This window comes from Rhodamnia argentea, chromosome 7 (genome assembly GCF_020921035.1).
Source record: "Rhodamnia argentea isolate NSW1041297 chromosome 7, ASM2092103v1, whole genome shotgun sequence".
In the NCBI taxonomy this organism is placed as follows: Eukaryota; Viridiplantae; Streptophyta; class Magnoliopsida; order Myrtales; family Myrtaceae; genus Rhodamnia; species Rhodamnia argentea.
Window position 1 is genome coordinate 8,017,997 of NC_063156.1, and position 115,674 is coordinate 8,133,670.

At 39.7% G+C, this 115,674-nt stretch overlaps 15 protein-coding genes and 1 long non-coding RNA gene across 34 annotated transcripts in view; 9 read left to right on the forward strand and 7 right to left on the reverse strand.

Annotated features, from left to right (window-relative positions):
* The window catches only part of LOC115752526 (DEAD-box ATP-dependent RNA helicase 53, mitochondrial-like), a 6,119-nt gene extending 4,299 nt beyond the window's left edge, over positions 1 to 1,820 (forward strand). The window contains exons 7-8 of one of the 2 annotated variants that reach the window (XM_030690749.2): positions 179 to 673; positions 1,500 to 1,820. In XM_030690749.2, the coding sequence (XP_030546609.1) occupies positions 179 to 634 (456 nt within the window). In that variant the 3' untranslated portion in view covers positions 635 to 673; positions 1,500 to 1,820. The remainder of the gene's footprint in view (positions 1 to 178; positions 674 to 1,499) is intronic. The other variant, XM_030690750.2, reaches the window with a different exon arrangement.
* Positions 1,821 to 2,754: 934 nt separating this feature from the next.
* On the forward strand, positions 2,755 to 10,227 carry LOC115752527. Of its 2 annotated transcripts, XM_030690752.2 has the most exons (9): positions 2,755 to 3,042; positions 3,115 to 3,288; positions 3,613 to 4,077; positions 4,163 to 4,334; positions 4,422 to 4,719; positions 6,174 to 6,246; positions 6,836 to 6,926; positions 9,561 to 9,640; positions 9,746 to 10,227. In XM_030690752.2, exons 2-9 carry the CDS (start codon positions 3,223 to 3,225, stop codon positions 10,100 to 10,102), a joined length of 1,602 nt encoding a protein of 533 aa, XP_030546612.2. In that variant the 5' UTR covers positions 2,755 to 3,042; positions 3,115 to 3,222; the 3' UTR covers positions 10,103 to 10,227. The 2 variants fall into 2 exon arrangements, with proteins under 2 accessions (XP_030546612.2, XP_030546611.2); XM_030690751.2 differs by lacking the exon at positions 3,115 to 3,288 and having other exon boundaries at positions 2,756 to 3,042.
* Positions 10,228 to 12,741: 2,514 nt separating this feature from the next.
* On the reverse strand, positions 12,742 to 22,516 carry LOC115752530 (endoplasmic reticulum-Golgi intermediate compartment protein 3). Of its 3 annotated transcripts, none has more exons than XM_030690761.2 (12): positions 22,389 to 22,516; positions 22,129 to 22,271; positions 21,102 to 21,184; positions 20,147 to 20,222; positions 19,995 to 20,062; positions 19,167 to 19,251; positions 17,637 to 17,758; positions 17,409 to 17,492; positions 14,491 to 14,637; positions 13,768 to 13,876; positions 13,491 to 13,610; positions 12,742 to 13,069 (listed from the first exon to the last, which is right to left on the reverse strand). In XM_030690761.2, exons 2-12 carry the CDS (start codon positions 22,214 to 22,216, stop codon positions 12,996 to 12,998), a joined length of 1,056 nt encoding a protein of 351 aa, XP_030546621.2. In that variant the 5' UTR covers positions 22,217 to 22,271; positions 22,389 to 22,516; the 3' UTR covers positions 12,742 to 12,995. The 3 variants fall into 3 exon arrangements, with proteins under 3 accessions (XP_030546621.2, XP_030546622.2, XP_048139123.1); XM_030690762.2 differs by having other exon boundaries at positions 22,369 to 22,512; XM_048283166.1 differs by lacking the exon at positions 22,389 to 22,516 and adding an exon at positions 22,366 to 22,383.
* Positions 16,084 to 17,372, reverse strand: LOC125316088. Its single transcript, XR_007199407.1, has 2 exons — positions 16,894 to 17,372; positions 16,084 to 16,798 (listed from the first exon to the last, which is right to left on the reverse strand). It is a non-coding gene; the product is annotated as an uncharacterized LOC125316088 (long non-coding RNA).
* Positions 22,517 to 23,416: 900 nt separating the features above from the next.
* Positions 23,417 to 28,115, forward strand: LOC115752532 (membrane-associated progesterone-binding protein 4). 2 transcript variants are annotated; one of them, XM_030690763.2, is made up of 8 exons: positions 23,417 to 23,670; positions 23,934 to 24,010; positions 24,712 to 24,783; positions 25,557 to 25,594; positions 26,067 to 26,110; positions 26,701 to 26,747; positions 27,357 to 27,531; positions 27,760 to 28,115. In XM_030690763.2, the coding sequence occupies exons 1-8, from the start codon at positions 23,566 to 23,568 to the stop codon at positions 27,925 to 27,927; spliced, it is 726 nt and encodes a 241-aa protein (XP_030546623.2). In that variant the 5' UTR covers positions 23,417 to 23,565; the 3' UTR covers positions 27,928 to 28,115. The 2 variants fall into 2 exon arrangements, with proteins under 2 accessions (XP_030546623.2, XP_030546624.2); XM_030690764.2 differs by having other exon boundaries at positions 23,476 to 23,670; positions 24,717 to 24,783.
* Positions 28,116 to 28,696: 581 nt separating this feature from the next.
* On the reverse strand, positions 28,697 to 32,333 carry LOC115752528. 2 transcript variants are annotated; one of them, XM_048283146.1, is made up of 4 exons: positions 31,793 to 32,333; positions 30,575 to 30,775; positions 29,014 to 29,807; positions 28,697 to 28,971 (listed from the first exon to the last, which is right to left on the reverse strand). In XM_048283146.1, the coding sequence occupies exons 1-3, from the start codon at positions 32,291 to 32,293 to the stop codon at positions 29,034 to 29,036; spliced, it is 1,476 nt and encodes a 491-aa protein (XP_048139103.1). In that variant the 5' UTR covers positions 32,294 to 32,333; the 3' UTR covers positions 28,697 to 28,971; positions 29,014 to 29,033. The 2 variants fall into 2 exon arrangements, with proteins under 2 accessions (XP_048139103.1, XP_048139102.1); XM_048283145.1 differs by having other exon boundaries at positions 28,697 to 28,952; positions 28,996 to 29,807; positions 31,793 to 32,332.
* A 5,058-nt stretch (positions 32,334 to 37,391) lies between these two features.
* On the forward strand, positions 37,392 to 40,155 carry LOC115752529 (monooxygenase 1-like). Of its 2 annotated transcripts, none has more exons than XM_048283162.1 (7): positions 37,392 to 37,539; positions 37,691 to 37,837; positions 38,115 to 38,165; positions 38,477 to 38,645; positions 38,777 to 39,005; positions 39,207 to 39,778; positions 40,083 to 40,155. In XM_048283162.1, exons 1-6 carry the CDS (start codon positions 37,454 to 37,456, stop codon positions 39,722 to 39,724), a joined length of 1,200 nt encoding a protein of 399 aa, XP_048139119.1. In that variant the 5' UTR covers positions 37,392 to 37,453; the 3' UTR covers positions 39,725 to 39,778; positions 40,083 to 40,155. The 2 variants fall into 2 exon arrangements, with proteins under 2 accessions (XP_048139119.1, XP_030546620.2); XM_030690760.2 differs by having other exon boundaries at positions 39,207 to 39,775; positions 40,080 to 40,141.
* Positions 40,156 to 48,942: 8,787 nt separating this feature from the next.
* On the forward strand, positions 48,943 to 50,154 carry LOC115752484 (protein TIFY 5A). Its single transcript, XM_030690688.2, has 3 exons — positions 48,943 to 49,204; positions 49,405 to 49,489; positions 49,853 to 50,154. The coding sequence occupies exons 1-3, from the start codon at positions 49,110 to 49,112 to the stop codon at positions 50,030 to 50,032; spliced, it is 360 nt and encodes a 119-aa protein (XP_030546548.1). The 5' UTR covers positions 48,943 to 49,109; the 3' UTR covers positions 50,033 to 50,154.
* A 1,225-nt stretch (positions 50,155 to 51,379) lies between these two features.
* Positions 51,380 to 62,303, forward strand: LOC115752496 (carnosine N-methyltransferase-like). Of its 3 annotated transcripts, none has more exons than XM_048283148.1 (18): positions 51,381 to 51,556; positions 53,363 to 53,435; positions 54,085 to 54,128; positions 55,335 to 55,377; positions 56,367 to 56,585; positions 56,692 to 56,811; positions 57,031 to 57,102; positions 58,330 to 58,374; positions 58,466 to 58,545; positions 58,698 to 58,762; positions 58,842 to 58,908; positions 59,018 to 59,131; positions 60,720 to 60,793; positions 60,967 to 61,064; positions 61,176 to 61,232; positions 61,370 to 61,438; positions 61,520 to 61,573; positions 61,993 to 62,303. In XM_048283148.1, the coding sequence occupies exons 1-18, from the start codon at positions 51,456 to 51,458 to the stop codon at positions 62,059 to 62,061; spliced, it is 1,464 nt and encodes a 487-aa protein (XP_048139105.1). In that variant the 5' UTR covers positions 51,381 to 51,455; the 3' UTR covers positions 62,062 to 62,303. The 3 variants fall into 3 exon arrangements, with proteins under 3 accessions (XP_048139106.1, XP_048139105.1, XP_030546565.1); XM_030690705.2 differs by having other exon boundaries at positions 56,695 to 56,811; XM_048283149.1 differs by lacking the exon at positions 58,842 to 58,908 and having other exon boundaries at positions 51,380 to 51,556; positions 60,725 to 60,793.
* A 559-nt stretch (positions 62,304 to 62,862) lies between these two features.
* Positions 62,863 to 71,203, reverse strand: LOC115752499 (protein PAT1 homolog 1-like). 2 transcript variants are annotated; one of them, XM_030690710.2, is made up of 5 exons: positions 70,853 to 71,203; positions 69,783 to 69,928; positions 69,598 to 69,654; positions 68,405 to 68,480; positions 62,863 to 65,494 (listed from the first exon to the last, which is right to left on the reverse strand). In XM_030690710.2, exons 1-5 carry the CDS (start codon positions 70,902 to 70,904, stop codon positions 63,402 to 63,404), a joined length of 2,424 nt encoding a protein of 807 aa, XP_030546570.1. In that variant the 5' UTR covers positions 70,905 to 71,203; the 3' UTR covers positions 62,863 to 63,401. The 2 variants fall into 2 exon arrangements, with proteins under 2 accessions (XP_030546570.1, XP_030546569.1); XM_030690709.2 differs by having other exon boundaries at positions 69,783 to 69,923; positions 70,848 to 71,202.
* Positions 71,204 to 75,875: 4,672 nt separating this feature from the next.
* On the forward strand, positions 75,876 to 80,405 carry LOC115752502 (probable UDP-arabinose 4-epimerase 1). Of its 3 annotated transcripts, none has more exons than XM_048283158.1 (11): positions 75,876 to 76,196; positions 77,106 to 77,227; positions 77,573 to 77,635; positions 77,752 to 77,859; positions 77,955 to 78,062; positions 78,189 to 78,280; positions 78,755 to 78,896; positions 79,097 to 79,191; positions 79,388 to 79,517; positions 79,610 to 79,754; positions 79,966 to 80,405. In XM_048283158.1, exons 2-11 carry the CDS (start codon positions 77,108 to 77,110, stop codon positions 80,202 to 80,204), a joined length of 1,242 nt encoding a protein of 413 aa, XP_048139115.1. In that variant the 5' UTR covers positions 75,876 to 76,196; positions 77,106 to 77,107; the 3' UTR covers positions 80,205 to 80,405. The 3 variants fall into 3 exon arrangements, with proteins under 3 accessions (XP_048139115.1, XP_048139116.1, XP_048139117.1); XM_048283159.1 differs by having other exon boundaries at positions 75,877 to 76,196; positions 77,755 to 77,859; XM_048283160.1 differs by lacking the exons at positions 75,876 to 76,196; positions 77,106 to 77,227; positions 77,573 to 77,635; positions 77,752 to 77,859 and having other exon boundaries at positions 77,954 to 78,076.
* Positions 80,406 to 81,446: 1,041 nt separating this feature from the next.
* LOC115752501 (probable folate-biopterin transporter 7) lies at positions 81,447 to 84,419 on the reverse strand. 3 transcript variants are annotated; one of them, XM_030690714.2, is made up of 3 exons: positions 84,248 to 84,419; positions 83,362 to 83,653; positions 81,447 to 82,733 (listed from the first exon to the last, which is right to left on the reverse strand). In XM_030690714.2, exons 2-3 carry the CDS (start codon positions 83,633 to 83,635, stop codon positions 81,679 to 81,681), a joined length of 1,329 nt encoding a protein of 442 aa, XP_030546574.2. In that variant the 5' UTR covers positions 83,636 to 83,653; positions 84,248 to 84,419; the 3' UTR covers positions 81,447 to 81,678. The 3 variants fall into 3 exon arrangements, with proteins under 3 accessions (XP_030546574.2, XP_030546573.2, XP_048139110.1); XM_030690713.2 differs by lacking the exon at positions 84,248 to 84,419 and adding an exon at positions 83,733 to 84,203 and having other exon boundaries at positions 83,362 to 83,686; XM_048283153.1 differs by lacking the exon at positions 84,248 to 84,419 and adding an exon at positions 83,727 to 84,203 and having other exon boundaries at positions 83,362 to 83,680.
* LOC115752505 lies at positions 84,412 to 93,342 on the forward strand. 2 transcript variants are annotated; one of them, XM_048283185.1, is made up of 3 exons: positions 84,412 to 84,425; positions 92,805 to 92,910; positions 93,040 to 93,342. In XM_048283185.1, exons 2-3 carry the CDS (start codon positions 92,815 to 92,817, stop codon positions 93,151 to 93,153), a joined length of 210 nt encoding a protein of 69 aa, XP_048139142.1. In that variant the 5' UTR covers positions 84,412 to 84,425; positions 92,805 to 92,814; the 3' UTR covers positions 93,154 to 93,342. The 2 variants fall into 2 exon arrangements, with proteins under 2 accessions (XP_048139142.1, XP_030546580.2); XM_030690720.2 differs by lacking the exon at positions 84,412 to 84,425 and having other exon boundaries at positions 92,702 to 92,910.
* LOC115752503 (OVARIAN TUMOR DOMAIN-containing deubiquitinating enzyme 11) lies at positions 86,207 to 91,817 on the reverse strand. Of its 3 annotated transcripts, none has more exons than XM_030690719.2 (10): positions 91,512 to 91,817; positions 90,806 to 90,977; positions 89,975 to 90,048; positions 89,467 to 89,521; positions 89,315 to 89,389; positions 89,039 to 89,112; positions 88,889 to 88,937; positions 87,900 to 87,984; positions 86,701 to 86,757; positions 86,207 to 86,586 (listed from the first exon to the last, which is right to left on the reverse strand). In XM_030690719.2, the coding sequence occupies exons 1-10, from the start codon at positions 91,757 to 91,759 to the stop codon at positions 86,543 to 86,545; spliced, it is 933 nt and encodes a 310-aa protein (XP_030546579.2). In that variant the 5' UTR covers positions 91,760 to 91,817; the 3' UTR covers positions 86,207 to 86,542. The 3 variants fall into 3 exon arrangements, with proteins under 3 accessions (XP_030546579.2, XP_048139128.1, XP_030546578.1); XM_048283171.1 differs by having other exon boundaries at positions 91,452 to 91,600; XM_030690718.2 differs by lacking the exon at positions 91,512 to 91,817 and adding an exon at positions 91,192 to 91,431.
* A 370-nt stretch (positions 93,343 to 93,712) lies between the features above and the next one.
* Positions 93,713 to 100,535, reverse strand: LOC115752500 (gamma aminobutyrate transaminase 1, mitochondrial). 2 transcript variants are annotated; one of them, XM_030690711.2, is made up of 19 exons: positions 100,423 to 100,535; positions 98,888 to 99,024; positions 98,610 to 98,694; positions 98,364 to 98,436; positions 97,913 to 98,010; positions 97,582 to 97,674; positions 96,995 to 97,068; positions 96,876 to 96,914; positions 96,701 to 96,789; positions 96,547 to 96,623; positions 96,156 to 96,230; positions 96,004 to 96,051; positions 95,830 to 95,913; positions 95,266 to 95,353; positions 95,107 to 95,185; positions 94,775 to 94,865; positions 94,615 to 94,693; positions 94,158 to 94,273; positions 93,713 to 93,947 (listed from the first exon to the last, which is right to left on the reverse strand). In XM_030690711.2, exons 1-19 carry the CDS (start codon positions 100,462 to 100,464, stop codon positions 93,873 to 93,875), a joined length of 1,542 nt encoding a protein of 513 aa, XP_030546571.1. In that variant the 5' UTR covers positions 100,465 to 100,535; the 3' UTR covers positions 93,713 to 93,872. The 2 variants fall into 2 exon arrangements, with proteins under 2 accessions (XP_030546571.1, XP_048139099.1); XM_048283142.1 differs by lacking the exon at positions 100,423 to 100,535 and adding an exon at positions 100,271 to 100,365.
* Positions 100,536 to 106,708: 6,173 nt separating this feature from the next.
* On the forward strand, positions 106,709 to 108,053 carry LOC115752533 (VQ motif-containing protein 22). The gene has a single exon (XM_030690765.2). It carries the CDS (start codon positions 106,940 to 106,942, stop codon positions 107,693 to 107,695), a length of 756 nt encoding a protein of 251 aa, XP_030546625.1. The 5' UTR covers positions 106,709 to 106,939; the 3' UTR covers positions 107,696 to 108,053.
* The last annotated feature ends 7,621 nt before the right edge of the window (positions 108,054 to 115,674 follow it).

Sequence of the window (115,674 nt, forward strand, 5' to 3'; positions counted from 1 at the left end):
AGAGCAGAATTGTGTAAAATGTATGGAGAATTTGTGGGGTTCTTGCTTGGGGGAAAAGTTTATGAGAAGTTTTAAATCTTGATGGTGTAGTGATTAGGATATATTGGGAAGTGTCAAATAGTCCCTTTTTTCATGCCAAAGTTTGCTAGGCTAATTAGTCCTTGATCATATTCATCAGCTTCCCAGTATAGCTGTTGAGGGAGGAAGTGCAGATATGTTCAATGACTTTGGTGGTGGCGGTCGATTTGGCTCATCTGGTGGTGGAAGAGAACGTCGTTTCGGTGATTCGGGATCTGGACGTGGTCAAAGAGGTTCAGACTTCGGTCGATATGGAAGTTCTAGCAACTCTAGTCGTTTTGGTTCCTTCGGTGGTCCTAGTACAGGTCTGTCTGGCGGAGGCTTTGGTAACTCAAACCGATCCGGGAATTTTGGTGGTTCTGGTTTTGGTCGCCCTTCAGGATTTGGCAATCGCTCCAACAGCTTTGGAGACTCTGGCTCGGGTCGCACTGGTGGATTTGGCAACAAAAGTTCCACCAGGAGTGGTGGTTTTGGAGACAATAATTCTAGCCGAAGTGGGGGTTTTGGCGACTCTTATTCCAGCCGTTTTGGCGGCTTTGGTGATAATAAAAGTTGATGATCTGTAAACTGGAAGATCATCCAATACAGTTGAAGGGTGAGCATCCCCTCTCCTCAAATATTCCATTTTTTCTGTCTTCTTTTTGTTTTCATCATTTAAGCTCACAAGACGATCTCTGTTTTTTTGGTTGCATTTCCTAAATTGACTATTTTCTTGCCTATGTTCTCTTAGATGTACTCACAGAATACTTCTATTGTCGGGTATCGGAAGATGTGCTGATAATAATCCTTATAGATAGTGATTCTGCGTTTTCATTTTGTTGCTTCTATATGGGTGGGGATGCCTTTCCTGCCTGTCTTTGTTGGCTCTTCCTTTCTACAATTGGGGTGTTGGCTTAATTAAGAAAAATACGTTGCGTTTGGGTGTTGGTTTATACCATGGTCAATCCTATATTTTGTAAAAGTGTCTTTTATTTATTTTTATTTTTTTAAAAGTAAGTGATAAACTAAGAACAAGGCTTAGAGAATCAGTGATACAAGGTGACAGGGTTTGAGGGACACACACTAAGCCAAAACATTGCTTCGGTATGCACAAGTGATGTCTCATTTATGCCTGGTTTCACGGAAGGTGAGGCCTCTAGACCCCTCGCCTTTTTACCTGTTTTCTTTGCTCTGGCTGTTAGACCTAGCTTCTGCTCATGTCACCTTTGCCACCTGGACTATAAAAATGCCGCACTGGAATTTCTTTAGCAGAGTTATCTGTACGATCTGCTGTAGTGCAGCTCTCCCGACCTTACTACACGAGATTATCATGGGTTGTCACTCCCTAGTATAATGCAGGCGATTATACTTTTCCATATTGTCAGTAATAAGGATCATTGTTTGGTGTTTTTAAAATCTCCGATGTCTGCCTTTCTTCCCAGTCGCAGGTGCCTAGAAGAGATATAAAGTTTTTACTGAGGTAATTTAATGCCATTGACATCAAAGCTTTCTGCACACATTCTGTTTTGCTGGGAGGACACGGTCTCCGCAGGGACTTTTACTGAACCGAAGAGGAGATTGGTGAAGTGGCGAAGTTAGTGTGAACTGCATAGCGCTCTTTGTTGTCGATATCTATTATATGTTATCATTTTTATGGGGAATAAACTGTAGTTGAGATCCAACATGAGAAAAAAGAGGTTTTCGTATCTTTGTAACTTTTTTTTTTGTCTTTTTCGCATCAGTATTTAAACGTAATTTCACTTATTTGCCCCTTCCTTTGAGACAGGAAGTGCTGACTAAGTTGCTAGTGTTTTCCCTTTTAACGCTGTAAAGTAAGTAGTTGGAGCTGATAACTAGTTATGATCCCATGTTTGATGCGACCATAATTTTATGGAAAATACGGGGCGTTGGACGCCAGCAAGACAGCACTCATGCCATGCGGACGAAAAGGGGGGGAGGATGTGGATTTAGCTTTTGCTGTCTTTGTCAAAAGTACAAGAAGACATTAACGTCTGACAGCGTTTTGTGTGTTTTTATTAGACGGGAAAGTGAATAAGAAGCGCATAGCATTCATAGATGCACGCACGGAACAAATTGCCGGTGGCTGATTTAAATCTTTTCGTGTTCGACTGCGGGGCCTCGTTACTCGTTGTAATCTTCTTTACAGTAGATTTTCCTAACGTTTGTTTTAAATCCTTCCCCCCGCGCCGCCCCCCCTTTTTTAAGCCTTGTGAAAGCACTTATGAAGCCTGTAGAATTTCTCGCATCAAGACGAAAGGGAGGATAGAAAAATAGGTTATATAATCTCCTGACACCCGAACGAACACAGCATTGACGAGATCGATTCATGTTGCTAGTGAGCGGACATCTGTGGGGGGCTCGTTTGTTGCTGCGTTGTCTAATTGCGGCATAATTTATGTCCCAAAAAACTTTGCTGGAGTTGGGGCGACGGGGCTTGATCAAAGGTGGCGTGGAACAATCATAACATTTCCGTGATGAATAGGAGGCCTTTGGAATAACACCAAAAAAATAAAGAGAATCGCTAATGCCGATCACCACTTTTTAATTTTTGGGGAACATTAAAAAAAAAAAAGGAGAGAGAAGGATGTTTTTTTTTTTGGGTCAGAAGAGAAGGATGTATTCGAATTATGAAGAAGTGAGGCATAAGCGATCCTCTTATGATACCTCCCAAGTGGAGTTACGTTGTCTCCATCGTCATTTGCCACCATTAGAAATTTTGAACTTGCACTCTTCTCTCCCATCCCCGATGGCGTAAAACCTACCTCTCTCTCTCTCTCGTCTTCTTCACCCCATCAGAATCATCTCTCGAACCACAGTGTTTCGCCGCCTCAACTTCGTCTTCTCTCTCTTTCACTCTCCTTCTTTCCCTGCTCTGGTCGATCGGTTCGAGCTCAGATGGAGAGCTCAGCTGGTGAGCACCCGCGCGCGGGGGAATCCGCCTCGGAATCTCCCGATGATCCCCAGGTACTCTTGCCGGTAGCTAACGCCTGGGTGGTGGGGGTCCCTTGTCTGAAGCTGTGATGATTCTCGTTCCAGGTTGAGAATGCAGTACGAGCTGTGGAGGCGAGCGATGCTCGATCCCATCTCGCTTTGCTCTGTCTTTGAGCAGTTTTAGTCGCTGTTGCGGAAAAAAAAGGGTCGAGCATGAGGAGGAATATTGGATGGTTCTCTCGGCATGCGTCGGTCGCGCGTGATTTGTCCGCTGAGAATTTGGCGTTGATTCTTCTCGCCTAGGGCAAGGTCCAAGGATAGTTATAAAGCTGATCGTGTTCCTGCCGGGATGCAGTGGTTCTGTTTGCGAGATGTTTCATTAGGCTGCTCGACTGTCCCTAAAATTGTTGCTCATAGGCGTAATTAAGCTACCTCTGTCAATGGTTCTTTCAGATATTTCATTGAGTGTTCCGTTTCTTTGGATTTGTTTGTACTCACTTGCATCTTCAGTTAGCTCTTAGCTGCAACATGGCTTAATTGGCGTTGAAGTTTGATACTTTTTCTTGTTTTTCGTGTAATTGAGTAACTTGTTTATCTTTCTAGGTGTGCCATGAGATCGAAACAGATGAACAGATCGATTCAGTTCAACAGTCCCGGCGGCCGAATCTGTCGTCCCTGCAAATACCTGAGAGGTCTCTGGAAAGCACCATCTCCACTTTTGTGGGAATCGATATCCCTTCGACATCAAGTCCTAGTTCTAGCAGAGTCGGGCTGCCCCCAAGACCCAATTCCGCCAGGTTCAAAACATCTGTAAGGAATGTGCTTCCTCAGAGGAGTCTCCGGGCAAAAGAAATCTCCCAGGATGTTGAGAAGGCGGTTCTCCTTGTCCTGGACGCTCCACTGTCTGATGGTCGTCCTAATAGGCCTAATGCTCCGAGATCATTTTCCCTCAAAGAAGTCTTTTCTCCTTCCCCAGGGAAATCCGCACATTCTGTACCAGCTACCCCACTAATCAAAATGGGTCCTGAAAGTGCAAAAGAAAGGCCAGTTGATGGTCCTCATCAATCTGTAAGTGGTCCTTATTTGTTGCCTCTGATCGCAACTTAAAAGTAGTAATTAGTACTAGTTACGTGAATTTTATTCCTCATTACAGAAACCAGAAGTTCATCACCAAATGACACGATCCTTCTCAGTTCCAGTTAATGTCAACACTAGAAGTCTGAAAAGGATAAACTCGGGGGGCCTCATCCGTGTAATTCCGGCCACACCTCGCCCTGAAGTGGTAGATCCTGCCTCACCAAATGATGCTTCTTCAGAATATATTGGTAAGATTAACGATACTGGAAAACTTGAACTTCGTTTATCTTGTACATATTGAAAAATATTGCTTTCCTGCACATTGTCTGCTTCAGCTAATGAAGATACTGGTGAAGATATTCCAGAAGAGGAAGCAGTTTGCAGGATTTGCTTGGTCGAGCTTAGTGAAGGAGGAGATACTCTAAAAATGGAGTGCAGCTGCAAAGGGGAGCTCGCACTTGCTCATCAAGAGTGTGCAGTGAAGTGGTTCAGCATAAAAGGGAACAAGACTTGTGATGTTTGCAAGCAAGATGTTCGGAACTTACCAGTTACATTATTGAAGATACATAATCCTCAGGGTGTAATCAGACGGCCACCGAATGTACAGCCACCAAGGGTGGTAACTCGTTACAGGCAAGACCCACGAATTTTAAAAATCTTCGTTGCACTTTTTGTGGGTGAGGATTGTCATGTCCATGAGTAAACTATGTGATTATTTTTTGGTAAAATACATGTTCTTCAGAAAGGGAGAAAGAATCTGGACAGGCTCCTACTAGTTATCTATTGGGAGAAGTGCTGTTAAAGCCTCGTGATGCGTTTGATTCTTGAGAAGTCTTCTTGTTGCCATTTACACTAAAACTTCTTCACGAACTATTTTTGCTTTTCCTCTGTCCTGTAATATGTTTGGATGCATTTTTTTCTTGCTAAGTAAGACAGCTGCCTACTTGCATCTTCCCACTCCACCATGAGGTTCAAGGTTTGAACCTTGACTCCCCATTTCCATCCTTTTGAAAGGAGATAAATGCCACTGAATGGGTACATTATCTCTTCCCTTTTTTTCTTAACTTTTCCCTTAGTTTGCTAGAGATATGGTCCAGTAAATCAAATGCTAAAAAATTCTTCCTTAGAGTTTCAGTCTTCTTCTTGTTCCATTCAGAAAACATGGTATAGAACTTGTTTATTGTCATCCGGTTTTGTTTCAGCTCTCAGAAGATGAAAATATGAGGGAGGGTGCCAAACACGTCTTCTAAGTTATAATCAAATTCTGTTTTCCTCAAGAACAACAGCATCACGATGCTTTGTAATATAATGCAACCTCATGTGTGGTCCTTGATGATGTGAAAGTTTTGACCAATTTAGGAAATTCTTGTGGATCTTTCTTCATATAACGTAAGCTTGTTCCTTTTTCGACCCCACCCTCCCCCCCCAAAAAAAACAAAAAAGAAAAAAAATCTTTTTCCTTTCATTTACACAATTACTCGTCTTAACTAGAGCAGTGATGAAACACATGGAGTCTCGGATTTGTTTGAAACATCATGTCAATTTAGCGACACTTGAATAGGTCCTGCTACCATATTGTACGTTGCCATGGTGGTATCCATAGTGGATTGGTCACTACCAACTTCTGCTCAAACTGTTAACTGTCCGTATCTTCTCCGGATTGATGTATTGCATGCTTCATCAAACTACCGCAATGTTACCAATACGAGGTATCTGTGGTAGTGTGACAAAAAAAAAAGTTATCTGTGGTAGGGATAAAGATTATTTGCTGATGCACGATTGTTACTTGAATTGGGCCTCTCATGCAACAATATTGAAGGCTCTACAGGAGTCAAATAATTTCATAGCATTTCTTAGAATGACTAAGACTTCTTCTTGTAATGCTTTCTCAATCCATGTTTATTTTGTAGAGGAATTTAGCCCTTTATTGAGTTGTTTGCTCTAGTATTTGATGGCGAAAAGCAGTATAAAATGGATTGATGATTCGACGTATCTCCCTCCAAGTAAACTGTATCAATTCTGCTGCATAATTTTGGTAGCCCGATTGAGTCTCTAATATTTTCTCTTGGCTGTTTGATGGTTTACAGGGTCTGGCAGGATGTACCAGTCCTAGTCATGGTCAGCATGCTCGCATACTTTTGCTTTTTGGAGCAACTTCTGGTACATACAGTTTTTTGAACAGTCGTTTGTTCCTGAGATCAGATATCTTGTGCAGATCACATTATGGTGCTGTATGACTTAGCAACTATTCAATTGATGGTTAATCTCTCTTTAGAGTACGATCTTCAGTTGCTGTGTCTACAAGTTCATATTATCATCTTTTTTTTTTTAATATGTAAGGGTCCAATGTTCATATTATCATCCCTTTGAAACTAGTGTAAAAACTTCTTTAGGTTGAGAGCAACCCTTTTTGAAGAAACTTAAAGTTGCAAACTTCAAAATATTGAGAACAACTCTTTTTTGTGAAGAATCTTAAAGATGTACATGAAAATAAAGTTCCACTCATCTTAGCCATTCATAGACTTATACTACCAGGGCAAAAGCTGCAAGTTGTTAATGGATATTTAATCTACTCTTAGATGCACAAATATTTTGTTTAGTCTATATGTCTGCCTTTCTTGTAAATAACCATGTATGTTCAGTTCTTTTTTTTTACTTCTCAATCCCATTGGTGATTATAGTTTGAGCAATGCCCCTAAAAGAACTTTTATTTCTTATTGACTCCAATGACATTATATGTTTCACCCAGGTAGCAGATATGGGACCTAGAGCTCTAGCCATATCGCTGCCCTTCTCGTGTGTTCTAGGCCTTCTTTCATCTATGATTGCTTCCACCATGGGTAAGTCAAAATGCCTTAAATTATCCACCATTTATTTTGATAAAGGAAATCTGACATCTTCTCCACTTTTACCTACCACTACAATAGAATGATATCCCCTTCAATGTGGGTGAATACATGGATCATCCTATGCTATTGCTATCAATCAAAGATTGAACGACTGAATAAAGTCCACATATTGTGGGTCTTTGACACTTTAGTTTGGTTTTCTTTAACTTCTCTGTCTCCTATCTTCATGAGTGCTTTGCCTATGTTCACGTTTCCTACTAGTATTTCTTGAGGTTGTCTTCACCTTTTTTCAGTGTTTCCCTGGCTTTGTCAAAATGCACTTTTACCTACCACTACAATATAATGATGTCCCCTTCAATGTGGGTGAATACATGGATCATCCTATGCTATTGCTATCAATCAAAGATTGAACGACTGAATAAAGTCCACATATTGTGGGTCTTTGACACTTTAGTTTGGTTTTCTTTAACTTCTCTGTCTCCTGTCTTCATGAGTGCTTTGCCTATGTTCACGTTTCCTACTAGTATTTCTTGAGGTTGTCTTCACCTTTTTTCAGTGTTTCCCTGGCTTTGTCAAAATGCACTTTTACCTACCACTACAATATAATGATGTCCCCTTCAATGTGGGTGAATACATGGATCATCCTATGCTATTGCTATCAATCGAAGATTGAATGACTGAATAAAGTCCACATATTGTGGGTCTTTGACACTTTAGTTTGGTTTTCTTTAACTTCTCTGTCTCCTGTCTTCATGAGTGCTTTGCCTATGTTCACGTTTCTTACTAGTATTTCTTGAGGTTGTCTTCACCTTTTTCAGTGTTTCCCTGGCTTTGTCAAAATGCATTCTGGGTGCAATTGTTTCTCATCTAGTCAGAGATACCACTATCAGCTGCAAATGTCTCATGAGAATGCCAAACAACTTAACATTCTTCTATAGTACTCTCTTATTGCCATTTCCTTGATCTTCTTTGAGTTTAAGTTGCGTTTTTTTGTCACTAGGCCAGACAGCTTATCCTTTCCGATGGGGTGTTGCCAGCATTTAGTATTTACTCCTGCTTAATTTGCAACTGGATTTGTGTCAGTCCCACCTGTTCACTTCTATTCAGTTTTTGTTATAATGAATTTCATGGCATTTTATATATATAAAGCGGTTGGGGTGGCAATTGTAAAATGATGTTTGGCTCTTTGAGAGATTTTTTCAATGGTTTCTTTTTGTTTTTGTTTTTCATGCATCGTTGCTTTTCACAATTTTGCTATTCTAAGTAAAAACGAAATGTGTATATATTTTCAACAAAGTAGAAACTAGAATGGGGTACTAAAGAATATGAGGACCCTTGAAGATTTTTGTATGCTTTTAAAATTTATTTTTTGATCTCACTGTTTGCTCAAATGTATTTGTTTTCTTTACTTTACGTAATCTTGTAATATTCCAATTTCGTTGTATATGGCATCATTGTACCTATATATAATAACAAAATGAGAGTATGGAACTCCTAGGGTGATGTGGTCTTCTTAGAAATTGTGAATTTATTTTCCAATTTGAAGAGTTGGAAAGTATAATGTTAGTTTTTCTTGGGAAAAGGGTGTGTAATTTACTCGATGTATCCCTAAGTTGAGTTCTTTAATTGTTTTCTAATAGTTAACTAAAACAATTAGCTTTGATAATAAATACATCTTTCTCCTTTTTAAATATGGATATTACGCTCTTCACATTATGTGTGTTAAGGTCAATTATATTTATCTTAGTTTGGTATTTTGCCTAACCTAAATTCAATCGCTTGTGATGGCTGATGATGAACTTTACGGTAGATGTGGTCGTTTTCTCTGATCATCTAGGGTATATAATGCTGATGTTACTCCATTAACATTTGTAATTTAACCTTGTATATTTTAGATAAAATGTGATAAGACAATAATCACGAATTTTTTTGCCCCCTAGTACTATCTATATGAAGTGTTTCGTGGACGATTGTTTAAATGCAATTTAAACAATAAAAAATAATTAGAAGTACAAATTTTGTCTTGTTGACTTGTGTACACTCTTTGGATAAGATAAAATTTAGTTAAGAGACATTTATGGATCTGCCACTCTATAAACAAATTATTTGATTTTTTAAGGCCGAGAAGATCTTTGTGACTTTCTTAAGCTAAACCCATTTGGATTTCTGGTAATATTTCCATAAACAGTTTGAAAGCAGAATATGGGAGGTGAATGACAACCCAGTTTTGTTGGTCTATTCAGCATAATATTACTGAGTTCTTACCCTTCGAACTTTTATTCTACCTCTCTCTATTTTTATTTACTAGTTACAGCTCTAACTTGATATCTGTGTATTTATTTGCTGCAATCTTTAGCTCTCACATATCCAGTAAGTTGCACGTCCTCCTGCAGTATTATATATCCTTGGCTCTAAACTAAATTTTGAGTTCATGGATGCACTGTAGCAACAGTTTATTTATCGCAGAGAAAGGCCATTGCTGCCCTTGCATAACATTACACAGAAACCTTAGCCCAACTCTGTTAGCTGTGCCTGTGTCGTTTTTCACGCCTATTTTCATTTCATGCACTTCAGCGTATAGCCTCCCATAGGAGTCTCAACCTTTTGACTTTCGGATATTTGCAGTGAGCAGGAGTTATATCTGGGCATATGCTTCCTTTCAGTTTGCCATTGTGATCCTTTTTGCTCATATCTTCTATAATGTGGTGAGTGAAACAAAATTAATCTGCACTTTCTGCATTCTCCTTTTGTCTTCGAACGTCCTCTCTAATCCATCGTTTTAACTTGATTTGTTTTTTCGCAAAATGCAGCTTAGTGTGAACGCCATTCTGTCGGTCCTCCTATCCTCATTCACGGGTTTCGGGATTGCAATTAGTACTAACTCCCTCCTTGTGGAGTACCTTAAATGGAGAATGAGCAGGCAATTAAGACCTCGTCCTAATAATCCAAACAGAAGAATGCAGGAGCGGCACCATTTGCACCCTCAGCAGCATGAAGCACGCCACCAACAACATCTAGAGCATTCGCAATGGCATAATCACCACATCCATCAGCAGCAAGATCGTCAAAACCCGCACCACCACCAACTTCAACTGACAGAAGAACCGAGTGTAGTTCCAATCGATAGATCCAATCAGCAAGAAACGAGGATTCAGCAGAGCTCATAAGTCCCTATCACTGGGTCGATTGTTGGTTTTCCTCAGGGGGTAGAGTTGCCCAACGTCTTCAAACTGCTAATGCTCAAATTATTTCACTGTTACTCGAGAAATGGGTGCACATAATTGCCTATGAAGCACTTCACTATCAAGTTTAAAATACAGAAGAAAAGAAAATAACAAATTATCTAACTCGAATTTGTACAAATTAGAGATGATATGTGCATGCGGTTTCATGGTCTGATAAAAGATATCTAACAACTATCTTTGGTCAAAGAAGAAAATACATCATGTAATTAGAGAACATAGGGATGAATTAAATAAGAAGCCTAAGGAAATCAATGCGGTTGAAGAAGTCGTAAGACAAAAAGAGGGACTAGGCTCCTAAGACTTCAAGAAGATAAGAATCCTGTGAATTGACACACGATATACCCAACGATAACCGGATGCAGAACGAGAATGACCTTTGCATATGATATCTTTAGCTCGGGTGAGGATGACAATTGTCAGCATTGCTCAACTCATAAATATTTCTTGGTGAACAAACGCTCTTCGTTTCTTCCGTGAGGCTTTGGAGAAACATAGCTCGGCTTTTATGAAACACCCCATCCCAACAACCATCTGGAAGATCTGTAGAATGGGATGCCTATGTTCTCGTGAACGTTCAAATGGAAGGACTCGTTCTCTAAATGACGCGGGAGCAGCTTGTTATTTTCACCTAGACCTATCGAATAGCCCCGTCACCATTGTATTTGCTAGAGGATCCTACTGTCGTGATCCACTCTTCCATCGCATCATCCTTGAGCACCAATGTGTTGGTGTTGCTGTGCGCTGCGGATGAAAGTGGCCCCCAGTGCTGAGGTCCCTCCAAGCTCGAACATCCTTTGACATTGAACAACAACGGAATGTCCGAAAAATCATGGGATCTCGATAAAGTTCAATTCCTCTCTGTCGAGGTCGAATGAAAGTCTTCTCTATCCGGGGACTGTTTGGTGGTGCCCAAGATCTGTCGGGGTCCCAGTTTAGAGCTCCAGACACGAAAACGGAATTGTCGGGTACAGGAGGATGAGGACGGAGACATCTCAAGTTCTTGACTCTCGTTCTAAAATCATAAACCCGAACCCCCATCACGCAGCTATGAGTCTTTTCATCATAGTCAAAGGCGCAGATGTGAACGTCTTGTCCGTGTTTGTAGTGATGCTCGGAATTTAACACAAGTAGATCTACGTATATCCTTTCAGTTAAAATTTTGAAAAAAAATAATATGATTAACGAATTAATCGAACATTTCTTCTTTTTAATTCCTTTAATTTCTGCAAAATAATTTTTTTATATTGATGTTAATAATTTAGTAGCATAATTTCTTTCATTATAAATGATATTTCTATTTGCGTCTCTTCATCTAACATTGGATAGACCTTCGTGTCCGTCAGGTTGTCCCGAGTATCTAGCCATCGCTGTTGCTAGCTCTCGGCTACCTCCACATCTCTTTTGTGATGGGATTAACCAAGAGTCCATAAATCAAACTTCTGGAAGATCAATTCAAGAAATTTCCATCTCCAGAAAAGGGGTGACCCGCCACAGCCACCCTGAATAGACAGCTATCGAGTTTAGGAAGTCTCGGTGTCTCAATCATCTGCATGGTTTCTCCATGATTGGGGAAGTTCATGTCCAAATGCAATGACATGGGTTCATCGGATGCGGAAATACCGATCATGGATGATTTTATGAGAGCCTGGAGACGCTTGTAGTTGTACCGCAGTGACGACTTCAGCAAGACTCTTTGAGAGAATGTTGAAAAGGATACTATGTAGAAGTTCGTCCATGCTCATCCTGCGATGAGAACTTTGACTTAATAGGTGCTAAACTTTCTTAAAATTCGAATTCTTCCATTATAATAAGCTTTGACATTATTCAGAAATCAAAATGAACACAACTAATAAGAATATAAGATAGTTTAAAAGTAGTAATTTTCACAAGATCAAGCATTAAACTCAATAAGTACTAATTTTTTACAATTGGAAGTTTTCATTTGGAATGAACTATGATCCTCAACTTGTGCTCCATACTAGGCGATGTCCTATTAGAATTAGAATGAAGACATTTGTTTTTAAGCATAAATCAAATTACTAAGATGGCAATGCCATACTTTCACGGACAACTTGAAACAAAAACATTGCAAAAGAAACTCGAGCTACAATCTTCTTTTGAAAATGACAAACCAACAAGAGGAGAGAAAGCCGCTGCTGAACCAATGGACTAGGGGTGAACAACCTTTGTGCAGGAAAACAACCTTTGTGCCCCCTCCCTCATGCCAGCTAAACAAAACCTTCAGCCGACATAGTGTGAAAACCAACTGTGGTAGTCCATCTGCTCAATACCATCAAGAATTCCTAACTAACCACCATGGGGATCACTCCTGCATGCTGAACTAATGTATGTTCTAGACTCTGTTTCGAGCAGGTACAGAAGATAGACAGCCAACGTGAAACTACTGTGGATCCAACACCAAACCGTGACTTAGCCTACCATAGAGATCACACTGCTGAACAAAGTCCTCAAGTACTGCTTGTTCCAGACTCTGTTTCTCTGAGGCAGATGTGTTCACAAATCTAAAATGAAAGTCTCCTCAATTTCATTTGATTCTCTTGTTGAGGTAAATTTTTGGAACTGATTTGTAGAAATAATCAAACTCTCGGACTAAACTAAGATACATTCAGTACATTAAATCACTATCTGTCTACTGAAACAAGATGTGATGACAATAATTAGACGAGCTCTACAATGCAACCCCCAGCCTCATATTTAACCAAATGGCGCATGGGCGAGAAATCTCCCATAGAATTTAAGAATGTTCTGCTAAAAATTTTCAGGAGAAACAACAGGTAATCAAAGCTCCCCAACCTTATCGGAGTACACTTCTCGGGTTTGGCTTAGAGATGGCCTCAAGAAGCCTGTACATCCAACGATCAAGCATTCCTGTCGATGGGGCAAGAAGAAATAGGCAGACAGAAGATTAGGCAAATGCAATTAAAAGAAACTGTTAAACCCAAGGACAGTTGAAGAACCACCAACAAAGCACTACTTCCACACATAAATTGCAGGCATAATTCAACAACATTTTTTTTTTCATCTAACAATTCAACACCATTTAATTCACCTAAGTTTCGCATAATTCATTACATCAAATATTAAGTATTCACCATCATTAGCAGCAGTACAAAGAGGAAGAGGAGTTTAATATCTAGCTAAGTCCATGATTTTCCATGCTCATCATACTTCCAAGAGAGCCATTCTTGAACATTAAGTTGATTGCATAGCAAGCCCACTCAAATTTCCATTCCAAGGGTACTCACAGAAGTTATTCTAACCCACGTAACAGGAAGAGGCCAAGACCCACCTGTCAACGCAAATGTACCGCCGAGTACAGCACAAAGCCGAGTGATGAAATGGAGAAAACTACGGCGTTCTTCTCTGATAGTCACAGTAATGGGTGATAGATCATACAGGAAATAAACAGCTGAACCAAGAAAAAAAAGAGAAATCTTATTAGAAAGAATAGATGGAAAAGGCAAGATTAATATCTAGAGTAAAATAGTCACAAAATAAGTCAAATGATAATCCTTGAGCACACAAGCTCACGCAAACAAAAGGATGGAGACAAAAAAAAATCTTACCTGGCCATGATCTATCATACTCATTCATAGGTGAAAAGTATTCTGTAACAGAAAATTGATTTGTCGGCAAAACCTCTTTTGAAATGTATCTATATTCAGTCGGCACTATCTGCAACACAATTAGTGAAATGAGCACAATTATTAGTCTAAAATAGAGCCATAACATTGCTGCATGCATCAAATCAAAATGCACAAAACGGAGTAAATACATTGCTTATGAGAGCAGTGGGCTGCCATGCCAAAACTCTGCAATTTTAATCTGAAATGCTTTCCTCTTAATTGGATATTCCATGAAAAGAGAAGGCATAGATATCACCTAGACACTTCAGGACTTCACAACAAAATCCAAGTAGTAGAACAAAAGAAGACTTGAAAGAATGAAAAGCTAGGATTACGACAGTGCCAAATAAACGATAGTGAAAACTTAACCTGAGCCCTGAGGAAAAAGAGACATGAGGATCCCCAAAACACACACACAAAGAGGGTAATGAAGTCAGATAATACAGACCAATCTAAGATCTCTTCCCCCAGGAAAGACATTTTTTGCTATCCTATTTCTAGCACTCTACTTCAGTTTTTTCATGCTTCGTATCAAAAAAGAAAGTTATTTCATAGCCCTTCAGCCCATATTAATTGTAGTTCATGCCGAAAATGCTTTTATACCTGATGAAAGACATCTGAGATCCAGAATCCGCCCGAATTGACAGGTTAATGTGATCATACCTTAATATAATACTTGAAAATTCCACTCGCCCTTTGTAGAATTCGCGCAGTCCCATCAAGTGGATTGTGGAGACCCGGATACTTTGGGCCAAATGACAGATCGTGGATAATGTGACTAACATTTACATGCATAGCTCCTTCAAATATCTGCACAAACATATTACATCAGCTTGGATGATTGGGTAATACTGCTAAAGCTCCAAAAAGGAAAAAAAAAAACCGGTCTCTCAGTAATAATGTTTCTTTTAGCTCAACAGAAGCATCTAAGGACTAAGACAACTTGGAATATAAAATTCAACCACTCTCAAGTTACAGCTTCAAGCCTAACATACACCAACTAGGCAATTGCTGGACTCAACCTACATCAGACTCATTGCACAAAAGACCAAGTATCCTCTAACAGTGTTCTTCTTCTTCTTTAGAAGTTTTACACATAGGCAAAGAACCAGTGGAAACAAGAAAAGGAAGATTCATTACATGAACTCTAAACATTTTAAGAAAACATTAGGTCATGAATGGTACTGCCTCAATAAAACATTCAATTAAATAGGTTCTTTAAGTAGCACTGGCAAACAGAAAGATCCTAAGAAGCCCACCTACAATAACAGAGTTACATTGTAATCCATCCACTTACCTAATTGTTAAGTGCAGTAAATATCTTAAAATTTATCACGAAAGAATAATCAAGTATGTGGCAATTTTTAACATCTTTTGATAGCACGTGGGTGTTATCAGTGGGTGCCACATCAAAGAAGGCAATAAATAAAAGTTAAAAAAGCCAAAAACGAAAAGAGAAAACCAGATGGAAGGCCAAAAAAATGAAAATGGAAAGAGGAAAATCGCATATGGCCATGAGCACTGGTTGAAGGGGCAGCCCTGTCTTTGTCAATGAGGGCCATCAACCCTCGTCGGGACGTTGCCAAGGGCAGTCGACTCTTGTCCAAAGAAGAGAGGATAAACCAGATCTAGGCGAGGCCACCGCTGCCATCGTCAAATTGTGGTCGACACTCCTCAGTCCCAACCTTAGTCAACGCCTAAAAACCAGAGTTTGAGCGAGATTAGGGTTGAGCTTGCTTCACACCAACAAGAGCCGTGCCTTGAGGGGCCGGTTCTGGTCTCCCTCTAGCTTCGTTGCCGGCCAGCAGCGCCTATGAGACCACACTAGCGAGATTAGTTGCTCAAGCTTTTTACTTGAGCAAGATCAGATTTGGTCCATCTGAAAAATCTTGAGGGGGCCCAGTGAAAATGGAAATGGAAATTCGCTGGTGGAAGATTTCTCTTGTGCTCCATCTCCAAGAAACATCTATTCTAGAGAAGATCAACATTAGGGAAAATGGAAATGGCAATTTGCAGGTTTTGTTTACTCAGATCCATCAATCTCCAGTTTTGATGAGCAATGATGGAAGCGGCCTCGCTAAGATCTGGCCGACGCTCTCTTTAACGGTACTCACCAGCAGCAAGGATCAGACCCTCGTCAGTGCAGACAGGGTGGCGGCAGTGCCCCTTCAACCACAACTATGGCCTTATGCAATCTCTCTCCCATCTCTCTGCGTGTCCAGATTCAATTGTACTTTCTTTGGATTTTCTTTTTTGCACCATTTTATTTTTAGCTTCATTTTTTTTTTTTTGGGAAACTATTGCCTTTTTTCGGATGTGGCAAACATTTGGCGCCACATCAGTGCCTCATGTTATCGAAAATGTTAACAATGCTACATCAACATTTTCTGTCACTCAAATTGGATGGAGTTAGCAAAATTAAGCAAATACGCGATTGAACAAATTGGACAAGTTTTAGGGCTTGATTGCACTATCCGAAAGTTTTAGGACTCGATTACACTTTTCGGCCAAGTTTTGGATTCCTAATGCACTCATCCATTATATTGAAGGATTGTCAACAACAATTTATTCTACATGCTCAAACTTATTAGCTTTCTCTGCTACTATATGGTAGTTACTCAGGTCTAAGCTAAAAAATGAAATACTTGTCAACCTAATAGAATATAGGTGAGATAAAGGTTGAGAGGAGACAACCTTGTGAATTAGAGTGAAAAATTGTGTCGATGGGGATAATTCCTTTAGACTAAATAAATATCAAAATCTAAAAATGAATAGGAGTAAAGGGATTTTAGAAGCCTAGAAGGCTACTGTAATGAAACAACAAGAACCACTGAAAACCAAATAGTGGGGGGAAAACTTTTTCACAGGTCAAATGTAAGGCAATTCAGAACACACACACACACACACAGATTCATTTTCCAGATTCGCTATTTCCCCGAAAAAGCAGCTGATTACTGTTATTCTTAAGAACCTACAGTAGACAGACAGACAGAGACATATATGGATTCATTTTCCAGATTAGCTATTACCCCGAAAAAGCAGCTGATTACTGTTATTCTTAAGAACCTACAGTAAGTTATCAAAATTTTTTTCATCAAAATTTTTTGTGATTTAGGGGACAAATTAAATTGCTTGATCATGTGACTCAATAATATATTTTGAATCTTTGTCAAACTGGTAATCTGCCATGACCTCCTGTTATAAATCCATCAGGACCTTTACCTAATTACAGACACTAGTTTCTTGACACAGAAGCTATAGTACACATGCAATCTCTAATGCAGTTTTTATCTCTTAAGCTCTCCTCGAAATTCATTTCACTAACACAGTTGAGTGTTTGTGAATCTAATCTGACAATGAAAAAACTTTTAGACATAATTAAGTGGTAAGAATCTTATGTTACAAACCCCACAATCTCCAAAAATTAGTCATCTTCAATTTTACCCACATCTATTTTAATCATTAGGTTTCACAAAACATATATGAGACAAATCTACGACAAACATGAAGTCAAGCATATGCAGTTGACAGAATAGGAGAGATCGATGTCAGAAAAAAAAAAAATGCAAAAAGGGCATTACCATCTGAGCGACAAATATATTCAACCCATGAACTGAAATGTGGAAATTTCCAGCAACCCTTTGCACATCCAGAACTCCATAAACCTGGAAGAAGTGTCAAGGTAATGAATTAGCTATCACATTTTTGGAGCAGAAACTACCAGCAGCTCAACATTTGTCAACTTTGAAACTAGAGGCTCTTGATTAACTGAACACTTAAATAAAATTCAAGGTGAGGACTCAAAGTACCCGACAGCCTTCTCCATTTGCCAATGCTTGCTTCACCTTCTTAATCATTTTCTCTGCAGTCTCATCAAAGCCATGGCCATGAGTCTTTTCACTTGATTCCTCATGATGATCCTTACCATCCTCTGGTCAAAGTTTTCCAGATGTTATAATTGTACACCCACTTGATACAGATTAGTATTAGAATAAAAAGAAGCTCTATGAGCTGTGATCCCATAGTGTGTTAACAATCACAGAAGGAAATGATACACTAACAAAGCCAAAGACATTATTCTTATTTAGGGGGGAAAATAATCTAAAAAGAAAAGGACTATTCAGCAAAATTTTAAGTCAATGATATTATGGAATAGGATCATGTCTAGATTTCTTCAAATAGACTACTCTTATCACAACCAACTTCCCTGGAACCTAATGAAAGAAAATAAACCAAGTCTTTTCTATATCAAAAGTAAACCCATTCTCTATACTAGGACTGTAAATAAGCTACTTTATCCAATAAAAAGAACCTATCAATTGAAAGAGTGTCAGCTTAATACTTTTAAACTTGCTCCTAATGGAGTCTACCACCTTCTAGATACCTCACTAGTAGCTAAATTACGAACGAGCCCATAGACAATTAACTTTTATTTGCCTAATTAAGGACAACTGATTTTGAAGTTGTGATTAATTGAGTAATCTCTCGATAACTTCACAATCAGTGGTCTCATAAACTCATTAATCACTTGTGGTGAGCCAACATCTACCATGCAGGTAAATAAATAAAAATGCCTCAAAACCATGATATGAGACTTCAACCTTGAGAGCAACCTATGCTCTGAAAGCTTTTCTTTAATACTTGTATGTTTAAATTTTCTTTGCCTATCTTCCTGTCTCGGTTTTTAGTTCCCTCACTCCCTATTTTTGGGCGAAAGTCCTATTTCAGTCCTTCGGTAAAGTTTGTTTGCTGTTCCCATTTCTTCCTTTCATATCTTCCGTCTCTCAAATCAAGCTAATCAGGTAAATAGTACATTTCCTATTGTTGCTCCAACTTTCTTCGTAAATGAGGCAATCCAAATAAAGTTTCTTAGGGTACATCACGAAACTGGAAGATGAAAGATATGGTCAATGGGGAACTATAGAAAGGTAAAATTATTTGTTTAAAGCCCAGAGACTCATCTAGAATGAAAGGATTTGTTGATGCCAGCAGTTGATAGTGCAACCTATGAAGAAAATTTGGCGGTTGGTATCTATGATCAACTGCCATTGTATATACTACCAGTTAATCCTCCTTGTACGTCATTTGATACTCTTATAAACTAGATAGGTGCAGTGAAGCATAACACAGAATACCAGTTAATAGTACACTATTGAAAGGGACTCACATATGTATGACCTCCTATACATTCACAAAACAGAACTGCAGCCCAGAGACATTCCCAGCAAACAGTATTTAGAATAAGCGACAACCTATGCCACCTTAGGACTTATTACAAAAGGAGCAGCTAAAAACTCAATATTGCACCCACAAAATGATGTTTACACCAAGGATTATACCATGCTCATGATGTTCATGCCCCTTCTCCACAAGGTCTGACAGATACTCTGTACCAATAATCTGGCCATATTTGTTCAGTCGAAGCTGCAACACAAGGGAAACAGATCCATATGAATAAGGGTCAAAAGACTATTTAGGCTCTCCACAGAAAACTCATATCACAACACACTGAAACAACTTTTTGCAACTGCCTTTTGAACTTTCAGTGGTAAGAACCAATTTGAAATTTGGAGCTTCACAAAGACGCCTAGCTATGTGTACACAGTATCATGTCAAAGTGCCCATGTCCCAAAGCATGTTAACTTCCATTTTTCAAAGAGAAATGTTTCCTATTAAGGGAACAGAGTATTTAAGCTAAATCTACAATCGCTTCCTTAAACTGAGGTGGTATCTACATATGTATCAAAAATGAAATATTGCTTCACCGACAAATGACTTCCTTAAAATGTGTCCTCTTTATCAACTATTAATGCAAAAAAACATTTCAACACTTAATAAACAAAGAGCTCTTTGCCTGTAATTTTCCTTACAGTCGAGCCAAACTGCAATGCAATTCTTCCATTGCTTTTCTCCTTATTCCTTCATATACTAAAATGTGAAATAAAAATTTGGATGTCTGCAAGTTGTGGAGACAGAAGAGCTGTTGCCAATCCAACCAGTCAGGGAGCAGAGAGTCAACCCTACGTTGATAAAGGTCTCCTCATATTCCTCAAAACTTGTGGATGAATGAGTAATTTGTTTTTCAACTAGAGATAACACACACAGCATCCAATCATCAATCAGCTCAAACCAGTAAAGGGTTTCACTGTGGAGCAAGAATGTATTACTTTCCAAATGTTAGTATCGAGATCCACTTCATGCTTCCCCGACATGTCAATAGCATCAACACTTAAAACTGCAAGAAGCCAAAAATCGAAAACATTAAAACAAGGGCTACATATGGATAAGCTGACAGTAATTGCTGAAATTTAGTACAAACCATCGCAAGGCAAAGATGGAAACGTCATATTTATGTGAATTGGAAGCGTTTCTCCTCGTTTCAAGTCCACTGACATCTGCCACACACGAGTAACCAAGTGAGGCACCAAATGGCAGATAGTAGGATTACTACCCTTCCAACAATAATTTATGCAACACTATATAGTGCTTGGACAACCCTAGAAACTTCAATCTCGAGAAAGGATACACCTTAAACAAATTGTGGTGAAAACATACAAACTATGAGGAAAAAGCTTCATGGGTAAATACTTCTCTTTGTTCTCTACAAAGCATTGGAGAATAGAATACAATGTCCAGAGGCATTAGCAGAACAATCACAAACTATGAAAAAATAAGGATGATGCTCTAAAAAAACTTCAAAGTAATAATCAAAGCTGTTCCTGTAAAGGAAAAACGATTTATACCGCTTTTGATCATTTACAACAAAACAAAACAGACGTTACAACTATGCAGAGAAAGAAGTACCAACAATCCTCAAGAAACTTGAAGATGTCCTTCATATGCATGCTCCACAAGAAAAAAAATATGAAATCTCATGCACAATGGCAACCCTCAAAAGTCATAAACGATTGCAGAAGAGCAGACACTGTTTGAAAATTTATGACTCGGAAGAATTAGACAGAAAATTGACACTGGACAACTGTCAGACTACCGAGAGGCAAAAGGAAAGGACATGTAATGTTGTCAGGATGTATGAGTATACCAAACAAGGAACAATCAAAACAACTAAGCTCTGGTCCCTAGACTTCAGCACTTAAAGGATGTGCTTGAGAGTTCCATGCATAACTCAGTATCACAATTCTGAGAACCGCATAAATTCTATTAATCCTGGAATGAAACATCTGAAACTGGCCTAAGCCCCGAGCATGCGACATGCTCAAGCTAGTCACATGTCCCAAAGAAGTTGCAGCACTAAGATGAAGATAGAAACAAACCTGATGAACAGTATACGTGGTAATGTAATATCTGAGCTCGTGCAAGAACAATGTGGCCATTATTGTGAGCCCAATGACAGAAACTGCAAATACATAAAGGAAAAGTCTCAGGTTACAATCATTATCAACCATCCAATGATTACAGTGCTCAATCCTTCATATTCTAAGCAAAAGCATCAGCCATTGCAAAGATTAAATGACTTGTTGACAAGATAATCATGAGAGACTGGAGATGTGTTTGGAACGTATATATTACGGTATGGAAAGAAGAAACAGTTTCAGAGAATCATCAATATAAGCTTTCAGAACGCAGTCAAATTCTTTTTGACTACATTGAAATTTAATCCACCAATACTAGTGCCATGGCAAACAGCCAGCAGAGCTAGCTTATTGGAGGACTAAGAAAGTTTTTCCGAAATCCTTGAGTAAACTTTGATATTGGAGGACCAATACTCTATGCTCTTCAGCTCCTTCTACACTCAAGTAGTGTCCTTTTTTATGTTTGAGAAAAGACTAGCAACAGAGGAAGGTAAAAGAGAAAATAAGGGGCTGGTGAAGCCTAATCAACAACTTATCAATGGCCCAAAGAGGACTTCTGCTTTTCTCCAAGACCCATAGTAGAAGCGAATTGACTAATAAACTGCACGCCCTGTGCATCCAAAAGCCCTCCAAAAGCTTTCCTTAAAACCACTAAATCTCCATCAGAACGAATTCACAAAAGACAGATGCAGAGAGGAAGTTGCATTCAAATCTCAACAATTACTCCCCGCCCTATTCAAGCAACGCCCTCCAGGACCCTCCCTCCCGAGAAGACGGCATTGAAAGATAGGCCCCAGGCAAATCACCCTCCAACACAATCACAAATACAAATACCACCACAATCGCAATCAGGAAGAGCTCATTTTTTACCCTTCCGCCAGTCATAGATAAACCACGAAGCCAAAAAGGCATTCACAAACCATCTCCAACCGAGAACAAGACACGAAGCGCGAGCAAACCAAGAGAGAACCCCAAGGCAACGACTAACCGAGAGCTCCGGACTGCGTCTTCTGCAGCAAGTGCTCCTCAGCACGCGGAAACGCATCGAGGCTCTTCAGAGCTTGCCTGACCCCCATGGTTCCTCGCTCTTTCACCTCAATTCAGCGGAAAAAAGATCTTCGGATTCACCACCTGAAACACCCGATCACAAGATGCTCCATCATCGATCATTCAATCCCAAAAGAGAGAGGACAGAAATCGAGCAGGACATTGATGGAATTGACGCAACCGGAAAGCGTGAGCTCGTACCCGACGAATCAGGGTCGTGATCGCAGGCAGGCAAATACAGAGAGAGAGAGAGAGAGAGGGAAGTCAGAGAAATCACAACGGAGAAAGATAGGTGAATCGGGTCAACCAGCTACAGGCCGAATCCGGTATATTTTCCATTATCTAGTTATTTATTTAGCAAAATAATTGTCTTTTTTTTTTTGCAATTTTTTTTTATCTCCACTACAATTTTTGTCTATTTTAATTTTCTTTCACCTCGTCAATTTTATGCTACCAAGTGAAATCATTTATTTCTCAATAATTTGACGGTAAAAATGAAAGCTCACAATATCTCAATTCTTGAATTGTTCTCGGATTTTACCACACTTAAATAAATTAATCATGAATAATAAGAATTTATCCCTATGACATATTTTATGTTGGCTTTATCATTTCATTGGTCTGCTAACTTTTTCAATTTTCATTTTAATTGTTGTATCCTTGCCGAGCAAACATGAGTTCATTCTGACAATAATTTCTAGGCGAGCTTTAGAGCAAAGAAACTTGTTTGATAACAACATAAATTTCAGTTCTTGAAAAGTAAATTTATTTGATGACGCCATTAAATTTCTACGGTTAACATTTACCGAGTCTCGGATGGAGACTGGACATAAGAAAGCAAGAGAGGGAGACCGCATACGAGAGTGAGGGTGCGAGCGATAAAAAAAATTCTTCCGTTTCTATTTCAAAAATAGAAAATCCATTTCAAACCTATCTATGAAATATATATATATATATATTTTATATAGCTCAAAAATTGCATTACCAAAAGAATTGTTCTACTCTAAATATGTTCCAAAAATAGGTTTGAAAGGGTACAAAAGAAACATAATGATTATCATATGCGCCCTAAAAACATGTGTCAATCAAGGTCCTCTTCTCATCTATAAAAATTGGAAGATCAAAATCCATCGTTTTCATTTGCTGGACAAAGTAAAAATGGTATTTTGGTTTGTCTTCAAACAATTTTTCTTTTTTTTTGGCCCAGCGGTTTAGGCACCCTCGGCTCCTCTCTATCTAAACTAAAAGGGAGACAGAAATATAGTTGCAGAAGGAGGAACACCAACCCCAACAACGGAGCAAAAGAACCACGGTCCATGCCCGCCCGTCAGACATTAGTACGAGAAAACCAGGAACCGCCGCGAGCGTCAGAGAGAACATGTCGGTGCCCAAGTGTGCTTGGGTGGGGATGACCACAGTTTCGGTCGCTGTCGTTGCCCTTCTCATCAAGATTTACCCCACTCCATTCTCCTCCTCTCAGCAGGTCTGCGTTCTCTCACTTGCTATCTCTCTGCTTTTACTTTTCTTTCCCTTTCGATACTCGGGTCACTTTCGAGTTCTGAGTCTCCTACTTTAATGTCCAACAAACGAAAGTTTGGATCTTTGACTTCGAACAGCTTTCCGATTGCTCGAGCAATACCTGAATTTGAGTGGGGACTGATTGATTTTTGTGGCGACGGTAGTGTTTATCTTGGGAGTTTGTATATGGGACTGTGCTTAACGGTGCTGTTATTGAATTATGTGTAGAGGCTGTTCACGATTGAAGAACTAGCTTTGTATAATGGGACTGATGATGCTTTACCTATTCTTCTTGGAATTTTGGGGTACTCTCTCTCTCTTTTCAATTTTATGTCTTAGACTCTCGGTTTCTCTGATCTTGTGTTTGAGTGAATATACTCGCCCATCCAGTTCTTAATGAATAGCAAAACGTAAGGACTCTGCTTAAAGACGTGGGATTCGTCAACATCGTCAAGTTATCTTTCCAGTTCAACATTACCGATTAAACACTGGGGTCAAAATGTTGGTCTGGCTATCTGGTGACAATGATTCTCTACTTGCTGTAGGGGATATTCGTATAATCGGATCAGATGATAGCTAGTTTTGTTTTGTAGATATATGTTGATTTTATCCTACAAAATCCTCTTCAATTGTACTTCTTGCAATCGTGAAGTTTGAGAACTTGTTATGATTGCTCAAACGAAGGAATCGCCACTGTGATAGAGTAGGTCTTGCTTTTTCTTGAAGAACAGGAGATTATACAATTGGATATTAACTTAATTGAGAAAGCTCTTAGATTTCTATGTATAGAACAATCACATGCACCTTGCTGAGAGAATGAGAGAATGTTTCAAAACCATGAGATAGTGTGATTTTGAGAATTTTGAGGGTAGCAAATGCAGACAGCAAATTCGAAGAAATTTAGTGGATAGCTTTTCTCATAGCAAAATCAAGAAGCATATAGTTTGTGATGCTGATTTAGTATGTCCTACTTATTTGAGATTGGTACCATGTTATCTTGGGCCAGTTCAGTGTTTGACGTAACAAAGGGAAACTCACACTATGGCATGGGAGGAGGCTACCATCATTTTGCTGGAAGGTATATGATTTGATTTGGGCTCTGTACATTTTTGCTTGTGGACACAAGTATATCGGTTGCTGCTTGTAGAAGAAACTATCAACATTAGGCAATATTGGCTCTTATTGCTTTACATGATGGATGGATACAACGCATATGCATGCACAATCACATGAATGGTGTTACTTTGGTATCTTTGGGAAAGAGGGGAGTCCATCTCACCTCGTGTGTCAATCCATTGGCATATGTTGGACAGATTTCATCATCTTAGGATATATTATCATCTAATGGCCTTACAAAAATTGCCTTTAAAGGCTAAAAAGTAGAAAGAATGTTCATATCAATGGTCAAGGGAACTCCTTAGAGAGATATAGAACTCGCAGCATAAGAATTTGCACAAATGAACACCTCAAATGTGATCTCTTATTGAAAATTTTCTGGGTTAGTTCAATAAGTAAATGATAGCGAATGATTCTCACTGTTATGTGCTGAATCAGACTGGCTAGTCAAGGAAGTCTTCATTATGTTCTTAGCACAATACCTATGCTATTCACCTGTAAGAAGTGGTGGTTGTGTTGCTTTAGCCATGATACTTGAGAGCTCTTATTGTTATGGCAATTATTGGGAATGATACTAGATGCTCTGGCCAAATCTACTGCAATTCTTAATTTTGGGCAAGCCACTAGTTCAGTTAAAACCCTACCTGTTAGCATTTTGCTATAGGTTTTTGAATTTCTTTCATCCATGACTCGCATACTGATGTCAGTCTTGCCATGTTGCCCTGGTCAACTCAGAGATGCCTCCCGAGCATTTGTTTCAGGAAACTTTACAGGTAAGCCTTTCCTTGCAGCATGAGTACTGTATTGCAGTTAAATGTAAGATCCCATGGGCAAAAATGGGTTGGTGGCCACATAATCAAAATTTTGGGTTCTTTCAACTTGTCTTCTTTCTCATCTGGCATAAGATTTTATGTCAATAAAGAGCAAGGCATTGCTAAAGGTAATGGTGTATACGTAAGAGAGGACAATAAGTCTACCACTCTATGTGGATATATTTATACTAGTGCCTTTAATTGTTGCCCTTTCTAGTTTCAGCCCGCAATTGCACTAGTATAAGTTTTGTTTCTTCATGCTCATCCTCATCCTCATCCTCATCAGATTACTAGTCTCCGTAAAAGACATAGTTTATGAAGTCTATATTAACAGATGATTATTTTGTCTTGGCACCTTGAAATTGCAGTTTCCAAAACTTCCAGATCTATTTACATTTATTCTTTGTTTGTTTGTTTGTATCATTTCAATAAGGAGAGGGACTCACGGATTCCCTGCGTGGCTTATCCAGCTCTGAGGTAATTAACATTATTTTGGACTTCTACTTGTTATTTTGTGCTCAACAATTTGCAGTGGCTCACCTCATCAGATAGACCTTTACTTCAGCTGAAGGTCTTTCAGGTTGTGTGATTGACAATAAAAAGGACACCAAATGGACAGGACTTTAAGAGGAGCATATACACATCGGGCGTTAAAATTAAAAGCAGTCTAAATCTTCTGTAGATTGCCACTGTCAACACTTTGTTGCGCCTGCATCATTTCACGTGTTATAGCTGCTCACAAAATTTTCTTCTATTTTCATTAACTTAGCTTAAAGCTATTGATAGCTCGAAACTAAATTTTGGGAAGAAATAATCAACTTAGTCATTTCCTCAAGTATGGTGCTGCTTTTGTCACAGACTAATAATTTGGATTATAACTTTTATTCACTTACTATTGCTGAAGACCTGTCTCTTACTAGATGTTACTTGATGGGGGATTGACTTCATTCGTACTTGGGGAATTTATGCCATCACGTCTGCTACAAATATTAAACTAAAAAGCATGTTATCGTCCAAGCTTATCCGTTAGTCGTCATTCTTTGATTCTACTTTGCTATTTTTTGCAGGTGAAGAGTGTAGTCGATTGGAGGGACTTCTACTTTAGAAGTTACACGTGAGTTTAGTATATGCTACATTCTTCTATTTACTAGTAGCTTCTCATTCTATTCATTTAAAGTCTGCATGTATTTATAAGTCGATATTGTCCGCGTGACGTACTTAATGGTAGAGTGCTTTGACATATTGAGGACTCAAGGTAGCTTATCTGTTTGATCGAATTGCATTTATTTCCTTTGGGGGGGGGTGGGGTGGTGGTCACAACACTTTTATTTCGGAGAAAAGATTTTCCCTCAAGTATGACTTTTGTCAGAGGGTGTGAAAGGTTCACGGGGCTTGCCAAGTTTTATATCTCACTGCAATACTTTCATCAAATGTCTATTTGGAGATCTCTCGGTAATTAAGAACAGATTGACTGTGTCAATAGGTACTCTCATTGTCATCTTTTTCATTTGCAATGGGATAGGGGAGAGGTAATGGCTTGAACCTTGGCCCTTGAGTGGGTACGTGGATCCAGAAAGTGGGTAATTGTAATTTTTCCAAATGCAGATATTTTACCAAACTTTTGTTATCTAACGTAGTGGTCACCATAAGAAATTCTGTTTAATTAAACAAAAAGTTCCTTCGTGTGTAAGAGGTATCTTCTTGTCTTTTCTTGTGTCATCAGATATGTTGGCAAGTTAGTTGGCCGTTATTATGACAGCCAAGGAAATCCTACAAAATATTTGAAAGGAGTTGAAGCTAAGGCCGCTAGAGGTGCGCAATTATTGGAAAAGCAGAAGAAAGAAGAAGCAAAACAGCCTAGTTGCAATTCCAGATGGAGTCAGGATGAGGGAGGACAGGTACGTCAAGTTGTATGACTTCAGACGTCAATGTTCAACAAGCTCTGGATCATGATACGGATACTATTTCTTTGTGCTCTGTGTCGGACAAATGTGAACATGTTATTATTTTTGCAATACCCACGGACATTTCTATCTGCTGAAGCGTGCATGACTGCGAGTATCATTTCTGGCGATTTAAATGTTCTTCTCTATTTTTGTAAATTTATATCTGTCCTCATTTGTCAGGTTTGGTGTGATGTTGGCTTCCCGAGATTGGTACAGAGACCTCAAGAAATTGCTTTGACAGGGAAGATGAGCAAGCGTTGCGCCTGCTTTACAGAGGACCAGCTGAACAATCCAGGGTTGGAAGTATATCAAGGATGTGACGACCTTGCTAAGACCTGTCAAGTCTGAGTTGGATTTTTGCATGACCCGTGTATAACAAACGTCTCTCTTTGGAGTGTAAACATGGAGCTTGAAATGTTCATGACGCCATAGAAGATAGATATGTCTACACCGAAGCACATCCATTGCTGCCGCACATCAATGACAGGTCTCTCAAAAGAGCAAAAGTGTTTTTTTGTATGTTATATACATTCATTTGATTTGAATTTATAGTTCAACATAGTCCCTACATGTTAAATTTCACTCATATTCTTTTGCAACACTTGCATTTTGTTTGGTCCTGACTTTCTTGGCGTTATTTCCGCTCTTAATGGCGTGGCCAAATTGATTAACAGCGTGTTTAAGATTGAATAATTCTGCAAAGCATAGTTGAACCATAACGAAAGCTACAAAGGCAAACCAGGGGTGTCAGAAAATGCCATGGGCCAAATGAACGGTGAATGCGACAACAAATTGGCTGCATAACATTGTGCTGCCATACCTGGATCTTTCCGTCGTTGCTGTGACTTGTTTACCTTCCTTCTTCAATATGTTGAGAAAGGACTCTGCACGAGTGGAGGCAAAGGGACTTCGGGATGTGATGCAACATGAGTAAGGATCAGATCCCAACACTAGATGACACCATATATACAAAGACATGACATACAACTATCAAAACTCTCGGAGTTTCAGCAAGTTCTATCATAAGTGGCGATGGTTGCAAATACCGCAACTGGAGAATCCTAAGAGCAAAGGAGTTCGTCCAATGACCGATCCTTTCATGCTATACTGCTTTGTAATGTACCCACGATGTCAAGCTCAATAAGCCATTTCAATTATTAAAAGCTCGAGCTACTTCTGAATAGGCGCGAAACAAACCTTTACATTAACATTCAAAAGCCACTTCTTTGGCTGTTAGTTTTGAGAAAAGGAAGCAACATGACGGTCTAATCAGCAGTGTCTTTAGAAATCTCAAGGGAGGAAAATCATCAAATTAGAGCAAGCACAAAGTTCCTTAAGCGTATGCACAAGAACAATATCAGACGGTAGAATCCCTTCTCTGTAACAATCAAGAACAATATCAGACGGTAGAATCCCTTCTCTGTAACAATCAAGTGGGACAACAGCAAAAAGAGTTACTGCCTTTCCCACTTCACCACAGTGTTAGAAGGAAGGCAATCTTTTGCACTGTATCCTGCCTTGCTGCCTTTGTAACGAGAACCAGGTGAAGATGACTTTCCAGTTCCAATTGAAGTGGAATAGTCAGGTGCAGGCAAAGGGCAGTCCTTTGCCCAATGTCCCTCCTTGTCACCTTTGAAATAGGACGATCCACTTGTGCCGTAGCTTTTGCTGCTCCCGTAATTGAAGCTGTTATAGACCTTACCAGCACTTGAAGCGGAAGAATAGTCAGGTGCAGGCAAAGAGTAGTCCTTCGCCCAATGTCTCTCCTTGCCACCTTTGAAATAGGACGATCCACTTGTTGTGTCATAGCTTTTGCTGCCCCCGTAGTTGAAGCTATTATAGACCTTACCGGCACTTGAAGCAGAAGAATTGTCAGGTGCAAGCAAAGAGCAGTCCTTCGACCAATGTCCCTCCTTGCCGCAGTTGAAACAGGATGATCCACTTGTTGCGACGTAGCTTTTGCTGCCCTCGTAATTGAAGCTGTTATGGACCTTACCGGCACTTAAAACGGAAGAATAGTCAGGTGCAGGCAAAGAGCAGTCCTTCGCCCAATGTCCCTCCTTGCCACATTTGAAACAGGACGATCCACTTGTTGTGCCGTAGCCTTTGCTGCCCGTGTAATTGAAACTGTTATGGACCTTATCGGCACTTGCTGGAAGACTAGCTACTGGAAGACTAGCTACCGCAGTATGGTCATTGCACCATTTGAAGTAACCACAGGAACTTCCCTGCATGAAAATGGACAACAGCTAAGATTTACATACCAGAAAATTTCTTCAAAAGTACTCCTCCCATGAGTCCCGAGAGGTAACACAACACTTTATGGAAGTTCTAAATAGCCAATTATGTGATCCACGGGGCGCCATCAACTTCTATTGAAGATCTGAAGAGTCCAAGGTCATTCAATAGTCTCAAGTGTGCCAGAAGAAAGGACAACCGATAAAACCGCTAACATCACCAATACCAAGACAAATGCTTCACGAAAAAAAAAAAAAAAGGCCAATCTTTTTTTTAATCTGAATATTTGTAATATCAATCATATCCTTTTCTCAAGTTGGGACTGCAGAACAAGGCCACAAGGGGCTTCGATTTCCTCCCACCTGACATTTTGCTGTGTTCATATGGGATTAGGCACATCTTGTGTCATGTTGGAGGACATAAGTAGGGGAGTAACTTATTTTGAGATACAAGTAGAACTTCCAATGAGAATGTGCAAACATCTTTAACAAGAGTTATCTGACTAGTGGTGTGCAAAAATGTTTAACAGGAGTTAACAGGCTTATGCCGGTTAGGCTTATGCGGATCCTGGTGAAAGAGTCACGAGCCCAGCATCTACTACACAGTGAAAATAGCAATGGTCTTATCCAAGAAGTTCAACTCAAAACCCCCTAGCATAAATTGAATGGAGAGGGAAAGCAAATGTAAAAGCAGAGAAACTGTTGTTGTGTGAGAGAGACTATTGGAAATCTATAAGGATCAGGCCTCTGAGTGATACCTGATTGGCAGGACACTTATAGAATTGCTGCCCCACATTATTCCCCTTTTTTGCGGTTAAAATTAAGCAAGACCCAGCCCCGCATGGGCATAAAAGATCTGGAAATTGAGAGCTGCTGCGACTATCACTGGACATATTGGGCATGTAGGCTGCTCCAGAATCATTATCACACCACTCGAAGAAACCACAACCCCCATTTTCCTGTGTAAAAGCAACAGTTAGGGCATGAAGTAAAGACAGGAGCTCAATTGTCAGATTAGAGACGTTCAAAATATCCTTAGAACTTAGCTTCAGCCCAAACCACATTATTTCCACCAAAATTAGTTCAATGAAAGCTAAGTATGCTGGTGTACCACTTGAGTGACGAACAGAAAGCAAGAGAGGAGGAGAATGACAGTACAAAACATCATGACCCTTTTTAGTGCAAAAGGCAAAAGAAGCTTTCTCATATAATCAAGCCAGACCTTCTCAAGACAGTACAAACCAACTGGATGAAATAACTTGTTAGACCTCTATCCATCAGAATATTTAATGGACTCAACCAAGCTTTTGTTCACTGCTAATTGAGAGCTCGATAAGCATAAAAAAAAAAATGGAACCATTGTAGTCGGTCAATGCTCAAGCCAAGAAACAAGAGTCAGCTAGCATGAGGCAAGGCTTCACTTGGCAACACATAAGCTCTTCAGAAATCAGATGATCTGATTGCAACGTCTATTTTTTGGCTTCTTTGGCAGAAACAATAGAACTGTTGAGGACACAGAGATTAGTATTTCTTCAGTGATATTATCAAAAGCAAATTAAGGACCCACCGACCCTTCCCACAGTTTTTGGCTATTCTTTAAACCTCTTCTTTGTTCAGTTATAAAGATTGTGGTGGCATACAGGCAGCACCATGTAGATGCCATTTTGCAGAAGATTTGTGCAAGTTTATGGCGACATTGCAGCTTGTTGCGTAATTCTTGTGCAGCTTTCCGAGTCATGACTCGTAACTAGAATTCTCGAACACCCCATCGAGAATTTCTACACCTAAATGCTGTGCTATGGTAAAGCTAGCCACAGTTCCAGCTTCTCTCGGGAAACGGAATGTACGTATTTTCAATGAAAAACGAGAACGTTTGGGCATAAACTAAAATCATACTCTTGTCAGATCATCAAACATTCTCCATAAATCTCCAATCGCTGATCAATATTGAGATAGGCGAAGATCAATAAACGTACCTCTCTCACAGGACACTTATAAAACCTCCTGCCCTTGTTCTTCTCCGTATTCGCAGTGAGAACCAAACAATCGCCCAACCCACAGGGACACGCCTTCTGAAGCTCGCTCGATTGCGTCCCTCCTCCAACAGGAGCACTATCACAGTCCCGCGCCCAGTGCCCTAACTTGCCGCACTTGAAGCACGCGTTATCCCCGCCGCTAGCATTAGTGCCATCACCCGCCACGACCTTGACCCGACTTCCTGCGCCGACGAACTTGCTCTGCTGCTTGGGCCACGGGGCAGAGGTGTCTTCCCCTCTGAGAGCCGCGAGGTATGCTCCTTTGACTTGCGGCTTGACTTCTCTGGCATCGGCGGCAGTGGCGAATGAGGGCTTCACGCGCTTGACAGTCGTTTTCGAGGAGAGAGCGCGGGCTTCCACATCGGCGACCTGGGAGAGGAAGTCATGATCGGCGTCCTCTCCATCGTCGAGGTGGATGGTTTGCCCGAGTCCTCTCTTCATGGTCTCACCCGACGAGAGACTCTGCTGATCGTCTACTTTGTGATTTCGAATCTCCGAAGCCCTCCGGATTGGCGTCGGGTTTTAGCTCCATTTTCTCGCTCATCTTCTTTCCCGCCCTTTCTTTCCGCGTGTTTTCAATTTTCAAGCGTGCGGTCGTAAATCGCAAGTTGCCCGTACAAACGACTCCGTAAGTTTAGAAAGTATATATTAATTTGTTTATTTGCCGAATTTAGAATGTTATACAATTTCAAAAGATTAATATATAAAATTCGGATGTCGATATTTATTGATTTTTCATGTAATTCTACACACGCTGCATCATAATGATTTAACAGTAGACTGGGTAATTTTCATCGGATGGATTGTTTTCTTTATTTTTCCTAGTTATTATAATTTTTTTTTGGTAGAAAATAAATGTTAAATGAACATTTTGCTATTTTCTCAATAACTTGAATAGATGCTTATTTAAAATTGGCAAAATAAATGAAATTTTGGTTTTTGCTGATGTTGTCTTGAATTTTATCAAGTCAAGGAAGGCTTGAAGATATGTCAAAATGTTTCTAAAGATTTGGAGGATAATCATTAAAGATTTTTTAGTTAGTTTCTTAAACTGGTAAGATCTTTAGGATATCAATCTGAGGATCCTTTTATTTAGCTATTTTGCATCTCTTTAGGCTAAAAAATAAGAAATCGTCTCTCTCCCGTGGATGTAGGTGGATTTTCGCCGAACCACGTGAATCTCTATATTCTTGATTATTCTTGTTTTTCTTTCTTTTCATCTCATCTAGTTAGAGAGCTCTTCCGTTCATCCGTTCAACAGTTATCATGCTAAATGCCAATTGGATAATTGATTTTTGTTTCTTATGGCCAGTTTTTCTTCTGCTTTCTCTTCCATTGTGCATGAACTTTGCAACTTTCCTAAGATTGAAATATCAAGAAAATGTAAGCCCAAGTGATAACCCGTAAATGATAAAATGATATAATGAGAAACATGGAAAAGTTCTAGAGAGAAAATCCGAATTAGACATGACTCATAATATCAACATGATCAATTTAAAAATTCACATGATTTATTTTAATCCTTTCATCATTGCAATCGGAACTATTAGCATATACTTAAGGGACGAGCGGATTCCTAACATTAATTGATATGAACATAGTGACCGCTCGAGACAGACAAAGAACAAGCAGATTCGTAAAATTGTTTGCAAAAAACAGATGATGGCCAATCGGTAAGCAGAGCTATTCATTTTTGGATCTAAAATTAGTATTTGATTTGCATTCAATCGGAGATTGAGATTCACTAACTCACTCACTGTAGTCGACTGGTAAGGTCTCTCATGGATGGAATTTTCAATTGCTCTCGATCATTGTTTTTCGAATTCCGTTGCCCACGAACGTGACATTGGTCTTCTTAACGTCCACGTACGACTATATTCTCCAAATACTTCCCTCTTTAATGTAGATCACAAACTTGTACATAACAAGAAAGGTGTTAAAAAACATAGGTGTGAAACATTAATAGCACGCTAGACTGAAAATAGGCATGCACATACATGCATGAGCTCCTCCTAGATTACATCAAAAAATTAGATGTTAGAACTAATGAGAGAAAAGACTTTGCAAATTACATCTAAGTAGGCTACACGTGCAGGGTTCTTGCAAAGGTTCGTACAAGAGTCGTGAAGTGTGCTCGGCCTTGTAAATTTCTGACATTAAAAAATATCATTAATTACATAAGCTTTCAGGAATTGTACCACGTAGGTTAACATGACCGAGTCATTGTATGCTATGACTTAAAAGGATTTGCAAGATTAATCTTTGAACTCGAAGGCTGGGGTTAATATGATAAATTTTAAGGGTGGATGTATTTAAGAAAGCATTTAATACATTCCAGTCTTGAATTAGAGACAGAGTATCATTAAGTACATGATAAATTTATGAGTATGAAGTCATTTACCTCCGAGCCAAAAGAATACATGATCCAACCTATGAGACTTAAGGAAAGATGGAAGGGATCCAATGTTATATCTAATCCTAATCTAGTCGGCGTACGTGAGTCCCTCGACATGCTCATTCCCTCTCAATTTGTGATAAGTTGTTAACACCTAAATCTTGGAGCTTTATTTAGTTATTTATTGCATAGAAAAACTAGACTCCTAATAAAAAAATGTTATTGATTTTGACTTGCATGGTGAAAGCATTTGCACCATTAGTATTTGAAATCATAAAATTGCATTTGAATTAATGGACTGAGGCAATGGGGTTTTTGAGCTTCAATTAGATTAATTGGCCTAAGCCCACGGTGGCCAAAGCTATGTGTGCCAAGTTAGGAAAATTTGATTTTTCTTGATAAAATTTTGAAACAATGAAGCTGTATATTATCAAGATTTTTGGCCACGTAAAACAAAAATCGGCATAATCTTCGAGACATGCGTACTTAAAGCCCTCAAGGAAAGAATGTTTGGAAAAATAGTAACTTTGATTTGTGCTGTCTGACACTTTTACCAAAAATGTTTGGAAGAATTGTAGCATCGTATGATGTGAAGTGTGGGACATTTTTCATAATTGTGTGGTCTCGGAATTGTAATATGCAACCTCTAAATTGTAGAATTAGAGGAAAGTTATGAATGGTTCTTATAAACTTCCCACAAGAAAAAAAGAAAATTATTCCATAATCATGTATAGATTAACATGGATTATTGGATTTCACCATCTTTTGTTTAGTCGGAATGAAATAGTCGGAATGGAATATTTGGTCATGGAAATGATGAATTACCATGTTTAGTAGCACACTGGAATTGGAATACGAACTTTTTATAATTTGAAAAGATAAATTTGAGCAGAATTCGTGTAGGATTCGTGCAGGGTTTGTGCAAGACTCGTGAAATGTGTCGTGTTGTCAAGTGCTTGAATGGGTTCTATTAGGATTTCATTTTAAAAAATCCGATTAAGTTAAAATAATGGATTCAGGATATTTGGATGTTGTCGCAATGGATTTAGTCAACTAAAGCTAATCGATACGTCGGGGCGGCGACCACAACAATGAAACTAGAAGAACTGTCCATTGCCACCACGAACACCCTCTTTGGTTTCTCGTTCGGCTTGCGTGTACAGGCTGCATTGCCGCGTTTCCAAACGCAATCCATCATGCCATGTACATCGCAATCACGACTGGTCACCAATGCGCACGTATAGCATGTCCTGGTATCCCAAGAAGCTGCACCTGAAGAGCGTCGGCTTTTCCGAGCTGCTCCAAAAAGCCACGGCCCAATGCGTGCTCAGCCTTGCGAAAAATTCTCAATGGTGATTTCCTTAGTAAAAAACCCATTGCCCTCGACAGCTGCGTAGCAAGGAAAATGGCATTAAATTTTTTCTAATTTAATTAGGTACAACATGTAACCATATAAGATAACATAGCAAAGAGTTACTAGCATAACAACATACATCTAAAATTGATCTGTCGGCCACAAATTTCCCTCCCTAAGATTTTGGCTCAGGGTACAGATTGCTCGCAAAAAATGGGCGGAGAATAATAAAAGCTACGGTCCAAATTAATTATCCTCATATAACTAAAAGGTAGAACAGAAACTTGAATTTTCCATTTAAGTGCATACAGGTCACAAGATCCAGTAATTAAAAAAAAAAATCAATGGCGCCATTTTATGCTTTAACTTTAAAGGATGTGCAAGAAAACTCTTTTGAACTTTAAAATGATTGTGATTCGATAAAGAATAAGGTAAGAATTGCGTAGTAAATAAAGTTATCGCGTATTTTAGAGTCGTTCTTTTTCAGTTTTCGGAAAATTGAAAATCGGTGTGCACACAAGTCATGTACCAAAGTAACAAATACCTTAGTAGCAAAAAAACAATATAAAAAATTAATGTAAACACCCCAATATCTTGTTTCTATATCTAAAGAATATAAGCGCAGATGATAATTTTGTAAACGGTGAAACAAATATCAAGGAACACGAAAACTTCTAGGCAGAAAATCTGAATTAGTCGCCGCTAACAATATCAATATGGCTGATTTAAAAATTGGCATGAATTTGTTCACTAATATCCTTCTTCCATTGCAACCGAACTTCTTTTCCTTTAATAAGACAAGTCATTAAGTAAATTTAAAATTCATGTCAAACATATAAAAATAAGAATTGTTATTTATGGTTATATTCGAACTTTGGCTCTTTTACCTCGTGTCATGACAGGACAACTCACAAATTTAGAGATTGTCCGGAGTCGCTCTTTGTTTTTTGGTCGGAGTAGCTTTTTAATTTTGACTTTTTTTTTTGTTTCTATTTATCTCATTTTCACATTACACGTACTTTGACTTTTTTTAATTTTAAATATCTGAAATCTTGATAATATGTAAATGTGGATACGTAAACATTGAAATATTTTATTAGAGTTTTTTACATTTGAATCATACTGGATAATTTGATGAGAAAGTTAAAGAAACTATTTTTGACTTTTCATGAGTCCCGACTCCCAACAAACAAAGCCCAAGTTATAGAAAAATGAATGGTGTTCAGCAATCGGAAAAGAAAATCTTAAAAATTTTCAGTACAGCCACATTTAAAAATTCTAATAAAAATTTTTTAAAAAATCGGCTTAAACTTAAACAACAGTGTTAATGAGAAATGAAGCATTCAAACCGAATTAACTCGGCCTAATGATTTTTCTGGAATTTTTCCATAACTATAGTCCTTTTAAATTATCGGAAAAATTTTCGACAAAAAAGAAAAGAAAAGAAATTCCCGGCAAATTTCGTGTACGCTGACGGGCATAGCGCATCTCCTTGCACGTTGAAAAAGACGCAAGAATGTCCTCGGAAATATACCATACGCAGATATTCCTAGCACGCCTTTGAAGTTTGACGTTTGACCACCACAACAAGATTCCAATCTCAAGTAAAATTGAATTGCTTCGTACAAATTATGTTCTTTGCATGTCGCTTTCTATTAAACTGATAGAATAAGGCGATAGTTCCTGCCATGCTTGACCACATTTTGAACTTCGATTCTACGCATAAAGACGCGTTTTTTTGGCTACTTTTCTAATGCACGTATCACGTATTAAACTTGAACTTCTCCTCCCGTCTCATGACTCCTATAAGAATTTGTGACCGAGCTGAGAAGTCGTGGGAGGAGGAGGCATCATGACAGCAGTAGAGGCAGAACATAGAGACATAGTCATTGTTGGTGGCGGCATCTGTGGCCTAGCCACTGCACTTGCTCTTCACAGGTTGTTTAGAATCATACCCTTCTCGATCTTGCGGATTTTTCCCGGATTTCCATTTGCCATTTCACGGCCGATCTTCGTCCGTGCAAATATTGATGGGAACTAAGTGTTCTTACGCTCATGTTTGTGCAATGCCTGGTTTAACTGGCCGCAGGAAGGGGATTAGCAGCCTGGTTCTTGAACGGTCGGATGCTCTTCGGGCTACCGGGACAGCTATTGGCATCCAGACTAACGGTTGGCGGGCGCTCGATCAGCTAAGTGTCGGGTCGAAGCTTAGACAGACTTCACTTCCTCTCAAAGGGTAAGCACCCCCACAGCGAAGTCGGGTCATTCTGCCGCGTTACGGCGAGAACACCACATGAGCATATGGGACTTCACCTAAGAGTGGCCTTTTCTTCTTGTCTTGTTTTTTGCATAAGACTTCACTTCCTCTCAAAGTCTTGGGCACTAAGCCTTGTATTTAAGCAGGATCGTCACGCTATCCTAACAATAACGTCACGAAATAATTGGAATTTTCCTGTTCGGAACACTGAGTGTTTATACGTGGAAATTAACGAAAGTTGCGTCTGTGTCGCCAGATTTCGCGATGTGTCGGTCAACAATACTACAGTGAAGGAGGTTCCTGTCGGGTATGCTCTTGTTCTTTCTCCCTCTCTCTTTCTATCCGTACCGTGCTTCCTTTCGCTTGGGACTTTTGGCAATAGCAAAATCAACAGGAACAAAAGTACCTTCTAAAATTCAGCTGAACTGCAAATGCTGTTCGCGATATGAATTATGCTGAAATGTCCTGCAGATACTCTCGTGTTGATTGAACCAATCTGCAGAATTAGGATGTGGACTGACATTATATATGTCATATAAGAGATTGTTGAAACCGGAGTGAACGGGGTAATGGATGCTCGGTCAAAACTAAGTTTTCCTTTCCTTCTTGATTGCTCAGGCTTGGAGAAGCACGATGCTTGAGACGCAGCGTTCTCTTGGAAGCTTTGGCCGGTGATCTACCAAGCGGGACGGTACGCTTCGGAAGCCACCTGCTAGACATCGAAATGGATCCTGAAACTTCGTATCCTATCCTTCGGCTACAAGGCGGCAGCGTCATCAAAGCAAAGGTATCCCACTTCGAATATCATGATCAGTGCATTTAGACAGGAAAGCATGATCGAAGGCGGATAGGATACCGTTAGAATATCTCTGAAATTGAAACAACTGAGTGATCAGTCTCTCAATGTGGATTTCGCAGGTCGTGATCGGATGCGACGGAGTGAACTCCGAGGTCGCTAACTTCTTAGGTTTGAGGCCTCCAAGAATGTCCCCCACATGCAATGTGAGGGGCTTCGCAATTTATCCGGATGGGCACGGTTACCCTCACGACTTCGTCACGATAAACTATAATCGTGTTTTTCTCGGAAGAATCCCCCTCGATGAGAAGTCGGTCTACTGGTTCATAGCTCGGCCTTGGACACATCAAGGTAACTCCTTTTCTCACGCCGTTCTCTTCCAAGATTCACATAGTCCTCGACATTCTTTTTGACTGGTTTTTTTTTGGGGATAGCCATGTTGCCTTCAACTTCGTTATAGTTTGTTGATCAGCAAATTTGCCGTAGAAATCTCTGTTTGATGATAGCTAAGCAAACTCAATCTTGCGATGATTTTGTGTCATCATTTGACAGATTCAACCATCTCAAAGAACTCTGACCTGATCAAGCGATCGACCATGGAATCGATGCTTGGCTTCCCAGCAGAAATTCTGGAGATGATCGAGAAGAGCGAGCCCGATTCGTTGTCCCTGACAGGCACGAGGTACCGTGCGCCGTGGGACGTACTATTTGGGAGCTTTAGGAAAGGAACTGTGACCGTTGCTGGGGATGCCATGCACGCGATGGGCCCGTTCCTAGGACAAGGCGGGTCTGCCGCGTTGGAAGATGCGATTGTGATGGCTCGATGCTTAGCGCCGCATATGACTTCCCTAGACCACGGGGAATTAAGCAAGGAAAGAATAGGAGGTGCATTGGACAGTTATATAACCGAAAGGAGGATGAGGCTGGTCCGGTTGTCTGCGAAGACTTACACTATCGGGTCGCTGCTCGAGTCGACCTCACTGGTTGTGAAATTGATCTGCATTTTGGTGATAGTTTTGTTCTTCCGAGACCGGCTCGGCCACACGCGATACGACTGCGGTCGACTGTGAAACCTCGGAACGTTCTTGTTGGTGCTTGTTCTTTGGATGTGCTCTGATATATATATATATATATATATATATATATATATATATATATATATATATATATATATTTTGATGACCCGGGGAACCCCCGCACGGCCGGCAGCCGGGGGGTAAACCCTAGGGACAACACGTGCTAGCCACCACACACGTGTCACCGGGTAAGTCACCCCGCGACGCTTACGGGATTCGAACACTCGACCTTTTGCGAGAGGAAGAGTGCGCGAACCAGCGGCGCCACCCAGGTGGGTGGTGTGCTCCGATATATTTGATCTGTGTCTTTGGCTGTTTTTTTATTTTTTGGGTCAAATTATCTTTGGCTGTTTGATTAGTGCTGAATTGCTTATTCATTCGAATTCCGTTTTCTCTGATACAAAGATTGACTCCGGCGACTGAGAGAGGGCATTTCTATACCACCGCCAGGCTAAATCGTGGCAAGGTCGTCGGGCCAATCATACTGCCGACGATCAAGAACCGATGATGATCGTCTCTCGTCCGACGGCGCTCGTTTCGGGTTTAGTCCACAGAATAGTAGAAAGGCCCACGAATGAGAGGTTGCTCGTATGCTTTTGCGTGTTGATAGATGTACTCTCGGTAACATATGCCCTCCAAAACCGGATGCATCAATGAGATTATTCAGTCATTATATTTTACAGACATTTAATTCAGGAAATTTATATTTATTAAACAATGAGAGTACTCGTGACTTCACCCGCTATCAACGAACCCACTTTTCGTCATGCTTATTATTCGGAAAAATTACCAAAAAAGTCCTAAACACTGCTCCTGTTTAGTCCTAAACCTTTCAATTTGGCTAATTTAGTCTAAATCTTTTGATGATATGCCAATATTGAATACGATCAATTTTAATTGGAAATTATTAACATGAATGCCGACTATATAATTTGTCAATTTAAACCTTCTGATAACTTGCTAATCTAGCCAATTTGGCGAGAAATCGCCGATGTGGACGTTGGTCATCCTATGTGACACGATCGGCACCGACGGGCATATTTTTTTGTAATTTTTAAAACAAAATTCTGAAATTTTCCCCTTTTTCATTTTTTTTTGTTACTTTCCTTTTGCTGGTCCGTGGTATCTGCGATGACTAGTGGGTGTTGCCGACCACGGATAAGGGCGTCGCAGCCCAGCTTGCCTCACTTAAACAATGAGAAGAAAGAAAAGAAAAGAAGATGGAAGAAACATTAATAACTTGCAAATATTGTCAATGTTAGCATTGATCATGTCATGTACGAGAGAAGTCAAATAGGTGGGTCGGGTCGGGTCGAATATGGTATGACCCATATTGATCTATTTGACATGTTTTGACCCATATTCATACAATGGAAATTCAATGACTCATACCTGCTCCGTCCCACACCCCACCCACCCAACCCGTATTGACACCTCGGTGCTTCTTCGCCGCCACCCCCTCCCGCCCGCTTGAGCCACCCGCCTGCCCACCCGCTCGCCCGCCGCCGTCGCCGGCCGGATCATAGTCGGTGAATGCTTTTTATACAAGTTCTTCATAAGGTACACACCAAGTTTTTACCTTCCATATCCTGCATCCGACATCCACTGATAGGTACCCATGGATACTCTGCTGTACCCTCTTTTCATTGTCTTGCGGTAGATTCTGCTGGCGGTTTCTCGAATTGAACTAAGATCCCGAGAGCTTGTGGGTGTTTGTGTGTGAGTATGAGGAAGAGGGAGGAGATCTACCCCCATGTCCATGGCCGCTCCTCAGCCCCGACGTCCCGATCGCTCCGCAGCTGGTACGTCCCTAATCTTCACCTCCCTCAATTTGATCTCTTGATTCTTCTCAGCGTCAGCCTCTGTTCATCTGGTGGCATGATCCGTGAACCTAATTCCACCCCTTTTGCGCCAGATCTCTTGCCCCGTGATCTTGTGGGAGAGCTTCATGTGGCTCAGACATTCTGCGACTCAGTGTTCTGTTCCCGAGAAGCCGAATTTGACTGCAGAAATTTTGAACAGCTTACCTGGAACTAGAGGTGGCCGATTCCGTGGAAGCGCCGGTTCCGGTTCCACAAAAAGGTGGAGCCGGAACCGGCCCTTGAAAATACCGGTCCGGTTTCGAACTAGAACCGGCGGTTCCGGGCTGGTTCCCGGGCTGATTCCTTCCGGTTCCGTTTTTTAATTTTAATTTTTAAAATAATAAATAATAAAATAAACATAATAAATTATAAATTATAAAATACAATCAAATTGTGCATTATAATAAAATGTGGGGAAAAAAGAGAGAGAGGAGGGATAAGCTTGAACTTAATGAATTATCATTAAGCGCCTACATATCTTCTTGGGGATAGAAGAATCAAAGCCCATGTAGTTCTTTTACCTTTGATAACTCCAACTTACCTCATCGTCAATCGTCGCTACCCGTTGTGGTACCCATGGCGGTGGTATCTCCACAATCCTCGCTAAAAAATTCGTGTTCTCGATCCAGTTCTTTGTGTCGAAATTTCGTCATCGTCCAATCGTCGACACAAGCTTGAGCTTCCACAGACTCCGGACTTAATCTTGAATGGCGAGAGTTCAAAACTAATCATCCAGCGCTAAATATTTGTTCAATCGCAACTGTTGAATAAGGGGTTGCTAATATCCGGCGAGCGATGAGGGCGAGAACCGAGTAATCGATTTGGTGGCTCTTCCACTACTTTAGGATTTCGAAATCTGTACTATATTCTGCATCACGAAACTCAAATTGAGTGGTTAAATATTTTTCTAATTCAGAAATACTACCTGTTGCCCTTTTTTTATTTTTTTTTGCCTACTCTTGAGCATATTATACCATCTACTAAGTGAACTACCACCTTCGCTACGTGAGGCAGTAGATTGTAAAGATCCGGAATCACTTAAACCATATCTACTACAAAATTCTTCATATAATACTACTATAGATTCTTTAACATCTCTTTGTATATTTGAAATATCTATTGAATCTTCCAAATGTAAACAATCATGATAATACACATTCAAATAATCTAGTAAACCATCTAATTTAATACATTGATCAAAAACAATACCAACTAAATAGACAAGAGGAATTTGCAAATAATAATGCAACTATTTTTCTCGCATTACTAAAATAGTTCGACCTAATTCAGTATCATTTTCATATTCACTAAAAACATTACCAATATTAACACACTCTATTAAAAATAAATGCGTAGAAGGATAATAAATACCAGATAAAGTCTTAGTAGCATCATTAAAAATTTTCAAAAAATCTAAATTTTTTTTTGCAAACGTCCCAATGTTGCGAAAGTAAAGTAATTTCGGGAATATTTTGTGAAATAAACATACATAATAAATCTTTGTAATCAAAAGTTTGCCGAAGCAACTCGTAGGTAGAATTGCAACGAGTCGGAATATCTTTTGGAAATCTTCTTGCCCTTCTCCCGTGTTGTTTACAAAAATTTCCTCATAATTTCATAAAATGAGGACGACTCCATAAAAATTTAATTGCACCATTTATTGGGGCGAGGGAAGTGTCAAGAGTTCGTAAACCATCTTGTACACATAAATTTAAAACATGGCAAGCACATTTAATGTGAAAAAAATTGTCCGCCAAAAATGGGTTTGCAAATATTTTCTAATTCGGGAATAGAAGCGGTATTTGCGGTGGCATTATCAAAACCAATTGAAAATACTTTATTTATCAAATTATATTCTTCTAAAACTTGTCTAATTATTATATAAATATTATTAGCATTTCATCAAAAACTCGAAATGCAATAAGTTTTTTTTGAATGGTCCAATTGTCACCTATTCAATGACACGTGACACCCATATAAGAATGAATTTTCCAAGGATCACTCCAAATATCGCTACCTACATGCACATGTCCATTGAATTTTGCAAAAAATTTTGATAAAGATTTTTTTTCCTTTTTTATAAAGATGAAAAATTTCGCGTTTAAGAGTACTTTTTAGAATAGTTGGTGCTTGCGAAACCAACGCAGTATTTATCAAATATTTCAAATTAAAATTTTCACCGGTATTAAACGGAGCATGATTAAAGGCAACATATTCAGCTAATGTTTGTTTATAAAGTGCATCGGTGTAACGGAATAAAGGATGAGGATTAGGAGTGGCGTACCCGGAAATTTGTTGTTGCGTATTGTCCATCCCCGCTTGCGTTGGATGTTTTTTCGTCAGATGCCGACGGAATGTTCCATAGTCGTCTCCTTTCGTAAATTTATATGTTTGCGAACAATATTTACATTTTATATTATATTACCTTCGCCTTCATCACGTACCTTGTCGAAGTGTAGCCACAAGTCGGATGTACTATCTCGGCCCTTCCATTCTGGCTTATTTGCCGTTGACGTTTCTTCGACACTAGTAGGAGGATGAAGACTTTCTTGTGTTGAGATGTGCTCGACGTTCGGAATCGGGACATAGTTGATATTATCGTCGTTGTCTTCCCAACATGCATACTCACAAGGATCATATTCGGGAATGGGATACTCGAAATCTTCCATAGTCATCTTACCCTTTAAAGCATTTCTGCTTCCACTTGCCATTTTTTAGAAAATTGATTGGAAATCCGATTGAGAAAATTGAGGCGGGATTAAGAGAATTGAGCTAATTGAGAGGATTTGAGAGAATTGTTGAGAGGATTTGTGATAAAAATGAAAGGGGGAGGATAGACATTTATAGGCAAGAATTAAAAACAATTCATTTTTTTTTAATCAACGGCTCTTTGGGCCAAAGAGCCGTTTTTTTTGGGGGGGCCCAAAGGCCCATTTTTTTTATTTTTTATTTATAAATAACGGGTCGGAACCGGCGGTTTCGGGCCGGTCCCACAATTATGGAACTGTGGGCCCGGTCAACGGGCCGGTTCCGAGCCCACGGTTCAAAATGGCCATGTCTACTTGGAACCGGGAATTTGCGGAAGGCACGAGCGATAAGGAGGTGCGAGCTTAGATCACGTGGATCCCGGTCCGCTTGGAGACGTAGGAAACCGAGGCGAGCAGTGAGGACCTGTCAAAATCAAATGAATTCCTGCCCGATTTTTGCTCCAAGACGGCGGACCGATGGCTTTGCTCCGTCCGGCAGTTTAGGCCATGGCGGTGGTGCGGAGATGAAGGAAGGTCTCGACGATTTGGCGGCCGTCGGCTTCCGACCGCACGTATGTGGCGGATGTATGTCTCTGTTGATGTAGCAGTGGGTGGGCGGCGATGGCGGCGGTAGTGGGTGAGTGGTAGGGACGGGCGGCCGCGGCGGGCGGCAGTGGGCGGCGGCGGTAGTGGGCGAGCGACCGTGGTGGGTGATGGCGGGCGAGCAGCGACAAAAGCGGGAGGCTTAGGAAGCTATAGCATATGGGTCAAAAATAGGTCGAAAATGGGTTGAGCTAAAACCCATATTTGAATAGGTTTTATAATTTTAGACCTATATTTGACCCTTTTTTAAATTTAGTGAACCCCGTATATGACTCAAGTATATAAAAAGTGAGTTAAAAATAGGTCTATGACCCATATTGCCACATCTATGTACAACAACCGACATACACGTTACTGATTTTCTACTAAAATTAACCGAATGGATTACATTGGCAAATTGTCAGAAGCTTCAAAATTTGCAAAAATTGGCCATGTCGGTGTCGGCCGTGTCGCGTCGGACAGCCGCATCTACATTAACGATTTCCAGTCAAAATTGATAGAGTGTATTATATTGACAAATTATCAAAATGATTAAAATTAAATTGACCAAATTAAAATATTTAACACTGAATTTGCACAAATATATTTTTCTGGTAGTTATACTCTTATTATTCTGTCAACTTCGTCCGTTCTTTAGTAATTCCGAGTATATTAATTTTCGTTCGAGATAATTTATTTGCAATGGAATGAATGGGATCAGGATGGCATAACAAAAAGGGCACATGTGACTTTGGGGCCTAAGAATTGGTACCACAGCCAGGATAACGACCTCCCTCGGAAAGGAAACATCTCTTTGACAAGTCTTCTTCTCTTTCCCGGAAAAGAAAATTCACATTTTCCATGCAAATCTCTCCCTCGTACCTAAGAAAATATCTCTCGGTGTTTTCTATGTTTTTTCTCTTGTCAGTTTCTCTTTCTGGTTCATTAGGCTGAGATTCCTTGTGTTCGGCTCGAACCGCAAAAGCTAAAAAGTCAAAAGCCGCACGCCAAACATCGTCACGTGAATCCTTGTGAGATGTGACCAAAAAAAATGCTTGCGAGAACTTCCACGAACATCACACGTACATGGTCCAAATCAACACTTTCCCGGGAAAATTTTACGGCGATTTCCAGCTAAAGTTGCTAGATGGATTTAATTGGTAAAGCCTTGGAAGATTTAAAATTTAATTAGTAAAATTGAAATGTTTAAGATAGAATTAGTCAAAATACAATAAATTTATAACTTTTTGAATAATTTTCCCTTTCCTCAACGATTGCTCCGAATTTTATTGGATTTTGCAATCGATGCGACCAGAGCGGAATCATCCATGATATCTCGGTGAAATGTTCACGTGAGGATGATGTGGTTGAAGGAATTTATCGAAACCGAATTAGACGATCACACGGAGAATCAAGAAAAATTGGAATGACGCACGAGATTACCCGAGTTCACCCCAAGATTAGGGCTACGTCCCGCAAAGAGATTTCACTATATTTTTTTGATTTACAGCCAATTCTTGTTTACATAATGATAAAACTGAGCAAAATATATATTCCCCAAAAACGGGCTAAAAAACCTAAAACTTCTTTATTCCAACCATACGGGCCGGCTTAAATAAAACTGATGGTTTTGAAAGAGATTTTCGGTGTAAATTTTTTGGTGCTATTTATGATGGTTTTGAGAAATGTGATCGGTTGTTGTCGGCCTTAGGAGAAATCTGGGGTTTGGTCGGTGTTTAACTTCCCTTGTGCTTTGGAGTGACCCGTCTTGTCAAACTATCCAAATTCCTTTACTTATTATTCGGACTAAATGAGCCCTAAATCGAAAAGACCCGAAATTTCGGTTAAATTTCGGTTCAATTTAGGAGCTGCATGATAACACTTTTGCTTTTGGATTTCTCTCGTCGAAGTCAATTTGGCGGGGAAATCCGTTTAGTAAAAAATTTACCAAAATAGAAATCCGTTTGGTAAAAAAATTGACTTTTTGTAGGATTTTTAACTTATGATAGGATTTTCAACTTCCGGTGAGATTTTTGGCCAACTTTGAAAAGTAAAAGATTTTTACTTCTCTTTAGAATCACTTTTTCAACCATACCGACCTTCGCCCGTCCACCTCCATCGTTCGCTCGCCGATGCCGGTTGAAGATTTTGTTAATAATGTTTCAAAAGTAAAAATTTTCAACTGTTACTAAACGAATTTTTCTGATCAAAAGTTAATCTGAAGTAGAAGTAGAAAAATCAATTTTTGCTTTTGAGGAGAAGTAGAGAAATCAACTTTTGATCAGAAGTTGATTTACGATAGAAAAGTATTACCATACTAGCCTTTAGATATTTTTTTTTTATGCCCTTCTACTTCTCACCGTACCGAATTTTCGATATGTGATTTTTCTAATACCTTAATAGCGAAAGCGGCTTGACTGCGGCGACGGCGGAGCAAGACCTAGAATTTTGTTTCAGTGGGCGATTTAGCATTTTAGAATGATTGGACATGAGCCTGCCCTTGAATTGGGGGGGTCTACATCGGGTAACTGACAGAACGAGGGAGCTCTTTGCCCGAGGAATTGCGCACTTGCCATGTGGAACCATTGTCAAACGTTGTTCACGTGCGGCAAAACGCGAAGAGGCCAACGGGCCTGTCGAACATCGGGTGTTGCCTTTGTTTTCTCTAATTAATGCTCATGCACGCACGTTAGTTCTTGAACCTTGAACAAACATTTGGCGTGCGTTCCAGCTCCTAAACGCATTCCATTTTGCGATCGTTTTATTCCGATCTATCAGATGCTCGTGCTAGTTTTTCGTGCCATCGAAAATAAAATGTGACGATTATTTTGACCGGTGATTATCGAGCGCGTCATAGTACCATGGGAATTAATCCCCGCCTAATAACACGAACGTGCTAACTAAACACCCGGAGACATCTAGAATATGCTGTATTTCCCAATCTCAATTTTCCATGAGCCACATGAGATTGGGCACCTCTACGATACGTTGGTTGTGACCGTGAATCAAGCACAAAAATGTCACAACATGTTATAAGAGATTGTCTATGATATCACGACAGTTCGTTGCAACCGGGCATAAGAGAGTCGAAGAAAACATCGTGGCATGATATATTAGCGTACCTAAAAATATGAAAAAATTACCAAAAAAGTCATAATCTTATTGCAATTATGTCAATTCAATCCAATCTAAATTTTTTTTTTTGCCAATTCAGCCTTAAACATTTTGCATTTGTGCCAATTTAGTCCATTAGACCAATTCTATCGACCAAGGCCGATATGGACTTTTTTTAATTTTTTATAATTTTTTTCATTTCTTTAGTTTTTGTTTCCCAGACTTTAGGGCCGATGAGAGTCCGAGAAAAAAATAAAGAAAAGAAAAAAAGAATTTTTTTAGAAAAAACAAAGCCTTATAAAATATTACACGTCAGCGCCAATCAGTCAAAAACGGTTGAATGGACTAAATTGGTATAATGTAAAAAATATATGACTAAATCGACACAATTATAATAAATTTAGGATTTTTTTTGGTAATTCTCTCCACTCCACGTGAAATTGTACTTCACTAAGGTCCCTCCGGAATTCGGAAACTTAATCGCATGGCTAAACGTGGGCATCTAGGGTAAACATGTTGCATTTCTTTAGACCACGTGAACGCAATTATAAAAACTCGTCTTCCTCATTCTAATTACCAGCCCCTCCATTAGCGGAAAATTAGGGGAAGGAAAAACTTTCCAATTTTAGTAACCGTTCCGAAAGCAAAAGCATGTGAATTGTGGGAATTTCCGAAAAATCCATTTTCATGTTTTTCTTTCGTCCTTTTTCCGGCACATGCTCCCCCGCTCGTGTTCCACGTGCGCTTTTTACATGGCGGCCGATATTTTCTGCTCGTACGTTTCTTTTCGTTCTCTGCTACGTCCAATCGCTTTAACTCCCCCCAACATCACCCCAAAAAAAAAAAAAACCGAAAAAAAAATTTAAAAAAAGGAAAAATATAACTCCAGTATAAATACCGCTACGATCTGTGGCGGCCCTTTTTCTTCGTTGCTCTCTCCTCCTCCTCCTCCTCCTCTTTCTCATTCCAAGCAGTTACGACATTTGTTCTTACATCTTCAATCCGACAAGATCTAGAGTGTGTGAGAGAGAGAGAGAGTGTACCCTTCGCCATTGGTTTGATTAAGGTTTTGCCATGGGGAAGAACTGCAACTTGGATCTTCACCTCCTCTCTTCCATTTCTTCTTCTTCTTCTTCCTCCTCCTCCTCTTACGACGAGAGCTCATCAACGTACGTCCCTTCTCTCTCTCTCTCTCTCTCTCTCTCTCTGGGTTCATCGTCGTTTTTGTTTTGTTTGGTCTGCCTTTTTTTTTTGGTCGGATTTGGTCTGCTTCTTCGTTGGTTATTGAGGACTATTGATGTTGATGTGATTTCTGTGTAATTTGCATGTAAGCTCATGAAGATGCCCATGGTTATGTGAATGCATGCAGGACTCAGCAGTCGCATCTAAATCAGCAACAGCTCGCCATTCTTTACAAGGGGCGAGTCCGTCCCTTCGACTTGACCGAGTTTCAGGTAATCAATCTAAATCTTCCAAATGAAAGCCCATCACAGTGCCCACGTCTCTCAGAAAATTCGAAAGGATCTGCGTGTTGCGTACAGATTCAGGACGTGTTAGATGATGCGTGATGAATTCTCGCACGCGGACTTGATCGTTTTACCGTCACCACGGATGTTCCACGCCAGAACATTCCCTAATCTACAGATTCTATCGAACACCCGGAATCACGATCGTTCTCTCTTTTTCATATAATCCCATTGTGCCTCAGCTGCGTGCGTTTCAGAAGCAGCAAAGATGAGGCGCAATCAGTGATTGTTTGAGTGGAGGAAGAAAGATCGACGCTCATGCATCTTCCCTTTCGGTTTTTGTTGATGTAGGCAAGAGCCATAATTTGGCTTGCAAGTAGAGAAGTGGAATCTTCATCGCCTCCGCCATTGAAGAAGACCCCCCTGTGGAGCCCCTCAGCTTCAGGCCTTTCGATGAAGAGGTCGCTGCAGAGATTCCTCCAGGAAAGAAGGAAGAGGGCTCGAGCTATGTCTCCTTACATTAGCCATTAACCACCCTTTGTTTAATTCATGATGTTTGTACTATTGTCCCCTTGAAAAAAAAGGACGACCAAAGCACTGTTCATTGGTTCTTGTGGGGGAAATTTACCACAAAATATTCGAGATTAAACTAATTGCATGCTTAGTTTCTCATCCTATTCTTGACTGCCATCATTATTCGTTTCTTTCTTTTATCTCCTCCAAGATTTGGGAATGATATGTGTTTGAAATTTCGTGCGAATGCCAAATTTGAATATCGAGGTGGAACAAAAAAATGTGACTACCATATTTAGTGCTTAAATAGCGTAACCTGTTTCATTCCGTTCCGATCGAGTTTTTGTAAATACGCATTTGATAAGTTGGCACCCAATTCTAGTTTGGATCAAGTCGGTTGCTACTTAGACATGGTATACTAATGCATGCTTGATTCATCTCAATTTACCTAGACGACTAGATTTGTGACTTCTGACGTAAGATGTCATATGCTCTAAGAGTTGCGTAACCGGACACACAATCGCTTGCTTCCTGGTGATGACATTGGAAATAGTCTCATAAGGTTATGAGGCAAGTCCATTATGACTTTATGTATGAAAAAAATAATCTCATGGAGTTTCGGCTTCGTTTATTTCACAAAAAATGAATAATTTAAAAAGATCACTTATATCACTCTAAAAAATGAAAAAAAAAAAATATTTTCATTATCCATGAAATTGTTTCGATATAAATTGTTGTCACTAATGAAGACATTTTTTCATTAGTTTATTATTACAAGCGATACAAATGATGATTCTTTTTTTCATATTTCGATGTATGATAATAAAGAGTACATGAGCCTATTTATAGGCTTTACATGATGATTATTTACATTAATAGAATATCACAAAATCAATTACAATGAATCAGAAAGATTCCAGAATATTACAAACGTTTAGAATGTCATAAATAATCTAAATATATCGAACAACAAGATTAACTATTACTATTTTAACTTTGAAATTGGAATGTCGGTTGCAAACGTCGAAAACCCGAACCTCGGTCTACTCGGCCCTGTCGGAATCCGCCCATTTGAGCTGTTTATATTATTGATTGACTGATCACATACTTATTACTTACTGTTAAGATAGCCAGACCATGCCCTTGATGGGCTTATCCTCCCATCCATTATTCCTAACCATCAAATTGAGGGTGCTGATTGGTGGTATGATCGTAATAATGTCGAAAGTGCGGGGTGGGTTTTGTTTTCGACTACCTGGGTTCCGGACGGCCCAAATCAATTGCGGATCTGGGCCTCCTCGGGGCTAGCCCGTTTCAGGATTCGGATCTTCGTTTGTTCCGATGAAAAGCACCGATGAATGATCATCATCGTTCGTAGTCGAAGCCGCGAAAGAAGTGGGAAGCAGAAAGTGGTGCACTGTGCAGGGCACTGTCCGGAGGTATGGAGGAGGAAGAAGATGGGGCGGAGCGACTTCGCCAGCGTAAGCTCGAGGAAGCTCTCGAAGCCAAGTCTCTCCGGCGCATCATCAGTGCCTTTCTCAAGTACACATTCTCTCTCTCTCTCTCTCTCTCTCTCTCTGCTAAATTTCGCGGTATTGTTTCTTCTTTCATGCTTCTTCGAGTACCATTTGGTTTTTCCAGAATTGCGCGATTCAGCGTCTGTGGGTTCATATGAGGAAGGAGCAGATGATTTTGACTTTCACATATGTATGTCTGCGTGACTGTGAGTGCATGTTGATTCGAAGTTAATTTGCTCAAGCGGCAATGGCTGTGGCGAGATATTAACACGTAGGATAATCAAGTTGCTTCTGATTTCGCAAGAATTAGCCTATTGATTGATCTCTCTTTTTGGAATGAAGGGTGCATGGGTAAAAAAAAGAAAAAAACTGTGATTTGACAAAAAAGCATGTGGGAGTACCGGGGTAGTGAAGATGATAGTTCTTAATTAGCTTTTTCGGTGAAAGAGTTCTATAGTTTATTTTCCCATGTTCTGCTATCTAATGGCATTACTGTTATGATTATTGATTGTTTGTAGTTAAACCCGGAGACAGTAGGTTATATCGGTCAACTAGTGGTCTTGGATGTTTATTAGTCGCAACACTGTCGAAAAAACTTGTGGCAGAGCTCTCTTCTGGCTGCTGGCATGCGAAATATTCAGAGCTTTAGTTCTTTTTAGCTTTCCGATGGTGTGATCAGGAAGCTTCACTGATGTTATAGTGGTTATGGAGATTCCCTCGTAGCTTGCTTTCTTGGCACTTCAATTTTTGAGAAGTTGTTTGGCTGTAGCTGCACCGTTTGAGAGTAATATGGGAAATACCTTAGTATAGACAAGTGATAAAAGAAATAGGTTTACTGGTCACTATTCTGACAATTTCGAAACTTCTGTTCATTGCAATGGCCGATTCTATCATTCTCCATAGTCTCTGTCATGAGTTGTTGCTACAGTTGAGCACAGTTTAATTTGGGCATCATTGCATACTGAACCGAACCAAATTTCCTTTTCTTATCTTAGAAATTGGCTTTTCAAAATTTTATGATATATCTATCTCAAAGTAACCAGTTGGGCCAGCAATACAAGTTATACTTCCATCACTGAACTAAGTCTAAATGGGCTTGAAAAGAGGTTAGAAACAAGGGAAAGTTGCTGGAAAGAAGCTATAATGGTGGATTTTGAGGTCAAAACTTCCTCTGCTTCAGATTCAAAGCTAATGTGCACGAGTTTCTATTTCTAGATACATGTCAACAACCTCATCCCTGTCAAGGAAAGACAACGGGAAACACAGGGAGAATAAAATTTTGATTTGGCCTTTGAGTTCATGGAGCAAACTTAAAAACACCCTCTTGAACCAAACTGAACTGAGGTTTGGTTGGGCTTGGTTCTAGTTCAAACTGTTTGTTTGATACCTCGTCTCATATAAAAAATGGTTCATCAGTTCTGCTCCTCTTGCATCCTTTTGTTTTGGCTGAACAAGCTGGTGCAACTTTGTACTGCTGTGATGACACTGCTAGACTTGGTCATTATGTTTCGTCTTTGTCTTTAGAAAATCCATCTCATCCCATCTCCTTAAGTATGCAAATGCATCAAAGCTTAGTTCTGAGCATTGAAGTAATTACTTTCTCATTCACCTAATCATCTCCTGCAGCAATGTCAAATATTCAATTTAGAACCCCAGTCTTATCGCTTTAGGAAGTTATATTTCATCTAGTTTTATCTCTCTCCTTATTTTTTTTGCTGCCTTTTTCATTCAAATTTTGAAGCCTTTTGTTTTAGGTGATACATTTCTTTGTTGGCGTCATGCCAACCATTTTGGTTTTATCTCTATGTACTGCTGACTGTCTTTTATACAGTTATCCAGAAGCCGCAGAGGAAGATGTAAAACGATATGAAAGATCTTTCAGAAAGCTTCCTCCTGCTCATAAGGTACATAATAACTTTTAAGTTAATTATTGTTGATTCTCCAGTTAATAAATGTCGATTCTCCAGTAACATATAGAGAGATTTGACTTTTAAGTTGTGTGTAGCTTTAAATTTTACATTCATGAAGAAAGTGTTCAAGTGCTGGCATGAATTTAGCTTATGCATGAAGCAGAAGAGTGTCATCTTGATGTACTTTTTATTCTGGTCCTCTTGTCAATCGTCTCTCATGGGGCTGAAAGCATACATTTGTAAAGACTATGGACTATTGGTAAAGATTATACTTATTGGTTTGTTATGGGCATAAGCGATATTGGTAGGTGAATTGCTTGAATTTTTTTCTCCCCGCTTAGTTGGACTTTCATCGTACTAATGATTTTTTGTATTCGTAGTGATGCATTGAGAATGTAGTGTGCAGTCTTCTGATTTTGTAATAACTTGCCATTGTTTAAGCTTGACAAGAACTTTTTTAATTTGTATGGGAGAAAAATTGATTGGCCTGTAGTCTGAATAATACACCGTTTGCCCATTTTACTTATATTGAGCGACTCGATAAAATGATGAACCTTAATTCATTAAAGTTCTACAAATTTGCTGATATTCTGTTTCACTAGTTCTACTGTAATTGTTTCACTACTTTACTATGCTTTTGCAGGCATTGCTGTCACACTACCCTCAGAAGTTTCAAAGATTGAGGCAGTGCGTTGCTTCAGCCTGTTTCTTGTGTTGAGTTATTATGCTTTTTATTTTGATATGTTCGGTGTGTAGTTTCAAGGCTCAAAGACCCTGCCCCTTAGTAGTGTCATCCTTCTTCAAGCTCTCTGAGATATTCTTCTCCAAGTAGTCTTTATAGTTCTTTTCAATGTTTCCTAGAGGTCTGCATTTCTTCTTTGTTGTCAATGAGAAAGTATGTCAGTGATATCTGACCTAAATGAGTGTTGTAAGAGGATATAGGGAAGATGAACACTATACACAGGGATTGTGGAATTAATACTAAATCCATTTTAGAATGTGCTAGTCATTCTTTCTTTAGTCAAATTCACTTATCTCAGTGTTGGAACACGATAAATGTTATTCAACATGTCAAATCAACTCTCTCAAGACATGTCAATGGATTCTTTTAAAACATGCCAATTGTGTATTTTGTCAGCCAAACATGTTTAGTTGCCAATATTTATGATTTAGCCATTTTGGCCTTGTCCTTGTGTTTTGTTATTGTCCACTAGATCTCTAGTCTAGCCTTCGAGAATATCCTAGGCAACACACAACGCCAGATTAGATTACCATAACTACAATGACTAAGCCTTTTGACTAAATAAATGTAGGTTAAGCACACTTTATTGTAGATGGTATTCTTTTGATGCTGCTGTGACCTATCTAGTATATTTTCATACGTCAGAAGCATCTACACTTGGCAATTTGGAACTGACTGCTGGCATATGGGTTTTATAGTTTATTTTAGGTGATTAAAATCACAAATGTAGAGATATGATCTCTGCATATGTAGATAGAACTCTTTCTTCATATTGTATAATTTGCTGGTTTATAATGGGCTTCCTAGATAGGAGTGCTTTGCTTGTCTTAATCTTGCACCCAGATATACATAATTTTTCTCCAATTATGTAAAGGAGCCCAATTACCTTTTTGACTTTTGAAATCTGTGCATATAGCATTTGAACTTAGGTTCCACACCACATGTATCTATGTTATAAAGTAAGATATCCATCTGGACTCTTGCTTGTTGCTAACGCATGCCAGAGGTTTTGACAGTTTCTTTGGTTGGTTGTTATGTTCCTGGGGATCTGCTATCTTGGATAAGCTGCATTTTGATTATTAACATAGATAGTTAGATTATTATTAGCATATTTAGAATGTATTATTTGATAGAGTTTCTCAATGGTACAGGTGCATCTCAGCAAATTCGTACTTCATTTTCAGCATGCTTCAGGTATGTTTAAGCTTATCTATGCCATAATTTTCTTACATAAGTTCGTTTTTGATTCTTCTCTCTAATCAAATAATGGATCCTTTTATGCTATTGCTGACCCTGGGAAAGATGAGCCCTTGTGAGGTTATTGAGGTGACTTCCGTTGACCTTAACGGGGTGGGATGAGGGTCTATTGTCTAATTTTTTGTTGGTCAAACTAGTTATTTATGACTTGATATTCTATTAACTATAACTGACTAGGCCCCCCCCCAAAAAAAAAAAAAAAAAAAGGAAAAGAAAATCGATAACCAAAAATACACGTATCAATTCTAATATAGGGCTTTATTATATCACTTTTTTCAAACTCACTGGGTGCTTCGCCTTCCTCGAGGGCTTTCAAACTGCTCCATCTAATCTACAAATCTAGAGCCATGGTGACCTCACATGGGCCAGGCATGTAGAAAAGTCAAGTTACTCCAGCTTACCTGTATCTTTCAAGTTTCTTTGAATATATGAACCCTCAGCCAGATCGGTTCTGCAGTTGATGATTGACAACTGGACTGATGACACCCTTAAGCAGCAGGACCATAAGACTTCTGTAACATCTGGCAGATGGTCTATGGTTCTGAGGTTCTTATGTAGTTCTTGGGTTTTTTAAGCACATTCATCAAATTGATTTTCCAATTTAAGCTCTTCAAATCTTGACTTACCTCAATTCTGGAATGATGAAATTGGTTGAAAGAAATGATTTGAAGTGCTTGAAACTAGTCAACTGCATTCCTCTTTTCGGAAAATCATACATTATGATCTGAACTGTTTCTAATGAATTATGCAAAAGAAGTACTGGTACTGAGCTCTGGGGTGAGTGCTATGATTCTTGAGTGGTTAAGCTTCAACTGAATTTGAGTCTCTTTTGAGACATTGATCATCTACTTGGCACCATTGACTACATATCAATATCTGGCATCATGTTGTGCAATTTGAAGTTTAACCCCTTGCTTTCTTTGCAGGCATTTGAACCCCCAATTGATTTGAGCCAAGAGATTGATATTTGTGAACACTCAGATCATGAAAACATGCAAAATGGTGGCCGCTTCTCGTCAGAGAGGAAAATTTGCTCTAATCAGACTGCCTTGAACAGCGGAAGTTTGTGGTCATCTACATGTGAAGCTGCTTCTGAAGATGGTGACGATGCAAAATGTAAAGCAGAAGAGAAGACTCACAATGAGGTCTCTCAACTATTATGATTAACAGTAATTGTTCTGTCAGCTGTTGTGTGCCGACTTCAATTGCGCTTTCTCATTACAAACTGACCTGACTTATCTAGTTGCACAGCAGGAGCTTGCAAGCAGAGGACACCATGACTCCAGAGCGAGGAGTCCTTGTGGTTGCTCAGAGTTCCAGGAACAGAGAAGAGAAAGTGATGGGAATAGTCTCGCCATCTCCAATAGAGATGTAAGCTCACTAATCACCTTATCCCCTCCAATGGTGCGATTGCAAGGGCCACACAAAGATGGGGAGAAGAAAGAAGCGAAATGCTATCAGGCCTTATGTGTCTGGATCTCTGCCCTTGTTGAATGATAGTGCATCCTGGCATTTGCTTTTCCATAAGAACTTTCAAAGCCTGTGTAGGGTTATGCAAGATGGTTACTTCTTTGTCGCTCATAATTTCAGGTTTCTTCCTCTTCTTGCGACTGGTTAGATCCTTCATTGCAGTTGCATGTCCCTTTGGTCGACATTGATAAGGTATGCTGGAGTTATCATTCTGCTCTTACTTTTACGTTGGTTTGTCGTCTCTTTAAGAGTGGTGGTTTTTTACCCTGGGGTTGCATTGCTTTCTAATGTACATGTATAATTGGAATCGTGCAATTGCTTGGGTTGGGAGCTTAGAATAGAATGTTAAATGGGTTGACTTGGTCGTACTTTCAGTATCTATAAAGCGTGGTTCTTTCTAAATGCCATGGAAGACATGCACTAGAGGCAACGAAGCATGGATGACATGTCCCATATGTAGATTGTGAGTTCTGGATCAATGGTTGGTCCTTAATTGACCAATGGCTGTGGCAAATCAGATTTGTGGGAAGTTCATGTGAAGAGGAGGTTCCTTGATATAGCATCATGAGATTTTATCTATTTGTTACATTGTTATCGTCACTGTCATAACTTCTTCAAGTGCAAGAGCCATATATGCTAAACTTGCAGCATACAAAGTGAATGGAAGATTTCAATTGATGATCAGTAATATCCTACTCTACGAGGGTAGTGTGAATTGGGATTCAGACAGTGTAAATGTCCACTTGCCATGGTTAGAGTGTGTGTTAGAATTCTGCTACTAATGCTTCCTTACGACTAATACTGGTCTCAATGGCCATGACGGGCATCAATGAGTGGCTGGATGTAGCTTAGCCAATGGGCAATCATGTCTAATTAGTCATGTCAATCAGAGATCTTACAGTTGCTGAAAGCTTAGCAGCAGCCCACCCTTGTGCTAATGCTTCTTCTCATAGCATGGTGAAGGTTGTTAGGTCAATTTTACTCTTGGTGTGTGCCCAGATTTTCGGTAGCTTTTAAGTAATTTTTTTTGGTCGAAGCTTTAAGTAATTTAAATACTCGGAAAGATATTATCTTTGTGAGGTACCTTGGTGTATGTATGTCTTGCTTCTTCAAGATGACATCTTGGATTTGTTGTACTTCTTGCTGTTGGATATGCTCTTGAGGTCACTTCTAGCTATTTTTAATGGACTGGAGGGTGGTTTAGTTCGGTGTTCTATATTGAATATTCTTTCAGTTAATTGCTGAATTCGTTCAGTAGATGAATTATTAGTCGGCACCGTATCTAAGGGTGCTTACATTGTGCATCAGCATGATGATGTTGGTGAGGGCGAAGAGATTAGAAATGGCAGCTTGATGTGTGTAACTAGTGATGAAATTACTGCATATCCATGTCGGCTTATCCTTTCAAAATTTTAACAGGTTCGTTGTATAATAAGGAACATAGTTAGAGACTGGGCAGCAGAGGTATCTTGTAATTCGATCTTCTTAGTTTAAATATTGCAAGTCCAATCGTTACTGAACTGTAGTACTTCCCTGTAATGTATTTCTCACATAGGGGCAGAAAGAACGTGATCAATGCTTCAAGCCTATTCTGGAAGAGCTTGATGCCCTTTTCCCCAATCGCTCCGGAGAAAGGTTTTTAGAATTTAGCTTCTTTCTAGTTTATCAGTTTTCTTAAGGCTTTTGAATCTCTTTGACCACATAATAATTAAGAAGTTGATTAATTACTCTCTGGGAGAGATGAACTCATGAGAAAATGCTGACAAGAGAAGAATTTCCTCATACAGCCCTCCTTCTTGTTTAGTTCCTGGGGCTGGACTTGGGCGGTTGGCTTTGGAGATATCATCTCTAGGTATGTCAGGATGTCAGCCCTTGATAGTTTTTTTAGGTTGCTTTTTCCTTTTGCCTTATCCTTCTCTTCTGAGAGACAGGTTTCATAAGTCAGGGAAATGAATTTTCGTACTACATGATGATATGCTCGAGTTTCATTCTAAACCAGTAAGAGTCTTTGTGCAATTTGTGCCAAACTTCCATGCTTTGTTGAGATTAACAAGAGATCTCCTGTTTTGTTAACCTTACTGCTCCAATTTTCTGCTGAAATTATCAGCGCTCAAACTGCTGATGAGTGGACAATATATCCCTGGATCCATAGCAATTGCAATTCACTTTCAGATGGTGACCAACTTCGGCCAGTGTCAATTCCAGATGTCCATCCAGCGAGGTATCACATTTTTGGGCACTTGCTTTTTTTCTGTCGGCTATGGGCTCTAGATGCTAGAGAAAGTTCACTTATGCAATTCTTTTAGGAATTAGATGCATTCTATGAACAGGTGTGGTGTGGCTTGAACTAGATAGTATAACTACTTGACTTTAGGGTCAGAGGAAAAGTTTGTAGGTTCTTACAAGGTGAAAAAGAAGAGCTTGGTTCATTGTCATGAGTAAATATCTGAAAGCTTGTGAACCCCGGAGCATGTCGGGGAAAATTGCCCCTGCTCTAGCATCCTGGGTCTCATGTGATGGTGATAGTTTAGTAGGTTATAGGTTGCTTATACAGATCATCTCATATAGATTATATGCATTAAAAATTTTACCTTGGAGGCCCTTTTTCCGTGGTCAGTTCTCAAGTACCTCTAATCAACATCTCTTCTTTAACCAAAATGTTACTTCTCCACATGGTTCTTCCTGGTTATATTCATGTTGAAATGATGTTATGACGTTAGTCTTTGTTTCTTTGGGATCACTACTTTAAGAATTCTCTGTTCCATAAGTCAAATCAGTAGATGTGAGAACAAATGCATGCGCTGTTTCCTCACTGATAGGACAATGTGATCGAGGTACGAGAGGTCATCCTTCTTCATTCTAGAGGTCTTTGCGAGTGTATCCTTAGCTGCTTACTTGTATATCTAGTTAAATCTTAAGCGTTTTAATTAAGTTGTCAAGTGATTAATAGCCTATCTTATTATTGGTTCTGGGGAACTGTTGGCTCTAGATACAGCTATTAACATAAAGAATATTAGTAGGAATCTGCTTAATATTTGTGTGATGATGGATAAACATTCTCTCAAGGTTTTTATCTCTAGGTAAAACGAGAGTTCTGTCTGATTTGATGTTATAAGAGTTAATCTATGGTTATGATGAGCAGTCACGAAGGCTACTTCTAGCTTTCCCCTCAAGGTACGTGTTGAACAATTCTTTAGGGGTTATACTCTAATTTAGGCTGAATGATTATTGGGATCATTAGCATTTCCGTAGCTGCTTTGAGCAGGCCAGATCATATGAAAAGTGATGACTTCACCCAAGGAGTTTGAAATATGACGTTCATCCTCGTGACATTGTCTACTAACATGAGTGAGGGAAAATGGGAAGGCTGAACTTCAAATACGCATTGTCTGAAAATTTTTCTTAAGCTTGTCAATTTGCACATGTCGAGCGATAATATTTATGTGCCATTATCTTGAAGTTTTGTTTCTATGTAACTGTTTGGAATCAATTTATCCACTGTGGCAAGGATAACTTGATCCACTGAAATGCAATATGTTACAAGTTTGTGGATTTTCTCTACTTCTAGTTCTATGATGGAAATTCCTATACATATCATTTGTTGCCTAATTCTCCTTGTACAGTTATCAATGATTAATTGCACTCTGATATGTGGTAAGTTTCTGAAAGAGCAGAGATAATCTTATAGCTTTGTCCCCCAATTTATCCCCTAATTTGGCTTTTAAATGGAAAAATGTTGTGTTGAATCCTTGGCCATTTAATGTGCAAAGTCCGTCTCATGCTTATCATGGAGTACTTCCTTGGACCAGTGCAGGGATAACAGAAGGATTCTCCATGTGCGGTGGTGATTTTGTTGAGGTTTACAGTGACCCCTGCCAAGTAGGTAGGTGAAACAGAATTGAACTTGGTCCATTTTGTCAATTTATTTATCTGTGTGCTATGATAATGAGATGGGAAATGAACTTGCTCTATGGTTGCATCCTCATCTTCCATTCTATTTGAAGCATGTTGATCTTCCTATTAACTTCACACTGAAAACCTATATGGAACATGCAGGAATTTGGGATTCAGTCGTAACATGCTTTTTTATTGATACGGCGCATAACATTGTCGAATACATTGAAATCATATCGAAAATTCTCAAAGAAGGGGGAGTAAGCTCTTAAATACTTAGGATAAATGACTCCGTTCTTTTTTCCATTTGATCATTTCCTTGGGTCTTCCTATTGGATTTCTAGCTGAATTTCTAAATACGTGAATTGCAGGTGTGGATTAATTTGGGACCTCTTCTATATCACTTCGCTGACATGTGTGGAGAAGATGTAAGTTCTCATTGGTTATCCGAGTTTTAGTGATTTATCACTTGGTCTAAGTGAGGATGGCTCAAAATGTTGGTTCCAGTTTTCCCTTCTCTTTCTTATACTTTTGAACTTCTTCCATCTATGCATTGCAATTGCAGGAGATGTCCATTGAGTTGAGCTTGGAGGATGTAAAAAGGGTTGCTTTGCACTATGGTTTCGTATTTGAGGTAATTCAGGCTGACATTTCACTTGCAACCCTCGAGCATCTATTGTTGCATATAAACTCATCTCTCTTATCTTGAATGCAGAATGAGAAAACCATAGAGACAACCTACACCACAAATCCCAGGGCAATGATGCAAGTGAGCTTTTGAACCCCCCCTGCTTAGATCTTTTCATCTGTTAATATGCGCGGCTAATCTTTCTATGCATTATTTACAACCCTGACAATTTTATGTGGGTAGTATTTGCAACACTGTGAACTTATCTCTTTTATTCTGTTTATATGCAAGAGTACCATTCATATTTATAAATGGCAAGGTTGCTTTTAGCAGTTCAAGATAGTGTCTGTGAACATTACTTGCATTAATATTTATAGCGGAGTTATTCAATGCTAAGCTGCTTATAGTCATAGCTTGCCATTCCTTTCCTCACCAGTCCCATTACTTGCGCCTAGTGCCTCACAAGCTTCCTACATTTGTTTGGATAGCTTTCAATCATTCGTCTAGTTGGACATTTCGCAGGACATGTTTCATGCTAATGGTTCTTCTGTCTATTGCAGAATCGGTATTACGCTGCTTTTTGGACGATGAGAAAGAAATCAGCTGCTGCTAATGCTGTATCATCATGATTTTTCACGTGATTGCAAAAATAAGAGACTTTTCCAATATCTACCGTCAGTGTTACCTCCATTTGAAAGAAGCCGAGCTACTTTGTCTGTCAATCTATGCTCATCTCCCTAAGGACATGGTGTCTGCCATCTGGCTTGAAAGCTTTTCATTTCTGTTTGTTTCTACTTTTATGGACCTGTGACAACAGAGTTTATTAATCCTGTTTCAGAATTCGCTTTGATTTGAAAATCCTTATCTTTTTGGAATTTGGCATGGATACGAAAGGGTAATTCGGCACTAAAGCCAGGATGGCTGTTATGCATTGTTATAGCTTTACTGGTAACTTGGAGAAGTAATTTAAAACGGGAACTACTCTTCAAAAATGGTCTGTGCCCTGACATATAATCCTGGCTGTATGGTAATCGACCGCCGCCTCCTAGTTTGCTGCTATTCATAACATTTATTCTGAAGACGAAAGGTAAAGCCAAACTTAAATTTGACATAAATAACAGCTTTGTGCAAGCAAATACAAATCAGATAAGAGCACAGGAAAGTTCGATGTGCTGAATCGTGTGTCTGAATCAGATATAAACAAATCATGAATATGATGCATGTCGCAGTCTCGTGTTTAACTCATAAATTTCAGAGGGGAAACTGACATGGTACTTAAAAGTTTCAGAGGGAAAGCTCACACAAACTCATTTTTGAATAGGGAGAATTCTGACCATGTCTCCATGTTCAATCCCAGGACACACTTCCTATACTTCCATTGCCAACTATTGTTGGGAAGGAACAACATAGCCGGATGCAAAGCGAGACACTGAACCAAGGACAAATTTGTGCTGACTACAAAGATGTTCATCGGTTGGGAACAGTACATATTTGTAAAAAAGAAAGAAAGGCAGAATAGCACATTAATAGGAGAGTGGTGGGCTGGTTCCCAAGACTACCATGTACATGCTAAACATTCAGTATCCACTACATTTCAACTTTCCTCCTGGACTTTTTCAACATGGAGCAGCAAAATATAGCTCCTCTGAGGAAACAAGGACGCCACTGACCCCCATCAAGAACCTCCCTTCTCAATGCACATTCATCCATACGATCATGGAAACGACATCACTAATCCTGTTTTGATTGAACAGTAAAGGACGAAAAATTAAAAAAAAAAAAAAAAGGAAAAGAAGAAAGAAGGGATAGAGCTGTTTCCTAGGATTTAATACAATCGAGGACTTCATGCTTTTTCTCCCCCAAGCATCCCCTTATCCACATGATTCAGAAACTGAGGGGATCTTCTGAAAAGCAGCTAGATTCTGCAGAAGTTTCTTGATGAAGCCTGCAATTGCCACATTGTGTCTTACTACCCCCTTACAGACTCGGAGTTTGTTTGGCTGCTCCCACCCATGCGTGCATTAAATGCATTCATAGGCATGGATCGTTGAGCAAAGTCCAACAAGAGCTTACGCTGGTTTTCGTCAGTGTGAGGGAGACTAGCACGCAAAAGTTCCACAGGCATTTCCCGGTTTATTGCTCTGGTTGCCTCTGAACCAATGATTTCTGAGCTAACCTGGGTCTGCGTCAAGATTGATTGAGCTATAGTTTCATATTTTGCAAGGCAGTATTTTGTAAGGAGTGCAAAGAACTCATTGAAGGAAGCTTGCCAGAGGGCACGATTGGGCATGCTACAACTGTTTGGGGCATGGGGACCAGTCAAAAGGTCGGTCGCCCTTTCAAGAACAGATTTCAGAATCACAGACGCGCCATCTCCAGCTGCGCTTCCAAGGGGCCGAAGTGGTGGCTGCTCAGATGAACAAACAACAGCAACGAGACATGCGCTCAGCGCACGAAGGTCCATTCCACTGACACACCTTGAAACAGTATTGGCTAAATTCATGGTTGTCTCAGCTGCTTCAGGATCAGAAGGAAGGCCACCATAGAGAAACCTCAAGTGGCGGAAAATGGTCATGCATACAATTCTAGCGAGCTCACTGCCTGGGAAGAGAAGCTGGAGATACCTGGATAGGAGCTTCCTGCCCTTAGGGATGGAAACCAACCGAAGAAAGACAATGTCATCCTTCGGGCCCAGCCCAACTGTGTGTCCACTTTTGCCCAGCGGGTCCACAAGCTGGAGTGATGCAGCTAAACCTTCCAGAAGGATCTGCCGCTTCCGCCTCAACTGGGTCCCACCATCTTGGGGCTGAGTAAACTGCAACAGGCGATCAATGTCATCAACATCAAGGAGGACGCAGAGGCTGTCCTCAATGGTAATTCTGGCAGCAAGCATCGGTTCCTGTTCCAGAGGCTTCTCTACAACCTTCTGCTCAGAGTTGCCATCAGCAGAATTAGGCAGGGAATCAACCTCAAGGAGGGGGCGAGGCCTACGAACAGAAGATAATGGAACCCTCCCAACAGCATCCGCAGTGAGGTGGGACTGCTGTTCTGAAGAACTATTTCGAGATCGAGAAGGGAGTTCTCTAAGATGGGAAGGACAAAAACGCTGCTTCGATCTTGACCCAGAAGATTTATTGGCAAGACGTGCTTGGTGGTAATAATCATCTATGTAAGGATCATTGCTGTGGGTTGCAGCATGCTGCATTTTAAGAATACTTTCAATCTCCTCAGAAGTCATATACTTGGATCTGAACTGTATAGAAATGGTATCACTTTTCTGGCTACTGAGCTCAGATCCTTGATGAGAAAAGCGTACGCTCTGTTTCCCTCTTTGTGATGATTTGGGTCTGTGATCCCTAACATCAGACAACCCTAGCATCATTTTATGCGAAGGTGAAGGATGAGTGCTGTAGAGTGGGGAATGCAGGGCAGCATAATGGGCCAAAGATGACTGAAGGGAATGGTGAAGCCTTTGATGTTGGAGCTGCTGATGAGGTGACATCAGATGTGGGGAAATAAACCCATTTTGATGAGATAATTGTTGCTGTAGCATTATGTTTTTCAAGATTCCAGACTGACTACCATGAAGTACGCCAGCTTGGTTGACCCAGTGGCTTTGTGACCTGTTGCTAAAAGGAAGGCCAGAAGGGGTGAATTGAGGCACATTGTTACCAAATTCAAGCCCATGGGATAAACCAGCAACCTGAAGATTGTTGTTAGATAAAGGAGAGAAGATTGGTGCAGAGAAAGGCAACTGCGATCCAGCAGTTAAAGAGAGCATGTTTGGGTTTCGAGGTGAAGCCTGCTGAGATCTGCTCCCAGGAGGTGGAAATGATGTGAATGCCGATTTAGGCACCAGAATTGGTTCACTTGAGAAGTGATGGAGATGGGGTTGCTGCTGAGGATAGGACGACGTTCTGTACAAAGGCTTTGAGTCCGCATAACGAGGAGAAGGTTGTGACGACCATCTCTTGCCATCTTGAGCATTTTCTGCATCAAATGAATAGGGATCCAACCAGGAGGAAAAGTCTCCATCTTGTGCCCAATCAGTGGCTGATGAACCTAAAAATTCACTTCGATAATTAATGACTTATGAAAACGCAAAACAAAGACAGACTCAATTTCAGGAACATGAGAAACTTAGGAAACCTGTTATTTCATAACATCCAATTGAAGGTACTAGGTATGGCCCTTATCCTATCTCTCCAAACTTACAGAAATGCATGATGCTTCTATAAGAAACAAAGGCCGCAAAAAGACACGCAAAGAATCTGATGGACAGGCAAACTAGGAACTAACTCCAACATGTTACAGGTGTGCATGCAGACATTCACACAGAATCAACATGAACATGCATAACAAATTAGGAAATGTTCAATATAGGAACATACACAAACTAGCAGGACCCACTTCATCTTTCTAGTGCATATAGAAGCTAAGAAAATTACAACCAATAATACAACAAACTTGCAAATGATGATCTCTAGTGACACAATGTGGTCCCTCCAAATTTTCTTCACAAGTTTGCTCAGCAAGCTCGTACACCACAGAATCTGTTGCTCCTCAAATATGAACAAAAGAAACGCCTCTCCAAATGGTATAGAAATTTCCAAGGCACAAATGCTGATGCAGTTGACCAAGGGGTTCTTTTTGTTTATTATCGTTTTTCGATACATTATACCAAATGAGTTACCATCTGTAGTTTTATAATCAAAATACACCCCAGTAGTTCCCTTTACAATGACAAGAAATAAAAAAAGACAAGCAACTTCCACGGAGGACTTGGCATTTACACAAGATTGTTTTCCAACCTCCAATGTTCAGCTATAGGCACAAGTCTATCTGTGCTCGCCACTTCAAGAACCAAGTAAATAGTAATCTGTGCTTAAACTAAACATCAATGGAATTATATATGACATCAATAAGCTGTCTCCACTCCTGTAAGTGGATCTATTTAATTATACGAGAAATAGGTTTTACAGGAGTAGCTAAAAATCATAATACCTAACTCAACTGTATTCACATACATTAAATTAATAGACGTCAGAAAAACTAATATACTAACAGAAATACTCTACCCAAAAGAAAACAAATTTGCTTGAGGAAAAAAAAAATTGTATTAGCTTTTCTAAAATAGTTTATCGAACTTAAAAATAATTTCTGCTCACACAATTAAATCAACAAATTTCCTTCATCCAGTCCTAAATAGTCGGAGTTCACATCACTTTCTGGTGCAGTTGTTGGTGGTCGATATTAGTGCAACCTCTACCATTTGCGAAAAAAAAAAGCAAGAACTCTAGCTTTGCCTTTGTAGTATCACCAGGAAGTGACGACCATGTCTATTCATATTCTCTTCTTATTGTCTTCCCTTTTTTTCATTTAAGATTTATTCAATTAGGCATCAGTTCAATACCCCGTTTCACTAATGCATCATGGGCTTGTTTAGTTGGTTTTGGGCTAGCCCAACACCCCAAACAAAGTGCACCAGACAGCAGAAGCAGCCACCACCAATTCAATGTGAGCCAACTCGCAATCTTGACATATTTAGTGATTTGAAATCGTGATTTCACTGACTCTACCCCTACCAACGATTTTCAGCCGAGTTAACGCAGTTTGCATTATCTGGTTCATAAAAGTATATGACTTTACTTAGCTCACGGATTTAACAAGAGTTAGAGGACTGGTTCTCCTTTTTAAAATGAAAAGACTTGTCACAGTATCATTTGATTGAACCTATTCTTGATCCGTGATACGGGGTACTTGATCCTAGAATGTCGTCCTCGCCTCGACTAAAACTATCTTCTGATTCAGGACATGTGGACTTTGACAAACAAGTGATGACATCTAACTACTTCACGGTTTAAAGTCGCAGCAACATTTTTAACATGGCATTTGGATTATAAGATGAACTTTCGGAAGAAAAAAAAATCCTGGCTCATTCGATTGGCAACAAATGTTTTACTTATTTCTCTGCCTGCAAAGCTCACATATCATCCATGCTTATCGCAATGCCCATCCTTCATAAATTTTCATGCGTAAAGCAAACCTAATGGATTATCCTTGGTTTTTTATCTGAAACAAGTCATCTAAGCTGTTGTGAAAAAGAAAACAAGATGTAAATTGAAAGGTGGCTAATGTTATTCAAGAAGAGAACTTTCCCAGGAAACTTTCCCCAACTTCATTTCTATCTGGAATTTCAATACCATTACTCCACCGAGACTGAATACAATAACTAAACAGAACTCATCAACCAGATTAAGACTAAGAGACCTAGCACAGAACCCAAAAAGATTGCAATCTATAAGCGGTCATCCTGCTTAGTATCATAGAGATCTATAGCAACTCTCAAGGAACACAATCAGAAGAAAGGATGCAGCAGGTGCAAAGGAGAAGCGAATAAAATTTGAATCTTCTTTGCATCACACACCTTCATGTATTGCACTCAAACCAACTGCAGACCCACACCAATTTTTTGCTGAGATGCATGATCTAGCTTCAATATGACCAATGTTATGATAAGACTTATCAAATTAGGGTGCATTCGGTCCTAGTTTAGTTTTACACTTTTGTTTTCACAGAAAATTTTTCACGAGGAACTATGGTCTTCACATTTTCACTTTTTCACAAACTTAATGGATACAATTCTACAATATGCAAACTAACTTCTCAAAAGATGTAGCCAAAACAGTGCCGTGGCTTCTCCTTTCCATGGAGTAATAGAGAACATTATTTCGAGAAAGAAAATAAAAGAGCCGACACAATTTTCAACTATTTTGAAGCGTTGCACTGTTAAAACTTTGCAACACAACATTTTCAGACCAGCAGTACTAGAAGAGAATGTCAAAACATAATAAAACATCTATCCACCATAGACACACGAGGATCGATATAGTCACTGGAAAAGTCTCCAATTTCAATGTGTTTGTAGAAGGATGCTTCGGAAACAACCAAAAAGACAAGTAGGTTACTCACTTTCCCTGGAGAAAGATCCTGATCCTCGATCCCCGATGACACCTGGGTTCCTTGGTCCAGTGACTACTCGGTTCAACTGCCAATGGAACAAAAACTAGTTGAGAAATCAAGAAAGAGGAACTTTAAGTAACAAAAGAATTTTTTAAGACCTAAAAGGCAAGATCCTCATAAAATATATCAGCAAGACCAACCCATCAGATGTACGATGAGATGAATGGAAAAAAGATTAGATCAAGTCATGAAGCAATCTTTAAAGACCACCCCCACTGGTATCTTTCTCATTGCTCATTTCTATGGAGGCAAGACTTCAAAGGGGAGCAATGATGGTCCTATGCCAAAAGTACTTCAAAATCACCACTTGGACTCTAAAAATAATGTTGTGGTGGATCAGGACTTGCGATCAACAACTCACTTCCATATTCTGGACAACAGGGAGGTTTCTCCCTCTCCAATCATGACGAACAATTGAAGATAGAAGGATAAATCATTGTCCAAGAGTGGTAACTGAGGCACTAGAGGCAGGCTTAAAGTTGGCAGGAAGCAAAAACAGGTCTTCGCAATTTGTGACTTGAGATACATTTCCATGTACTTACAGCATTTAAGAATTGAAGGTTAATCTAGAGCAATCCCCACCAAGGAAATTGTTAATAATAAAGCCCAGAGAATTGAAGGTTAATCTAGAGCAATCCCCACCAAGGAAACTGTTAATAATAAGAGTCAAATGGGTAAAACATTATGTAGCACTCGGGAATTTTTTTTTGGGGGGTGGCCTAAGCATTGGAAATATTGCTCAGTTTGAGATCTAATACAAGGATGCTCACTCCTCTCTCTTCACAACCACATCTAACTCACAAAATCACCTTGTAATTCTATTCCATCCAAAAAAAGAAAAGAGAAACTATAACAACTCCCTACCTACTTGTTCAGACTATGAATCGGCATAAAAGGTAATGGTGAGAAATATAATCACAATGAGAGAGAGAGAGAGAGAGAGAGAGAGAGTTAACAGCACCATTTACTTTTTAATTATGACTGCATTGGGTGAACAGCACTTATAAAAAAGGTCCAAGTCTTGAAGTGTTTTAATTGGCTCCATAGAGCTTAAATTATTACCTCAGACAGACACAAGTGAAAAATACAGCAACTCTAGGAACTCAAGTAACGATTTAGAACAGCCATAGAAGGTGTGTGACCTTAGCAAAAGTAGTGGCCAGATCATCCACTTCAGATAGACATGCCAGACCGCCACCCTGGAAAATGAAAATTGAGGCTATAGTTTAAGAGGGGAAAAGTTGCTATAAGCAAGAACAAGTGAAAATTATAAGAAAGGACTTATGTTTGTTCACAGGTAAGGGAACATAGAAGTTTGTTCACAAACCTCTTCTTTATCAAACAAATGATACTCATCATCTGCAGGTCCAAACACGGGGAAGTCTTCTACCCCATCTTCTAGCTCCCCTAATTCCATTTCTTCCACAAGGTTTGGACCAAAAAATGCATATTGGGATGCATCGAAGAGTGTGCCTGAATTACAGTAAACACACAAATTAGAGCTCGTAAATAAAGTGACATCTAAACAGTTTCAAAGCATTGGGCAGGAGTACCATTCGTGATTAGTACTAAGGCAATTCAAACTTACAGAGGAACAGCAGAACTAGTTGCAAGCACAAAAAATAACACTGAAGAGCAATAGCAGCAACCAGACAGGAAAGTTAGCTTAGATAACCTTTGGACAAAACATTCGGGACCGAAAAAAAAAAACCACTTCACAGCCCAATGTGGTTTGGCCTTGATAGCTCGAAAGTAGCTGAGACGGCCACCAAAATGGTACTTAGATAAGTAAATGTTGTAAACATGACTAAACCTTCGCTAATCAACCGTAGGAATCTGCATCTAATTATTAGAAATCGAGATATTTATTATCAGATATCAATCAATTAAAGTCAACCAATTAGCAACAAATGCCCATTATGCCTACTTACAAGATTGCTACGAAGGGTTAACAAACACCAGAGATAGAATTCTCAATTCTTATATGGCCCAAGTATAATAGATAAAAAGTCAGACTCTAACTAAAACATACATAAATCATCCCCAACAATCTTTTTGAAACCGCTCTAAGATGTCCAGCCACATCAAAAGTGGAATCTCATTCCCCCTCGGCAACCGCCACAAGATTCAAGCGCAACAAACCCTAAAACCCCAGCTTCGTACAAATTGAACCTCGTTCAACTTCGCCAGAAGAAATATTCACGACTTCATTCTGCACATCACAGGAAGCTCACCGAAACCGACGAGAACAAAAACGACTCAACAAAAATCTCACTCCTCACCGCGCTCGTCCCCAGCGAAACTTGGAAAAAAAAAAAAAAAGGGCGCCATCTTACCAAAAAAGGGAAAAAACCAATAATTGAAGCTCAAACGAGGCCAAATCTCAGGGAAACGAACCTGAGGAGCTATCTCGGGATTCCTTCGAATCCTTCGAGTGGGATCTCTCCATATGTGGGGCGAACAACCAAGCTCCGTAACCCTAGAACCTCTAGGGCAGGAGGAGAAGCAGCAACACTGAGAGAGCCGGGGCCGTAGCGAGCATGACAGCTAGCCGAACGAAAACGAACCTAGGGAGCTAGCTCAGCCTATATTCTGCAGAATGAGCGCGAACAGGGATCGCTAGGGTTTCGGAGCTCCTCGCTCCCGATTACTGAAACTGGAAGAGAAGATGGAAATCAAATCTCTCTCCGAGAGGAGATCGAGAGAGAGAGAGACGTCTAGGAGAAAGTTTTTTGTATTTGTTTTCTCGAGTCACCACCATGTTAGGTAATTTTTTTTTTTTTTTCGGTGGAGGAGGATGGGGATGGTGATGACGTGGCGCGAGATGAGTGGAGAGCAGCACGGAGGTACTGTGCACCGCATGGAGCGGATCCGCGCCCCCCTCTGAGATATGCTCGTCTCTTTGGTCCTGATTCCCACTGAGGCTTCGGTTCCGTGCGGCCTCACCGTTGACCTCGGGGCAGCGATCGGACGGCTGAGGATTTTTGGGGGTGAGGCGCTGGGCGAGGCTACACGCATCGCCAATCGGGTTCGGGTCAGATAACAGCTAATTACTTACGAGAACGGTTTTGGCGCTGAGATAATTATACTGTCGGTCGGTGCCATCTCGGGGCCACGTGATCCGCGTGGCGGATGGCGGTTCGGGTCGTGACGTCATCGGCCGTCTTAATCTTTCATGACGTGAATATGATTTCAAAGTAAAATCAAAGATCGATCCCATCTTAAATTTTAAGACGTACAAATTATGTTCAGGTTTTAAAAATTGAAAAATCATATCGGACGGGCAAGTTGTATGTTTCGATCCGAAAATTGGAACAAGTATTTGTGTTTTTCCTGTTCTATATCTTTGCAACGTTATTCTATGGAGTCCGATGATGAGTGTTTAATTTTGAAACCATTAGTCCGAGCATCTATTTCTACTATATTCATGACTAAGACTTTTACTTTGTTAATATTTCATATTCTTTGCATGTACAAATGTGAGTCATGGCTAATGGATTGTAGCATCAAATGATGGTCATTAGAAATATTAATTCATTGCAATCGTTCAATTAAGAATTCAGTTGAAACCCGAGTTGACCCTAAAATCGATCTTAAAATCTGGAACCTACTCTGAAACCTATGACAAGATATGTTACAAATTTCAGGATATGCAAAGTAGGTTCCATGTCCCAACAATTAGAGAACAAGTTCCGACAAATAGGTTCTAAGTTGAATCTAGATCGACTCTTGAATCACTCACCCTTACACACAACAACCTTTGATTGTCCATGACCTCACCCTTAATGGTCCACAATGTATCATAGCATGTAGAGCTGGAAACAATTCTCATCCACAAAAATGTGATGTGCTGAAGTGTGAACGAAGGAGGGTAAATTAAGTTTACGTTTATATTTAAGCACTAGTAAATTAAATAAAGATGTTTAGGCGGTTCAAACGATCCACTTCCCTCTTGGAATCGCGAATCAAACCGACCGTAACCGATTCTAATTTTATGGAGCCAGGAAACAATCGAAGCCTCTAGGAACCGGACCAACCCGGCCGGTCCGATTCGATCCAAGCATTTCCCGATTTGGTAAGTCCATTATGCTCAATGCTACTTTCAAGTGTGCATGAGATGAGATTTGTGTATTCTGATGGTTTGCTTCTAGATATAATAAATCCAGAATGGGGACTTTATATAAAGTATTTTCTCGATCGTGAGATTATTCAAAATATTGAAGATGGTTCATTTTCGCATCTACTTCATTAGTTTTTTCTTTTTCTTTTTTGTCGAAATCCACTTCATTTTTTTTTTTTTTTTTTGGTCAATACTTCATGGGTTGAAAAGAAGATATTGCGAGGGGACACTTTTCAAAAAAGAGCTTGTTGAAAAGCAAATTGAGCAATTTGTATAAGCAATGATCCTTTCTTATATGAGCCCCGGCTATGTCTCACAAAGGTTATACTTTTGTTTTTTGGTTTTTTCAGTCAAATGTACTCCTAGTTGAAAAGCTAAAGGACAAGCTGTAAGGTCACAAATGTGACATGCCCAATAATCATTTAACCGAAATCAGAAATATTACACGTATATGAGAGAAGAATGCGTGCACCTTGATTAGAATCCGTCAAAATTGAATGCGAAATGGCAACGAATCGAGAACCCAAGTTCTTCGCCTCCATTCCCTTTGGAGCGTTGCCCAATGAGATGACCATCTTTCAAACGAAAGATCTGTTTTGAAATTCCGAGAGTAAGGGCTAGAAAAGAGACTTGATCCTTTATATAGAGTTTCTGATGCAGATCCTCTCATCACGAGTTGGGTCTAACTTGTCCCACACTAAGTCAGCTCATATTAAAATCAATTAAGAATCCTCATATATTACCTTATTAGACTAATCCCACTAATCGATAAATATCAATTTCAACTAATGTAAACCTATATAGAAAAACTCTTACACAAGCAACTCTTACATGATGTCCTTCTGCATTTTAGACTGTTGAAAATGAGAAGAGATATGGTACATAATAGTTAGACATGTAAATAGAAAGGTAAATATCTCGAATTAACGCATTCAAGGAACATTGAAATAGATAGTGGTGAAATATACTAGGCATAGGGGACTCAAGCATGCAACAATTCAACCTGAAAGAACTATTATAAGATAGGAGCTTATCGCATTATCACATTGTAATTTATTCCCAAATTTAGGTAACATATTAATATTCCAAGAGAGTCGCCCTTTTTAGGAGAGCCAAGCAGCCGAATGGATTGTATTTTTTGTTTAGGCTCTGCTTGTTTCACGGAAAATATTTTTTCGGAAAACATTTTCCCCAATTTTTGGTGTTTGGGGGCGGAAAATGAGTGGTCAATGGAAAACATTTTCCAATCAACAAAAAAAAAAAACCTTCTAAAACTAAGGAAAATGATTTCCTCATTTTGAGAAGAGGAAAACATTTTCCACACTTTTCATTGCTCATCTCTTTCAACTATTTTTCTTTTTTATTATTTTTTTGCTTTCTTTTTGTTTTTATTTATTTTTTCAAAATTCAAAAATTTTATTTTTTGGATGAAATTTATTTTTTAGTTACTTTCTTTATTTTTTTTTTTCCTTTTTTGCCTTTTTTTCTTTTCTTTTTTTAAGTATTCCTTCTTTGCCAATCGCCGGCCATGGCCGCACTCGATGGTTGGCCAGGTGAGGTGAGGCGAGCCGTCGCCGGCCCCGATCGAGGCCGGGCCGGCCGCGCGTTGACCTTGTGAGAGGCCGGGCGAGTCGTCGCCGGCCTCGCCAACTAGCCGCCGCTAGCCTCGCTAGATATGGCGAGGCCAAGCTAGTCGCCGTCGGCCAAGCGTACCATCGCCGGCCTTGCGTGAGCCCGGGCCAACGGTCATCGGCCTTGCGCAAGGCCAAGCATTGCCCGCGGTCGGTTGTCGGCCGTAATCGGGGTCCGCGACCGGTAGAAAAATGTAATTGAAAAAAGAGAAAAACATTAAAAAGAAAAAAAGAAAAGAGGAAGGAGAAAAAAGGGAAAAAAGATAAATATTTAAGAATATTAAAATTTGATTTTAAAAAATAAAAAAGGGAAAAATAATAAATTATTAAATGAAGTGCATGGAGGAAAGTTAAATCTAATTTCCCATCCCAAACAACAGAAAATATTTTCCTGATTTTTTTCATTCTTCAACCAAACACCGAAAAATATAGTCATTTTCTTGGAAATTGACTTCCTATAAAATATTTTCCAAAAACAACTCATTTTTCGCGAAATAAACGAAGCCTTAATTGCATTTGCAACTTGTTAACATTGCAGTACACATTATTCTTTGAAGAGAGTTTTTTCATCTTTAATGGTTCTATGGAAACTTTGATGCTTTTGGAAATGCAATTACAATTGCCGTCTTTCTCTTGTCAACAGCAACTTATTCCATGTAATAAAGACAAAGACAATATCGCATCAATGTTTTAAGGAGCATCTTCTTTTGAATTTGCCAGATAATAATGGGTGTTTGGAATTTTCAATTTAGTTTTTTTTTTTCGTAAATTTAATTTTCTGAAAATATCTTTTGAAAAATCGTGCAGTGATAGCATGAGAATTTATTTCAAATTGGGCGATTAGATTCACCGAATAAAACAAAAAATTGTGCAATTACCATACACGAATTACAATGTAATGGCATATATTAAAGTTATCGTTAAACCAAATGCATTTACTAACCTAGTAGATGAATTTTTTCACTCTTACTTGTGCTTAGGTTATTTTTAGGCTAATGATTGCCTACAGCAACAAAGAATAAGAGATATACAACTTATTAACACAGTAATTGGTTAACTATCCGCCAAATAAGCTTCTTCTTCTTTTTTTTTTTAGAAGAGTACACTAGTTTCATCTTAGATTGGTTAGAACGAAAGAAGAAGAAGATAAAATAGGCGAAGAAATAATAGGTCCCACATATGATCTTAATCTTTGTTGTTTGAAACGAACACGGTAAATTTATCTTTTAGTAAATTCAAAACCAAAGAAAAAGAATAAGAAAAGAAAGTGGTATGGAATTTATTCTACGTCAAGAATGGAACCGCAGGAAAGGATGTGATCATTTCAATTCGTTAGGGACGTCGAAAACTATGATATAAAAAGCGCGTGCGTTTATCGCATTGCAAACAAAGCCAGCAAAGATTTTATCTTTAACCAGGAAATTAGCTGTAATATAATATAAATAAGATAAATATAATAGAATTCAAGATGAAATCTAACCAGACAAGATGCTAGGAAAATATCTCGTCGAATCCTGTCACGATGTCCCCCAATCCCCATTACCCGTACTCTCCGAGTTGCGTCAGGTGGATCCGAAACGCCGTGACCCGGTCCCCACCCGGATCTTCATTTTTGAGCCAAGAAATGCAATATACACTACACTTGGCGGTCGATCGAACTCTTCAGCAACTGTTTCATATGGGTCGTTGACTTTAACCGAAAGTGGGGCTAAGTCTCTTGCTGATCCTTCCGAATGGAAGCATAGGAGTCCTACGTTGGACGTTACGGTTCCATTGTCTCAGCCTGATGCATTGGAAGTGACGACCCAGAAGACCAGGACTTGGTCCAAATTCCCACCGGTCTTCCCACTCTAGTCCTCTTTCTTCAGCCTCACCATAGATGGGTCAGGGACGTTTCTTCTCAGTGCGCAGAGTTTTGTAGTTTCCGAGGCTTCTTGCGACGAACCCTCCTCCTCCTGAAGTCGTACCGGGTCTTGTTCAGGACCTTCAGGTACACGATGCGTCCATGAGTTTCCGAACTTCAGAGTGTGTTGCTTTTCTTGTGCTGGAGTTTGTCTCGGATGGTGGTCTAGTTCAATCCAATCACATGTTGTTCACAGACGTCTTTGTTGACGGAGTGCTCGCTTGATGTTTAATTTCTCTGCCTTTTCTGGTGGTGCTTCTGCTGCTTTGGTTGGGACTGTTCTTCCAACCGGTTCTCTGCATAATTCGATTGGCGTCGAATTTGAAATGGATGATTTTGTGATGCTATTGGGTGTTTTAGTTTGATTTGGTAGCTAAAGATGACTGTTGGTGTTTGCTGATCATGTCCTTCTCATCCAGGGTAGAGAGAGATTGCTGACTTCTATGGTATTTTTGGAAAGTCAACTTCCACTGTGCAACTCTCTTTGCCTTTCTGGCTTTCTTTTGTTCATCTGTTTCGACGCTCATGATTCCCTGCTTTTCAGCGCTTGAATTCTGTTTCGGGCATGGGAGGATTGAACTCGTGGCTTGTCAACTCTCAGTTTCTTTTGGCCGAGAAAAAAAAATCTCATTTTTGAAAGGAAAAAGAGACTGATGTACGTAATTCAACAACACAAAGTCGAGTTGATTACTGCAACGATGAATAATAGAACATCAGGCTTGCAGATGGTTCCTATGTCAACATGACTTGATTGTTGCACTTGTAATAGGAGCCTGTGGGGAAATTTTGAAGCTATCTTGATTTAAAGTCTGCCATGCGCAAATTTCTTGAAGTCGATATTTGGCTTATTACTTCAAGAGACTTCCTTTTCTTTTCCTTTGCAATGATAAACTCAATACGAGTGTAAAGTTGCTTTGGTTCTTTATTCATATTGCATACAACGCATAAAATCCAATAAGCTGCTTACCAGTAACTTGATTGCTGCTGCATTTGTAGGCATGGATGTTTTCGACATGAAGCAGAGGAGCATTCTTGTCGGAACAGTACTTGTGGCCTCTGCTCTTACCATCTTCGGGATCTTGATGTTGAGACAGCCAACCCTCAATAGCCCCGGCCTAGTATGACCCAAATTTGACGATTTAATGAAAATGAGTGCCTTCTGTGCATATTGTTCAGTATAAGTTCTAGCGCTGTTGTTTGCAATTAGAGTACTAAACATTTTATGTTTGTTCTTCTCACACCAAGTATCCAATATTAACTACTCGTACAGATTTAGATGGATGACACCGTTCCTGACTAAGCCAAATCTTACACTTCAAAATATTTTTATCTGGGGTTAAATGGCTCTTTCAATCCATGTTGACTCCTCAGACTCAATTGTCCAATATTTCAGTCGATAATATATGGTCGAGCCGGGCATTTTCTGAGCTCTCATCAAATTCTTCGTTTCATCCTATGACCAGTCCACTTCTGGGAATCGGGAGCACAATTCCAATAGTTCTCTCCCCACTCTTTCAAGGCAAGAGGTATGAATTGCTGAGTCAAAATATTGCAAAAAGATTCTTTTTGTTCTTTTATTGGTCTCAGAGCTCATCTTGCATGATATGTCTTCGTTCACTCTACTTTATATGGCCCGTTTCTGCAGCACGAATCCGGGGTGACACATGTTCTGGTAACTGGAGGCGCGGGGTATATAGGCTCTCATGCTGCCTTACGCTTGTTAAATGATTCACATCGAGTAACAATATTGGTATGCTGTGTTCAGAAATGTGGAGAGTTCTTTTTCAAGTTTTTACTCTAAAGGTTAATTGCCTATCAACAAACAACTTCTCTTTGCTTTTGAAGGACAATCTTTCACGTGGAAATATAGGTGCGGTCAAAGTTCTTGAGAAGCTATTTCCGAAGCCTGGTCGTCTTCAATTCATTTATGCAGACCTGGGAGATCCAAGAGCAGTATCCTCCTGATGGTCCTACAGCAAACTTGATCAAACATATGGACTTAATTTTTTACTGCATCACTTTTTTCCAATTAACCCGGAAGCGGAAATTCGATTGTTTCTCCTTAAATTAAAATGGCAGGTCAACAAAATTTTTGCAGAGAATGCATTTGATGCAGTCATTCATTTTGCAGCTGTAGCTTATGTTGGGGAAAGCACGCTGGATCCTCTTAGGTAATTCCGGGTTCTGAAATCCAAAAGAGGCGTGTCCACGATTTCGAAGTCCTAACAAAATAAACGTTATGCTATTTATAATTTCATTATATGACATTCTCGTGTTCAGCATAACAATTTCTTTGAACTGGAAGCTTATGCTATTCATATTAGCTTCAATACCTGGTCTAATGCAAGTTAATGGACATATGAGACACCCAGGTTTTCACACACTTCACAACAATTTTTAGGGCATCATCGTGCTTTTACTAACTCTCTCAGCATTGAGTTTATCTATAATAGCCATCACACCATGAAAAGTTTCCCTCACTGAGGTCAGCAATGGCAGCATTGTGCTCATCATTTCTTATAAAATTGGCATCCCTGTCAAATTCCAAAACCTGGGCTGACCATCTTATGTTGGGGTTGTTGAATGGCTATGGGTATGTCACTTGGCAGTCCAGTCCTTGATGGAAACCTTAATGTACCTGGCAGGTACTACCATAATATCACATCGAACACTTTGGTAGTGTTAGAGGCAATGGCTTCCCATGGTGTGAAGAGATTGATCTACTCAAGTACCTGCGCCACGTATGGAGAGCCAAAGAAGATGCCCATCACTGAAGACACTCCTCAAGTAAGTTTCTTATGGTATACAACTGCTCTATTTCACGCTGATGCTGAAATGACGCGCTGATGCCAGTGCAACTCATTGAACGTGATGTTCAACTAACATTGTGCAAATATAAACGTGATATGATACTAAATTTCCCGTTCAAATTGGCAAATCTCTGGATATATGTAGAAAATGATTGTACTACCAAATACACTGTGCAGCTCCCCATCAATCCATATGGAAAAGCCAAAAAGATGGCCGAAGATATTATACGGGATTTCTCCAAGAACTCTGACATGGCTGTTGTGATCCTGCGGTTCGTGGCCTTGTGTACATCAATTAAATCATCTGTCATTTTTCTTAATTTTTCTTTCACCGAGGAATGCTCAAGACGGTAGAGGTCAAAGAATGAAAGAAAAGTACAAGCAGCAACATTACATCACTCGCCATATCTTGTAGTCTTAAGCAGAGTGCTCAAACTCTTTCTAACTGCCAAACCACTACATATTCAGGTACTTTAATGTCATCGGATCAGATCCGGAAGGCAGATTAGGTGAAGCTCCCCGACCGGAACTCCGTGAACATGGTCGGATATCGGGTGCTTGTTTTGATGCTGCCTCTGGCATTACTACTGGGTTGAAGGTATGACTTATATTTCCTCATGGCAACATCCTGTGAAACCTGGAATGGAAATGAAGAATTTAAAGTTATTGACTTCATGATGATGGTTCTAGGTAAGAGGGACAGACTATAACACTCCCGATGGCACTTGCATCAGGGATTATATTGATGTCAATGACCTCATCGACGCTCACGTGAAAGCTCTGGCCAATGCCGAATCTCGACAAGTGAAGACTTACAATGTCGGCACAGGAAGAGGTCTTGAAAAACTTACATTTCTATTAACGGATGTACGAAGAGATATGTAGTGTAACCCTCAACATGTTAAGTAGTTACGTTCACACTTTCTCATTGAACAAATTAATTCTCCTGTTAAGCTCTAATGTGCATTTATGTTTATCGAACACTCTTTTGCTCCTCTATATTTACTACTGCTTACTAAAAGCTCTTCTGGTCTCTCCTGTCTCAGGTAAATCGGTGAAGGAGTTCGTTGAGGCATGCAAAATTGCGACTGGGGCCGACATAAAAGTCAAATATCTAGATCGTCGGCCAGGGGATTATGCCGAAGTTTACAGCGATCCTTCAAAAATAAGGCAGGAGCTGAATTGGACAGCTCAGTATACGGATCTTCAGGAAAGCCTTAAGATTGCATGGAGATGGCGGAAGTCGCATACAAATGGCTATGGCCCTCCAACTGACGAACATTGAATGTGAGGAGGTCCTTATAGTTGTGCAGTCAGATTTGCTATAAGAGGTTGCTCTCACAGCCACACTAAATCTGCACACTCTTTACATGTTCGATGATTGATTAAATTGCCTGAAATTTAGAGATCTCCAGGAGAGATTGCAGAACCTGGTGGCAAGGCAGAAGAATGGTCATGATTGACATGGCTGCGGATTAGTAACTTAGTCTGTTTCAGCTCACATTCGAATCATATTCTATCCTTGGTGTAAACACAATGAGCTTGCCCGCTACCTCTAACCCTTTTTGCCAGGAGAAAGAAAAACAAAAGCTTTAATTTTTGAAGCAGTTGACAAAGCTTCAAGATTCCCATTGTATAATTAGGTTCTACTCTCGAAATCTATCACATCATAATTCACCATTTTCTTCTGAGGAAGGTTTTAAATGGAATGACTGATTGCTCGGAAACAAAAGCTGAGTTTGGAACAACCAGACCGCGTATCTAAGCTGTACTAAAAGTGGTGATTATATGTCTACTTCGTGCACAGTCAAGGGTCCGTAGAGTGGTTCCTTATCAGCAATCCTAGATATCCGGCACTTCAACCCATCAACGGTTAGACAGTCTTTCATAGCCATAGGAAGCTGCAAAATGCGACATTTTATCATATTCATTCATGTCTCAGAGTTGAGGAACATAGTACATGAGAACTGTCCTAAGCTTCAAACTGGTATCAACATCAGCAGTTCTCTCTAGGACATTGAAGACCACATCTATTCACATTTGGTTGTCTGCATTTCTAGCAGAATTTTAATATTTCATGGGACAATGGCCAGTGAAAACTCAAGTTGTTTGTTGTCTGGGTTGCCAGAAATTCTGTCCAGCCGGCCACACGATAGAAGAATCTCAAAGGATCCATCCTAGGAATCGTAAGGTATTTCACGCAGCCTGCAAAATTCCTTGCAAGTCATCAGATCCTTGGTTTTAAAACATCCTCCAGATTTTTGTGCAAGACAAATTTTCACATGAAACTCCCTTGTTCTGTAATCTGTGATGATCCAATTTTATCTGCGCAGAGATCAGGGAAATCAATAGACTAACCAAAATTTTGTCAGTCATGTGAGGTTTCTGGGTGCAGGTGTCGACCAACACTGTAAGAATGTACAAGAGGCCAAGCACCATCAACCAGAACTTAATCCAGCTTCGCAATTGCCAGATCACATACAAAATTCTCCAAAAAAAGTGAACTAGGTTCTATAAGATCAAGGGCTCAATAAATGATCCTGTCAAGGACATTGGATGGAGATTGGAAAAAGAGATCTATCACACCTTTGAAGGGGATCGCAATAGCTTCAGCAGGACTAATTACAAAGATACACCCCGTTACAACAAAAGCTCACAGTTTCTATCACCTAAATATCCCTACGTGTCAGTTTATTAAAACAAATCTACTTGAATCGTATAAAAGAATTACAAGTGATGAAGCCTCACTGCTATAGTAACTACTCCTCCTTACTCCCGGCTTTGGATCTTGTATCATCATGGATCCATGATGATCGAAATAGCGGCAACAGCGTGCAAACCGCTTGTATCGCGAGACCCCATGGAAGTCCTGAGAAATCATCTCCTGTGACACCGACAGATGATGCGAGCACAACACCAAGGAATCCACTGATTATGAATGCTAAGGCGAGGGCAGACATGACAAAAGCCATTAAAGATCCTTCACACCCCGGTGGGCAGAGTTGCGCCATTAGGACACTGAAGGGTAGAATTTTGAAGAAAAAGAGAACCTCCATGACCCCTGACAAGATGACTACATACAATGAATCCGGAACTCCCATTTGTTTGTAGACACCCTTGACAAAGAGGATGTCTGAAACCATGAACAAGGCCATCATGGCCTGAATTGCAGAAATCAGTTTCCTTGGTGGGACTGACTTCAGATGACGATTATAAACCATACCCCAGAGGAGCATTGTGGCTTGGCCAAACACTTTAGAGATCCCCAATACTGATGTGTCAATCTTGAGATACTGTGTTTGGTAGAAGAACATGGTCCCAGTGAGAGCTGGAATAACCGCATAGGATGCTGCAAGCCAGATTATGGAATGAGCCATCTCAGGTCTTTTTAGTGCAGACGAGAGATCAGAAAGCTGCTTCCTAATCCCTGCTTTGGTCACAGTTTTTGGGAGGCCAAGAGCGCTTTCATGGACACTGATTGTAACAAGAAACTGCGCTGCAAGGAGAAGGCCAAAAAACAGAAACATCGTCTGCAGGGAAAGTCTCCCAATAGCAACACCGACCAGAAGGTTCCCAAGGACACCACCGGCAGAGGAAGCCATCCAAACAAATGATGGGAGGTCACCGGATGAAGACGACCTAGTCTTCTTCGAAGATGAAGCAGGCTGTTTTCCTACCTCAGCTACAATGGCATCATTTGCTACCTCTGCTATTGAAGCACCAAGATTACTTAGGAGGAGATAAATCGAGATGATCGTTATACTTGATGGGGAGAGAATTGCTATGGCTAGCCAGGACACTGCTTGCAAGAATGCTGCATACACAGATTAGAGAAAATGACTAAGTTGAATGCACCCAAATAGATACACTAGCAGAGTGTGGTGAAGCAAATCTACTAATATTACGATACAATGATATCACTTTGACTTATGATGAATGAATCACTAAAATCTCTGAAGTTCAAACCGTGGTAGAAAAAAAAATTTGTCTGTTTAACAAAAGAAGGCATGTAATTATTTCATTGCATCCATGTGTCCCTAAGAACCGTATAATGGGGAAAATATCCTATCCATGACCTAGGTGCCTCTTATATTTAGTTCTGCCATACCTTCAACAAAATAATGCATGTCTATTTGTCAGAGATAGTCCTCTCAAATCCCTGTTTAACCAGCTGAATAAAGGAATAAAAGTTCTTGTCCATCGAGCCCATGGCAATCTGACATCTATTATAGCTCAAGTTGATTCAAGTGTACACACAAATTGCAGCAAATTGAAGATCATAGGAAACTAAGGTGTGAAGCGTGAAGCATCAAGACAGTTCACTTTAATTTCATCTATAGCTTCACTTTACCCCTAAACTCCAAAGCAGCATCCACACATTTCTTCATCGAAACCAAGAGAATGTAGATGCTGGGTGAATAAACGGACCCCAAACACTTTACCTCCGAGAGCAATGTAGGGCAGGCGGTGTTGGCCCCGAATATAAAAAGCATCGGACACAACTCCGTAGAGAGGCTTGGCAACCATGGGAAGGTTGGCCAAGTTCTGGAGGATCTGGAGGGTGGAGGGATCCACATTGAGGCCATCCTTGAGGAAGAAGTTGACAGCCATCCATGGGAAGCACCTCAACCCCTGAACCCAGTATCCTAATCCTAGTACTACTTTCCGAACCAGCTCGGTGCCGCCGCCGCCGCTTCTTCTAGTCTCCACCACCATCTGATGCGAACTAAATCACTGCCAATTACAACACCGACAGTCAGGCAATCACAATTCAGAACTAGATATGCCCCTGAATTTGGAAGTGATTCAATCATAATTCAGAACTAGATCACAGGACAACTTTTCCCTCTTCCTCACCCTTTTTATGCCCCTGCAATTTGGAAGTGATTCAATAGTTTTCTAAAGTAGAAGTGATATGCAGGATCACAGAGCCCATCTTGTCCAGTTTTATTGGAGAAAGTTTTGATCTTTGAATTGGTGAACTCGATATAAAAAGCAAATTCTCGACGAAAAGAAGTCAACAAATCAAAGGAAATGTTTAAGGTTCAAAGAGATGGCAAGATTTGCACCCCGAGAGATTCACATACAAGTGAAGTCCAACGATGCCGGCGAATTTACAGGAATGCCGGAAAAACCAGAAGCAGACGCGTAATTGAGTGGAAAAATGACAAACAAAAAAGGGACGGCACTGACAGAAAAACAGAAGGGAAAGGAAAACCCGCATATGCAGAAACAAATTTAGATACAGCACAGAAATGGAGAATCGGAAGCCGTAACAAGTAATGGCAACCGACCACGTCGTACACTGTAGAGAGAAACTGCGAATACCTCCTGGTGGCCGCTAGAGAGGGAGAGAGAAGTTCTTGAAATGGGGTGGTGCGGGAGAGAATGGGCAACCACCGAAACCGATCTACCGCGAGAGGAGACGACAAGAAGGGAAACGGTGAAGTGCCTTGAATTGAAGCCAATGAGAAGACGGCAGAACCGCAGGAGGAGAGAGAGAGAGGTGTCGCCTTCTGCAATGTTCTAATGGGTCTCCATCATCACCATCACCACCACTACCGGAAGAAAGATCCGACAGATTGTGTGCGTGTCATGCGTTTAGCTCGTATTTGTCCGAAATTGTTTCAATCCCATGTTTTGTATTGGGTGAGACTTGAGTCCGAGAGCGAGTCGGGTGTTTGACTGATGGTGATGGTTTGACTATGGACGTCGTTACTGTTACAATCACCCGCAACCAACAGTCTCCAAGATTGCTTGAGGAAGGATTGGATTTTTAGCCATTGAGGGGAAGAGCTTTTCCTCTTTCCCTGCTTCTTTCCTACTTTTGGAACTAGTGAGTATAGTGATATTTACACATACGCATTTAATGAATTTATTTCGGCCTTCGTGCAGGAGAAGCACAGTATATTCTAATGAATACACAACGGTAAACGGTCCATAAATGTATTCCAATACCCGATGGTTGCCAAAAGCTTTTTTTCGCAACGATTCTTTGATTGACGAACGTGAGATTTGCGTACATACCAAATGCTTTCGAGGCATGATTGATCTAACCAGACTTTTAAATTTGCTATGCACATGTTACTCTTTGATTCCTTGGATTCTTTGTTAAAGTGAAAAGCAGTACTTGAAGGCATCTTCAAGAAAAGAACAGACAGAAAAACTCCAAACCAAAAAGACATGGACATAAGAAAGTTCTCACAGCAAAGTGAATGCCCTTGCAAAAGCAAAAGTAGTATCCACATGGATGCGAAAATCTCCCTCCTGATCGTCCCGTCTTCGCACATTAGGTGAGATCACGGAAGGCATGGACTCTTCTGCATAAGTTGAGAAGCTTGTTCTGCTAAGTTGTACAACAATAACATAGGGATCGACCCGTGATTATAACGTTGTCATTCTCGAAATTAGTTTGATATTTACGAGTCACCTCGTGCCCATTCTCCATTCTCAGAGTCTTATGTCCTTGAAGTACCCTTTTGTCCACAATATCTGTCTCAAAGCAAAGCTACTGTTGTATTGGGTTTCTGCTACTATTGAGGCATTTTCTCCAAAGTAAGGCTCACTCAAAGTTTGAATCTTCCTTTACTCAAAGTACATCCTTTGAATCTTCCTTTCTTCTCCTGTAGCAGCTTGTTGTTATGCTATGAAAAAGAACGGCTTAACACACCGAATTATCACTATTCTTTCTCCTGTAGTCGCTATGAAGTCCTCATTCTGGTTTCACTATGCTTTCTTTCCGGTTCGACTATGCTTTCTAGTTCACGGAAGGAATGAATCTTCACAAACTCCGACTTTATTGCCCTAGCTGATAAGATGAGCCACAATAATGTTGGATACCATTTCTATGGGTCTGTTGATCTTTTTCCGCGTAAAGCTGAGAATGAACGCCTTGTGGGACAGGACATGTGGGGTGTGTTTGTAGTCACTATGAAGTCCTCATTCTGGTTTCACTATTCTTTCTTTCCGGTTCGACTATGCTTTCTAGTTCACAGAAGGAACGAATCTTCGCAAACTCCGACTTTATTGCCCTAGCTGATAAGATGAGCCACAATAATGTTGGATACTGAAATTCTCTGAATGTGAGATACATCAGCTTCTTCGAATCTGTCTTTCACTATGCTTTCGGCTAAAAAGCTAGAGAATTGGCAACAACGTCCTCATGTCAATGGGACATTCGTGAAACAATCTGTTTCGTTACCCTACCTTGTCAAAATGCCTGAAGCTGGTCCTGGACACTGACCACTCCATAGCTTTGTAAGATTAAACTTTTAATGCCTAAAATATAGAAAAGACGACCTTTCAATTCTCAATTCCTTCAAATAACATGAGGTCTTTAGTTTCCCGTCTCACTCCAACGTATATTTTGTCCAAAGAATGTAAAAACAACCAGAATGGTATACAATGAAAGTCATTTCCGCAAACTCTAGGTCTTGATGTGTACGTGAGTGTCTGTTTTCTTCAATCTAGGACTGCTGTTATGTACAGAAAACAATTATCTGAAAACACATCTCCAAACTAAGTTTTCTCGGCAGTTGAAGTAACACCAATAGCACAGCTTGCAACAATGCATTACACTAAGCTGCCAATGCTGCAGGTTGACCTCCTGGTAACATCAACTCTTCAGAAAAGCCAGTGCTTTTTTCGGGGTTTTCTAGCAGGGACATCTGCAGAAAACAAAAACCACCAAAGGGTCTTTCGTTATTTAGGGCCAAGAGTCAGAGACATGAGAAGCAACCGCAAGTGGAAGAACATTGATATGAAAAGTTGCGCATCCTCACCTCCTGTTTCATATAATGAATTGTAGTGTACTTCACTCCAAAAGCTGAGCCACAACTCTGGAGTCACAAGAAGGATGTGATAAGCCAGCAGTTAAATTAAGCAGCACTTCAACCAGATCTCTCGCATAAATAGCCAAAAACTGTACAATGTACACCGACAAGTATCATGCAGAGATGGCCACATACTTAGCAGTCCATCAGAGTTAAGAGCTACCAAAGTAATACTAGTGTATATGTCCCACAATAACAAATGTAAAAATTAAACCGAGATGGTCCTAAAACATGACTAGCCAAAAAAAAAAAAAAAATCCAAAATGGAAAAAGAATCTGCTTTGACATCCGTCAGAGTTAAGAGCTACCAAAGTATTACAAACATATATGTCCCACAATCAAAGAGAGATTCAACAACTAAAAGAAACTGGCCTCTTGCCAATTGATTAAGGGTAGCTTTATTGAGATTAGAAGTGAATTGTGCAAAGGCTTCTATTTTCTGCAAATTGCGCTAATTCCAATGAGGAGCAGCAATGAAGGCAATAATAAATACAGAAGTTGCGGTCAATAAAGTAGGGATCATCAAAACACCAAACCATCCAATGTAACATATGTAAAAATCAAACCGAGGTAGTTATAAAAACGTGACTAGCCAACAAAAATCCAAAACAGAAAAAGAACCTGCTTTGACAAAAAGTAGAATTGTTCACACTTCTGATCTTAAATCTACCTACACGTCTTCATCAACGTTGTTTTTTGACAGAAGACTGAGTGTTAACTATTGAGAGAATGAAGAGGCATCTACTTTAAAGATGAGAACTTATGAAAAACCACTGTATTAAGATTTCTCAGCAAAAAAGGAAGGGCCACTGCAGCAGCTTTGGTTGCTAATTGAGGGTACTGCTTGTTATTCACTTCATAAAATGTCGATGCTATTTTGTCATCTGTAGCTTTGTCATGAAGGCAAACAGGCCACTGAAATCCACAAAATTTGCCAGTGTGATGCACAAGATGCATTGTTAAAGTAGACACTTAAAGGCATAGGCTCATAGCAGTTCTTTATACCGCTATTCTCGCAATTCACAGAGAAAGTAGAAAAAAGAGAAGCAAGCCCTGTTTGGGTAGACACATTACCAGAGGAATGGGGACAACCAGCAGGTTCAGACATGCAGGGAGGTTACTCTATTGTCACAATACTCATTACTTACCTTTTGTAGGATTCTTGCCATTTGGAACGATCTCAATGTACGAAGTTTCCTTAAAAGAGGTCACCAAATTAATTTTTGCTACAAACTGCAAATATGGCCGAACAAGCATGAATAAGTCAACAGTTCTTCATAGAGAGGCATTTCAATATACTAAAGAGGCAAAGAACTAAGATCGCTCTAAAGAACAGCACGATCAATTTTAGTCAAATATAATGAGAAGTTGACCAAATTAGAAACACACAAAAAGAGCACATAGAAAGCTTAAGGCTGGCAAAATGATGCCACATGTGACAGAAGCTACATTTTAATTTGAATACAGTGATGCAGGAGAAGCTCTGGATAATATCCAGACTCGACAAGATTCGCCACCCAATTGGTAAATTGCTTCAAAATTGGAATCTGATATGATTATATCATGCTTTCCTTATTCAATTGAGTTTGACTTTAGACTCTTTAGTTATCTTGAAACAGATATATAGTTACTATTGTTATTTTTGGTAAAACTTAAAAGTATTCGTGACTCACTCACTCTGAAATAGCTACTCCAACAGAAAAGATGTCCACCTAAAAGTCAATTCGAGGCAGTACCACTGAAAGGTTGAGAATAGTTTACATTTAAGAAAGTTGTCCAATTAGAGCTGGAACAAAACTGATGTTTGCGGATTATTCCTTAACATAGTTCCGATTGCTTTGAAAACAAGGTCATTCAGGTTAAGATGCTACTAACTCAGGATCCGGCTTAAGTTAACTTGCTATGAAATATTTTTGCAAAGTTTATGTAACTAATGTCAGAAATCGTATCCTAATTGACAAAAGCTGACATCAGACACAGTTTTAGTTTATTCATATCACAACAGGGATGGTGATTCGAGTCCACATAAAAATAAACTGAACAGCAGCAATGCAACCTGAAAAAAACATTTGGCCTTTCACCAAGGTATGTTCATTTAACCAGAAAAAAAATGTCCAACAACAAAACCTACACTCACACGGTCTGCAGCTGCTTGCAACGTGACATGGTCTCCCCATTCTCCAGACCTGGTGGCATACAGAAGTTAAAAAAAATAAGACTCGCAAAAAACACAATTAGCATATGGCTAGCAAAATCAAAAAAAGCAATGTTACTGAAGGTATCTAACTTTTTCATCTTCTTTAAATAGCTCTTGTACTTCATGGGCACGTAACCCTCATACAATTTCCTCTCATGCTTTAGCTGGAAAAACATGAAAATTGGAATCAAACCAGACAACGTCTTAAGATGGAAACTTCTAAATTCTAATAGACAAGAGCTACATAAGCAATCTTAGAGGCATTAGACTACATCTATTCCAAAAAAAAAAAAAAAAAACTCTGAAGAGGTAGAAGAGCAAAGGGGAAAACAATTAAAAACCTTGGGATAACATTATCAATCACACCTGCTTTATTATCTCCTTCCTTACAATTTTGTGATGGTCTGAATTGCCAAATAATTGATCAGCTAATGCTCGGAACTGCACAATTTGAAATAGCATAAAAAAATGGCTTTCCATAGTGAGAAACCATGAAAGCATTATCAATAAAGCCAAACCTGGCAATTCCCATCACCTTCAATTTGCAGTTCTTCTAGATCATATGTCGCTAATCTGAGAGAAGGGGAAAAACCAAACCATCATCCAGCAAGTAAAACCCCACGAAGAATGCATTTCTAAGATGCAACGTATAGCACCTAAGAATAAATGCATATGCACAGCATACGCGACTTCACATCTCGGCAAATCCAAATTGAGTTGATAACTATCATAGATAAAAGGAAAGGGACAGCAATTGTCATATCAAAGAGATATTTTAATTCAGTCTTCTCAGTATTATCGCATGAAACAAAGAGAACACATAAAGCAAAAAAAAAGGGCACCAAGTAGCTGGATATTCAGGACATGAAAACAAGCGATTAATCTTGATGACAATTTTCAGTTCAGTATTACTAGGAAAATGATATTGCATAAAGAGGACCATGCTGAACCCGACTCAGTCTTAGCATAAAAGTATCGGTATATTCCAACTTCAAACTTGATCGACCGCATGATGAGTCACAAAACCTCTCAGAGAGCCGCTCGTGATCCAATGTTGCTTCGTTCACGTCAGGAATCTCTCCAATTACCCGAGGAGTATGCTGCCAACATAGTAAACTTGTAAATCACCTGCCCCTTGTAATTACTAATCACAGATCAAATCAGCAATGGCATAGGAATCTACTATGTATTCCGCCTAATGGTAGTGACAATGAGAGTGGAGACGCAAGGTGCTGGATCAACACTCATGAACTCAACATTACCAAACAACGGTAAAATAAAATTGCTGCTTCTCTGAATTCTTATGCATCCATCTGTCAAAAAGTTAAAGTTTTGGATTGTAAGCCCCAAAATGGGTTACATTTTGTGAACGGTGCCTGCATCCACTGTCTTCAAGAAAACCAATGATTACTCTATGCTAGTTTGTCTTCTCATATTTTGGAGCTGAAACATCAGAATTAGATTCGCATAATATACGGACCAACCTCCAGTAGTCAGAAAATCATCTAACTTCAACATCAGCTAGGGCTATTAAAAAAAGTCAAGTTTGAAGACAAGAAATAATGAAACATTTGAAGATGTCATGAAGCCTACGCTGAATGAGAAGCAGTGACCATCTATGAATTGTATCTCTAGGAATTACAATCCAAAAACATGTTCTTCTTGATGAATGAGTACAGATTTCTAGCAAATGTGCAGATGGCAAGTCAAATTGTTGCTATCATGCTAGTGTAATTGACAAAGGTTAGTGTAAATAATACCAAAATCAAACAAAAAGAAAAGCAAAAAAGAACCTCTAATTGCCTCAGGAGAGTGGTAAGACATGCTGGTAGATGTATTAGGTACTATAACATATACCGGGATAGAATCTAAGTGAGATAGTCTCTTTCCAAGCTTCCCATCTGACTTAGAGCTCTCCTCTTCTGCCAAGATGGCCGCAATGGTCTGATCGTCCTCTGTATCATCACGGAAGCTGCTGTTCAAACTTGAACTAGAGCTCGGACTTGCATTGCTACAGCTTTCTGTCATGCTACAAACAAACCATGCCGCCGTATCAAGCCCACAAAGGATTAAACGAACCAGACCACCCCAGAATCGCCCAAACATGCAAGGAAAAACAAAAACAAAATTACAGAAAATCGTCCAACAGTTCCCACTTTCTAATGCAGAACCCAATTCACCAGCACGAAACTGAACGACCCACATAAGCAATCATCCCAAAGGCAAGAACAGAGAAACCTAACCGGATTGCCAAAAAGACCCTGCGCATGAGCTTAAACAATACACCCACAACACTGTTCCTGACCGTGTCAAGCATCCCAAAAGGAGCGCAACTTGAGAGGAGACAAGATCGACAAGCGCATCGATTCATACAAGGAAAGCAAGAGCAACACGAGGAAATGAAACGAGACCGCCAAGAAGGCGAGCTCCCACATCATAAGTCAACCCAGTCCAATTTTAATCGAAAACCCAGCAATCACACCCAACCGGAGCATCAACCCACCTCGAAGTAAAGGCGAACGGAGGACGAAATAAGCAGAAGGTTCGTGACGTGATTACTTACCCAGCCGGATACGGAAGACGTAAGGATCGGGGAGGATGAAGAAGAAGAAGAAGGATCAGGAGGAAGCAGTGGCGTGAGGCGTTTCCTTCCTTCGGGGATATGCGTCGAAGACTGCGATGGCAAGCTTCTTCTTCCGAGACGAGACGTCGTTTGTGGGTGCTGCGGCGCTCGATTGGGTTAAATATCCCTCCGACAAGAAAACTCGAAGCGAGCGCGCGCATGGCACGGACGATGACGACGTCCGACATTGCTAGTCGAGGGAAGAGATTTGGCGACAAGTCAACGAGCTGCGTCAGCTTTGACCCTTATTAGTGCATGCATGATTTGACCCATTGTTAGGCGAATAATTAAGTATTGATGAATAATTAAGCGTTTCTTTAGGGCAAAAGCCACAAAACATAACCAAATATTCATTGTGACACATTTCCTCTAAATTTTAACTTACACATGCATGACACATTATTTACCCTAATTTTTCTATGATACCGAAAATATCAAATTTATACATGTGCGACACATTATTTAGCCACTATCAATATTCCTTCAATCATTGACGTTAAAGATCTATCTATATGGACGCCAGTTGACATGAAGCCCACGTGATTTGAATGAATTAAAGGCGATGTTGTTTTGGCCGAAAATCATCTAACGAGATCTTGACGGAGGGTAAATATGCCATTTAGATATAAATTTGAGATTTTTCATGTTACAAGAAATTTTTTTTTATGAGAAATATGGCACAGCGAACATAATTTGGGATTTTTGATGTCATAAAAAAATTTTAGATAAATATGTTACGGTGGGCATAGTTTTAAAATTTTGGTGGCTTTGTTCCTTTTTAAAATAAATGTGCCATTTTTCCACCAAGACCATTTGATGAATTCTCTTCTTGTTATTAACACAAAAATAAGGACAAATCGAAGAATTGGGAGAAGAAAAAAAATATCCTTGTACCACGTGCAGTTTGACTGTTGGTGCCGACTCATTCAAAACGGTGTCGTGCGCGACCCATAATCTAATCCAGGACTGAATTACAAGGCTAGCGCTATTTGGCCCGTCTATGCAAGCTCGATACATCTTAGCGTTTGATTTCAATGGGTCCCAGCTCGCGCTCGATCTAACGGCCGAAATGCACCGACGTCACGTGCATCCGATGCCATTGTTGGTTGGTCCCGCTTGTTTATCCACCCGAGACGTGGCGCGACCACTTCACCGGTGCTGGAAGTTTTGCAGGGGACACGGTCCATCGTCGTCATCCTTTCGACTGCGCGAGAAATACGGTCGGTACCGGAGAGGGAGAAAGATGGACGCGGCGATGCAAATAGCGATTCCGGTGGCGGGGATCGTCGCGGCCGCCGCCGTCGCCTTCTACGCCGTCAGCTTTGCGGAGCTCAGAGAGGTAAAACAAAAGGAAAAAAATGCCTCCGTCACCGTCGGTTTCCCTGATTCTCTTGAGTATCGACCATTGAAGCTCGGGATTTTTCACCTTTTTTGGTTTTTTTTCGCCTTGCTCCTTGTGCGCGCGCAGAAATCGCTCAGAGAGCTGGATGAATCAGAAGAAAGCGCAGGAGGCTTCGAATCGTCTCTCAGTTCCAGGAAGAGGAGAGCCAGAAGGAAAGCCGATAAGCCCGACGAGCTCTGAACCTTCTCCGGTTCCTCTTCGGTACACTTTGATTGGTGCGAAACAATGTTCATCACATGAGACATCGGATTTCGATCAGCGTTTGTTGTTCTTCTACTTCTTCCACCTCATAATCTGTAATCTCAAATCTCTTTCCGTCGATGCTCCACTGTGGCGCATCTCTCGAAACGTGAAAAAGATTGAATTTTTTCATCTTCTCGAGTCTTACCATTTGCAAGAATCGATTGGGGTTCACTCATTTTCACCGTTTGGAAGTACCGAGTGCTTCTTATCCATAACGAGACGCTCGTTGACAAAGTCTGAAAGGACTGGCATGGTTCCTAGTGATTTCCTTTGCCGCGCTTGCTTTTTCACCAATTTTGAAGAATCATTTCGTTCGAGATCGTGATGAAGCGATCTTCACCCAAATTCATCTGGACCATTCAATGTGATGATGGGATGCGAGACCCAACAAGGTCCAACCGCTCATCATCGGGCACTGAATTCATGTTTACCTAGTAACTTTCCTGAATATAGCCATGTGATGATGCAAGGGGTGAAGTGAAACCCAGAAGACAAGGAACGAGCCATGTTTAGTAAATGACTGCCACACCAGGAGAGAAGATATGCAGATTCTTTATTCAAATACCCATTTGTTTCAGACGTCACAACACCAAATGGATTTACATTGCAAAGAAGACTGCAGGCCGGTTTTTTCGCCATCATCTGCTTCTGTGGCATCACTTCTGCTGGGATTTCAGTTCCTTCACCCTCTCCTCCGTTGCCTTCAGCGCCTCCCCGTAGATTCTTATCAGCTGAGACGAGAATCGAATCAAGCGCAAACAATAAAATGCGATGAAAAGGATGGTGTTCATGATCATGATCACCATCATCATCTCGCTCTGAGAAGCTTATAACAGCAACCGGACACGGGCAATATTTCGAAATTTGCCAGGCAGGGGAAAACAGGAGGATAAATCTCAAACTAGATCATGGAACACAGGCATGCGAGCATGTGACCTTACCTCATCAATCTCTTCAGGAGTCATTATGAAAGGCGGAGACATCATAATGTTATCGCCAGCCACACGCACCAACATACCGCGCTTCTCGCATTGCACTCCAAAGTATGCACCGATTCCTGAGGAGTACAGAGCTCACTCGATCAAGAGTCAAATCGGAAATCCAGAATACGATGCAGCAGATCTCCGCATGAGTGACTTCAACCGATTATGGAAGATAAATCTTAGTATTAGGATTAGGCAGCATGCAAGTGCACATGCACGCAAGTGTGCCCTTTTGTCTGCATGGTCATAACAGGTCGGATACACGAAATTTACTTTCAATGATGACCAAATTTTACTGCATAAAAAAAAAGGCATGGAGAAGAAACGGGACACTTTCTCTGCTGTCATTCATTGACTCTTTCATTTCGCGGTAGTAGTGAATTTGTGAAAAGACACAGTCTAATATAGGATTTACCCCATTCAGGAGGAAATGGATCATTAGGTGATTTGTTGTCCGCAAACTCGGTACCAAGAATCAGCCCAGTTCCCCGAATCTGCAGAAGAGACCGCATATTGACTGAGATCATGTTGTTGGAACTATAATGTGCTTTAGTTATGCAAGATACGAACTCTACCTCTCCAATGATTGGACTGTCAGAGAAGGCTTTCAATCCATCCTGGAATTTTGGAGCAATTCTATTTACTTGTTCGGGAATGTTTCTTTCCCTGTAAAAACATCAATACAAAAGTTAGAGATGTATCAGAAGAAGCTAACAAATCTCACAGACACTGGGCCCTCATAATAAACGACCAGTGGTATGTTGTTGCCTTTGGACTACTGAGAATTAGTATAACTCCCAAAGGCTGAACCAAGGGTCACGCCCCCACAGTTAAGATGAAGTTATGTTATCAGAACAGAGCATCGGCTAATTGACCCAATTTGGAACATATGAGAATAGGAACAAACTTGTATATTTTGAGAGCTTCTATTGCAACAGCACAGGATACAGGATGTCCGGAATATGTGAATCCATGGGAAAAAGAACCTGATAAAAAGGAAATTCATGAGAAGAAACACACAAAATGCAGAACGAAAGAAATAATAAAGAAAGAGGAACTGACATACCAAGTTTGTTGCTTTGAGAGTGAATCACATCCGAAACTTCGGGGCTCACCATTACAGCTCCAATGGGCATATAGGCAGAAGAAAGGGCCTGACGAAATAAAACATGAGGATAAAATATCATTGAAGTGAGATATTGTGGGACCACTGCCAACTATTCTAAAAGTTAAAGCTGTTAGATAAAAGCGTAATTTAAAATTTAATTATTCTATCGCTCCCCTTCACGTTTAGTCTTGTAATTTAATATTTAACTATTCTATCACCCCCTCACGCTTAGTCTGGTCTTTTTGCCTAGCATTAGGAGTGAAAATATTTTCATTGGAGAGGCAAATGAGACTTGAAAAGATTTAAACTCATGACCTCCTGCTCTAATACCATGTGAGATTTGTGGAACTACTACCAACTATTTTAAAAGCTTAAGCTATAAGATGAAGGCGTAATTTAACATTTAATTATTCCATCAATTGATCCTCAAAAGCAAACACTTTCTTCTTAGAATGGGAAAAACAACTTCTCTAGATTGAATTTTCAGTAACTTGAGAAAAGACAAGAGTGTCCGAATCTCACCTTAGCCACGGATACAAGATCTGGTTTAATATTGTACTTGTCACATCCATACATTGTTCCCAGCCTTCCAAATGCACAAATCACCTAAAAGAAAAAAGAAATTTAAGATGAAATTTGAAGGTAGACAGAAAGAGCTTGCGATAAGTTACCCAACACATGAAGATGTGGAATAACCTCATCTGCTATAAACAGAATATCGTATTTCTTGACAACAGCTTGAACCTACAACATATGGAGCACACGTCATTAATGAGAAGAAACAGAAAAAATTCATTTACGATCTTCAACGTGTACGCGAGATACATTTCTTTTTGGCCTCAACTCACCTTGTCAAAATATGTTGCCGGAGGGGGTATTACACCTCCAGCCCCCATAACAGGTTCGGCAATAAATGCAGCAATCTGCAAAGGGACCACCAGAGTTTCATCAGGAAAGATCTGGGCATTCCATTCAATTCATCAAGAAAGATCAGTACTCTAGCGCCAGTATGATTTGTGAATGGCTAGCGCACTATCATGTTATGGCCAATAATCAGAGGTCAAGTGCATGACCAATTTACACGCGCTGCATGCCCACCAATGCAAATTAGAGGTCACTCTATAGAGGCATGTGCAAAAGGCAAGTGGGAGCACTTACCGCACTAGTATCCGTGAATACTAACCTGCGCTTGTGCATGTGTGTGTGCCTGAGAGAGAGATAGAGAGAGAGAGTAGTTACCGTCTCTGGTCCTTCTTTGAGGATAAGATTCTCCAAATTATTGGCTAATCTGGTTGAGAACTCCTCTTCCGTCTCACCTAAAAATGCATTTGGCCTAAGTGAAAAGTTCAGAGAGTAGCAGTTACTACCATGAACATACAGTCCAAGCTAGAACCTGGAAGATGATATCTCCAGTAGTGAGGGCAGTCAGTATGCAACACAAATGGAGCCGGCAAATCAAACTTCTGATGCAGTGCTGGTAGGCTGTTGAAAGAATGTGCTAATTTATCAGTTGATTAGAGAAGCTCCATAAGTAAAGGTTTTTGTATAGCAAAATATTACTAACATACCCAGAAAGACTTGCTGCTATCAATGTTGAACCATGATAGCTATCAAAAAGAAGAAATAACGTAAGTCCCACTTTGGTAATATGGAGAGAAACCCATGAACAATAAGTGATAACACCTACGATTTTGCACGAGCTATAAACTTCTTTTTTTCAGGTCTTCCAAGTGCATTATTGTAGTACCAGACCAACTTCACCTATAAATCACACCAATCAAAGAAAAAATTGTTATAAGACATTCCGGTAGTGACCTGATTGTAGTACTGGAATAGTGGCTGTAGATATTGCAGGAAGCTTCATGAGAAGAACGACGATACTTTCACCAAAAATGATCACTTTCACTTCACATACGAATGAGCAATAGTCTGAACAGAACACAATCATAATGGTTTGTGATCGTGGTATTTTCATCTATTTTCTTTTCTCTATTTCCTTTTTCTATTTGTACATGTTCCTTACAGTCATTAACAGAATACTCAAGAAAGCATAAAGCTCTGTTTATGCACATCCTCACTAAACAATAAATTTAATTTAGCTCTAGCAAGCAATTATGAGAGACATCAATCCTCTCCAGCCTAGCTTTCTTGCTTTATACGTGTGAACAATGTCAGAATTTTTATCTGGTACAGTTTATCCATAAAAGAAGAGTTTCCTCACAACACTAAATGCTACATTTTACTAAGACAACCATAACAAGGAGATTATCATACCTGAGTATCATTGGCTTCTGATCCACTATTGGTAAAAAATGCCTTAGCCATTTTCCTTGCAGTAAAAGTTTCTAGAAGTTCCTTAGCAAGGTCCTGAAATTTGATATAATACTCAAGGAGTCATTAGAGAGCCATTTCTCATTGTCTGTTTATTCAGAAATAATAACTGAAAAAGGTGTAAAAATTCAGGAGGGACATCACAATTAGAGACAAGACGATGGAAAGAGCAGAAAGCAACAAAATCATATCATCTAAATATGTGACATAATAGGAAGAAAACGAGTCCTGATGTAGACCATCATAGCAAACTAACTAAAGAATCATCTTGTACCAGAGATGGTTTGGTAGTGCGATTCCAAAACGAGTGATAAAATGGCAAGGAGTTCAACTGTGCAACAGCAGCATTAACAAGTCGTGGTTCATTGCCACCTGCAATTAAACCGATGATCAGGTTTTAAAGTGGAAATTCTCACTGAAAAAGACATCATTGCCTTTTTTCAGTAACTTCTAAGCTTGTACAAGTTGAGATCAGAGAAGACAGCAAAAGACAGAAGTATTGGAGGACTTCTACAAGGTATGGGCATGTGACTTCAGTCATATATCCCTGGTCAGAAATTCTCAGGAGAAAATGTTAACATGTGACAGATCTGTAGGCAATTACTCTGTCCTTCCCTATCTCCGAGTGAGGGGCTGTGGATAATAACGTTTCTAATCTTTGCAAGTATCGCCAATATCCAAGGAAGGAAAGGGGGGATTTCGATTACAGAGGAAGTTGACAATACCTAATGCTGTGCACCATAGACCCGCCAGAGAGTCAAGGTATTTCTTCCCATTAGTGTCATACACGTAGCTACCCTGAAATCAGTCATTAACCAAGAATAAGTTCCAAATTTTTTAAAAGAATGAGTCATGTTTGTTCAAATAACAACTACCAACAATAGGTAAGGCCTCTACCAGTGAGTGGCATCAGCTGCATGCTTCTACAATGTAAATACCAGATTAACTTTGGGAATATGAAGAACACCTACCTCAGACTTTTCAATCACCAATGGATGCACGTCTGTAGTTTGCCACCCTGCTGTAAAAGGAGCCAGCATATCATGGCCCTTAAACCTGGAAGTATCCAGTGAATTTACAATGTTGCATCAGGAACTATTGGATGGCAGTCCTGATGTTACCACGAATACATAATCTGACTCTAATTATGCTTTAACCTTTGTGGATGCATGGTGTACAATATATAGGTAAATAACATCAAACGATGCCTCGGAGCTATAGAGTAAGTTAAACAAGAAAGACCATGTACCCTTGACCATCTTTCGATTCAGTTGATTCTTCCTTCTGTAAGGATGCCCCGGAACTATACAGTCTGGCAAGGATAGGTACTTGTATGAGGTGCTCCTGGCAACTTTTGGAAGATGCATGTCTTGCATATGAAGAAAGCTAAAAGTAAAAAAAAAAAAACACGGATTACCATCACTCAAGTAACCGAAAGTATGGCCACAAATAAAGCAAGACAACAGAAGACAGACGCAATCAACACCCAACTGCTTTTTTCAGTTTTAGATTCATAACCTCACGCCGTCTGAGAACATGGTATACTGAAAATAAAGAGCAAAGTCTTAGTTGCTGTAATAAACGAGAATAAAAAGTAAGTTGTGCTTAATAGTTTCAGTTCCAGATCTTAGAACAACTAAACAGATTAACCTCCAAACTCAATCAATTTCAAAGAAAAAAGGGCCCTCATAGTTTTCAGCATAAGAGACTACTGCATGAAAGGAGCTGAAGAAATTACACAGAGTTCTGAGAAGAACTTGTGCAATACTGTTGGTCACCTAAAAGAAGTGTCTAACGAATTGCTAAAATCATAAGCCAACAACTCAGGGAGGTTGCAGCAGCCATAACAAAGCATGGAATGAGAAATTCAGCACAGTTGAATAACAAAGTCTCCTTTAAGAGAATCAATCAATCTTCGAGTGAAAACCGATTCACGCATCAGAACTTCTGAAAAAATCCAGGACGGATGTTTCCTTAAACTATTCACGATACTTTCCAAGCAGAACATGAATTGATAATATTTGAAGCTGGCTTCACCTACTCGTCTGAATAACCTAGGAGGAGTAAGTCATAATTTTCTTCCCCGAAAATGGTTTTCTTGATCAGCTAGGTTCTGCCTAATGAGTTCCGATACAATTTTCTCAATGTCTCTCACACACACACACACACACACACACACACACACACACACACGCACGCACGCACGCACGCACAAACACCCACGCACACATTTTGTGTCGGTCTACAAGACTAAAGGACTGTTTCAGGATCTGGATCAATTATGGAGTAATTCAACATGCTCATAAAGAAATCAAGTAAAAACATGGTGACGTGTCTAGATACTCTTGTTCAACTTCTCTGTAGCAGCAAAATTAAACCGCAATCCCAACTGGGAGACTAATGCACTAAGAAAACAACTAGAGTGAACTGGAGTTACCTCAAAAAAAAAAAAAAAAATGAACAAGAACAAGAACAAGAACCACGAACCGAAAAAAGAAAAAGACAGAAGTGAAAAACTGAAGAAAACGCCAAGCACCCGAGAGTGCTGAACCCAAGCTCGCCCTACTCTTATCAACAAATCGAGGATCATTCCGACACCGACGAAACGATCAAGAAGCAGAAAGGATCTAACTTTGGAGACAACTCAGCCCCTGGGGGCAAGTCCCATTTCTCCGACCCTCCAAAATTCTCTCGCGATCGAAACGAAACTGTCGGCTAGAATCAAGAACCGAGACGACCACGGCGGCGGCGATCATCAAAATCGGCGCTCGAAAGAATACGGACCTGGGAGCGGAGGGAGGAACGGAGGAGCCGAGTGATCGCCATCTTCTTCCTGTTTGTCTGGAGCTCCTCCACCAATTCATGCAAGAGCAAAGACTGCAGAGAGAGAGAGAGAGCGTGCGTTAAACTATTTATGGATGATTTGAGACTTCCATGGAGCCGAGAGAGCCAAGGACAAAAATCAAGACGGCGCCCACCACCCTTCGATGCGGACGCCCAGATCACCACGTCGAGACTCTCCAATTTCTTCGACAGATGATTAAAATAAATTATCCAGATTCAATTCCTGAAAAAAAATACCCCCCATTTTCTTCCGGAAGTTATCCAGATCTTTGCTGGTTCTTTTGTCTCCATTGGCTTTCACATATAGAAATACATATATCAGTACTGAAATGTGACATTATAATCGGAGATTTTCGTAATTTTACCGGCCTTTGAAAGATCTCAAGAATTTAGAAAAAGAAGAAGAAGTGGTTTTTTAAATGTCCCACTGACCGAGAAATAATGGGAACAAAGAAAAGTCAAATTCTGAAGAGGCCCACAGGACAATTATTGGCAAGGAAAATTGCTATTCGGCCCCTAAATGGCCAAATAAAAGGGAGAATGACATGTTTATTAGAAGTCATAAAACTTATCGACAAAGTGCAATTTTTGTCCCTAAACTTCCAGAAAATGCAACCGAGCTAAAGCTTGCCAATTTTGCAATCGAGTCATTCCGCTAACTTTGTCCAATTCAACTAACTCAAAATGCCGACGTGACTTTTTTTTATTATTTTCTCTTTTCTACGTGGCGCTAATGTGGCTAAAACCATAAAGATAAGTCCAAAACGATATTGTTTTGGTCAACAATTGATTTTCAATATAAATATTAATTGACTTAAAACAAATTAAGAGAGAGAGAGAGAGAGAGAGAGAGAGAGAGAAAGCAAAACCAACGATGAGGGCCCTTGCTGGCCCTCATCGTTGCGGCAGCCCCACAGTACAACCCCAGCCAATGACGGCCATTGGCCTGGTCTGGGTGAGGACCTACAGTCCGTCGTCTGCCGTTGATGATCCCGGTTGACCATTGCTACTTTTGCTTTTTTTTTAATTTAGTTTATTTTTTAATTTATCTTAACTAATATTTATAAGAAAATCAAATTTTTAATCAAAACAACATCATTTTGGATTTATCTTTGTTGTTTTAGCCACGTCAACATCATGTAAGAGGAGAGAAAGTAATAAAAAAATGTCATGTTGGCATTTTTTGTTAGCTAAATTGAATCGGATTAACGGAAGGATTTGACTACCCCAATTTGACAAGTTTTATAACTTGATTACAATTTTTGAAAGTTTTAGAAATTTATTGCACTTTGACAACAAATTTTAGGATTTTTAGTGACCATTTAAACCCCTAAAATATGCAAAATGCTTTTGGGCAAATTTCTTATTTAACAAATGCATCAAAATACTCGCTAAAATTAGCAAATTTTAAGTAAACCCAGAAAAAAAAAACATTTTGTCTCAAACTTCCACCTAAAAATTCCATGATATACCCGTGTTAGATTAAAAAAGCAATAATGATTGTGTATTTTTGAGCGACTGTTGAAATAGTAATTTAGAATGTAGAACAAGATTATCATGTCATTCGAATCAATCTTTCCTACATAAATTCTAAATTTAATTAACTTTTCCAATCCTGTCACTGATTTAAATCTAAATTTTGAAATGTAACTCAAAATCACATTTCCCTTTGATGTACTTCATTTTAAAATAGTTAAAAAGAGTAAATTAATGTAATTCATTTTGTATTTTACGATTTTGTCCAATTGGTATCCTCGTCAGCAACAGAAGGGGTCCACAAGCCCACGAAATCTTCCCGCCTCAAAGGAAGAGAATTGCAAATTGTCTTCTCACTATAAAATTACACGCGATTTGCCCCAAAGGGCCCCTACTCTTTTTGAACTTTTTGTAAAAGCTCCCTAAATTTCAAGTACGTACCGAAGGACTCCCACAATTTTCAGATGCACGAAGATCAGAGCCTCTCTCCTTCTTTCCCCGGCGATGAGGACTGGGGTTTAATTCTTAAACATGATTACTAAGCACATCGAGAAATAATTAACAAGAATGGGATTTGAAGCTCACGTGAATTGTATGGAGAAAATGCATAAATGGTCCATGAATTTTGACCAAATGTGCAAAACGATCTTTGGACTTTTAACTTGTTCAATATGGTTCATCAACTTTCGTCCAATATGTAATGCATTTCCTGAACTTTTAAATTATTCAATGTAGTCTCTAAATTTTTGGTACGTGTTCAATTTAGTTTCTGAAATATATGAGAATGTTCAATATTGTTCCCGAGTCGGAATTAATGTAATGACAACATTAGGCATTTTCATAAAATTCAGGGACTAAACTGAATATGTGCCAAAATTTCAAAGAGCATATAGAATAAATTAAACCACATTATATATTGGGCCAAAGTTAAGGGACCGCTTATGTCATTATCCCAATTATGTATCATACATGACGAAGACGGGAAAGAGGATTTGCTCAGAGACATGAATAAATAAGTACTGCGATCTGTGTCACCCTTCCCATTCGGTCGAGTGGAGTCAAAGTTTCCTTCGGATTACTTTTGCTACTCAACAAAATTTAATAAACAAGGAAGAAATCGACCTGCATGTTTATTTGCTGGCCCTTCCTTCTACAAAGCCCAACTGGGGGCCCAATTTTTCAGATTTTTGTTCGTCTTTCTATCGCAATTTGCGCATCCCACGTAGAACATGAAACCAGCACTGAGAGCAGAGGGAGGATGGTTGCGGTGCTCCAGGATGAGTAACAGTAGCGGCGACCGGTAGGGGACGGCCACGGTGCTCGAGCGAAAACCGATGGGGGACAATGGCGGGTTCTCGAGGGATGAGAGATGGCGGCTAGACGTGTCCCTCGCCCGGAGCTACGCGGGCCATGCCGGAGTTTTGATTTCACCATTTTGATTTTGAGTTGATAATCTCAAAACGACTTGAATATGGGTTTGGTGCAAACCCGCCAAAGACCCTTCCAGAATTTTGGATTTGATATTTTAAACTCATTTTAACCTGATTATAAACTTTTGATCGATCCGCACTCAATTTGGCTCACTAAAACTGAGTTGAAAAAGGAGGTCTCAATCGGTATTGCCGTCTCTATGGCGGGATCACGAACCCCCAATGTTCATTTCCTTTGGTTCACAGGGCATAATCGTAGCCCAAAGACGATGCATGACTTGAAATCTCAAGATAGTATTGTATAAAGTCGAGACATCCAAAGGCAGGGTTGGTAGAGATTTCTCATATAACAAGTGAATATATGTCCAGATGCTTTAGAATCTCCCCGTGCTACTTCTTCAGAAATTTTCTGGTGGATATTCACGAATTGGATTTGGACAAGTTGTACATTACACCAATTAATAACACGAATCAAAAGTCAAAGCATGACTTGGAAGTTTAAAGCATGACTTGAAGTTTAGAACGACTTGTTCCATGTACTCATGTGGTTCGGAATGCAGCAATATTTTTCTTTTCCCTTTTGCACTGTGGGGTGACATTTTTCATTTAACTTCCATTCGCCAAAACCTGCCTTCTGTGTTCGATCAAAAAAATCAGCCGTAAAACCAAACTTGGGTATCCACAAAAAAAAAAAAAAACCCCTAACTTAGGTTATTGCAATTGGATTTGACGAGGTCCAGCCCAATTATATGGCCTATCAAGTCAATTATTTAATAAAATCTTGATGTACTGTTTAGATTTGACAGCTCTAGGATTGGTCCCATCACTCCCTTTATATATGGTCTCTCTTTTCGCTATATCACTCTTCCTCTATTCTCACAAAATCATTAAGAGAAAAATACACACTCATCACAATTATTGTAGAGGACAGTGGTGAAGATTCATACCCATGAGAAGATATCTTCTCTCTCATCGGATAGATATTGGCTTCATTTGATTGGGGTACTTTGTAATTATAAACTTGATTTTATGTTTGTGTGATTGAAAGATCCTATTAATCTAACAACTTCTCCTTCACATTGTATTGTAATGTACTGTCTTTTACATAGGAGAATTGGTGTGGAGTAAATAAGTTAATATATCTTAGCCGATCTATAACTCAATAACTTATGAGTTCGAGTGAACGTGGGTCTAACTACATATGTTGACAAACTTGGATTTAAAATCTTTCTTGGCAACTTTTCTTTCGGGTATCAAATTTCTATAGTGCGCTTCCAACACTTTGTATTAAGCATGATTCCTCCTCTAAGATTTATAAATAAATTAAAAAAAGCAGTCGCTCACCTATCTATAGATGGTTTTTCCCAATCCAAAAACAAATGGGACGATCACATATAAAAACAAATAGGAAGTCGCTAAACTAAGAGTGTGATAGTTATTTCTAATCACATGATTTTTCAATCAAGTAGTGTTTTATGCAAAACACACGATGATGATGTATGGATCTACGGTTGAGATTGTACCATTCAGGATAATCTTGTCAAGAAAGTATTTTCGTAAAAAACTATTAGGGGATGTGCAGTCACGATCAAGTAACTTCCTAACACACTTCCTCCACGGTTTGGAATTCAGAAGCACGGACCAATAAAATCAAACGGCAATGGCATGGCTTGGCTTGGCTTGGCTCCCGAAGATTAAGCAAAGAAGAAGATATGGTCTTCAAAGGAGAGTCCTTTTCTGTTTTAAAGCGGTCAAACCCACGTGGCTTTGAACCATATCAGTGAAGGAACAAACATCACAATCAATATACAATTGTATATGTAATGAATGTAAATGTACATTGAATCATGTCACTATCGTATGTGTACTTCTTTGACCGACCCTGTTCTGTTCCTCGTTCGCGGGAAAAAAACCAAAGCTCTATTAGAACGGTCGCATATGATGTTTGCCATTCATAGCCATTCATACCAATCATAGTTCCAAAACCATATGTGATGCGAATAGAAAACAAAAAAATACTTTCTTTGGGCACAAATTCAGTCAAAGAGAAGGGCGCATGTCTCGTCTATATTGATTAGTACCATCAATGAAGGCATTCATCGGATACCCACTATAGCTAACGACTTTGCACATATCTCCGATTAGTTCCTAGGGTCGAGCTCGATTCCGATCATCGAACCGGTGTCGATTTCGCCCTTGAATTTTTTCTTCTGCGCAGTCGAGTCTTCTGACTTTTCTCGATTTTTGCAATCGAATTTTCATCTTATTAGTCACCTTTGTTGGTAACATAGCCGGCGTGAAAAAGAAGTTATCGACACGACATGCGTATACCACATGTGTATCTTAGAAGATAGATTTATGCGCAGGGTTCGTAGTAGATAATCCAGGGGATTGCTAGTTACTGGCTAAATAAACGGGGTCACAGTCCACTTTACTGTTTTCCAAGGAATGTGCGCAAATGAACAAGATACATGTTTGATTGAAAAGTGACATGCCAACCGTCGCATTAATATCTATCATCTGTATTAGAATTCATTCTTATTTACACCGGTCAATCATCTTATATCAAGTTTAATTAATTTTCTTTTTTTCCTTCCAAAATAATGATACTCATGGACTACAGGCGAGGCATAAACCCTAAACCCGGCGACGCTCACTAGCCATTAGGCGAGGGTCCGCTTGGCAAAAAAAAAAAAAAGGAAAAAAATAGAGCCCAAAAAAAAAATAATAACTTTGAATTTTTTAAAATAATTAGAAAAATTGTCCATGTCAACGCCGATCGCGGCACGTAGGACATTTGAAGGCCACGTCAACGAGTTCTGATTGAAACTAGTCGGATGGACTCAATTGGCAAAGTGTTGAAAGGTTTAAGATCCAAATGGCGAACAAGGATGAGTATAAAGTTTAAAGTTTAAAGAGATGCGCTTCTAATTAGCTTAAGCTGATAAGAAGAACGCAATTTACATACCATGTGTCGAAACTAATTATTGTTCGTGAAACATGTTTTTAAGTATTGAAGTGCACAAGCTCTCGACCGAAAAGCACAAACATCTCTCGAATGTGAAGCTGGTGATGTCCTTGTTGCCCCCCGCCAATCTCTCAGAAAAAGCGAGAAGCTGCCCGGTTTCTTCCAAACGACCACATGCATGTCTTCATCTTCAAGACTCCAAGTCATGGAAGTCACCTAACTTAAAACAACGACAAAAAAGGAAAAAACATTAAAAGAAGGAAAGAAAAAAAAGGGCAAATGGGCCCGTGATGACGTGGCCACTTGATGCCTTGACGTCACCGTGACTATTATGCCCACGGTTGCTTCCTGGAACCGGGCTCTCTTCTTTTCGGCCTTACAATGCAAATGCCTTCCAGAAACCGCACTACCTGCTAGGAGTTTTCAACACCAATCCACTCACGTGACGCGTCACGTGCGATCGCCGCTGCACCCATTTGAAGGGTTGGGAGACTTTGACCAGTTCCTTCAATCCTTCCCTTAAATACCGCAGCGCGATGCTTCGCTCCTTCCTTCTTACCAAAGTCTCACCAAAAAAGGGCACATGTTCTTGGCAATGAGCAAAACCATGTCCAACAGCCCCAATGAATGGATGCAATTCTACCAGCAAGACTTCCTGTCCCAGGTCGCGCCTTCCGGCCGCGCAGCCGCCTCGGAAGCCATCTCCAGCGACCGGTCGCGGTCAGATGGCGCCGCGGGGGCCTCCGCCTCTGCCACGGCCGCCATCCCCGTCGCTGCCCCAGGCCACGCTGCCACGCTCAGCAACTTGGGCCCTTCCAGCCACCTGAGCCCAGAGGGGGGCGTCGCGAAGCCCGCCCGGAGGCGGTCCAGGGCGTCGCGGCGGACCCCAACCACCGTGATGAACACCGACACCACCAACTTCAGGGCTTTGGTGCAGCAGTTCACCGGCGGCCCCAGCGCGCCCTTCGGCTCTGGGCCCGGCCCCGGCATGCTGAGCTTCAACTTCGGGCTTGGGGGGCCGGGGCAGGCTGGCGTCAGCCGGCCGGGGGGGATGGGGCCGTCGGGGTTTCACGTGCAGTATCAAGTGCAACAGCAGCAGCCTCATCATCAACAGCAATTATACCAGCAACATCAAAACCAGCAGTACATGCTCTCTCTAAACACCAACAGCCCCGACGACATCTCCCTGCAACATCAGAGGCTCGCGAGCTCGAGATCGTCAGGAGGAGCTGCCTCCGACGGGTTTGGCATGGAGGGCGTCCCTCCGCACCAGGTCTCTTCGAGACCTCCTTCTACCTCCTCCGAGGACAACAACCGGAGCAACAACTACATCTTCTGAGAAATTAATACAGTACCGCCACCGCCGATCATCGGAACAACAACATCGGAAGGCGCTTTTCATCCGATGTCGCGGAGGTTATCGCACGCTGCACTAACTCGATGACGGGCTTCTTCTTCTTCTTCTTGTTTTTGCCTCCTCTATTTCCAAGTCTGAGTCCTCTTCAAGAACCATCAAATTGTTTAGGGTTTACTTTTGCTGCTTCGAATGAGAACAGGGTTTTTTTGCTCATTGAGGCAGCGTAGAAAGTTAGGCACTGACTAGTGTTTGGATTCGGAGAGAGAGAGGGAGGGGGTTGACTTTTGAATGTACATAATGTTCGAGCGACCAATGGATTGGTTCCACGTGTTATTGTTTCTTTTTTTTTTCCAATATTCAGCAATTTAATTATGAATTTATCAATACAATGTCAATTATGGCGACCGCAAGCACTTTACTTTTGGACTTCGATCGTACGCTCAATGCCCCAAATTCGCCATCTTTCCCGGTCGATATGATCTGGATGCATTTGAATTAATGAGAATTAATGAAAATGCGGAAAGATCAGACGAAAAATTAATTTCTGAAAAATATGTGAAAATTCTTGCACCGATCTTCAGACATAGACTAGTTTGCGATAATATTTAAGGAAACACTCGATAACATCGTACAATATCTTGACTCTTAAGGTCGCTTGTGGAGATTTTTCTGTTTGAATGGGGCAAATTTGGTCAACATGCCAAACTAGGGCTACTTGAGTATAAGTCGTAATCTATGTGCTGGTGGCTAAAAGGCTGAAATTTTCCCCCTTTTTTAAATATATATAAATAAGCATTTTTTTTAATTTCTTACTCCACTAATTATACGGCATTAGCGCCACAAAATGCACTGCCTTACTGCCTACCAGAACTCGCGAAAAAAACAGAGGTCAAAGGTGCGATTGTCCTCAAATTAAAATTACACCTAAAATGGAGGGCGTCTTTTAAAATTACGGAAAATAATGAACTTGCCACGTGGAGCATATGTCCCCATAAAACGTGGTTCTTTTTTATGAAAAAGAAAAAATTGCCACGCATCCAACGTGGTTTTCGACAATTGCATGCAAGGACCAAAAATTTGCTGTAAATAATAATAATAATAATAATAATAATAATAATAGACGGACATAACTTATTTTAGGAAAGTATAATCTATACATAACAGTTTTCGAGTGATTGTGAAAATAATAGTATATTGTGAGCCGCAGATTGTTCAAAAGAATAGACCATACAATAATTTAAAATTAATTATTATTTTTTTTGTGGCAAAAATAAGACTGTTAGTATAATAATCACCCAAAGACTATTATATAATCAATTTCTCTTTATTATATGTTATTTCACTAAAATAGTTGTTCTTCAAGCAACTAAGGGTGGTAGAATGTGTTACTTTATTTTTTTAAAAAAAAAAAAACGCGAATGCAATATCTTTTTCCAAGCTAAATTATTAAATTTTCATAGAAAATTAATTCCGTTTTCTGATAAATTGGATTTTCTTACATACGTTTGCAGGCTAATCGTGATTTTGGGGAGGGGGAAAAACGGTTTAATGAAAAGTTGAAAGAGTGTAAGTTAAAAAGCACCCTCGAATACTTGTTCAAACTTCAAAGTAGATGTAAGTATTAGTTACTTCCATTTTTCCTATATTTTCTTTTTAAAAAGGTCATTTCAAAGTGAATCTTAAAGCTCGTTGCAACTTCGCCTTAGATCTTTAAGGACGTGAACGCCAACCATTATCTTTCGAGGCTCTATTTTTGCCTAAAAATAGTTTTTTATATTTCTATTCCGTTTATGAGTTTCTAAGCAGAGACACACGTTTGATAATGGCACAAAATTTCTATGTGCATAAGTCATTTCAAAACATTTATATTTTTTGAAGTGAATAAATTCTCTTAGTTTTGACTAAAAAGAAAACAATCCTTTTATGCTTTTTTCTTTCCAACTTAAGAAAAAGCAAACAACAAGCCAAAATTTTCAATATTATTCAAATTTGAGATTCTTTTGAAAATCCTAGAGTAGATTCCGAATAACTTTATGTTGTACTTTTAATTCATTTTACATGTCCCAAGATAAGCAATTCATGTCCAGAGGAAATTTGCTTTTTAGACTAATATTATGTTCTGCTTGAAACCGTAGATTTGTTTAAAACCTATAAATTGAGCAAATTGAGCAAAAACAATGGAATACCCTGCTATTGAATGTCTATTTTGCAATTCCGATTTTTGTTTAATTGTTTAATTGTTTAATATTAGAACGTGCATTCCAACTTAACAATACCACGATCTCCATCTATAAAATCGGATATAAATTTGATCGGGTATGAATCCGAACGAAACTTACAGCAAATCGAATATTCAAATCGAATCGATGACCTCGATTCGGGTTGAAAATTGGTCCAAAACCAAAGCGCAATCATCTCTACGATGCTGGCGTAAAAGGGTACAAAGTAAATTTCGCTTGAGAAAAAGCTTTTCTCCCAACGAGAGATAGAAGGTGGGCAGAGGGGATGAACGCGAGCTCACCATGCGGGGCCCCATCACCATTCCACCAAAAGGGAGAGAATAAGGTCACATGTCCAAAAAGTCAAGCATACCCATAATACTTGATTAGTTGATTTAAGCATGTATTAAGTGGCTTTTGAATTTTTTTGCCAAGGCTACGCCTTTTCTATTGGTTGGGGAATTCAACTTTTTTTTTTTCGCCAACCCGCATCCACCGCCACCGGCATTGCAAAACCGATACGAAAGTGAGTCTTATCTTGTCGAAATGTGGCGTACGAGTCGATATGGCTAATAAAAGTAAGATCAGAACATTAGATACGGGTCTATGGCAATGCGTAAAATTAAAATCGATAGTGCAAAGATAAATCAAAATGATGTCGTTTTAATTGAATCCGAAAGAGAAAGAATTTGAAATACTTTTATAGCAACCGCAAAAAAAAAGGTTAATAATTTCAAATTCACTATTTTCTCCGCATTTTATAACAATAAATACTCTGAAAAAATTGGAATATTCCTGTTTTCATTGTTAACCAGTACTCGGGACATGCTTAAAAAAAAAAAAATTTGTTACCTGAACCTGATTGACACAGTGTTGGTTTGGTCTGAAAGGTATAGAGCTTTCAATGTGAAGCTTCTACGAAACACGTGCCAGCTTCTTTCAAAGGAAATAATAAATGGACACGTGTAGAGACTACAGACCGCCTCCTCTCTCTCTCTCTCTCTCTCTCTGCATTCATGTTCAAGAAGCGTGATGATAAGCGTTCGAGTGGATGCGGAGATGACGAGCTGACAAGTCAACCTCGTCCACCTCGAGCATTGAACGCCACGTCATCCACTACACTTGTCGGCCCACCATGATCGATTTTTCCATTTCCCCCCCGTGCTCAATTTCATTTCAATCCCAGCCGCGCTCGTCGACGTGGGACTCTTATGCATCGCTGCCGAGTTATTGTCCTGTCCGCGACCAAACATTTTGATTGCTCGAAGTTTAGCTAATACTTCTCCCATGGTAAAATTATTCAAAAAATTCTTAGGTCTATCACGCGACGAGTCAAATCAATTTTAAACTTGCCAATTATATCAATTTAATCTTGAACTCTTTGACGATTTTGTAAATTTAATCTTGAACCCTTTGACTATTTGTCAATATAATCTCTCCACCTAATTTTGACATAATATTACTGATGTAGCGGTACAGTTAGCGTTAGCCGTTTCATGTGGCACGAGTGATGCGAACTTAGATGATTTTGTAATTTTTAATAAACTTTCAGATTATTTTTCCACTTTTTTCTTTCCTTTTCCTTTTTTCCTTTTTCCCTATTTCCCTACGTCAGTTGCTGGACATCAATAATGCCCGACGGAGGTTCCCTATTGGTCCTTGCCGGATCTAGAGAAGGGACCCATTCCAGATTCGGGCAACCCTTGTGGGTGGTCTTCAAAGTGGCCGTCATAGGCGACGCCTAGTATCTAGCGGAGTGAAATAGGGAGAAAAAAAAGAGAAAGAAAGAAAAATGAAAAGAGTTCAATTTTTAAGAAACAAATTACGGTCCACGTCGGCGCCGCTCGTGCCATATAGGACTAGATCGCCACGCAACGATTTTCGATCAAAATTTATCGAAATAATTACAATGTAAATTATTAAAAGGCTCATGACTAAATAACACAATTGAAAGATTTAAGATGAATTGGCCGTCATACAATATGTTCAATATTGAATTGGTACAATTGAAATATTTAAAACCTAAATTAACAATCATACAATATGTTTATGACTTTTTAAATAATTACCTTGTCTAGTAATCCAATTTAATTTGGTCACCAGAGAATATTAGCAATGTCCAGCCAATTTGTCTTTATTTTTTTTATTCTCCATGTTATGCAATGTGAACGTCAGATATATATTTGACCTTATGTCGAACATGTTTGGCCTGTTGGTGCCGACAGATGATCTCCCACAAACTTAAAACTCGCACAAGTTTTAAACCAACACAAGCTATCACGAGCCACAATCAGAACAGACAATATTGTGTTCTATCAAAGTTAGTGGAGCCGCCTAGCCGGCAGAGGGGGAATAACAATAGTCAGAAATGTCTCTAATCTTACATCACCTAACTCAAAAGTATCTCGCAAATGATCTCCCGCAACCTTAAACTTGTACAACGTGATCCACGATCATCGCAAAAGATATCGAGTTCACGTCGGGAAAATGTTGAAACAAATCCTAGAACTCGATTTGTTCAACCCAGCACCAAACTTTCACCGAAACGTGTAATTAAGTCTTAAACCTTTTAATTGATTCAATATCCTAAATCTCTGTTGAAAATGCATTTGAGTCCTAAACTTGTGTGGAAAAGTTCAATTTAAGGTGTCGTGTAAGCAATTCTAAAGTGACACGTAAATAATTTTAGACTTTATTCACCGAGAGAATGCGGTTTTTGAAATAAATTTACAACTTAACCGAACCAATTTAATATACAATATCGTGCTTGGCAAAAGCCATAATAGAACTATCTAGATACGTGATACATGCGTCTTCTAAGGTATTGCTAAGAGTGGCCCACAACCGCTCTTGGTCATACTTATCATTACCAACTGACATAATGCTTACTTATCCTCCCAAAGACAAGCTAATTAATGACTTAATTGAACTTGTTATTCCATCTTTTTTTTTTTTTGGGGGGGGGGTTGGAACTTATTATCCCATCTATTTAACAAGAATTCTGATATTTGGGTAAAAGAAAACGTGATTGAAATAAATAGTGTATATACAATACATTTGATTGCTGAAACGAAGTTCGTCGGTTTCGTGATGCGATAATCACGTAAAGTACTATGAAACTCATAGACGATGGACGCTTGATTGTTTGATCGAATGTTGCCGGTGCTAAAGTTTGATAAAACTTATTTCAAATGCAAAACGGTAATATCATTTTTGAATTAGTATAAATTTGACGTCCCTGAGTCTCACATTGGATGGGAGAGGGTCGGTTGAATGATATATAAGCTAACATTTCATTACAACCTTATGTGGTCATTTAGAATACTCCTTTTGAGAACTTGGCATTTTGCGGACTGACCGAGGTCCTTGCATACGCATGGCTCATGGATGGACTAGGCTCATACTCAATCTAACAAGGGCAGAGATAGATAACCAAGCTTAGAAGGCTCAAATCAATGTCGCGACCTAAAAGAAAAATTTTCAAGTTAATGGATTATTAGGCTAATTGTTTAACTAACCAAACTCGGACTCTTCCAAGTCCATACCAAATCGCAACTTATGGTTCAATATAATTAACATGCAAAGATTTTTTAAATTGGAGTTGCCACTAATCGTTTTTCATAGGTCGATTAGAAACCTAAGTAAAATAGCAGGATTGCTATTTTACTTCTACGAACTAGAAGTGCTAAGTTCGGGGACTTGGTTACACTAGTTAATTAAAACTAAAGCCCTTTCGGTACCTTAAGTTTTATAAAAATCCCAAGTTTGGCAACTCAGATTGAAATCAACTCAAAATTCAGAGAATTGAGTGATTTTGGGATTTTCATTTTTTTAGATGGATGCATGCATAAATGGTATGGGTGCAATGTTATGGAAAAATATCTAAATGATGGAATGCAATGCAAGGCATGCAAATTGAATTACGGCTTAGCTACTCAAATTAAAACATGCAAAGTGATATATAACATATATGCAATGACAATTTATTCTTATATGCAAACAATCAAAGATGACACATATTATGCAAACAACTACACTAAACATGCAGGTTTATTTAACTATCCTAAACATATGCGGACTAACGATGATTTTTTTTTTATATTACATAACATATATGACATGGCATAAAGATGAACAAATACGGCATGACAAATGATATTATGTAACAGGTGATTTTCGAAAGTAATAATGCATGGATACTTATTTTTTCAAAAAAAAAAAAATGGGGATGATGATAGGCGATACTCGAAAATTGATATGCAAGAAATATGAGATAACACAAAGATATGCAATGTGATGTATTTTCTTTTAAAAAATGGAAGGTGAGATAAATGATACTCGAAAGATATGATGTAATGCAAAAATATGCAAACACAGATATGCAAAATATGACATGTGAGATATGCATGAGGCAATGCAAGATATGAACATGATTTTTTTTTTGTATTTTTTTTTATAGATTTTCGGCAACTTAAGCACAATCATGAGAGATTTCATTATCTCGATTTTTATTCCAAATTCTCAATGAGGGAAACCTTATCTCCCTAAAAATTTCAACTAGATAGGATTTCTAAAAAAACCATATCTTACTGAAATTTTTAGGGAATTTTCAATATATGGCAAACCAAACCAAGATAATATCAGTCATCAAATCCAATATTCCAAAGTAAGATAGCAATCAACAAGATCACAACATGACTATCCAATCTTTGATATTTTCGAAAATTAAGATACCAAATTTAAAATTGGCTTGTGAAGATAGTGAATCGGATCTAAATGGCAATAGATTGAATTGGCTAGCTTCCCGCTTTTATTTAGCCGGAGGATTGTACCCGAATGGCGATGGGTAGGATATGTCCAACTTAATAAAAACATTGCCTATTAGGAAAACAATTTTCCTAATTTAGATTTAGGTCTTTTTGTTATTCAGAAAATTGTGTCAAGAATCATGAATCAATGCAATTCAAACCATATTTTTTCCGAAAAAAAATTCTGATAAAAATTATAATTTCATGATCGAGCTTGCAAAAGTTATCTCTTTTGATCATCAAGAATTGGAAATCAATTTTGTTTAATCAAAGGGTTCATGCTTCAATCTTTTGATAACAAAACATGTCGATTCAAACGAAATCATAAGTTTATGCAAGTTGAAGCCAATCGATCACATATTTGCAAATCAAAGTAAGAAGGTTACCTTGTATTGTCGAGCAAAAATTCTGCACTAAACAGGCAGCCAAAACGTTCAAAATCAGCTTTATATTAGGCCCGAACATCAAGGAAAAAGTACCCAGAACAACAACCAAACAATCTCAAAATCTGCAGAAAAATTCTGCACTGAATCGTAAGTAAACCGGGGCCGGGCAGCACTCTTTTGGCACCAAAACAACAACAAAACAACACTGAATAAAGGCGAAACAGCACTGAATTGGTAGTAAACAGGTCCCCGACAGCATGTGGGTGGCAGCGACGGCAACGAACGTCTCCGGCTCTTGGTGTGTCAACAACGATGATGATGAGTTCGAATTCTTAGTAAAGGAGATTGCTGGTGTTGAACTCACCAAGTCGCTCAGTGGACGTGCAGGCTAAAATCCAAAGAGGAAGACCATGCTTGGTCTTTTTCTCCTCAACTTCTCTCCACTTTTCTCTCGTTTTTGTTGTTGTTTTGTTTTGTGGATGAGCTCTTACTCTTTGAAGAACCAGAGGCGATTCGTCTTGAAGCCCTGAGAATGAGAATAAATGAAG

Coding starts and splice junctions, on each gene's coding strand:
- LOC115752484 (XM_030690688.2), top strand. CDS start 49,110: ATGGGGAAGAACTGCAACTTGGATCTTCACCTCCTCTCTTCCATTTCT. Junction 49,205..49,404: donor TACGACGAGAGCTCATCAAC/GTACGTCCCTTC, acceptor GAATGCATGCAG/GACTCAGCAGTCGCATCTAA. Junction 49,490..49,852: donor TCGACTTGACCGAGTTTCAG/GTAATCAATCTA, acceptor TTGTTGATGTAG/GCAAGAGCCATAATTTGGCT.
- LOC115752532 (XM_030690763.2), top strand. CDS start 23,566: ATGTCGGTGCCCAAGTGTGCTTGGGTGGGGATGACCACAGTTTCGGTC. Junction 23,671..23,933: donor CATTCTCCTCCTCTCAGCAG/GTCTGCGTTCTC, acceptor AATTATGTGTAG/AGGCTGTTCACGATTGAAGA. Junction 24,784..25,556: donor TACCATCATTTTGCTGGAAG/GTATATGATTTG, acceptor TGGTCAACTCAG/AGATGCCTCCCGAGCATTTG.
- LOC115752502 (XM_048283158.1), top strand. CDS start 77,108: ATGGATGTTTTCGACATGAAGCAGAGGAGCATTCTTGTCGGAACAGTA. Junction 78,897..79,096: donor TCACTGAAGACACTCCTCAA/GTAAGTTTCTTA, acceptor TACACTGTGCAG/CTCCCCATCAATCCATATGG. Junction 79,192..79,387: donor ATGGCTGTTGTGATCCTGCG/GTTCGTGGCCTT, acceptor CTACATATTCAG/GTACTTTAATGTCATCGGAT.
- LOC115752501 (XM_030690714.2), bottom strand. CDS start 83,635: ATGGTGGTGGAGACTAGAAGAAGCGGCGGCGGCGGCACCGAGCTGGTT. Junction 82,734..83,361: donor GCCCTACATTGCTCTCGGAG/GTAAAGTGTTTG, acceptor CTGTGTATGCAG/CATTCTTGCAAGCAGTGTCC.
- LOC115752500 (XM_030690711.2), bottom strand. CDS start 100,464: ATGGCGATCACTCGGCTCCTCCGTTCCTCCCTCCGCTCCCAG. Junction 95,354..95,829: donor ATCTTGTATCCGTGGCTAAG/GTGAGATTCGGA, acceptor TTATTTCGTCAG/GCCCTTTCTTCTGCCTATAT. Junction 94,694..94,774: donor ACAGTCCAATCATTGGAGAG/GTAGAGTTCGTA, acceptor TCTCTTCTGCAG/ATTCGGGGAACTGGGCTGAT.
- LOC115752528 (XM_048283146.1), bottom strand. CDS start 32,293: ATGAAGAGAGGACTCGGGCAAACCATCCACCTCGACGATGGAGAGGAC. Junction 30,776..31,792: donor ATAAGTGTCCTGTGAGAGAG/GTACGTTTATTG, acceptor GCTTTTACACAG/GAAAATGGGGGTTGTGGTTT. Junction 29,808..30,574: donor ATAAGTGTCCTGCCAATCAG/GTATCACTCAGA, acceptor ATTTTCATGCAG/GGAAGTTCCTGTGGTTACTT.
- LOC115752527 (XM_030690751.2), top strand. CDS start 2,974: ATGGAGAGCTCAGCTGGTGAGCACCCGCGCGCGGGGGAATCCGCCTCG. Junction 6,247..6,835: donor GCTTTTTGGAGCAACTTCTG/GTACATACAGTT, acceptor TGTTTCACCCAG/GTAGCAGATATGGGACCTAG. Junction 6,927..9,560: donor TATGATTGCTTCCACCATGG/GTAAGTCAAAAT, acceptor GGATATTTGCAG/TGAGCAGGAGTTATATCTGG.
- LOC115752505 (XM_048283185.1), top strand. CDS start 92,815: ATGGACGCGGCGATGCAAATAGCGATTCCGGTGGCGGGGATCGTCGCG. Junction 92,911..93,039: donor GCTTTGCGGAGCTCAGAGAG/GTAAAACAAAAG, acceptor GTGCGCGCGCAG/AAATCGCTCAGAGAGCTGGA.
- LOC115752530 (XM_030690761.2), bottom strand. CDS start 22,216: ATGGGGGTCAGGCAAGCTCTGAAGAGCCTCGATGCGTTTCCGCGTGCT. Junction 20,223..21,101: donor CCACGTATACTGTTCATCAG/GTTTGTTTCTAT, acceptor CGTGTGTGGCAG/ATGTCAGTGGACTTGAAACG. Junction 17,493..17,636: donor CAAATGGAGAAGGCTGTCGG/GTACTTTGAGTC, acceptor CACTTCTTCCAG/GTTTATGGAGTTCTGGATGT.
- LOC115752503 (XM_030690719.2), bottom strand. CDS start 91,759: ATGTCGGACGTCGTCATCGTCCGTGCCATGCGCGCGCTCGCTTCGAGT. Junction 88,938..89,038: donor TATTTAAAGAAGATGAAAAA/GTTAGATACCTT, acceptor GTATGCCACCAG/GTCTGGAGAATGGGGAGACC. Junction 86,587..86,700: donor TTCATTATATGAAACAGGAG/GTGAGGATGCGC, acceptor TGTTTTCTGCAG/ATGTCCCTGCTAGAAAACCC.
- LOC115752529 (XM_048283162.1), top strand. CDS start 37,454: ATGACAGCAGTAGAGGCAGAACATAGAGACATAGTCATTGTTGGTGGC. Junction 38,646..38,776: donor GCAGCGTCATCAAAGCAAAG/GTATCCCACTTC, acceptor TGGATTTCGCAG/GTCGTGATCGGATGCGACGG. Junction 39,006..39,206: donor TCGGCCTTGGACACATCAAG/GTAACTCCTTTT, acceptor ATCATTTGACAG/ATTCAACCATCTCAAAGAAC.
- LOC115752496 (XM_048283148.1), top strand. CDS start 51,456: ATGGAGGAGGAAGAAGATGGGGCGGAGCGACTTCGCCAGCGTAAGCTC. Junction 53,436..54,084: donor AGCTTCCTCCTGCTCATAAG/GTACATAATAAC, acceptor ATGCTTTTGCAG/GCATTGCTGTCACACTACCC. Junction 61,065..61,175: donor AAATTCTCAAAGAAGGGGGA/GTAAGCTCTTAA, acceptor CGTGAATTGCAG/GTGTGGATTAATTTGGGACC.
- LOC115752499 (XM_030690710.2), bottom strand. CDS start 70,904: ATGGAGAGATCCCACTCGAAGGATTCGAAGGAATCCCGAGATAGCTCC. Junction 69,655..69,782: donor ATTTGTTTGATAAAGAAGAG/GTTTGTGAACAA, acceptor TTCATTTTCCAG/GGTGGCGGTCTGGCATGTCT. Junction 68,481..69,597: donor TGGCCACTACTTTTGCTAAG/GTCACACACCTT, acceptor TTCCATTGGCAG/TTGAACCGAGTAGTCACTGG.
- LOC115752533 (XM_030690765.2), top strand. CDS start 106,940: ATGTTCTTGGCAATGAGCAAAACCATGTCCAACAGCCCCAATGAATGG.